The sequence below is a fragment of the Schistocerca piceifrons genome, chromosome 2 (assembly GCF_021461385.2).
Source record: "Schistocerca piceifrons isolate TAMUIC-IGC-003096 chromosome 2, iqSchPice1.1, whole genome shotgun sequence".
Lineage (NCBI taxonomy): Eukaryota > Metazoa > Arthropoda > Insecta > Orthoptera > Acrididae > Schistocerca > Schistocerca piceifrons.
The window spans coordinates 325347552-325491730 of record NC_060139.1 but is presented as its reverse complement, the minus strand read 5'-3'; positions in this window follow the sequence as shown (position 1 = coordinate 325491730).

Genomic DNA, 144179 nt, shown 5'->3' with positions numbered 1-144179 from the left:
GGGCAGCTGCTGGTGCCCATCGGAAATCTCCCTCACGTCGCTTCTCAGGGCTTCCACAAAGGTCAACGGTAAGACAGTCGTCTGTTGTGGCGCCTGAACGTCATCCCGTGGAGTTTGCACTAAACGTCGCTGGAGGCATTCCGAGCGGACGTGACCTTCTTTCCCGCACCCCTAGCAAGTGCGAGGTTGCCCATCATAAATTAGCCGGCCGAAGTGGCCGTGCGGTTAAAGGCGCTGCAGTCTGGAACCGCAAGACCGCTACGGTCGCAGGTTCGAATCCTGCCTGGGGCATGGATGTTTGTGATGTCCTTAGGTTAGTTAGGTTTAACTAGTTCTAAGTTCTAGGGGACTAATGACCTCAGCAGTTGAGTCCCATAGTGCTCAGAGCCATTTGAACCATTTGAACCATCATAAATTATAATCGCGTGACAACCTCCTATGTACAAATAAGAGAGGACGTGCTTTCGCAGTTCTATCCGTATTTGTCTCACCCCATTTAAAACGGGGTACGTAGTAAAACTCGTCCATTTTTCGGCCACATGGGATAGAACTGTACCGTATGGTCGAAAGGCGTCGGTAACAAGTTCAGACGGGACCTCAAACGGAGGTTCGAAGACTCGTATAGTGCGGATCCCCATTCCCGCGTGATCGACTGTAACCGCACCAACATTCCCGTCGGCATGACAGAAACGATACCCGTTCGGTGATCGTTGTAGAAGTCTTTCGAAAGCAGCCTCGTCAACAAGCTTGACATAGGCGACGCTTGAAACGAGAGATAAATTGATTCCCATGAGTTCCTGTGGATCGATTTTTACCTCTTCTCTGAAGAAACGTTCAATCTCGTGTGCCTTTGGTCGTGTATAGTCGTTCGCAAAACTGGACTTCAAAGTCGTTTTTCTGTACGAGTGTGCCATCTCGTTCTAGACTCACAACACCGCACACGCGAAGCTGCTCCGGCGTAAACAAACAGGCGCGCGCACCACAGCGCGGCCGGCAGGCAACACGGTCCGCACTGTGTCACTGCCGAAGGCACACTGTGGAACCACTAGACCACCGCGGCCGGCAAGCGAGTTAGTGCTCGCATCAAATGCTAACTGCCAGCTGTGATTGTGCGACACGCGAATCATTTAGTGACGGTGATTTCTGCCCGGAACTGTGTTTAATTGAGTTTATAACGTTAATCTGGCATATTTGGGCACAATACACAATAACAACTTTTAATTTTATGAAGGAAAAGACGTGTGGAATACTGTAATCACATTATAAAAATGGTTCAAATGGCTCTGAGCACTATGGGACTTAACATCTGAGGTCATCAGCCCCATAGACCTAGAACTACTTAAACCTTACTAACCTAAGGACATCACACACATCCACGCCCGAGGCAGGATTTGAAGCTGGGACCGTAGCAGCAGCGCGGTTCCGGACTGAAGCGCCTTGAACCGCTTGGCCAAAACGACAGGTAATCACATTATACCTTTAAGTATTTACCTTAGAATCGGAATCGCCAGTGTTACATGTCCATAATTTTGAAGTACGTTACAAATCCAGCCAGTGTTATGGACGTAAGTGGGCCTTTAAACCCAAGTATAATATACACTAGAACCATAGTACAACAAATGAATAATTGCTACGTTTTACATTTAACTGCAAATTACGTGGAGTATGGTACGAGGTCACCTAGCCCACACAATTGAACTAGTTCACCATAGTCGGTCTGTCTATACGCCAAGCAGGGTACATCGAACTACCACTGTATGTGACGAGTAAATTGAAGGCCATGTTAAAAAATGACCTATTTCGTTACCTATTTTATACAGTTTCGATGTACAATATTTCTTTTTTTTTTTTTTTTTTTTTTGGTCATCAGTCTACTGACTGGTTTGATGCGGCCCGCCACGAATTCCTTTCCTGTGCTAACCTCTTCATCTCAGAGTAGCACTTGCAACCTACGTCCTCTATTATTTGCTTGACGTATTCCAATCTCTGTCTTCCTCTACAGTTTTTGCCCTCTACAGCTCCCTCTAGTACCATGGAAGTCATTCCCTCATGTCTTAGCAGATGTTCTATCATCCTGTCCCTTCTCCTTATCAGTGTTTTCCACATATTCCTTTCCTCTCCGATTCTGCGTAGAACCTCCTCATTCCTTACCTTATCAGTCCACCTAATTTTCAACATTCGTCTATAGCACCACATCTCAAATGCATCGATTCTCTTCTGTTCCGGTTTTCCCACAGTCCATGTTTCACTACCATACAATGCTGTACTCCAGACGTACATCCTCAGAAATTTCTTCCTCAAATTAAGGCCGGTATTTGATATTAGTAGACTTTTCTTGGCCAGAAATGCCTTTTTTGCCATAGCGAGTCTGCTTTTGATGTCTTCCTTGCTCCGTCCGTCATTGGTTATTTTACTGCCTAGGTAGCAGAATTCCTTAACTTCATTGACATCGTGACCATCAATCCTGATGTTAAGTTTCTCGCTGTTCTCATTTCTACTACTTCTCATTACCTTCGTCTTTCTCCGATTTACTCTCAAACCATACTGTGTACTCATTAGACTGTTTATTCCGTTCAGCAGATCATTTAATTCTTCTTCACTTTCACTCAGGATAGCAATGTCATCAGCGAATCGTATCATTGATATCCTTTCACCTTGTATTTTAACTGCACTCCTGAACCTTTCTTTTATTTCCATCATTGCTTCCTCGATGTACAGATGGAAGAGTAGGGGCGAAAGGCTACAGCCTTGTCTTACACCCTTCTTAATACGAGCACTTCGTTCTTGATCGTCCACTCTTATTATTCCCTCTTGGTTGTTGTACATATTGTGTATGAACCGTCTCTCCCTATAGCTTACCACAACTTTTTTCAGAATCTCGAACAGCTTGCACCATTTTATATTGTCGAACGCTTTTTACAGGTCGACAAATCCTATGAAAGTGTCTTGATTTTTCTTTAGCCTTGCTTCCATTATTAGCTGTAACGTCAGAATTGCCTCTCTCGTCCCTTTACTTTTCCTAAAGCCAAACTGATCGTCACCTAGCGCATTCTGAGTTTTCTTTTCCATTCTTCTGTATATTATTCTTGTAAGCAGCTTCGATGCATGAGCTGTTAAGCTGATTGTGCGATAATTCTCGCACTTGTCAGCTCTTGCCGTCTTCGGAATTGTGTGGATGATGCTTTTCCGAAAGTCAGATGGTATATCGCCAGACTCATATATTCTACACACCAACGTGAATAGTCGTTTTGTTGCCACTTCCCCCAACTATTTTAGAAATTCTGATGGAATGTTATCTATCCCTTCTGTCTTATTTGAACGTAAGTCCTCCAAAGCTCTTTTAAAATCCGATTCTAATACTGGCTCCCCTATCTCTTCTAAATCGACTCCTGTTTCTTCTTCTATCACATCAGACAAATCTTCACCCTCTTCATGTACAATATATCAGAACATAAATTGGGTAGTTATTATACGTCATATAAGTACTACATAAAATACTACATAAAACGAGAAAAGTAAGCTGTATCCCTTAAAAATAATGGCTGTCTCGGCTACGATGGCAAGAGCACCATGTTTACATTCGAGAGAGAGAGAGAGAGAGAGACAAACAAAGCACCGACAGCGCATAACCCATTGTTCTTACAAATGTGTGTCAGTCCCACGCTACACAGTATTAAGAGTAGGGGCAAAATATTCATCTTTTATTAGGGTTTCACTACATTTTGATGGCACTGTGTTTATAGCCAGTATGTGTGAACTAGTGTCTCAGTCGAGGCGCAAAAGTAACCTTCATTTACTTTTATAATTGTATTATTTTTTATCTGATAAAGCGAGAATAGCCGCTGTTAGAAGCACACACATGAGATAAATAACGACTAGTCTCATTTAGCGTTTTTACTCTAAGAGTCATATTTGTAAGCAACTATAGTCATATTAAATATTTGGATATAATTTAGAGCTGGGCATCAACAATCCCAATGAAGGTTTCACCTGGCAGTGCCCCTAGTTACTGGATCACTACACAAGAATACATTTTGGATGAGAAAGACAAACAAAGAGCTTATTGACACATAGAGCTGGCAGCGCTAAGATGGCGAAAGTAAGAAAAAATCAAGGAAGTTTCACGTGCGAAAAATGGTTAAGAGAAACAAAACAAAAAAGGTCAACGAGGTACTTAGCCAGTCGTCGACAGTCCATAAAAGTAGCTCTTGAAATAAACAGAAACTTGAAACTCAGTCATTAAATGGGACAGAGTATTGTGTTCCCATGATGAAGAATCTGACAAATGCCACCTTAATTGCCATTCTGATATTGAACCAAGGGAAGGATATTTCGATTGATATAATGAGATCGGCACAACCACGCCACAGGCAAAGCACTACATCTATGGTTCGTATATTACTCATGGACTTGGACTGTCGTGGCGAATTTTTAATTTTACAGTTGAAATCAATACTGCATTTATACTTTCTGAAGCACGTGGCAGTTAAATTAGTTTTGAGTGATTTAGTGGGACGACATACAGAAAGGTGTATCCGAGTTCATACTATTACTATTACTTTTAGCCGCACGGGATCGCCGAGCGGTCAGGGGCGCCTTGTCACGGTTCGCACGGCTCCCCCCGTCGGAGGTTCGAGCCCTCCCTCGGTCATGGGTGTGTGTGTTGTCCTTAGTGTAAGTTAGTTTAAGTAGTAGTGTGTAAGCTTAGGGGCAGATGACCTCAGCAGTTTGGTCCCGTAAGACCTTACGACAAATTTCCAAATATTACTTTTATTTTATTTATGATAACCAACGGCCAACAGTGGCTACAGAAATTGCTCGCCTATTTTCCAAATCCTTCTAGCTATGCCTCCTGATAATTCTTTTGTTTTGTAGTGGGATAAAAATCCAGCGTGAGAGGATATCATTGATTTATTTATTTAGCGTATGTGGTTTTCAAGTACAAATGGTTTCATGTTTAAATACATACAGACATATAAAGATAAAATCAACATACATTATAACACATAAATAGTGTCTCGTCTTATGGATATTCAATTAAGGATAAAGTGGGCATAGACAGGTTGTCACTATAAGGTATCTTGTCATAGATAAGATAAAATTATCACATAGAAATTGTTGCTACAAGGTCATTCAGCAATCACATATATGGAATCTATAGAGTCTCTTTAAAGTTCTATGTCTAGGTTCTCCATCCACTCAACGGCTGCAGGGGAGGCTGCATAAAGTTCTCGAATGGATCCTTTAAACGCACGTTTAGGGCATTCCTGAATGATGTGCTGGATCGTTTGCTCTGGATGTCCACAATCGCACTTTGGTGAATCTCGTATGCCCCATCTACAGAGCATCTCGCCACTCCTGCCATGACCAGTTCTGAGCCCATTGAGTATAACCTAAGTTCTTCTTGGCAGGTCTGTACCTGGTAGGTTTCCACCAGGTGATATTTCATTCCAGTTCTTGGATAGTCAAGTCTGAGACCATTCATTTTTCCATGAATCCATAGCATCGTAAGACGTAGCCATAAGGTTTTGAGCTGTTCTCCATGGTGGTCTTCTAGATCTTAGTCGGGAAAGATTTGGGGCAATGTCCTGATGGATTGGAAGGTTGGTATTGGAGGAGATTTTACGCCATTCATTAACTAAGGCGGTTTGCCACCTAAGATGTGGTGGAGCTATACTGCAGAGAACAGGAAGCCAAGGTAGTTGGGTGGATTTAATGGTCCCAGTTATGGTTCTCATGGTATTGTTTAGTTGAGTATCCACTTTAGACGTGTGGCTGCTGTTAAGCCAAACAGAGCTGCAATATTCCGCAACAGAGTGTACCAGCGCTACAGAAGAAATCTTCAGAGTATGTACATCAGCTCCCCAGCTAGTATTGGCGAGCTTATGAATAATATTATTTCTTGTACGTATCTTAGCAGCAGTATCTATTAGGTGTGGTTTGAATGTAAGCGATCTATCCAATTTAATACCAAGATATTTTGGGTTTGGGTTATGCTTTAACTTTCTACCCGCAAAGATAATGTCAATGGATCGGGTAGCCTGTTGGTTGTTTAAATGAAACGCTGTAACTTCTGACTTAATTGGGTTAGGAATTAATCTCCAAGATCTGAAATATTTACCCATTACTCGGAGGTCTTGGTTAAGGGAAATTTCACACTGTTCAAAACTTTGCCGGCCGCGGTGGTCTCGCGGTTCTAGGCGCGCAGTCCGGAACCGTGCGACTGCTACGGTCGCAGGTTCGAATCCTGCCTCGGGCACGGATGTGTGTGATGTCCTTAGGTTAGTTAGGTTTAAGTAGTTCAAAGTTCTAGGGGACTGATAACCACAGCAGTTGAGTCCCATAGTGCTCAGAGCCATTTGTTCAAAACTTTCATGTTGCACAGTCGGGGCCATGTCATCTGCGTAACAGAACTTCCGCGCATTTGTTGTTGGTATGTCGCTTACGTACACATTGAAAAGTAATGGTGTGGTAAGCCGTTGTTTGAAACAATGGTTCGACTCTTCTTTTCTTCTAGATGAACTTCAAGGGTTCTATTGCTGAGCATATCACCTAGTAATTTGTTCAAGATCAGGCAAGGGATAATCTCAACTATCTTGCTAAGAAGACCATGCCTCCACACAGTATCGTATGCAGCAGTTAAATCTACAACTGCAACAGCTGTTTTATGTTTCCGTTCATAACCGTTCTCGATATGTGTTTTTAAAGCCAGTACCTGGTCGCAACAGTGGGGTGCAAAAGTAGACTGCCTCCAAGTGGTACATCCCGGGCAATGCCGAAAGGTAGGTAAAAGTCTACTACTATTGTGGCGCTGCACTATGAGTGTGAACTCATCTCCCGGCTTAAAAGTGCAAATGGAAGGAAACAATATCATTGATAAGATTCGCTGACGACATTTCTAGCACGTGTGAAAGTGAGGAAGCTTTACAGGAACAATTATCGCAATTGGGGGACATACAGTGGACGAAGTGAAGAAATTTTGATACCTTGGGAACAGAAGAACATCTAACGGAAGAAACTGGGAGAACAATTCACTTCTCGTCATAAAAAACTTGCTATTATCAAACGCAGAAGAAAATGATAGTAGCTTTTGGGCGTGATATTGCAGCAATATGCTGAAAATTAAATGGAATGATAACATAAGAACTGAGGAGGTACACCACAAAATCGGCGAGCGAAGAAATATCTGGGAAACGCAGGCTAAAGAAGAGACAGAAATGTACTAAAGCACTAGAGAAACCGTAGTGATGTTCTGAGACGCAGAGGTTGGCATATGAGAGAAAATCGTCACCCATTGAGCAATAGACAGGCGGAAGTTAAAAAAATTCATGTAACTGATGTGTTAAAGACGTGGAGAGGCCAGAGTCGATGAAACTGCCTTAAGCTGTGAAGCTCGAAGGAAGCAGGAAAGAGTAGGACGCTTTTTCCGGCTCCGTGAAGTTTTCCCATTTCCGGCATTTGAGATCCTCTGTTTAGTCAAGCTTCCAGCCTCTGTAAAGCATCTTTGTATTCTATGGAGTGAAGGTAGAAATACGAGAAACGTAGCTCCGTGAGGAGCTCAGGAAGTGCACTCTTGTGCATAAACGACACAGGTGCTTAGCATCGACCAAGCGGATTAGGTGCAGTATTTTAAGCGTGCTGTCGGAAGGACGAGAGGGAGCTACGGCTCACCCAAAGCCGTTCACGCCACTTGTAGAGGCTAGGGTGCCCACCTGTGTCAGTGGTACCAAGAGTGCTCAGCCAACTTCCGCCGTAATGTCAACATCCGCCAGAATGCCTCCTCCGTCCTTTCGGGAATGACCGTCCCGTATTTCTGTAGAAGTATTTTCTCGTGCCTATTAAAAAAGTAACTGGATGCCCGCCTTCGCTTTTAATCGGAAAATCTGCTTCAGTACAGTCGTTTCGTGTTCAGTGCGTGCTTCTTTTATTCTGAAAATGACGTGTACGCATGAACTGTAGGGAGTTAAGATCACCCTGAGAAAAGAAATTTTCTCATCATATACCCGCTCCACGTAAAATACTGCCCATTGGTCGTGTAATAATCCTTTTTGTCTTTGTTTTGTGAGAACTAAAAGTGTCGCCTAAATTACAGCAAAGCTTTTCAATATTTGATTTTGGGTTTTAGCCCCACGGTGGGTACCAGACGACGGAAAGTATGGTGACGTTAAACAGGATATGTACTTTTTTGCTGAAAGGCTGCTGGCTTTTTGTAAAAAATAAAAAAATGAACATTCTTGGCCTCATCACTTCTTTGATTTGCGAGAAGTGAAACACAGTAAGTTTTCGTCGTTCATTTACATTTTACAGTCCTTTTACCCCACTTTCTCTCTCTCTCTCTCTCTCTCTCTCTCTCTCTCCCTCCCTCCCTCCCTCCCTCTCTCTGCCCCCCCCCCTGTGTGTGTGTGTGTGTGTGTGTGTGTGTGTGTGTGTGTGTGTGTGTGTGTGTGTGTGAAAGAAAGAGAGAGAGAAAGAGCAAGAAAGGGAGAAAGAGAGGTGGGTCAAGTGAGGGGAACACGCTCAGAGAGAGAGAGGGCGAAAGTTAGAATTACATGTATGAGTGATCTTTACCAACAGCCGACGAAAGAACACAATACTCACTTCTAGGACTACTTTCATGAAGGTCAAGAATAATGTGGCTATGAGATGCTCCCTACGCCTTTCCATAGCGTGCTGGAATCCAATTAGTTATTCAGTAGGTAGAGAGCGTTCAAACGTTACAGAAAAAGGTTTTATCGGCGTTTGGTGAAGGACACATCGTGGGAATTCAGCGTGTTTCGTCATTATATGTAAAAACGACTAGACGATTCGAGGACAGTGTGGTTAACTTTTCGTTCGATCTTCAGATCTTTATGCAGGTTTTTGGAAACAAGAACCAAAGCTGTTCCTACAAGAAACTCTCCAAAATCTACATTAAACTGATGGAATATCACCTTCATTCTCATCTAACTCCTGAATTCGTCAACGGCAACAGACTTCAAACCCCGTATCTTAGGCTATTCACAGTAGCGAACGATAAGTCCTTTAATCACGAGGGGAAGAATAGTTAGGACAGCCGTGGAGGATCCAGACCAACCAGATATTCTGATATCCTCAAGTGGTAGCAAACAGCAGTGCTGTGGAACGACTGAACACACAGCACTTGTCTGATCAACCTGACAGCATACTCTTTCTGACCTCGTACTCACGCACAGGATACTTCAGAGACGCCCGTTGCATAAAGTGCCGATCGCATGGAGAACGCCATATAAATTAAGGTCAGTACTGAAATCAGAACTTCAGCAAGAAACAGAAGAAACCGTTTACTCTAAGTTGAACTAGGAGAAAGAGCTGCTCGCCAGTTACGATGACACGAGAGACGCTATTAGGTGCACTCGTAACAGAATTGCGGGTGTACGGCTGAAGAAATTAATGGCATAAAGCTATGACTAGTTACGAAGGCAGATTCCGTTTTGCGTCGGAGATCGGCGTTATCCTGGAGAGTGTCATCTATCGGGATTTTTCAAACAGCACCGTATAGCACCAGCTCTAGAACTCACAATATGGGGAATCATAACCTACACTAACTTTAATCCATTGCTTTGAAGGGTAGAATGAACAGTGCAAGATATACCTAATACACTACTGGCCATTAAAATTGCTACACCACGAAGATGACGTGCTACAGACACGACATTTAACCGATAGGAAGAAGATGCTGTGATATGCAAATGATTAGCCTTTCAGAGCATTCACACAAGGTTGGTGCCGGTGGCGACACCTACAACGTGCTGGCATGAGGAAAGTTTCCAACCGATTTCTCATACGCAAACAGCAGTTGACCGGCGTTGCCTGGTGAAACGTTGTTGTGATACCTCGTCTAAGGAGGAGAAATGCGTACCTTCACGTTTCCGACTTTGATAAAGGTCGGAATGTAGCCTATCGCGATTGCGGTTTATCGTATCGCGACATTGCTGCTCTCGTTGGTCGAGATCCAATGACTGTTGGCAAAATATGGAATCGGTGGGTTCAGGAGGGTAATACGGAACGCCGTGCTGGATCCCAACGGCCTCGTGTGACTAGCAGTCGAGATGACAGGCATCTTATCCGCATGGCTGTAACGGATCGTGCAACCACGTCTCGATCCCTGAGTCAACAGATGGGGACGTTTGCAAGACAACAACCATCTGCACGAACAGTTCGACGATGTTTGCAGCAGCATGGAGTATCAGCTCGGAGACCACGGCTGCGGCTACTCTTGACGCTGCGTGACAGACAGGAGCGCATGCGATGGTGTACTCAATGACGAACCTGGGTGCACGAATGTCAAAACGTCATTTTTTCGGATGAATCCAGGTTCTGTTTACAGCATCATGATGGTCGCATCCGTGTTTGGCGTCATCGCGGTGAACGCACATTGGAAGCGTGTATTCGTCATCGCCATACTGGCGTATCACCGGGCGTGATGGTATGGGATGCCATTTGTTACATGTCTCGGTCACCTCTTGTTCGCATTGGCGGCACTTTGAACAGTGGACGTTACATTTCAGATGTGTTACGACCCGTGACTCTACGCTTCATTAGATCCCTGCGAAACTCTACATTTCAGCAGGATAATGCGCGACCGCATGTTGCAGGTCCCGTACGGGCCTTTCTGGATACAGAAAATGTTCGACTGCTGCCCTGGCCTGCACATTCACCAGATCTCTCACCAAATCAAAACGTCTGGTCAATGGTGGCCGAGTAACTGGCTCTTTACAATACGCCAGTCACTACTCTTGATGAACTGTGGTATCGTATTGAAGCTGCATGGGCAGCTGTACATGTACACGCCATCCAAGCTCTATTTGACTCAGTGCCCAGGCATATCAAGGCCATTATTACAGCCAGAGGTGGTTGTTCTGGGTACTGATTTCTCAGGATCTATACACCCAAATTACGTGAAAATGTAATCACATGTCAGTTCTAGTATAATTTATTTGTCCAATGAATACCCGTTTATCATCTGCATTTCTTCTTGGTGTAGCAATTTTAATGGTCAGTACTGTACATTAACCAGCTTATTTCATTAACTTTCTTAACACTTCAGGCAGATGTACTATTCATAACAATGTCTACGATCGTACAGCCCAACATTTTGAATAAGTTCGTCAGCTCCAATGCTTCTAAGAATCTGCAGTCCTGTTTCTCTTTGAGTGTGTGTGGCAGATGATGGGACAGGTGCGGTTCGCTGTCAAATGCGGAAACGCCCCGTTAGCTATTGTGACCGCAAGTAGGAGAAGTGAGGAACACAACGGCACAAGGCATATTCCTGATTGTGAAAGTGGATTTGAGCTCTACAACATAAAGAAAGTGTTGTTAGTTTTATCTGGCCATAGGTGAATGGAAACTGGATCGAACACACGGTATAACTTGTGGAATTTTTGAATAAAACTTTGTCCATTACTTTGTGGTGTATGGTTTTTGTTTCGTATCAACGTATTTACCACTCATGACAGTCGCGACACAATTCTGCAGCAATGAACATGACACCCCCGGCGTCGGGTAAAGTTAATAAAGTTGACACGGGTAGCAGAGAAGATGAACTTTCCGTTTTCATAGTTGACAGTATACGGCAGCACCAGTCTGTTAGTAGCGAGACAGTAGCTGTAGAAGAGATGTGTTCTGGAAATTTTGTAGAAACTGCGAGAATCTTGGCATATTTTAGGAGGGAATTTTCTCAAAGACTGGCTGAGCTAAGTGTCTGAAATTTCATGAACACAGTGCAATATTGATATATAATGGTCATCAAAAGGAACTAACGAAACATTGAATGACGAAAGCGATAGATACGTTAATGACAATGGCGTGTGGAATAATTTAATGCTAGTGTGAGGCATCAGTTGAGCTTTTAGTATACACTTGTGATACTGAATCCAGTCATCTATACAGTGAACAGACCGCTACCCATAAAATTATGTGAAATATTAAGACAAAGTACTCAATGGAAACTGATGAACATCTCAATTTCAACAGCGGTGGCCAAATTAAACGTGAGATATGGTTACCAGTGCTCACATAGATACAATGAGAAAGGGTTTATCAAACCATGGAATGAAACTAAGGCCACAATAAAATCTTGCTTATTACTAAGATGCAGTAACTTGATTCCAATCACTGAACAGGTAATACAAGTAATTGTACAGTGCATATAGGATCAAACGAATAATCATACACGATAAACTTTGGCACAGACAGATGGTGAGATGATACGCGCCGGCCGAAGTGGCCGCGCGGTTCTGGCGCTGCAGTCTGGAACCGCGAGACCGCTACGGTCGCAGGTTCGAATCCTGCCTCGGGCATGGATGTGTGTGATGTCCTTAGGTTAGTTAGGCTTAACTAGTTCTAAGTTCTAGGGGACTAATGACCTCAGCAGTTGAGTCCCATAGTGCTCAGAGCCATTTTTTTGAGATGATACAATTAGCTATGTCCACATAAAATGCCAATGGTCTGTGAGTTAGTAAAAAAAAAATAATAATAATAAAGACACAGAAAAGTGCATATAAGCATCAGTTCCCTCCCCTAAGCACATGTCACATTCAGTTAGCTGACTGCGTGAATGAATTCAGAAAACGAAAAATCAAACTCGAAACAAATGACTTCACTGTTTTCTCGTCACGATGTGTGCAAACACAGCTAATGTCTAGCACCGTTCTAAGACTCAGGAGCAAGGGATGACTGCAGTGATAGTTGAGCGTTCTGAGTTCAGCCCTGGCATCCATGATTAGCTCTTGGACGACCTATTCCCGTTCTGCAGTTCTAAGCCGAAGACATCTCTCTCACTGACGATCCAAGACCAAGTGTCTTATCTGCTACCCTTTTCAAAATCTTGTTGGTTCTGCCAGCGCCATAATCTCACTAGCCAGTTACTGTAGATCTTCTGAGCTCTGACCAATGATATATTTATAACAATGTCGAGAATCCCCCTTCTCCTAAAGAATCTACTTTGATTAACCATTAATACACGTTTCCCTCTTAGTGTGAAGTGGAAAACACAGAGTCTCTAGCACTATGAGGGTGGTTTCCCAATGATAGCGGTTTCTCGAATGCACTCGCTAGTCTTCACCACTGCTACAAAAATAATTTTTGTGAACCAATCCAGGCTTCCCTTACAAAATTTAAACATCAGTTACTACTGGCCTCTGGGTCACACGGATTCTTCTCCCTCTCGCCCTCTGAGTGCCTAGTGTTTTCCCATCCCCTCGCTTTTTAAAAAGCATTATTTACGTTGCTTCTTACAGTGGAAGTATAAAGCCTGTAGAATGCCACCATCTGCCCCCTGCGAAACTCCTATCGGAACGTGGCACACCATCTTTGAGAGCACCAGTCAATGTTCACCTAGCCGGCACTCTTCCAGTGAAAAACAGTTTTACAACTCACTTACAGTTGTACCCTTTCTTTCCCCACGCTTGCACAGCATGTGACTAAACCTTCAGCTTTCTGCTTTCCTTGAGTCAAACAAAGACGCGAATACGATTCTCTGCGTGTTGGGGCGGATTACATTATTTTTTGGACTCTTTCAAATTATACAGAAAACTGGTAAACCAATCTCCACTGCCGAGTAACAGAGTTAGACCTTTTAAAGATAGTAATGACAGGGGCGCGATGTTCTTCAATGGAATTCAGAAATTTTTTGCGGATGAATACACAAGATTTTCTTATGGAAGATTTGAGGAACTTATTTCGAAATATGTCGACGTTTCAGACGACCATTTATGCTTCCCTCACAGTGGAATTTGCAGTTCGCACTCTTAATGCACTGCAAATTCTTCAAAAAATTGGCTCAGAGTCACTCATCTTGGAAGTCTTCCAGTAAATATGACCAATAACGTAAAGATTACTGCCTCATCACGTCAAGTGAGAGAATTAGAAATAATCAAATACTGTATTGTTTAACCAATAGTTTCCCCGTAATCGTTTGAGGACAATTGCATAGCGACAGAGCGTGCGTAACCAAAATGTGTGGAGTTTTATTTTCCATGCTTCTGGAAAAACTCTTTCCGAAAAACTGATTCAGCAACTTTGCTTCGTTTACATACCGCAGGAGTGCAGCAGAGCAGGAGCAGGAGATGACAAAACTTTTAAGTCCCGGCATTCCTTGAGTCAAACTTAGATGTGAACACAATTCTTTGCGTGGCACGGTGTTAAAGTCTGACAATTAGAGTCCACGACAAAGAATTGCGGCAATGAGTCTTAACAATGCATCGCAGTGTGCATGAAGCTCACGATCTATACATAGGGTTGCCACATCTAGCTGAATCTTCCTCGGAACACCCTGAGTTGCGGATGTCGAAATGAAGTAAAAAAATTATTTAATATACTTCCTTTTTATTTAGAACATTACGTGGAACTTGTTGTGGCGAAAGTAGTTGGGCCACCATATTTTTCGGAAGATTTCACCTTTTTCAAATGGTTCAAATGGCTCTGAGCACTATGGGACTGAACATCTGTGGTCATCAGTCCCCTAGAACTTAGAACTACTTAAACCTAACTAACCTAAGGACATCACACACATCCATGCCCGAGGCAGGATTCAAACCAGACTGACGTGTCTAGAACCGCACGGCCACACCGGCCGGCTCACCTTTTTCGTCAAGTCCTTTTCCCCTTTTACGTAATTATAAAATTCCATGGAAGTCTGCTTTTAGCTAAACTGGCACTGTAAGATTGATTCCACAGTCGTTGGCAGCGGTCGACATCTTTCATCTATCCACTGGACGGACATAAGCGAAAATACTCTTCACGCAGTGGCGTTGTGTGCGGGAACGGAAAAGAAACTGGCATAATTTTAGCAGTTGGCATTTGCGTTCAAGATTTTCGGTTTCCTTAAGAAAGTAAATACACCTTTCTTCCACGGAGTGTTAAGACTTCCATTCCTCCGAATCACACTTAGTTTCTAAAATGCTCTTCAGATGCATACACTGATCAGCCAGAACATTATGATCTCCTATCTAATAGAGGTGTGTCCGCCTTTGGCACGGATAACAGCGACGCGTAGTGGCTTTGAAGCAGTGAGGTGTTGGTAGGTCACTGGAGGGAGTTGGCACCACATCTGCACACACAAGTGACCTAATTTCAGTAAATTCCGGGGAGAGAAGCGATGAGTCCTGACGTCACTTTCAGTCAAATCCCAGATGTGTTCTATCGGGTTCAGATCTGGTGAGTGGGGTGGGGGGGGAGGGGGGGGGGCAGTACGTCAGGGTGTTCCTCGAACCACTTCATCACGCTCCCGGCCTTGTGACATGGCGCATTATCTTGTTAAAAATGCCACTGTCATGGGTAAACATGATCGTCATGAAGGAGTGTACGTGGTCTGCAACCAGTGTACGATCCTCCTTGACCGTCATGGTGCTTTGCACGAGCTCCACAGGACCCATGGATACCCACGTGAATGTTCCTCAGTGCATAATGGAGCCGCCGCCAGCTTATCTCTCTCCTGCAGTACAGACGTCCAGGAGCTGTCCCCCTGGAAGACGACGGATTCGCATCTTCCAGACGGTATGGTGAAGTAGTTACCGGAATTCGTCAGATCATACAACGTTCTGCCACTGCGTCAACGTTCAGTGCCGATGGTCGCATGCCTATTTCAGTTGTAGTCGCTGATGTCGTGGTCTTAACATTGGCACATGGTTGGGTCGTCGGCTGCGGAGGCCCATGTTTAGGAGCGTACGATGTACAGTGTATTCGGACACACTTATACTCTACCCAGAGCTGAAGTCTGATTTTAGTTCCGCCACAGTTCGCCGCCTGTCCTATTTTAGCAGTCTGCCTAGCCTTCGACGTCCGTCTGTAATGACTGGTGGCCGCCCGACGTCTGGGCGCGGGTGCATCTTGGTTTCACCACGTGTTGAGGACACTTACCATAGCACTTCCCGAAAACCCAATAAGTAGTGCAGTTTCCGATATGCTCGTGCCAAGCCTCTGGACCATCACAATCTGCTCTCGGTCAAACTCAGATAGATCGCCCGCCTTCCCCATTCGGGCAGTTCGCTGACTGATGATACATGCACCGCGCATGTGTCTGACAAGCAGTCATTTCTCCGTAGGTGACGCTGCTGTCGCCTGGACAGCTTTATATCGATAGTATATTGATGACGATCAGTTTGGCTTCACAAAAGATGAAGGCACGAGAGAGGCAATTCTGGCGTTGCAGTTGACAATGGAAGTAAGACTAAAGAAAAATCAATAGACGTTCACAGGCTTTGTCAAGTGGAAAAAGCGTTCGCCAAAGTAAAACGGTGCAATATTTTCGAAATTCTGAGAAAAATAGGGGTAAGCCATAGTGAGAGCTGGTAACATACAGTATGTACAAGAGCCAAGAGGGACTAATAAGAGTGGTCGACCAAGAACGAAGTGCTCGAATTACAAAAGAGTGTAAGACAGGGATGTAGTCTTTCGCCTCTACTATTCAAAATGTACATCGAAGAATTAATAATGGAAATGAAAGAAAGGTTTAGAAGTGGAATTAAAATTCAAGGCGGAAGGACATCATTGATACGATTTGGTCATGACATTGCTACCCTGAGTGAAAGTGAAGAAGAATTACATGATCTTCTGAATGGAATGAACAATCTACTGAGTGTAGAAATGGACTGAGAGTAAATCGAAGAAAAATGAAAGTAATGAGAAGTAGCGGAAATGAGAACAGGATTGAGGGTCACGAAGTGGAGGAAGTTAAGGAATTCTGCTACCTAGGCAGTAAAATAACCAATGACGGACGGAGTAAGGAGGACGTCAAAAGCAGACTAGCACTGGCAAAAAGGGCATTTCTAGCCAAGAGAAGTCTACTAGTATCAAACCTAGGCCTTAATGTGGAGAAAAGATTTCTGAGAATATACGTTTGGAGTACAGCATTGTATGGTAGTGAAACATGGACTGTGGGAAAACCGAAACAGAAGATAATCGAAGCATTTGAGAGGCGGTGCTACAGACGACTGTCGAAAATTAGGTGGACTGATAAGGTAAGGAATGAGGAGGTTCTACGCAGAATCGGAGAGGAAAGGAATATGTGGAAAACACTGACAAGGAGAAGGGACAGGATGAGAGGACATCTTTTAAGACATCAGGGAATGACTTCCATGGTACCAGAGGGAGCAGTAGAAGGCAAAAACTGTAGAGGAAGACAGAGTGGAATACATCCAGCAAATAGCAAGGCTGCAAGTACTACTCTGAGATGAAGAGGTGGCGGGCTGCATTAAACCAGTCGGAAGACTGATGACAGAAAGAAAAAGAGGCCGATGTTTGTAATATTCTGGCTGATTGGTGTATCGTCTCCTGAAATCTTGACACCATTTTTAATCAGTTATATAATAATGTTTTCATCATGACCCAGTCTGTGGTTTCTGATAGCGTCATCCAATCAAATACTACATATTAATTGAAATTTGGAAATTGGTGGTAATGTCTTATAGGACCAAACTGCTAAGGTCATCATTCCCTAAGCGTATACACTACTTAAACTAACTTACGCTATGGACACCACACACGCCCATGCTCGAGGGACGGGGGAAGCCGCATGTACCATGACAAGGCGCCCGAGACATCGCGGCTACCCCGCGCGGCTTTTATTAAAAGAAACTGCCCGTTTCTCTAAGTAATAATGGTATAGAAAGCCATTGTCTCTTCTTCAAATTTCGAAATCAAATTAATCATTTTTTGGTTAGGATTCTTTAATTTGTTCGAATTCGACTTGGTTTGCGTTCCAATAGAAGTGGCTGTTTATATATTTTCCAAACAGAACGAAGTTTGACTGCTCACACGTGAAGTAAATGTCACTGCTTGTACTACTAAAAAAATCTGAAACTATTTCAGGTGGCGTGTCTTCGGCGTCATAACATTGTTGTAATGGGGCCCAAAGCTAAAGAATTCTCTCAGCTGCGAGCAGTAACGACAGCCATCCTGTTTTTGATTGAGATAGAAAAATTTGGTGATTGACATCAACGAACAAGCAGAACTCTTCAACTTCTCTGTCCTTACCGCGTATATTGAAAAATAATTAAATCTTTTCATGACGATTATTTCAATGTCGACAGTTACGACTCCAGCAGCGCTTGATATAGCATTGTGGTGAATATGAGCAGCACCCAAGTCACTCTACATTATTTCCTAGTTATTCTTTAATTTTGTGAAACACATACCCCTGGCCGCGTCGATGAAGCCCTCCGAAATTGGCATTGGTATTGTCTCCACAAAAGCGATTAACTTGTCTAATGGAACTGGCAGTTGTCTTAAATGTCTAGACAAAACTTTGCAACAGTCTCCGATGTTTCGTTATTCAGCGGATCGAACTTTAGCGACTTCTGTTGAATTCCGTTAGTTTCAGTAAAGTTTAGAATAACTTAAAGGAAACATATTTTCAGCATTGTGGTTCGATGCGTCGGTGTCTGTGGCGTAAAACGGAACTTACTGCAATTTTATTATGCATTCGGACATGGAATTTGGTGCGGGAGTATTTTTAACAATAGCAGTAGCTTAGGTCCTGGCTGTAGACGGCTTTGTGGCGACTTTGGAGGCAGGATACTTTGCGACATTCAGTTTTACGGTACAGTCAACGGAACTGAAGGACTGATGACGCTTTACAACTTTATAAGCTGTTGTTAGATGGCAGCAGCGACGAGCAATTCTTCCGGGGAATCTTCTTTTACAGTGAATGTAGAAACGGGCTTTGATGTCGATGCTACCGCGAATATCTTTGTATGATCCTTCGTAGAAATGTGATGCCTCACATTTTCCTTACCTCCGTCGGTTACTGAGATGATACAGCTACAAATCTCACACAACGCTTCCTGATACGACCTTTCTTGACACAATACCACACTTTTGTGTGATCACCGGAAAAGTGACACTTTCTCTGTCCATCCTTAGGCATTTTCGTAAGTTATAATAGGATAAGGTTATTACATGGTAAACAGTCGACAATAGCACTTGTCACCAAAGTACAAGTCACTATACACTTCACGCCCTACATATCCGCAGTAAACACTTCAAACGTGACTAACTTTGCACTCGTTGTTCGTATTACGTTTAGAAAGAATCGTCGTATCACATCGCTATTCAAATGGAAACTGCCCAATTTTTCCGCATGGAGCTGCTTAAATAGTTCCAGCTCCGTCCTGCTGGAGAAGCCTGTTATTTTCTCGAATGATGGCAGTAGATCTAGAAGGTGCTTGCGTCTTCGATACAGGATACGCAGCTTACAACGCCATCTGTGAGACGATCTTGTCAACATAAACTTGTTGACATAAATAAAACTAACTAAAGCTGCTTTTACACGTTGCGCTAACAGATGGTGTTACTTCAGAACTTGAGCCAAGCTCGGAACGAAATTGGATCTTGTTGGGATGCCTGGATAAGAACGTCCATAATGAAGACGGTCCAGATATATCGGGAGGGGTGGCCACCCTACATGTTCACATCATACATGTTTTCCTTTTTTTTGTTTTTGTTTATGTCACCTCAGTCATTCTGCGATAGTATTGAATCACACACACACACACACACACACACACACACACAGACATCTATGATTGCTTGTAAATATATTAATTACATCAGGATATGGTGCAATCATTGCCAGAATATGTCACTCTTAACGCTAATTCTACCGGGGCTAGGCAAAATAATGTGGACAGTGGTAGTAATGGGATGCTTGCGTTTGACGGTCAACAACGCAGGTAAGATACGTGTCGCGCCGGACTGTGGGTGTTCAGTACGGACTAGGCATCAGTGCAGGTTGTTTACGAGTAGTGCACACTTCGCATTTGCGTTCAGAGGCCGAGGTCGGCGTGCAATGAAAGACCTAACAGAGTTGCGAAGAGGGCAGATTGTGCGGGCCCAATTAGACGGAGCATCAGTAACCGAGACAGCCAACTTATTGAATGTTTCAAGAGCAACTGTTCCAACAGTCATGACAGATTACACAAAACATGGAAAGACATCATCGTATAAACTTAATAGTGGGCAGAAATTAAAACTAAATGACAGAGATCGTCGTGCAGTAACACGAATTGCGTCACAACAACACAAAACTACATCAGCTGAAGAGGCTGGAGCTTCGAGACCCCGTATCTATCGACACTGTCCGCCGAGAACTCCATAAAGCGAATATTCATGGACGAGTCCCTATACCGAAACCATTAGTGACGACAACCAACGCAAAGAAGCGTAAAACATGGTGTCATAAATCCTGGACGGCTGATCAGTGGAAACTCATTATATGGTACGAAGAGTCAACATTTTGTTATTTCCAATACCGAGCCGGGTTTACGTCTGGAGAACGCCAAAAGAAGCCTGCAATCTTGATTGCTTGATTGCAGTGGTTAAGCATGGAGGTGGAAGTGTGATGGTGTGGGCAGCTATGTCATGATGTTCTGCTGGTCCCATCATTACTCTCAAAGGCTGTGTTAGAGCCAACGATTATGTGAAGATTTTAGGTGATCAGGTGCACCCCATGATTCAAATGTTGTTCCTCAACAATGATGCCATATTTCAGGACGATAATGCACAAATTCACACAGCCAGGACAGTACAACCGTGGTATGAGGAGCATGAAAGTGAACTGCAGCGTATTCACTGGCCAGCACAGTCCCCGGACTTTATCGAATCCTTCTCGGTGGTATTGGAACACAGACTCCGGAGCAGATTTCCGTCTTCCTCGCCACTGCAGGAGTTAGAAGAGGTTGTGATCAAAGAGTAGCATAACATTCTAGAGGAGACTATACAACCATTATATGACAGTATTCGAAGCAGAATTGCAGCTGCATTACGGGCAAATGGGGGTCCAACTTCTTATTAATTAACCATTCCCAACTAAAGCAGGTGTTCGCACTATTTTGCCTATCCCCATGTATCTGGAAGAGGTAACATTCATGTGGCCTGACAACTTTTCTGTCGTAAGCTGGTACATCGCGTAAGTAATATTCGGTTCCTTGACGTTGTTCTCTGAATAGATTTATTCGCAGCCTGCAAACAAAATACGCTGCGCCAGTCAACTCGCCTGGCCGTAGATAAATCAGCTATCCGTGCGAAGCCGGCCCGGATCATTAGTTGTGGTATGCATTCAGCCATCTCACTTTTAGCTAGTAATTGCGACACACCCTGTAGGTGCGCGATAGGGTTCGTTTTAAGAGGTGAGTACGACGTACTAGACTGTTCCCGTACTGTTGCAGTCGTTACCCAGACACGTAGTAGAATAGACACGTTTTTTATTTATTACACGACGCGATGTAACATAAATTCCCGCAGTCCTTTAGATGGAAACGCGTGTATCACGCACGCCCGACAGCACGCTCCACGCCGTTATCGGACACCTGGTGACGCCGCGTTCCGCCCCAGAGCCGGGCTCTCGAAGGGAGCTCTCCCGCCGCAGGCGCAGCCTCTGCCGCAGCCGCAGCCGCAGCGGCGCGTCTCGCGTGCGACTCCCGGCGCGTCCAATTACCCCGAGGCGGCGGGAGCCGTGTAATGCCGTCCGCTCCCCGCGGGGTCGCCGCTGCCTCGCGTGCCCGCAGCAGCCGCGTACGAATTACACTCGTGCCCCGCGGCCTTTCCAGATTTATACAGTCTGTCCACGTGCCCTCCTCGCCGGCATTTACCGCTTCCACCGCCGCAATCGTCATTCCTCCAGAATCCATACCTCAATCGTCCCTATTACCATTATCGTAGCATCTATGCTAACATTTGTGGAAATTTCGAATCATAGAAAAAAATAACACTACTGTGGACGGCGCTTGCGTAGTACGCATTTCAGCCGGTAAGCGTGTGTAGCGCAGCTCAATGCCACAGTGATTAAAATTTTTCTGGGTATTATGCCGCGTCATTGCAAAAAAATAACAACAATAATAAACTAAAACCGACGATTCGGCCGAATTGCAACGGCCTTCCTCAGGGCACAACTGGTTTTGCATAGGGATAGGTGCTTCTATTTATTACAGACTGTCGCTGTCTGACGCCACTGTTGTAAAACTTTTAATTGACCCTCTAATATGATTGGCTGGTCATGACGTAAGGGAAGATGGAAGGAAAGAGGCTATTCGTGGATGTCCATGTCGTCGACGATTGGTAGCTGTCCGCCAATCAGCGTTCGGCTTCTGGTCGGCAAATTTTCCCCCTGGTGTGCGCGGATGGCCGGCAGCCACTCCAACGGGCCGCTAGCGGTCGCGGGGCAGAAGCTACACGAGACACGGACGTATCTGCACAAACAGCTGCAGTGCAACTGCCAGTCCACTTCCGCGCACACCAGGAGGAACACTTGCTGACCAGAAGCCGAACGCTGATTGGCGGACAGCTACCAATCGTTGACGTCATTGACAGCCACGAATAGCCTCTTTACGTCCATCTTCGCTTACGTCATGACTAGCCATTCATATTAGAGGGCCAATTAAAAGTTTTACAACAGTGGCGTCATACATCGATAGTCTGCAATAAATAGAAGCACCTATCCCCATGCAAAACCAGTTGTGCCGTGAGGAAGGCCGTTGCAATTCGGCCGAAACGTCGGTTTTAGTTTATTATTGTTGTTAGTTTTTTGCAATGACGCGGCATAATACCCAGAAGAATTTTAATCACTGTGACACCGGCCGCGGAAGCCTGCGGTCTTATTACTTACTGCCAGTTCAGTGCCACCTGTGTTATCGACCTGGCTTGTTATGTTCATCTGCAGTGACTGTTTTTGCTAGAGCTGTTTTGTTCTTGTTTCGTTTCTTGTGATGGCAAGTTTAAATGAACAAGTTTTATTCTCTTCTCGGTTAAAGTGCTGCTGAAACTGTTTTAATGTTGAAAACAGCTTACCGAGATGATGCAATGGGAAATCTGAGTGTACGAGTTGCTAGATTTAAAAATTACATGTCGATTGATGACAAACATCAATCTTGACGCCCATCATCTGCTCCAATCGACGAAAATATTGAAAAAAATCCAGAGCTTGTGCTCAGATACCGTCGATAGTCAATCGATCAGCTGTCAGAGATCAGTGGGTTATCTTGGAGCTCGGTTCAGCGAATTTTAACGGAAGGTTTGGGAATGGAAAGGGTTGCTACCAAAAGTTCCTTCCTCGAATTCTGACTGACAAGCAATACGAAACAGCAGCTTGAAACTGATCCAGATTTTCTGTCATCATGGTGCCGTGGTTGCGGCCCAGCCGGCCGCTGTGGCCGAGTGGTTCTAGGCGCTTCAGTCTGGAACCGCGAATCTTGCCTCGGGCATGGATGTGTGTGATGTCCTTAGGTTGGTTAAGTTTAAATAGTTCTAAGTTCTAGGGGACTGATGACCTCAGAAGTTAAGTCTAATAGTGCTCAGAGCCATTTGAACCATTTTGTTACGGCCCAGAAACAAAGCAACAGTCAAGCCAGTAGAAGACTTCGCCCTCGTCCAAAAAAATTTCGTGAAGTCAAACATCAAAACAATGGTGATTTGCTTTTTTCATGCCAAGGACGTAGTTCCTTCAGAGTGTGTTCCCCCAGGTCAGACCGTCAATCGAACCTTTTATCTGCAAGTTTTAAGAAAATAGCGCAACAGTATACGTCACAAACGGCCAGATTTGTGGCAGACTGGTTCTTCCACCACGACAACGCACCTTCACAAACACACACGCACCCACACGTACATATGTGTTAGAGAATTTTTGGCTAAAAATGGCATGGTTCCACTTCCCCATACACTTTACCTACGCACCTTACTCGCCTGACCTGGTTCCGTGCGACTTTTCCTTATTTCCGCGGACGAAAAGGGGCGTGAATGGACACCGATTTCGCAACATTTAAGAAGTCAACAAAAAAACAAGGGAGAAGCTGTCAGCCTTTTCGAAAGATGACAACAAAAAATATTTAGAACAGTGGATGCACCGGTGGGACGAATGTATTAGTTCTAATTGAGAGTATTTTGAAGAGGATAAGGTTGTTTTGTAAACAGTCTGAAAATATAAAACTTTTAAAAAAATTCCGATTTTTTTTGGGTACCCCCTCGTAGAATGACACGAATGAATCTAAACTCAATGTATAGGACAGGTGATGGACAAAAAATGATGAATGAAACGTTCCTGCCGACCTTTCTCGAAGCTTCCATCGTGCAAAGTCGCAGTCGCGGCAGAATCCACACATTTTTAGCGATGTACCTCGCTGAAAAATACGGGGGTTGTTCGGAAAGTAAGGAACGATCGGTCGCGAAATGGAAACCACAGAGAAAATCAAAACTGTTTTCTTTGCACGTTTAGCTACACCTTCCAGGTACTTCTCTACATAGTCACCGCTCCGATTTAGACATTTCTCGGAGCGTTATACCAAATTTCCAACACCATCGTCATACAAGGCAGCCGCCTGTGCTTTCTCTACGCTGGTATATAGCGAGTAGCCTGCGCCCAAGTGTTGTCTTCGTATCCAGCGTTTCATGTAAACAGAGATGATACTCAGGACGAGCCAATTAGGGCTGTGTTGTGGATATCGAACATTCCCATCGAAAACGCTGCAGGAGCCTCTTCACTGCCCCTGCAGAGTGCGGTTGAGAATTGCCATGAAAAAGGAAGTGCGTGGCAGTTTTGTTAGGTGGGCTGCATTCATTAAGGCGAAGGCTCTCAGCAGACCCTCCTTCTTGGCGGAAAACATTGTTGTTCTAGGCACGTTTACTCGCTCACAGTGCGCTCACAACGGAAAAGAGCCTCTTGATGCGATCGACGGGCATACTAAAGACACTGCCCAAAACGTCTGTGAAAAGCGACGTCGGATTTTCAAAGTGGTTTCCATTTCGCGACCGAGCGTTGTTCATTTTCCGAATAGCCCTCGTATTTTTTGTAGCACCCGAATCAATCCCCTGCAGTGCTACAATATTAGTTTAAATAAATGTTGCCAGCATCGAAGTGACTCGGGATCGAGTCAACATCTGTCTTGTTCTTCTTGTTGTTATTATTCTTAGCGGTATGCATGCGACAGCAAAAATGGGATTTTCTGGCGCTCATACATCGGTTTCTATGGATGACAAAAAGGTAGGATTAAGTTTTTCGGACAACCCTTGTGCTATGGGCCATTTGTATATCCAACAAAAGGATCTTCTTACAAGGAACCCCTCGAGTGCGAGGTCGCAAATTCAATCTTTAGTTAGGCTCATTTCAAAATATAGTGATAAACACTGCGACAGGAAAAGTATTAGCTGCTAATGACTCACCATGTGCATCAGAAGGGCGACAGAAAGTGAGGGTCCGGAGGTACAGAGATTAGTCTACACTTCACAAAATGAACATCGTCGACATTCAAGAAATCTTCAAAACAAACAATTAACTTGCATCATGAACACAGAATGAAAAATGGGGTGCCACAGTGATCACAAGGTTCGAAGCATCAAGATCGAAGGCGAACTCCTTGGGAGCTACAAACCGCGCAGGACGTTCAGCTAGGTCTCGATCCTTAAAGAACGCATCTACAATCATACTACTGAAATGGGGTGATGAGAACTGACGAAATTCGACGGCATGCAACCGAATGCGAAACAGTCAGCCGTGGAGATTGTTGTGAAATGCCTATACATTACGGCGTAGCTGCAGCTAATGTGATAATATGTTTTATAGACACGGAAAGAACAAACATTCTGAAGCTGAGTGTGTCCAGTGGTTAAGTTGGTATGATCTCTAATACCACACACTTTTCAGGAGGGATAGGTTGGTCTAAAAGAGTGCAGTTTTTCGGACCAGGAATTAAGCAAAAGCTATTCGCCAAAAGCAGTGCTCACATCATAGTTGTAGTTCTCTTACGCCCATATTCGCACTCTTGCTTGCTGTAACGTAAATATTCCCTTCTGCTCTTGAAAAACACAAACGAAAAAAAAAAATAGTCGGGGGCATAGCATCTTCATCTTCTCGCAGGACGATAAATAACTTTTCAGGGAGTTTACTATCTACATTCAAATTTGGTAATATTGAATACAAATGCGTTAAGGCTTATATGTTAGTTGATTTCAATAAAATTCTTTTGTACCTCCAACTTCCAGAGTTCCTTTCACATGCATTTCGTCTTCAAATTCCGAATAGTCGGAGCTGAAAGCAGATCCTTACTGAACGATGGGATAAGGATGTTTATCTCACCTTTTTAGCCGATTCCGCAGTTTGCTATGCATCGCCAAGTTGACGCTTTGTTTGAAATTTCGTTATCTAACGTCTCTCTCATTCTGTAGCACTGTTGGAATTTATGCAACCATCCCTTCCTTCCCATGAAATCACTGTAACCTATGTCGCGCGCAATTTGTTGTGCATAACGTAGTAGGTCAGTATCACGCACATCCTGTAAATAGCACCCTAGAAACGCGCAAACACCAGTTCTTGTAACAACTGCACCGTGTCCTCCCTTGAATAACTGCAGCTCTTCTCATGCACTTCATAGTCGTATTGCTGCGAACGTATTCGAAATCTGTTCATAATTGTTCTCTTACCATGCTGCGGATGATCTTCCATGTATGTAATCATGCTTAGTACCCGCCCCTTGGACATCCATTATCCTCTACTACGTTTCGCTAGGGACGGGATTTGTGACTCGCTGTCCGACACCTGTTCCAGTCATCATCATCATCATCATCATCATTTAAGACTGATTATGCCTTTCAGCGTTCAGTCTGGAGCATAGCCACCCTTATAAAATTCCTCCATGATCCCCTATTCAGTGCTAACATTGGTGCCTCTTCTGATGTTAAACCTATTACTTCAAAATCATTCTTAACCGAATCCAGGTACCTTCTCCTTGGTCTGCCCCGACTCCTCCTACCCTCTACTGCTGAACCCATGAGTCTCTTGGGCAACCTTGCTTCTCCCATGCGTGTAACATGACCCCACCATCTAAGCCTGTTCGCCCTGACTGCTACATCTATAGAGTTCATTCCCAGTTTTTTTTGATTTCCTCATTGTGGACACCCTCCTGCCATTGTTCCCATCTACTAGTACCTGCAATCATCCTAGCTACTTTCATATCCGTAACCTCAACCTTGTTGATAAGGTAACCTGAATCCACCCAGCTTTCGCTCCCATACAACAAAGTTGGTCGAAAGATTGAACGGTGCACAGATAACTTAGTCTTGGTACTGACTTCCTTCTTGCAGAAGAGAGTAGATCGTAGCTGAGCGCTCACTGCATTAGCTTTGCTACACCTCGCTTCCAGTTCTTACACTATGTTGCCATCCTGTGAGAATATGCATCCTAAGTACTTGAAACCGTCCACCTGTTCTAACTTTGTTCCTCCTATTTGGCACTTAATCCGTTTATATTTCTTTCCCACTGACATTACTTTCGTTTTGGAGATGCTAATCTTCATACCATAGTCCTTACTTTTCTGATATAGCTCTGAAATATTACTTTGCAAACTTTCAATCGAATCTGCCATCAGAACTAAGTCATCCGCATATGCAAGACTGCTTATTTTGTGTTCAAATATCTTAATCTCACCCAGACAGTCTATTGTTTTCAACATATGATCCATAAATAATATGAACAACAGTGGAGACAGGTTGCAGCCTTGTCTTACCCCTGAAACTACTCTGAACCATGAACTCAATTTACCGTCAACTCTAACTGCTGCCTGACTATCCATGTAAAGACCTTTAATTGCTTGCAAAAGTTTGCCTCCTATTCCATAATCTCGTAGAACAGACAATAACTTCCTTCTAGGAACCCGGTCATATGCCTTTTCTAGATCTATAAAGCATAGATACAATTCCCTGTTCCACTCATAACACTTCTCCATTATTTGCCGTAAGCTAAAGATCTGGTCCTGACAATCTCTAAGACGCCTAAACCCACACTGATTTTCATCCAATTGGTCCTCAACTAATACTCGCACTTTCCTTTCAACAATACCTGAGAAGATTTTACTCACAGCGCTGATTAGAGACATTCCTCTGTAGTTGTTACAATCTTTTCTGTTTCCATGTTTAAAGATTGGTGTGATTACTGCTTTTGTCCAGTCTGATGGAAATTGTCCTGACTCCCAGGCCAATTCAATTATCCTGTGTAGCCATGTAAGACCTGACATTCCACTGTATTTGATGAGTTCCGACTTAATTTCATCCACCCCAGCTGCTTTATTGCACTGCAATCTATTGACCATTTTCTCCACTTCCTCAAATGTGATCATATTTCCATCATCATTCCTATCCCATTCTACCTCGAAATCTGAAACATTACTGATCATATTTTCACCTACATTGAGCAACTCTTCAAAATATTCCCTCCATCTGCCCAAGGCATCCACAGGATTCACCAGCAGTTTTCCTGACCTGTCCAAAATACTTGACATTTCCTTCTTACCTCCCTTTCGAAGACTGCTAATTACACTCCAGAATGGTTTTCCAGCAGCTTGACCCATAGTCTACATCCTGTTTCCAAAGTCTTCCCAAGATTTCTTCTTGGATGCTGCAATTATCTGTTTGGCTTTGTTTCTTTCTTCAACATAACTTTCTCTGTCTACCTGAGTTCTAGTATGTAGCCATTTTTGATACGCCTTCTTTTTCCTTTTACAGGCTGCCTTGACTGTGTCATTCCACCAAGCTGTTTGCTTCATCCTACTTTTACACACTACTGTTTCAATACATTCTTTAGCCACTTCTAGTACTGCGTCCCTGTACCTTGTCCATTCCTTTTCCAATGACTGTAATTGACTACATTCAACTAACTGGTACCTTTCTGAGATCGCTGTTATGTACTTGTGCCTGATTTTCCTATCCTGAGGTATCTCCACTCTTATCCTCCTACATATGGACCTGACCTCCTGCACTTTCGGCCTCACAATCCCAATTTCACTGCAAATTAAATAATGATCAGTGTCATCAAAGAATGCCCTGAATACACGTGTGTCCCTCACAGCCTTCCTGAATTCCTGATCTGGTATTGTATAGTCAATGACAGATCTGGTTCCCCTGCCTTCCCAAGTATACCGGTGAATGTTCTTATGTTTAAAAAAGGAGTTTGTGATTACTAAGCCCATACTGGCACAGAAATCCAAGAGTTGTTTCCCGTTCCTGTTGGCCTCCATATCCTCTCCAAATTTACCCATAACCTTTTCATACCTTTCGGTTCGATTTCCCATCCTGGCGTTAAAATCACCCATGAGCAGAACACTGTCCTTGTCCTTTACTCTAACAACTATCCATCTTATCTTGATCTGTCCCTTCACAATGCGAATATACTGACACAATCCTAATTTTCTTGCTAGACACTGTCAAATCTATCCACATCAGTCGTTCGTTTACATATCTTATTGCAGCTACGCTGGTTTCCATTTCTTTCCTGATGTAAAGGCCTACAACCCATTGTGCTATTCCTGCTTTGACGCCTGACAGGTAGACCTTGTATTCTCCCACTTCCTCTTCTTTCTCACCCCTTACCCGGATGTCACTAATAGCTAAAACGTCCAGCCCCGTCTTACTTGCAGCCTCTGCCAGCTCTACCTTCTTCCCAGAGTAGCCCCCACTGATATTAATAGCTCCCCATCTCATTACCATTTGTTTGCCAAGTCGTATTTTAGGAGTCCCTGGTTTGTCAGTTAGAGGTGGGACTCCGTCACCTCCAAAGGTCCGAGGCATTTTGCTCTGATTGTTGCCAGCATCATATGTAAAGTACCAGGGAAGCAGGTTGCTAGCCTTACTTGCCCCGAACCCCTTTGGGTTTTACCCCTAACGGCTGAGGGACTAACCGGTGGATTTGGTAGTCCTTGCCGTATGAGCACAAAGGTGACCACGACTCAGAATATGTCCGAGATGCCCAGCCTTATTCCAAAGTAACTGGTATCCCGACTGTCGGGACCACTTACTTGGCCACTCATACGTTGCCCGCAGCCCATGAACTAGGACATGACTACAGGAACCCACACCATGAACCTGTTTCAGCATCAATTTCAATTGTTAAGCACGTATTGTCATCATTGTACTCCCCATGCACATTGTCCGCACAGTCTAGCATATACGACGCTACACATCCCACTGACTCATCTTGTAGAAACGCCAATTTTTCGTCTGTTACTTCTTTCTCACTCTGAGGAATTCCTTTGGTTCCTTTCTGACGAAATGTCAACTTCGGCAACTGTTGTAGACACAATGCAATGTTTGCATTGTTTATCGTTCCCATTGCTCTGCTTTACATCAACACGACTACAACTGTAGCACTGTTGTGAGTTATTCGCCGACCAAGCAGTTGAATTACGCTGGTAGCCTCATGCCTTGCTCACCTTGGATACCTAGAGTCCCGCCCCCTGTTGCATTAGCAGCCAATATTGTGGTTGCATGGTAGACAATTGAAAGGTCTCTGTTGGATTCCTTTCATGTTAATTTTTTAAAACTGTTGTCATTTACGGCATACATTCCACTTCTAAATTTACAGTGGTGTTTCTGACTATCTGGGAGGAGACTGAGCAGTGGAACATGTTACTTTTACACATAATCAAGAACGATCTGTCGCACTACTACACTTTAAAACACAGTTTATGTGTAATTCATGTCACACAGTCTCATACGGAACCTACACCCGCTTTCTTTTATATACTGTATATGATAAGATACTGTCCTCCCCCTTCCCTCCTGTGTGAGAGGATGAATGAGCAAATGTATTTCTAATTGCATGCTTGATGGTAGCAGACAAGCCTGTCTGCTAGAGAAAAATAGGACCAACGGTGGAACAGGTAGCTACGCTTTCTGAAAGAAAGAGGTTTCTATTCTTAGTATGGTCCTGTCCGTCCCTTGTCATGTTGGTATAAGAATCTGCCTCTCTGGTCACTTCCGTTTTGTATCTGGAAGCACCCTTGGTAGGGTCCCACGGCAGTCGGTCTGCGGCGAGCGTCTGAAGTAAGATCTCCGGCTAAGCAAGTCTCTGTTAAGTCCATAGGACAATGGATTTCCTAAGTTCAGCCTAACTGAAATTTAATCACCTTTATTTATGGTTTAGATATAAAATATCTTATGTTATCTTAAATTGCAACGCAGTGTAATTTGAGTGTGAAGTTCATAATATCTTCCAGTAGTTGCTTTGTCACTACTTTGTGAGGAAAGTGGAACCACGAGTTGATGATCCGTAACTCTAACTAAGATCATCAATCGTAAATGCGAATGTGCGTGAGATTATAACGTCTCGTCTTGACAACACTTTCCAATAGAGCAACTTTCCTTTATGTTCAACCTACGTGGGGTGTACTTTGTGAGACCAGTACCACGTGCTTATACAATTGTTTGACCCATCAGGTTAATAGTAAGACGATAGTAACCAGTTCGAGGTTTTTCTTTTGTAATTTGTGTTTCGATGTAATTTATTTTAATTATCAAAATTATTGTGGAGTTACACTCTTTGTGTAAACCAAGTTGACCACATGAAGCATGTAGTGCAATCATCAAAGTAGCCCTCAGCTATTCTTTTCGGGAAGATTTCACAGTGAGTTAGTATGAATTTATTATACCAGTGTGTGGTAATTTCATGACGGACAGGATTCCGCTACGAACGCAACTTCTTCGGGTGAAAATTGAATGAGTTGGTTGTGGTTAATTTCCTCTTGCGTATGTTTCACCGTTCCTCGTGTGTTATTATATGAATGCAGTGTTGTATGCAGTCTCCCAATCTTGGCTCCATATTTGATGTGTTCCGTAAGATTACAAACTCACATTTTCACAATCCTAAATAAGGCACCAGTTTAGTTATGAATCAAGTTTAATATCCGGAAAGTTTAACGGAACAATAATCAGTGTTGAAATAAATGTCCAAATATAAACTGATTTATTTCTTTTTATTTAAATCATCTTTATATATCACCGGTTGTCGTGGGATGACTATTAAAAGATTATAATTAATGTTAGTCTGGGTGGGAATTTGGTAAGCTAGACTGGATACCTGGTGAAACAGTTGCTCAGTAATGAAAGGTTAACATCCCCAGATAGCTCACAGCTTTTAACCCGCTTTTATTGTCTTGAATATCAGCATCGCTTTCAGAACAAATTAATGCATCAACATAACACAACGTGTGGGGCGTCGAATGCTGGAAACATCATTGGTCTTTTGTGACCGTAGCACTCAAGGGATTCCTCGTTTCTGTCACGATCGTAAAGACTCAAAGTGTGAATATTATGTACTTCCTCTGTCTTAGGCAAGTGGAGCAAATCGGTTGGTTCTTTTTGGATTTCATGTGGTCTATGATGGGCTGAATGGGACGTATGGATGCACGATTAGTTATGGGCGTTCCTCGAAAAGCCTCATAAAAATGTTTTTTTTTAATAATATTTTTGCCGTCACCACCGGACCAAAACCAAGCTGAGCATTCCAAAACGGCTGTTGGCACCAAACGGTTGAAATTTGTACAATGTATTCCTGAGATCCAAATCTCGAACAGCCTTGAAAATATTTTTCCTATCTGTATCCATTTCCAAAAATACAGACGTTCATGTTATCCTATTTGTGCGCATAAAATACACACGTAAAATCCAATTCGAGGGGAAAACTTAGTTTATAAAAAGATGTAGCACTGAGAGATATACTGTAAAGTGTCTCCGTTACAATCTGGAAACCACATGTTGTAGTACTGAAGTATTTGCTAAATTTTTCTGCACAAAACATCCAGTCTGAAGTGTAAAATTAATTTTGCGTTATTTCAATTTTACGTAAGTAAGTTATTTAAATTTTACTGACGACAGCATTTCTTTTCATATGAGTTACATGCACTGCTGTAGCAGGGAAGGGAGGGGAGCAACTGAAAGGTGCCCCTATCGGAGCATCAAAAACGCAAATATGTTCCTGTTTATTTATCTACATCTACATCTAGTGATTACTCTGCTATTCACAATAAAGTGCGTGTCAAAGACTTCAATGAACCACTTTCATGCTGTCTCTCTACCGTTCCACTCTCGAACGGCACGCGGGAAAAACGAGCACTTAAATTTTTCTGTGCGAGCCCTGATTTCTCGTATTTTATCGTGATGATCATTTCCCCCTATGTAGGTGGGTGCCAACAGAATGTTTTCGCAATCGGAGGAGAAAACTGGTGATTGAAATTTCATGAGAAGATCCCGTCGCAACGAAAAACGCCTATTTTTAATGATTGCCACTTCAATTCACGTATCATGTCTGTGACACTATCTCCTCTATTTCGCGATAATACAAAACGAGCTGCCCTTCTTTGTACTTTTTCGATGTCATCCGTCAGTCCCACCTGATGCGGATCCCACACCGCACAGCAATACTCCAGAACAGGGCGGACGAGCGTGGTGTAAGCAGTCTCTTTAGTAGACCTGTTGCACCTTCTAAGTGTTCTGCCAATGAATCGCAGTCTTTGGTTTGCTCTACACACAATGTGATTGTTCCAATTTAGGTTATTTGTAATTGTAATCCCTAAGTATTTAGCTGAATTTACAGCCTTCAGAGTTGTGTGACTTCCGCGTAATCGAAATTTAGCTGATTTCTCATAGTGCTCATGTGAATAACTTCACACTTTTCCTTCTTCAGGGTCAATTGCCACGCGCTGATTTGAGAACTCCGGCTACCGACCATGAGTTCGCTCTTTAAAAGGGAACACTCGCCTTTAAAGCTAGAAAATAACTGAGCAGGATTCCACGCTGAAGCACGGGAACGCTCTTGCAAATTCTTATAAGCTTCCTACTCACCAGAGAAGTTACCGTGTTGGTAACTGAGGATCAATAGCTCAGAGTTCAGAAGTATTAAATACTTCGAAACATTACCTCCGAACAAGAAAGCACATAACGTGCCTCATACACGTGCCTCATATACTTGTGCAGGCACTATTTCGCGAGCTCCAGGCATCTCCACGCGACTGATTTTAGATTCAAGCCTTTCAGGTAATTAGCCCTCAGAAGTGGAAAACAGGAGGTTGTAATGAGATGGATTGAAAATGATAATTATTAACATAATAATAAAAGCAACTGAGGATGACAGGACACCGAAAGATGAATATATTAAGGCACTTTCAATGACCATGTTCTGCTCCTTCACTGCTCTACAAATCGCTAATTCCTGGCAGTATTCCTCGCAGGTTTCTTTCCAAAAGGCACTGGAAGACATTCTCTTTCATCGGAAAGTCACTCATTAAGTACGCTGTGGACAGAAACTACTTACATAATGTGTGGCCAAACTCTATTGCTAAAGAGCCAATACTGACACTGTGGTGCCGAACTTCAGGCCGCATATGTATTGATCTTATTACTTTTGTAATTAGTATTGCTTAAAATACTTGGAACTGGGGTGGAAAAGTTCCAGAGGTGTGCCCTAATGGAACGGCTGGAGTTTCCATTTGGTTGGTACAGTGTTCAATAGGTTTAGAGAAAAAAACAATGTTATTAAGACCAATAACAAACAAATAATATGCAAGCACTTGCCAGGATTTTAAATAATTACCATCAAATTGTTATCTAGGTACAGACCGTCAACAAATAACCAAAGCTGAACAGTCAGGTACAGGGGTAACTTCAAAGAAAAGTTAGCTGAATGTCTCAGACACAGCTGCTATTAATTACCAAATACCTGCCATTACATTGAAACTTAGTACAGTTTCTTTTTGTTTTCAAACAGCAATCGATACTATTTAAAGGGAGTCACCTCCAAAAACAGTTCTACCGAATTAAAATCGGTGATTACTTAATGCACAGTTACAGTCAACTAAATGCACTGAAGTTTAGGAAAATTTTTCATACACAGCTATCATTAGTTACAAAAACCACCTGAAATCAGAGGCACAGATTTTTATAAGCAGCAAACGATGATAGTTAAGGGGATGGGCAAGACAGCTGCTTTCAATAAACAGCTTTACCCACCAGCTACAGTTTTTTTTTTTTTTTGGTTGGTGTGTGTGTGTGTGTGTGTGTGTGTGTGTGTGTGTGTGTGTGGGGTTTGGGGGGGGGGGGAATCAGTAAACATTTAATGCACGGAACCAACTTAACAAAATTTTTATACAGTCATCTACAGCTGCCATTAATTATAAGACATCTTTTCTTACGTTGAACTCACGTAAAGGTTTTCATGAGCAACAAACAACCATTTTTTAAAAGGGGAGGGGGGAGGGGATGGACAGCCAAGACAGCAGCCCTTAGGTAACAGTTGTAGTAGATAACCTTATAGCAGTGATGTTCATCATGCGTGAAGGTAATACCAGAGAGTGAAAGAGAAGAGGAGAGACGAGAAGCAAAGGCAATTCACTAGGCTTGGGCAGGGCGGAGCCGTTCCTCCGCTTCTAAGGACGCCAAGAGACTGGACCGCCTCCGCTAGTGTCGAACCGGTCAAAAATAACTCCACGTAGCCGTCGGCTCCAAACTACGCTACGATGCCCACTAACAGAAGCTGCTTGGCGGGACACACAATGACCGCTTATGGACCACACCCTCCACCGTCATCCAGCTTCAGCATTAGGCCCCACACTATAAACAACGTCTAACCGCTCGCACTTCCAAAACAGACTCCCTCACGGACCTCACTGATCACGAGGCCTCCCCGCATAGCGCTTTTATCGTTAGCGAGGGCGCCACTCGCTAGGTGCAAAGACGATCCAAGAGGGAGGAAATTGATTGAATATCAGGCCCACGCAGCTCATACGTCGTACTATATTACTGTCTCTGTGATTACAGGGTTATCAGATCGAACCGTTTCTACCAAATAACCGATGTGTTTGCATAATATGCATGTACGAGTATGTCTCTTGTCGATCTACAGAAGTTGGGCAAAAATATGAAAACGCCGTGAGAAATACATGCTTGAACATAAATGCGGACGCTAGGGAAGCCTGCAGATTGCGGTGTCGTATTTGCCCACAAAGTGCACCTATGCAATGTCCTCCACATGTTGCAAATGTCAGTCATCTTCTGGGTAATTGTGAGTGCATTATGTCGGAAGCCAAGTCAATTCGAACGTGGGCAAATTGTTGGTACTCCTATGGTGCGTGCTTTTGTAATCAAGGGATCCGAAGTGTTTGGTTTTTCAGGAGGCACCTTGTCGCAGATTATACCACACACTTTGAAAGCGAAAAAATATCATTCTCTAAGTCGCAACGAGAAGGTAAGTGTGTGTTGATCGAGACAGAAGTCATTGAAGAGGACTGGGACGAAAAATCAGAGAACAACAGCTGCAAAAGTAACTGCAGGACTGAATGTTGCGCTCGCGAACACTGTCAGCACCTAAACAACCGAAGGGAGCTCTACAAGCAGGGAATTACAGGACGAAATGGAATTCTAAAACGGCGCATCGATGATGCAGATGCATGTAACACTGACACGTGGTCCCGGAGCCTTAAAACCGGTTCTATGGAACAATGGAAGAAAATTTTTGGTCAGATGACTCTTGTTTCACTTTTTTTTCAACTTCTAGCCGAGTTTGCGCCCCAACCGTGAAACATGGCCGAGGTATTCCTTGGGCTCCATGGTTAGACTGCAAGGTCATACCATTGTCAACTATTATGTGATCGTTTGGCTCATGAGGTCCATCCAATGGTACAATGTTTCTTCCCAATTGGTGATGTGGCGATTCAGACGACGGGGACCAGTTCGCACTTCTCTCATCGTCCAGCACTGGTACTGTGAGCACCAGAATGAATTGTCGCGTCTCTCCTGGTCACCACTGTCAACGGATCAAAGTATTATTGAGTGTTTGTGTTCTATGATCGCCATCAACCTCCTCATCGTTACCTGAAACTGCCACTATTTTGCGGGGATAACGATCCTTTGAATCAGTGGCGACGCAGGGCGCAGATACACCATGGCGTACAGAAATTAGTACAAATAATTGTAGGTTAGGAAACCAGACCTAAAAACTTGTGAAGTATAATAAAACAATCTAGAATCAGAGATGTTAAAAAATCTATATTAAAACTGAGTGGAACTCCAAATCCGCAGTATATTTGTACTGTATGTTCACTGAATGTCATACACATGAGCAGAATCAATCACCGCACGCTGCAGTCTACTGCAAGATACGAAACTGATTCTTAATCATCCTGAATAGGAAGTAAGGCCACTCCCTCGTTAGGACCTGCTCCGACAGGAGGCGCTCGCGATGGCACATAGTGCCAACCTCAACCAGAGGAGTAATCGATAATGTCTTGCGCCCGAGAGCCGCGCCACGGCTCAACGATATTACTTAACACTCTATAACACTGCAATTTTTACTTAATCCGACAGTAAGTTAGACTCATTAATTTGACCTATTTTAGTTCCAAAATGATAAAAATGACTGAAAGAGAATAATTAATCGAGACCTTAGCACCATATTCTGTATCAAGGCAGAAAACAGCAAGTCGTTGCACCGAGGTCAGGATAGCTAAGAAATTCATGAAGAGCGTTGCTGCCAAAATCAAAGAGATAACAAGACACTTAAGAAAATGTTCAATTAAAATTTAGCACCGTGTTCAATATTATAGCACAGGACACGTTAGTTAACTGTGTCGTATACTCCATTGACCACTGGCAATATACTACTTAAAAGTTTTGATTGTGTAAGCTGTTGCATCGAGCCGACGCCACCTCGCCTCCGTGAATTAAATATTCCTATGCGTGCGTCAGCTGTAACGACTCAGCGACGGCAGAAATTATTCCGAGTCCGTTATCCGTGAATGACGTCAACCAGTTTGCGCGTTGTTCTACAAGCAACTACACAGTCATGGTAGTCCCATTTCTCGAGACGCTACGCTGACGTGTTCCTCGTCAGTATAGGTGGCGTCCCATGCCCTATAAGGGGCAGTCAAAAGAAAACAAGACATGGATAAAAGTAAGTAAACTGTTTATTATTTCAAAAGTAATCACCATAACTGTTTATACATTTGTCTCATTGTGAGACGAGACGGTCAATGCCTTCATGGAGAAAAGTTTGTGGTAGGCGAAGGAAATTGATGGCTACGAATATCTTTCTTTATGGCTCCAAACATTTGGAAATCGCATGAGGAGAGATCGGAACTGCATGGTGGATGCTTACAAGCTGCCCTGCGAAACTTACTCAGCGCAGTCGAAACAACTTTGTCATCGTATGGAGCGGGCATTATCCTGCAATAGAATGATACCGTTGAGCCGTGGCGGGGTTACTGGCGTCGCCTTTCGAATTCCTGGCGCCGCTAGCTCGATCTGTCGTGTGATGTCCCTCTCGTTTGAGGCCACTAAGATCTTTGCTCGAGGTTATTGATGGAGACGCGGCGTGCTGTGGCGTGGGGTGTGTTGGGGAGTGGTAACGGATTGAGGAGGAAGATGTAAGAAGCCCGCCTAAAGCCGTCGGCACAGGGACCGTGCTGTCCAACGTTAACGTTGAGCGTGCCTAGTTCAAGGTGCTGCTGAACGCTCAGGAACGGTGCGATTTGTGCCAACGGTACGTGGCCACAACGTGGTAAACGCGATCGCAACGCACTCCAGAGGCAGTTGAGGGATATTTCTAGTTCGTAAATCACACTGTTTACTCAACGGGCGAGCGTAAAATTCCCACGTTAGCTCTATTAAAACGCACATTTCCTCCTTCATCCACGAAAAGGAAAGTACCATGTCCAATCAATAAGGACACAGGCTTATAAAAATTCCGTTACAAGCAGTGCGGTACAAATTTGGAATGCTTCACCGCATAAGATAAACATTATTTCATCATTCCCACATTTTAATAAAATCACAAGGTCAGTCTTACTTGATAACTATTCTTACCCAGTAGCAGAATCTTTGCAACATGTGAATTACAAAGCGTAAAAGAAAAAGGAGCAAAATATCTTTATACAAGTAGCGCAAGCTGTCCTGTAGATTAAGCCAATCGAGCAAAGTCACCCCTAAAAAAAAAGGAACTTATATTTATATAGCATCAAATATTATAGTATATACTTATATTAAACTAATAATAAAGTGTCAGAACCTAATAAAAGGGCGAATGTTAAGAAAAAAATTTGGGAGTGACAAGTTGCGAACCACCAGCGTCAATAAAATTATTATTACAGGAGAGTGACGCTACTTTTTTTCTCTTTTCTTTATTGTGTCACTTAGTTTGTTATTGTTCGTTGCATTTGCTAGGGCCGGACGTCCCATTACACCCGTATAAGTTCGTCGTTGATCTGTTCTCTTAAGTTTTTTATACTATAGAGGACAGCTAACCCGCTGACCGAACACGCTTTCTTTTTCTTTTTTAATCTCATTTTGTTCGCTTTTATTCGTTGCATCTGCTCGGGGCGGACGTCGTAAGACATCAATTGAAGTTCGTTGTTGGTCGATTAACTCAGTTTTTTTTTATTACAGAGGGCACGTAACCCTCTGACCGAACACGCTGAGCTACCGTGCCGCCATACTCATTATGCTAAACGAACAACACATGCAGAGTATCTAATCACATTATGTTACCCCGTGCTGAAAACCTTAATCGTAGGCATGTTACTAATTGAAATTTAATTATATCAAATTGTACCAACAACAATGCGTTTTGGGTGGATCTTCAGTGTGTCGCTGCCTCCAAACAGCCTACTCTCATAATACGCAAGTTACAACAATTCTTCTGCCACGAATATGATGTTTCTCATTATTTTACTGGAACGAATCACACAGTTAACAACAGGTTTTCCAGTGATTCTTAATATGCTGGTGCTCAGAAACGGCATATATACATATAGGCTTGAAATGAATGCCAATATGGTGCCTCACAACTCTGTACTGAAGGGAGACGGCGTGCGTGTGACGTAGGTGGCGTTGTGACATCTCATTGGTCAACGCTCAGACGCACGCTCAGAATATCTGACATGCCAGGTATTGCTCTGCACGTTCGGAAAGACTCCCGAACGTGCTATTCCACGGTATGACGTCAGAAACTCGGCACGCTCAACGCTTAACGTTCGGATGCACGGTCCGTGTGCCGACAGCTTAAGGCGGGCCGTTGCGCGAGCGTCTTGGGCACGGAGTCCTGCGAGTGGCTGCTGCGCCTATTTGTGGACCGACTTGAATCCGTGGCTGACTTCGAGTGCCGTCTTCGTGCATAGCCTGGCCAGCCAGCTCTGGGACGTGACACACCGATGAGAGAGTTGAAGCAAGTTTAGCTGTGCTGAACTCTAGACCCCCTTGGAACCGGCAAGCTTCAGCTTCGATTCGTGAACTTCAATTAAGTTGTGGATTTTGAGGTCTTAACTCTTATTTTCTTATTGATATCTATATGGCTGTTGCGATCATTACGATTTCTTAGCTGATCTATATCACCACCAGTTGGTTCCTTGAATTACGGCTGTTGTTTGCTTTTCCTGAGTCGATACTGTCCTTGGTTGTTTGTTAACAGGAAATCTTAAACTGTGTGAGCTGATGGTGTTTCCTGAGCCGGAGCGATAACGTGTTTCTTCTATGTTGTGGCCGGACCCCTCCGTCTTCACGCATTACGTAAATGCCAAACGTCTTGGAACACCAGGTAAGTACCTTTCTCTTGTAATAGGCCTACGGGCGGGTGCCAGTTTCGAGATACATTCGGGCATTACAGACGAGATCGCTCTGTTAATTATGTTGGTTTCGGAGGTGCCTGGGTATCACAATTTCCAATTGCTGAAGATATTCAATTGGGTTTGGCAGCTTAGTTTTATTTCAGGAGTTTCTCCGTCGTTGTAGAGGGTTTTCTAGTTGGTAATTTTATTTAAATGAAGCTGTTATTTTTGAAGGCCTGCCTGTTTCCTTTTCGTTAAATTAAGAGCGATTTCATAATTTGAGTTAGCGGAAACTCTTATTAATAAAGGCCTATCTGTTTTTTTGTCCTGTTATTGAGATCTGGTACCTTACTCAATGTGTTGTAATTAACTGAAACTGTGATTGGCAAAGATAGTTATGTCAATAAGGTAGTAACAGGAAATGGTACATGTGTCCTAACCTTTCGCCTTACATCCCTGTATCCATACTCGTAGGTTTCAGTCGTCCGGCATCATTCCTTCGCGTTTTCGACTTGATGGCGCACTTCATTTTTTTTTTATTTTTTATTTTTTTATTTTTTTTTTTTTATTGCGAAGTGTCCACGTACCGCTGTGCGTTAATTCTAGCTCCGTTTTCAGGAAGGCCAGTGAGCAGCGAGCCCTTGCACTCAAAGGAAAAGGTCACGCTGCTCAAGTTTCGCTGGGAGCTCTTACATATCCTCCGTACAGTCCTGATCTTTACCCATGCGATGTCCATACTTTTGGAGCCCTGAAGAAAGACATTCGTTGCCCTCGATTTGCTTCGGACAAAAAGGTGCACGCCTGGGTACAATCATGGCTCCGTTGGCAGCCGCAAATATTTTTCCTTGAAGACATTGACCGTATTGTCTCACAATGGGATAAATGCAGTAGGTAACAGGTATGGCGATTACATTCGAAATAATAAAGTGTTTACCTACTTTTTAGGGCTCTGTACCCCAATTGGTAGAAACAGAATCCTTACGTGATCACTTTGTTGTCCGTCTGTCTGTCTGCCCGATTGTTAAAAATCTTTTTTCGCAGGAACGTATCAAATAGCAGATTATGACGCATACTAAGGTTTACGGTCTCTTTGGGCTGCAAGCAACTGAAGGCACCAAGTCAATGAAAGAAAAAAATCGGACATTTATGTCACATATTTTGATACTCGCAAATTCACTCATCAGGACTTTTCCGTTGGCTTAGAATCAGGATATTTGGCAAGAGGCAAGGCTGAACAGTACAAGTAGAGGAAAAACTTCGAAACTCTTAATTTGTAACTCTATCATACGAAAAAAAAATTTTGTCGTTTGTTATCCGACTGAGTCTCTATACGTCCATCTGTTAAGACGCCTTTTTCTAAGTATCTTAGGAAAGGGTGGACGTATCAAGCTGAAATTTATGCCACATACTAAGGTCTACGGTCCCTTAAGTCAATTCAGTCACAAGATATGGCCGTTTACGTCGCACATTTTGATACTCAAAAGTTCGCCAATTAAAACCTACACGGTGCTTTCCGTTGGTCAAGAATAATAAAATTTCGAAGAAGCAAGGTTTCATAGTACACGAAAATGAAAGAAATCAGAAAATTGTTAATTTGTAATTGTACGACTCGAAAAATTTCTTTCTTTCTTCATTTGTTATACGACTTCGAAACTGAAATTAAAACATTCTCGTAAGTCCTGGAATTTCCAGGACCGATATTTTGCCAATATCAGTGTCGATAATAAGAAAAGATCTCGAGATTCTCGATTCGAACTTTCTGTAATACATATTTGAATATGTACGGAACCCTCAGAAGGCGAGCCTACTCACACCTGGCCAATTGTTTCCATGCGTCTCGTTACTGCCCCCTACAGAAACGACCTACCAGTAGCTATTCGCTGCTTAAGGTGGTGGGAGAGCGCCTTCGAGCAGATGACGGTGTCGGCCTCAGAGGAGGATGGCGCTGCTGGCGACGCCGACGCACAGTAGCCGCTACTGCCGCCGCCGCGGTGGGCGTGGCCGGCGGGTCCGCGGCCAGTGGCTACCGCGCACCGCGCGACCTAATTGGCTCCCGTGCTGCGCGACGCCACGCCATTGGCCGACGAGCCGCGGCCACCGGCGGCCCCGAACAATTTCCGTCGACAAAAACGGGTTGCGGCAGGGGGCCGGCCATCAATAAAGCTGACAGCTGCCACTTGCAGCGGTTGCAGCGGCGATCTGTGGGGTGCGCGCCGTGACTCTCGTGTTAGGACTAATGGCCGCTACCGCTCATGAGGCGTACGTAATGAGGAGGCGTGGACACGACCGGCTTCCCACACTGGTGCCCGACACAGCTGCCGGTGTTCACTGTCGGTAGTCGAGGCATGCTAAATGTTGCATTATTGTTGCCAAAGAACACTTGGAAATGACTGTTGTCGGATGATAAACTTGTGATATCAAAATGGTTTATCTAACTGAAAGTTCTTGGTAGCGATGTCGGTTACAAATGTGACCAGTGGCACAGGAGGCTTATTTAGATATTTTTTGCAGAATGTAAGACACCATACATAGAACACCGGAAAGATACTAGCCTACACATAGGAAACTCTTTTTTTCAGAATGTTGGTCATTTCTGATCTGTTTGTAAAAAGTACAATATAATATTAAATATACTCTAAGTAAGTTACATGCATTATTTTTCTTTAATTTAATTATGTCTGCTAGGCCTATTATTAAAATGTTGCCTAGGGGTTGATTTATGACTGTTGTAAATAAGTTATGGCTATACTTAGAGAGTATATAAAGTTTACATGAAATCGCTATTGTATGATATACAGCATGATGCAGCTGCGCCTGTCTGTGGTTTTCATGCAGACTGCAACGTATTCAAAAACTACATACCAGTTTTTCGTGTTCTCTCGCTCACTATGTGCAAACTGTTAGACCTACCAAAAAAATGAGCATTACCGTTTTGTAGAAAATTTAATGTAATTCAATTCTGTAGTAGCATACGTTTTCAACGAAGGCTACAGTTTTAGAGCTACTCAAGAAAACCGCGTTTCAGATAACTTCTGTACATTTTTATGGAATAATTCGAAAACTACGACCTCTAGCGAAAACCTATCCAAATACAAAATTTAACTTCAACTAATTTGTTACAAAAAGGTTTTGCTCATTTTTTTCTGTAGGACGAACAGTTTGCACGTAGCAAGCTGGAGAACATGAAAATTTCGTGCGGGATTTTTGAAGGCATTGTGGGTTGCATAAAACCCATATGTAAGTGCAATTCAATCACGTTGTATATGTATGTGTATTATAGTCGCTCTGTTTCCTCAAGGATTAGTATTCAAAACTTTATCTTTGAGATAAGCTAATTTATAGAGATGAAGCTACAGGCAGTCGTGTCACCTCTAACAATCCAGCGTTCTGGAGAAGCCTTGTCCAAGACACCTTCCACCGTATTACGTTTAGCAACAACAATTACAACAACTATGGGTATATTAGTTATTATCTAACTGAAACCGATTTAACTGATGCAATCCAGTACATCTTCAGGCTCCTCTGCAACGTGGGGTGATAATAAAAACAAAGCAGATATCACTGGCGTCAGTGGAATTTAGTTTAATTGTGCATCTGGTAGCAACACACCAACTGATTCTTTACTGTATCTGAAGATTAGTGCATGAACTTCTTCCATCCGTAAGCCCGAGTAGGTACAACTTCCACTGCATCTACTGTATCCCGTGCTCCTTAATTATTTCTCTGTTTATTTCATTTCACTTCCTCTCTACTGAACTGCTGTCGATACTTTTACTTAAGACATTGGCCATTAATTTTGAAGACATCCATTTAGTCTCATTCCGTACTAAATTTCAATATTCTGTTTCGTCATTAGTAATTATTTACTCCGCATTCTACCCCTGAAGCGTTATAACAGGTTTCTTTTCACCATATCACTGTAAAGGACTTCCAGTGTGAGGCTACAAATGAGGCAGTTGGGCGAGTTATATTGAAGGTCACCCAAGGGAATTCCCATCCTACCCTTGCACCTCTCCCCCTGTGTCTGCCCACGCACTTGTATGTGGTATATTGAAGGTTCGTGGCCCCCTCCCCTCCTGCCGACCCAGGCCTGTCCAAGCATCTGAGGCACTGCTGGTTCTGGTTATTACTGCTTCAATCCACTGACAAGGGAAAACAGCAACAGCTACCAGATACTAATTTATTAATCACAACTAATTTCATTGCCATCAAGTCACATCTCCACTTAAAAACACGTGAATCTTAAATTTCAGTTCGATCTCCATGATGGTAAATAATATGACAGACGTTCCCTATCTCCATGCCTGAACTTGGCATATAAAATACACACCTGTAAACCATAAAACGTTGGAGGACACAGGGCAAGATGAAACCTAGCAAGTGGAATCAGCAAACCACTGTGATGTGCGCGTACCGAAAAACAATGATTACAGTTTCCGAAAAGTAGGATGATTTATTCAAGAGAAAGAGCACACAAACTGAAGACTTACTGGATGTTCTGAGAAATATCGTGCCAAATTGTTTCCAACTGGCGCCTTAGATCGTCAGAATCCCGAGATCATTGTAGGACCTTCCCATTATGCGCCCAACGTTCTCAGTTGTGGAGAGATCAGGCAACCCTGCTGGTCAGGTAGGGTTTGGCAAGCATAAAGACAAGCAGTAGAAACTCTGGCCGTGTGTGGGAGGGCATTATCGTTCTGGAAAGTAATTCCAGGAGGAACAACCATGAATGGCAACAAAACGGGACGTAGAATATCGTCGACGTTCCGCTGCCGCGAATGACAACCAAAGAGGCATGCTATGAAAAGAAACGGCACCCCAAGTCATCACTCTGATTGTCGGTTCGTATGGCGGGCGATAGGCTGGTATGCCACCGCTGTCTGGGTGATCTCCAATCACGTTCTTACCAGTCATCAGTCTCATTTCGAAGCGGGACTCACTGAACACAATTCTACTCCAGTCACTGAGACTCCAGGCCGAAGGGCCCCATCCGTTGTTGTCCGCGGCACTCTTACAGCCCAGCGGTACATCGACGATATTCTGCGCCCCGTTTTGTTGCCCTTCACGACAGACCATCCTGGGCTTACATTTCAGCAAGATAATGCTTGCCCGTACACGGGAAGACTTTCTACCGCTTGTCTTCGTGCTTGTCAAAGCATGCCTTGACCAGGAAGGTCGCCTAATCTTCCGTGAATTGAGAACGTTTGGAGAATTATGGTCATGGGCGTCCCATCGTTTCGGTATTTTGACTAGGTAATGCGCCGATTGCACAGAATTTGGCACGATATCCCTCAGGAGAACATGCAACAGCTCTCTCAATCAACGCCAAGCCGAATAACTTCTTGCGTAAGGACCAGAGGTGGACCAAAGCGTTATTGACTCGCTCAGTTTGTGAACCTCTTTCTCATGAATAAATCATCCAATTTTTCTGAAACTGTAATCATTTGTTTGTCTGTACACATACATAGCATATACCGTTCTCCGTCCGATCTGGATACCACCGTAGGCTGCGTCGTTCTTATTTTTGTGTATTTTATTAACAGGATTATACGGACAAATCCAGCAGCTCACAGAGACGCTCAGCCGCTTGCCTGAACTGAGTAGTAAAAATAATTTTAGAAACATTTTAGGGCTGCTTTCATATTGTGACCGCTGGTAACTTCTGACAGCACGCACGTCTCTCTCTAATCTTCGAATGTGAGTGGCGCTGCCGGGCGGATGTCTTTTAAGTAGTAGTATGCAAAATTCCCCGTTCGTGGTTTCATCTCCCCAGTCCAAAAAACTTTCTCTAACGTATATCCTATGAATTTACATGCGCACGATTTTAGAAGGATAACGCAATATTAGGTACTATGCTGGTTCTTTATGAGGATGAATGCTGCATATTGTGCAAAATCTTCTCTGATTTGGTATTATTTAGCTTCTTCCTAGTAACACATAGAAAGTTCTACAGAAGTAGTATTTTGATCGTGCTAAATATCATTATTTACCACATGCCACGACTTTTCCGTTGAATTTCAGTGCTCCTATTAACCGTGAATGGATTAAATAATTCTTCAAATTTGAAGCAGGGCCGTTAATGTGCATAGAAGAGAATGGACTGCATCAGAAAGTTATTGCAAGTCCCCACTGATGTGTAAATTGTGAGCTTTTCATTAAAAACAGTGATGTGTTCATCAGCAATCAAGACAGTTGCACTGCTAGAAAGTCTTCTAAGTTTCATTATAGAATCTAATACATGATATGCTTCCCATTTTTTTTCTAATTAATAGGCTACGGAACCCCTTTGAACATTGAATGTTATCAGAAGCCATCCACACATGTTACGATTCATTGCAAAGTTAATACACATTCAATGTTCTGACATCAATTGGTTTGTGAGCAACTAGTTTCAAATTCCAGTTTCAATCATAAACTGCATTATGTTTTATGAACCTAAACACTGGCTATCATTTTCAAAGAAATTAATTATCTCTATTCGAAATGTTACCATTGTGAGTAAAACACTTCATTCAGTGTAATAAGTTATGAGTCACTTTCCAAAGATTAATACATTAAACAATATTATCTGAAGTTGCCAGTAGTTTGCAAATTAATATTTTCTCCCTAATGGCTACTGATGTTCATTGATAGTCCAGAATGAGTTCCTTTTAAGGTCACTCACTAACAGATTTGTCCCATATTAATCAGTTTCCAGCAAATGGAACAAATATTTCTTTTCTTGCCGTTGTAAAAGTACTATCCTACTCAAAAGACATACTTGACATGAAGTAACGAACAAACAACTTTTAAAATATTACACGGACAGGTACTACTTAGAATTATGTACGAGAGACTGATTCAAGGTCGATACGAAATGGATACGTAATTCCTAATCTATTTTCAATATTTTGCTATCAATAGACAGTGTAGCAGTTCTTGGTAATGATCCTCAGCTGTTCTCTCCATCATGAACCTTCGACGCCCTGTGTTCAATAATCTGCACTGATGATCACTGCACTGATAGAATAGTAGAATAGCAATAGATCACCTTGGCAGAAACTTTCTCATTTGGCTTGAAACTGACAAAAAAAGACAGTGTTAATATACGTGTTACATACAATATATTTAAATGAACAGTTAATACATTTTGCTTATTTGGTATCACCAAATCAGAAAATAAGAATAGTGTTGCTTCTTAAAATCAGGAGCACTACACAGCACCACTTGGGAATTTGGTAGCCATATATTTTGATAGAACGTGTTACGCCAGTTCAATTTATTACTCCTCAAATCACATTCACTGTTGCTTTCAGCATGCTTGTTACTTTTTTTCAGGTCAAATTAGCTATTATTTACTCTATTACTTCATAGTCCTTTACCCGTTCGCCATCAAAATACTACCTCTCCTGGCATCAGTAACCTTTTATGACATTACTTCATCATCAGTTACTTTTGTTTTACAAAATACACTACTGTCTTGTGACATTTGACTACACCTTATTTTATGTATTCTAGTTTTTTTGATGACCTACCCCCCCCCCCCCCCCCAGATAGCGAAGAATACTGAAGATGATGGATATAGCTCCGAATATCAGAAGAAGAGGATTGACAACATGAAAAGAAAGTAACATAATATTTTTATTAACTTGAGTACCTGGTGATCGTCAGTCACTTAGTTATGAGTATAGGTCATTACCCCAGTCCCTGTTTGAGTCTTGATTGCTACCACCTCATATTTTATTGTGGACTGACAGAAAATCATTTCAGACCACTTCAATCCTGACCATATCCATTATACGCTTCCAACACTTCCTTTTTCCTACAGTACTTTATAGGAATATTGTCGCTTTTATCACTTCTCAGTTCTGTTTTCCTCGAAAGTGGTACCATTGCTTTTTCCCATTTCTTTTCGAAATTGTTGAATTCTCATTAAAATCCAATTTCGTTTTGTGCTTAATAAAAAAGTCTACACCCATTAGAATATCAGCAATCAGATGTGGAATCGTAAGAAAGTTTTGAGACAGCTGGGTGTCATTTATTTTTATATGCAACATTATTTCATGTTTAGCAGGTTTCTTTATCTTCTCTGAGATAACCATAATTTGGATATCTAAAACAGACACTACTACCAATGTTTCCCTATTATTTATTTATTGTTCCGTGGGACCAAATTAAGGAGAAATCTCCATGGTCATGGAACGAGTCAATACATGAAATTATAGCACGATAGTAGAAACAGATAAAATGAAATATAAAACACATATTCAGGCGACAAGTCGTAAGTTTAAATAAAGAAAATCAACAATGTCACACTGGAATTTGCTTAATTTTTTAGCTCTTTCAGGAGCTCCTCGACAGAATAGAAGGAGTGAGCCGTGAGGAAACTCTTCAGTTTAGACTTAAAAGACTTTGGGCTACTGCTAAGATTTTTGAGTTCTTGTGGTAGTTTATTGAAAATGTATGCAGCAGAATACTGCACTCCTTTCTGCACAAGAGTCAAGGAAGTGCATTCCACATACAGATTTCATTTCTGCCTAGTATTAACTGAGTGAAAGCTGCTAACTCTTGGGAATAGGCTAATATTGCTAACAACAAACGACATATATATACTGTGAGGGCAATGTCAGAATTCCCAGACTATTGAATAGGGGTCGACAAGAGGTTCTCGAACTTACACCCAATATAGCTCGAACAGCCCGTTTTTGAGCCAAAAATACCCTTTTTGAATCAGAAGAATTACCCCAAAAAATAATACCATTCGACATAAGCGTAGACTACATTTCGTGTTGAACTGTCACTTATTTCAGATACTGTTCTAATGGTAAATAAAGCAGCATTTAGTTTCTGAACAAGATCCTGGACACGGGCTTTCCACAACAGCTTACTATCTATCCGAACGCCTAGGAACTTGAACTGTTCCGTCTCGCTTATAATATGCCCATTCTGTCTGATCAAAATATCGGTTCTTATTGAATTGTGAGCTAGAAACTGTAAAATCTGAGTCTTACTGTGATTTAGCATCAAATTGTTTTCCACAAGCCACGAACTTATTTCATGAACTACATTATTTGATACTGTTTCAATATTACACACAAGATCCTTCACTACCAAGCTGGTGTCATCAGCAAACAGAAATATTTTTGAATCACCTGTAATACTAGAATGCATATCATTTACATAAATAAGAAACAGCAGTGGCCCCAGCACCGACCCTTGGGGAACGCCCCACTTAACAGTGCCCCATTGCGACTGAACATCACTACCACTCTCAATATTGCGGAGAATTACCTTCTGCTTTCTGTTCTTAAAGTAAGAGGCGAACCAATTGTAAGCTACTCCCCTTACTCCATAATGGTCCAACTTCTGCAGTAATATTGTGTGGTCAACACATGAAAGGTGGCTACACTGAGCCACAGCGCCAGAGATTGCGCCAAAGAGTATTATTCAGCCGCCTCCACTGGCAGTGCTTGGGGAGAACTCGTAGTAGTCAGTGCTGGTCGAGAACTCGTAGTAGGCAGTGCTTGCTGAGATGTGATACTGAAAAGTTCTTGTTGAGATGTGATAGTAACGAGTCGGTATGGTGATATATTGTAATGATTAGAGTGCTTTTCATCAATATAAATGAAGGGGAAAAAAAAATTTTCTTTTCTCTCTCATTATTTCAATGTCCTGAATAATTGCGTCATTACAGGTTCAGTCAACAAAGCATCTGGCGTGTGTTCTTGTATTAGAGTGTAATTCTGGTTTTCTTGCGCAATTATAGTATTTCTAATTTTTTTTATCACGTCAGTATAAATGGTATTTGAAATTTCTTGTCTTATTGAAGAAGAACCGTGCCAGATGTGTACGTTGAGTCATACTTCCACACACAGAACAGTTATACTTGTGCTTTGGTTTCGTAGGTTTTATAGTTGCTGGGGACTTAATTAATTAATTTTGTTAACGAAAATTTTCTTTCATTCTTTGTTGTTGTTCTATGCAGTCAGATTGCGTACTAATACTAGTCAGGGCCAACCGTTTACGAAACTTCGTAATCGGACTTACAGCTACCAAAATTAAAAATTATTTTCAAATTTAATAATAATTAAGCCCCCAGCACACAGTCAAAAGCCTTCGTTAAATCAAAGAAAACACCTAGCGTTAGCAACCTTTTATTTAATCCGTCCAAAACCTCACAGAGAAAAGAGAATATAGCATTTTCAGTTGTTAAACCATTTCTAAACCCAAACTGTACATTTGACAGCAAATTATGTGAATTTAAATGCTCCAGTAACCTTGTATATACAACCTTCTCGATAACTTTAGCAAACGCCGATGGCATAGAAATAGGTCTAAAGTTGTCAACATTATCCCTTTCTCCCTTTTTATAAAGTGGCTTTACTACAGAGTACTTTAATCGCCCAGGAAACCGACCACTCCTAAAGGAAAAGTTACAGATATGGCTACGTACTGGGCTAACATACACAGAACAATACTTCAGTATTCAGCTAGATCCCCGTCATATCCATGAGAGTTCTTGGTTTTTAGTGATTTAATTATTGAGTCAATCTCCCTCTTATCAGTATCATGGAGGAACACTTTTTTCTAAGAGCGCTATATGATTCCCTGTTGGGACTAGGTCTCTATTTAGTTCACCTGCTATATTGAGAAAGTGATTATGAAATACTGTACATATATGCGACTTATCAGTAACACGGACATTCCCACTACGCACTGATTCTATATCCTCGTCCTGTCTCTGCAGACCAGCCACTTCCTTTACGACTGACCATATGGTTTTAATTTTATCCTGAGACTTAGCTATTCTGTCTGCATACCACTTACTTTTTGCCTTCCTAATAACATTTTTAAGTACCTTACAATACTGTTTGTAATGGGCTCCTGCATTTAGATTTTGACTGTTTCTAACGTTTTGATATAATTGCCACTTTGTTCTACAAGATATTCTTATCCCTCTAGTCAGCCACCCAGGCTACCTGTTTGTGCTAGTACCCTGTTTTGAACGTTCTAACGGAAAGCAACTTTCAAAGAGCACGAGATAAGTCTTGAGAAAAGCATTATATTTATCGTCTACTGTATCAGCGCCATGAACATCTTGCCACTCTTGTTCCTTGATAAGGTTTACAAAGGTCTCTACAGCAACTGGATCAGCTTTCCTTCACAGTTATTAACTATATTTAACTTGTGTTGCAGCATAAAAATCTTTTAGAGTTAAAATTTGTGCATCATGATTTGAAAGGCCATTCACCTTTTTGCTAACAGAATGCCCTTCTAGTAATGAGGAATGAACAAAAATGTTGTCTATGGCTGTTCTACAGTTACCTTGCCCTCTCGCTGGAAAGAATACGGTTTGCATAAGATTATATGAATTAAGGAGGTCTACCAGCATCCTTTTCCATGCACAATCACTTATACAATTAATATTGAAGTCACCACATATAACTAACTTTTTGTATTTCCTATAAAGTGAACCAAGAACCTCCTCTAGCTTTAGCAAAAATGTTGTGAAATCGGCGTCTGGGGATCTATAAATAACGACAGTTAGAAGTTTAGCTCCATTAAATTTAACCACACCTGCACAACATTCAAACACCTTTTCAGTGCATAACTTTGAAACATCGATTGACTCAAATGGGATACCGTTTTTCACATACATGGTTACTCCCCCACACCGCAAAGAGCTCCTAGAAAAACTGCAAGCCAACCTGTATCCTGGTAAAGGAAGCCTCTGAATTGTCTCCTTATTTAAGAAGTGTTCAGATATACCAATAATTTCCGAGTCAACATCTATAAGTAGTTCACTAACTTTATCTCTAATACCTTGTATATTTTGATGAAATATACTAATTCTCTCATTACTCGGATACCTAAGCTTTGTCAAACGTGGTTCCTTTGTTAGAGAGAATTCCCTTAAGCAGGAATACCTATCAGCCGACTTCAATCTAAAAAAGGTGCAGCTCTAACACCCACTACTGCAGGAATTTTCCGATGAGTGATCCCGCCACCCCCACCTATGTTGTAACCTATAAGCTTTGCCAACCTCCCCTTCCCATACCTGCTGAGGTGCAGGCCATGTCTAGTGAAACCCGTCCTGCTGATAGACTCCACCGACACCACTGAAATGTGACCCATGCTTTCTGTCATCAGCGCACCCCCAAGTCTCATGTTATTATTCCTGACTGCTGTATTAAGATGAGGCCGATCGCGACACTGAAACAGTTCCCGAAATGCACATTCGTGTTGCCAGTCTGAGTGGCTATCTTTTCCAGGTCACCATCTATGTCATACTCCCCATCCCTATCAATATTATTACCAGCCCCACCCGCAATCACTACCTGATCCTCTTTGGTAAAATCACTACATAACCCCCCTCTATGTTAACAGTCATCTGAGCCAATCCTGCATTAGGCTTCACAATGCTGGTGACCTGGTACTCACTCCCAAACACTTCAGCCGGCCGAAGTGGCCGTGCGGTTCTAGGCGCTGCAGTCTGGAACCGCGAGACCGCTACGGTCGCAGGTTCGAATCCTGCCTCGGGCATGGATGTGTGTGATGTCCTTAGGTTAGTTAGGTTTAACTAGTTCTAAGTTCTAGGGGACTAATGACCTCAGAAGTTGAGTCCCATAGTGCTCAGAGTCATTTGAGCCATTTGAACCAAACACTTCCTGCAACTACTGGCCTACACCTCTGCCATGACAACTACCTAACAGCAGAATCTTCTTCTTCCTCTTCGACTTTGCAACTGTCCTAGCCACCGTAACTGCTGAGGTCTGCTGCATACTTCCTACATCTACAGCTACAAGAGATTCCTCTCCACTAGACTCTGAAAGTTGGTCATATCTATTGCAAACACCAATAGTAAAACTATCTGAAAATCTTCTTCTCCTAGCAGATCTCTTGCCAACAGCCAGTTCCCATTCCCCAACCCCCTTCTCCCTCCTCATCCTATCTAGCTCCTCCTGTGCGTTTTCCAACTGCACCTGAAGGGCACAGATCTTACGCTCCTGCTCCTCTATCAACTTACTCTTGCTACATAACCTGCAGTTACAGGAGAGGATCTCACCAGAATGCCCACTGGCTTCCCCACAGCATTCCCCCCAGTGAAACAAGTCTCACACCGCAATGCACTACTCACGAACCTACGGCAAAGCCCATACTTCTCACTCATGGTAAAATTTTTCACTTATTGAAACAAGAATACTACTTTATCCAAGTTCCGCTACTACAATAAGAAGAAGTTAAATACCTGACTACAGTAATCACAAACTTACTCTACAAGGGAAGTAACTACTATTATTAACAGTATTAATCAACAACAAATGAGAATATAACAAAAGACTAATACAGAAAGAGAATCAAACGTCTAATGACACAGTAACGAAACTGAAAACAGTTCCCAAAAGGTTCTTCTGAAATTATTTCACCAGAAAACACCAAGAACACCGGTTGAAGACTACTAAAGTTCCTAAATAAACCACTATACACAAACAATTAATTAGTACTTAGCTTTCGATGCGCCGCTACAGCTGCAACTGGTCAGCGCGGAATGTAAACACAGGTAAGAGGTTAAGTTGCTCAACATGAAACACTCACAAGTATCAGGTCACAACACAAGAAAGGCAGAGGTGAATGAAGAAACCACTAATAAGTCACTTATATAGTAAATATTATCACAAAAACCGTTAAAATATCTATCTGAAACCTAAAAATATATAAAAACTTAAGAGAGTGATCTCACACGCTGTCACTCGCTTATGACGTCACACCAAAGAGGAGCCTTATCAGGTAAAGGTAAAGGATCTAATCATTTTTGCATGAAGATCACTGCCACTGTTAGTTAATCACTGCACTGCTTCAGCCAGTACCAACAAATTAACGACCAGCTGTCTGATTTTCCCCCCATTATTATTGACTCCAGATTCTTCCAGTAAATTATGCGCAATCTTCATCATGTCGAGAGATTACACATATAGTTGTAGGTTGCTCTCGCTATTCACCTCCACGACAGTAGTCAGTCGGTTCACAAATAGCAAATTAAAACACTTCAACAACTCCATCTTCTCACTAGGAATCTCCTCACATTCACTTTCAATTTTCTCGTCCTCCACAGCTCCAATGTTTAGCCGACCCTGCGTTAGGGTCACCTTCTGTCTGCACTTTTCCCTCTAACACAAATAAATCTTCTCAACTGTCACCAACACTTCCTCCAAATGGCCATAATTTAGACGCTGCTGTCCCTTATTGTCTGTAGTATCATCATGCTAAAGGGGCTACGTAAGAAAATGTATTGTCTAGGTTATTCAGGATAAACTTTCTGCAAAAATCATGAATGTAAATAGGTACTAATTCTGCATTAACACTTGGGCATTGACTTTCGGAAAGCAAGTTTTCATTTGGCTTGATCTAAAGATAGCAAATAAACACTGACTTTTCTAAATCAGTTTGCACTGAAATGCTTAACATGCGAAATCCTCCAAACAAGTTTTGTAATCTTTCCATCTCTAGCAATAATTTTACTGTTCCATCTTGGCAACAGTTCACTGTAAAAATTCCTGTTCATCTCAGATAGGTATTCTATCATACTTCTAAGGACTGTTTTTTTTTCTCTGCAAACAATCCTTTGGTGCCAGTACTTCACTAATAGTGGTAGTTTTACAATCTACATTTCGCCATCATATCATTTCCCGTCTCCTTATTACATATAAATGTTATTTTTTCTGAATTACTCCAGGAATGGTGATTTTAATCTATGAGGAAGAGCTGATATTAACTTTAGTTGTGTTAATGATCATGTCAGCTGCTTGCTGAAAGTCCGTAAAAAGTCTTTTATCTCAACAATTTAATGGGTGCTTATTGTGAGCTGTTGCTATGGTCTTCTTTACATCATTAGGAACAAAATACTTCCTCATTTTTGTTCTTTTTTTTATTAAGTGAAAAGTCACATTCACAATCTAAAATGTGCCCAGAAAGTAAATATTTGTGTTCTATTGACATGTAGGCACCACTGCAGATGAAGAGACACAAGAGACAGATTTCAAAACGGTAGGAGCAAGCGGGAGTGTATGATATCTATGTCCAATATATCCAACTTGTGTAATACATTTTGCATTTACCCTATTCAGCATGAACAAGTGATAGGAGCTACCTTTCATGCCATTTACTAGCCTTGGTAGCACCTAGCGGTCTAGTGGGTAGCATTGCTGCCTCTGGATCACAGGGTCCCTGGTTCGATTCCCGGCCAGGTTGGGAATTTTTCTCCGCCCGGGGACTCGGTGTTTGTGTATCCTCATCATTTCATCATCATTTGTGCCACTGGCTAGATTCGATGTGAAAAAACTGCACAGTATAAAAATTGTGACTTGGTACGGGTGCTGATGAACGCACAGTTGAGCGCCCAACAAACCAAACATCATCATCATTCATAGCACCTATATCACTCATTATTGTAGACAGCCCCTTTAATATCTAAAAGCTCTGTTCGATGTCATCAAACGGACTACTAAACACAGTTTATGCGAAACTGGCGCTTAGCCCTTTTTTATTGTCTCCCCTTTTTCCTGACTGGATACCTCATCCGTTTCATTGTACTCGCTTTCTTCTTTGTCAGTTTCTTCGTCATTCACAGCCAACCCATCTAAGAAATAATTGTACAAATTGCGGTGTCTACTTGGCACATATTAATTCAAAAATTATTATAAGTCACCGTTCAACATGCATTTCTAACTTTACTAGCCTGGTTTAACAAAACATGCAGCTAGTGGATTGAAATTACTGCTCCCCGTTCTGCAAACGCTTACAACTTCGCCGACTGCAAAAATAGACATAATATCTGATGGGATAGCAGCAATCGGTGATTATACAATGTTACTTATAACCCGTCTTGATTGCAAATTTTTTTTATTCATATAATCGGTTTCGGTTCATCCGGAACCATCTTCAGATCTGATATTTCGGTTACAGGTGTAACCCATCCAAATCCAGCAACTTTCACATGCTGCGTCACAGCGTCCTGTAACCGAAATATCAGATCTGAAGATGGTTCCGGATGAACCGAAACCGATCATATGAATTAAAAAAATTTTGCAATCAGGACGGATTATAAGTAACATTTGCCGACTGCACCTAGTTTCAGATATTCCGTGATTCTCCATTATTTCCTACTGGCACCCCCAGCTCCTGCCTATTGTGTAAATCGTTATCGTCGTGCATTTTACAGATTTTAATCATATCTCAGTTTCAGTAAAACTCTTATTATCCAAAGCTTTATGTTCATTTTCACAAAAAATGTTCAATAGCAGCAATTTTTTGCTTGATTTTAATGTGTATTCTCCTTTAGTGCAAGTACTATTTTCTGCTCCTGGGTCTGGCTAATTACTAAGAGAGAGAAAGTAGCTGAATGAAATTTCCGGTATATTGCCACATCTGAACTGGACTTTCAACTACCAAGTCCATACTATTTTGGTACTTCAGAGTAAAACATTCGCACATAAGCAGAATCTTTCTCAATAGCCAGATTAAGGGCTTCACCATACCCTGTTACCAGAAACTTCCACTAAGATTGTCAGTGGGCTGAATGCTCACTCAATACTCTAAAAATTGAATACTTTGGATATTAATTCTAGGTTATGACTTGTACAGAACACCACACGCATATAGGTTTTTCATAAAAAGTACGATTTACACAGGAAACTTGTAATTGGCACGTTATTCTTTACAATTCGTCTGTTAATAACTTCCGAAACTCCGCCATGTTTTACGGGCTGCGGTGGCTTAAAACCAAACTATCTCTTCAAAGCTCAGTGGTAACATGTGCAATCATCACGACATCCGAGCCTTGAATCTTCTAACACTAGAACACAATCCATCTCTTCGAACAAAACGCGGGAAAAAGCTCTCTCTTCTGATTGGGCGGGAGCCAGCACATGCAGTCAGCTTGCGGTTTTAATCTTCTTCATCCCACGTGTTCTGTCTTGCGCGTATCACTTTATCGACATTTCTTTACACCAATTTATTAAATAATTAGTTTAAAAAAAACCAGCAAGAGAAAATTAATCCCTCCCTTACATGACTGAACTATTCGAGGAAGTTTTTCGTTTCCACAATACTGCAAACTGACGTATTACAAATCATGCGTTTCCTCATTGTATATGGCTCACTTACATTACAGATCCGTATTGCCACACTTTAACTGAGTTGATTGCAAATGTAAATATTCACAAGTCACATACATACAACAGAAATTCCTTCATTCACTCAAGCAATAAGGTAGATGGAACTGGCGTTATTTGGCAAAAAATTAAAAAAAAAATATCACGAAAAAATAATCCTCTCAAAAACTACATATACCGACAAACGTCTTTGCAAATGGGTAGCTAAAACTTATTTACATGACAAGAAATTAGTGATTCATGTGAGCTTTAAATTCTATGATTTCTTAGTGACGTACCGCGTCTCTAAAACTATGAAGAATATGAGGCTGATATTAGTCTGTTGTCAGCCACAGACATATGAAAATATTCTATGAAGTTTTGTTCCATTTTTTGTTTGGCAAATGTATTTAATTTTATAAAACCGGTAGCGTATGTAACATTTAGACGCCATCCCTTGGCCAGACCCGTAGGTTCGCCAGCAAAGCGGCGGCCGAGGCACGAACCACGTCAGACTCACTTTCCTAATGTTCATCCCGTGGTATGCAAATCATTATATTTTTGATTAGCTGCCAAATTCATTTAATTAAATTTTGCGCATTTGGTGCCCCTTCTGTCGCCACAGTCGTTAGTTACTCTGAGGGAGGCAAGTCGTCTGTGAATATTCAAAATTTTGTTCCTTGTGTGATCGTATTTTAAATGTTTAACATATGTTCTGATGCGGAGATTGAGGACAAGCGCAACATTTACCTAAATGACTGTGGAAAACCACTTAAGGCCCACATTTATATTCACCTGTAAACCGGACCAACGGTCACTAGTTGGCTATGCGATTTCTATTTGGTTCTCGAGCACTCCCCTGGAGCTGGTCTCAAAGGAAACGAGATAACGCTGCAAATTTGTGTACTTGCCGAAAACGTTTAATTAATTTTTCTTTTATTTTTTTTGTTGCAGTTTTGAAGGCGACTATATTTATATTTAATACACAGGAAATGTGAATAATAATGCCATCGGTCAAATTTTTTTCTTGTTTTACTGAATCACGCGGTGCATTTCGCACCCTATATGTCCGTCATCAGGTGCAAATCATCTTAATATGTTATTTACATCTGCTGTTGAGTGAGGTGATGCGAAATACGAAACCTAACACCTAACCTTCTCATAATTGGAACACGCATTTCGTGTCAGCTCACTCTAGAGCAGTAGTGAATAATTTATGAAAACGATTTGCCCCTGACGATGGACCATACCGTGTAAAATAGATCGTGCAGATGAATAAAGAAGAAAAAATTGTGACTGAAGGCGTTATTTGGTTCAAATGGCTCTAAGCACTAAGGGACTTAACATCTGAGGTTATCAGCCCCCTAGACTTAGAACTACTGAAACCTGATTAACCTAACGACATGACACACATCCACGCCCGAGGGAGGATTCGAACCTGCGACCTTAGCAGCAGTGCGGTTCCGGACTGAAGCGCCTAGAACCGCTCGGTCACAGAGGCCGGGGAAGGCATTATTATTCATATTTTTTGTACATCGAATATGTTTAATTAGTGAAAGTCACCTATTGCAGCCCACACACAACTGAAGAGGTTACGCTAAGAAAATATTTTAGCGGGACTGCGGAGAAGATCAGCAATATTTGCCTTACGGACGACCGCAAGACATGAGCCTGGTGAATTGTTCGTCCAATACCATCGATCGATGTGGTTGTAACTTTTACACGGTAAGAACACAGTTCAAGGTCGAAATACACTCGAACGACAATACGCCAAGACAGATAGTAATGCCATCTGTGTTTTTCTCTGTGTCCGGCTGTCTTGGCGCAAATGGTTCAAATGGCTCTGAGCACTATGGGGCTCAACTTCAGAGGTCATCAGTCCCCTAGAACTTAGAACTACTTAAACCTAACTAACCTAAGGACATCACACACGTCCATGCCCGAGACAGGATTCGAACATGCGACCGTAGCAGTTTCGTGGTTCCAGAATGTAGCGCCTAGAACCACACGGCCACTCCGGCCGGCTGACTGGTTATCTATTCTGTACAGTACATACTTGTACCTGGTAAACGTCAAAAGATTTAAGCACTGCGCTCAGCTTGACTGCAATATTCACCATGTGAAGATATGCCCAAACCAACTTCTGTTATGCACCGAAAAGAATTCCAAGATAAAAAATTGTCTAATGGTGTGCGAGACTCCAACCCCTTACGCAGGCTTTACACTGGGCTGATCTAAGTGGTCTAATTACGGCAGCAAATCGCTCCCGAGTCAGTACTGATTAATAAAGTTATGCAACGGAACTTACTTACCACGATCAGGTATAAGGGCCCTTAGCTCTGTGTCCTGAGTGGGTATCATTGAACTTTTTATTACTCGTTTCTGTGGCATGGGATTTACTGATCATGAATGTAAAATCATAGAGTACAATAGATTCAGAATTTAATTCACAAACGAAATATTAGAGCTAGGAAGGATTGAACATTCATTATTCACAATCACACTTACAGCAGTAGATGGTTGGTCACGTTAGTGAGTCTACCTGGTCTTAGGTAAAGCTTTTAAATGTACGAGGATGCTAGTTTGGTTATGACGATTCACTCCACTATTATGATTACAGAATCACGAAGCCGTACGATATGTATGTAGCTGCTGTAAGGCGTGAAGCTCTCAGCAAGTTGGGCAGAGCGACTGTTAGAGAGGTCACTGATTACGGCCGAATCAACAAGTGACTATCGGTCCCCTGTCATGCTGGTGCTCCAATGCAATCTTAACGTGAGCTTCGATTGTCGGCCTCAAACCGATGTAACTCTGTCACTACTGGTCAAGCATAAACTGCTCTGACTCCGTCCTCCCCAGAGTCTCCACGCCCTAAGTCTGATTCTAAGGTCAGAATGCGAATTTGAACCTCTCCTACTCCATGACCTTGCTCGAAAGCCCAGGCGCGAATCTTTATCTCGAAACACAGAACACGTATACCTGAAAAGCGCACTTCACCACACCTGACGACAGTCTTGCCAATGCCTAAGATTTTCTAACCAGTCGCCCGTTTTGCCACCATCATTGGCTAATGCCATAGTTTTGTGGTGTCTTCCACACTCCCTCTTGTAGTTCCGTAAAAACTCCTCTCCAATTTAACTTCTTTACTGCCGTCTGTGGCCAAAAATTTGAAGTCGAGACTAACGTCACAGGTCGTCTTCCAATGAAAGGGTGTCTTCCCGCTGGCGCGATTTCGCCGCTGTGAGAAAACATAAAGGAAAACGTACATTCTACTCTCTCAGTGTCAGCTTGAAGGGCATGTAATCTCCCCCCCCCCCCCCTCCTTCCTTCTTCCATCTATTGTCCACATTAAACAATTCCCAGACCAAATACTTAATAATCAAAGTCTTTTATGAAGATTTGAGAGGAGCAAAGATTGCAATAAGCTTTCAAGTTTACTTAGGTTGTCATGTTGAGGTGGCTCCGGTTCTTCTTATCGGGATCTGATTGTTGAAAATGAAAATCTAATATCAGGTCCTCATGGATGGTTTGAACTAAATAAATTAAAAGCTTGTTGTTGCAGAATTTTTTACGTAAATATATTTTCCACCGGTTTTTCACATTTTAGTATATCATATAATATTTTGATTTTTCACATTAACAAATCTGGAATTACATTATTCACACTTATTATACAAAAATACTCTGATCATATTAGAGACAAGCTTACAACTCCCACACTTAGCGGATATAACAATATAAGAAAGGGTTTACAATTTTTCTTAACAAATGAATTCCTACTGGTTTTTTTACATTGTTAATTTCGGTTATTATTTCATAAAATAATCCAGAAATAAATATAGCATATAGTACAGCATTGCGTAATTAATAATAGAAATTTTAAGTGTGCAAATAATTCGTAATTTCACGTATGTTTCCAAAAAAAAAAAAAAAATAATTTTAACTGTATATTGAGAACTACACTCATGCTCATAAATTAAGGATAATTGCAGAATGTGGTGCCACACGACGTAGCACTACATAAAACTGGCGATAATAGCATAGGCACATAGGGAATACACTACACAGATCTGTAAGTCCACGGTATTGGTGATAAGTTGAGAAAACCGTCCCGAAACACATTTGTTACAAAAAGCCACTGTTTACTGCGCATGTACACTGACATCAATATGGGATATGATCACCATGCACACGTACACAGGCCGCATAACGGGTTGGCATACTCTGGATCAGGTGGTCGAGCAGCTGCTGGGGTATAGCCTCCCATTCTTGCACCATTGCCTGTCGGAGCTACTGAAGTGTGATAGGGGTTTGAAGACGTGCAGTGATACGTCGACCGAGAGCATCCCAGACGTGCTCGATGGAGTTTGGGTCTGCAGAACAGGCAGGCCACTCCATTCGCCTGATATCTTCTGTTTCAAGGTATTCCTCCACGATGGCAGCTCGGTGGGGCCGTGTGTTATCCATCAGGAGGAATGTGGGACCCACGGCACCCCAGAAAAGGCGGACATACTGGTCCAAAATGACGTCCCGATACACCTGACCTATTACAGTTCCTCTGTCCAAGACATGCAAGGGTGTACGTGCACCAATCGTAATCCCACCTCACACCATCAAACCACGACCTTCATACAGATCCCTTTCAAGGACGTTAAGGGGTTGGTATCTGGTTCCCGTTTCACGCCAGATGAAAACCCGGCGAGAATCACTGTTCGGACTATACCTGGACTCGTCCGTGAACATTAACTGGGACCACTGTTCCAATGACTATGTATTGTGTTCTTGACACCAGGATTTAAGGGCTGTCCTGTGACCAGGGGTCAGCGGAAAGCACATTGCAGGTCTCCGGGCGAATAAACCACGTCTGTTCAGTCGTCTGTAGACTGTGTGTCTGGAGACAACTGTTCCAGTGGCTGCGGTAAGGTTCCGCTCAAGGCTACCTGCAGTACTCCGTGGCCATCGGCGGGCACTGATGGTGAGATATCTGTCTTCTTGTGGTGTAGTAGTACACTGTGTACGTCCCGTACTGTAGCGCCTGGACACGTTTCCTGTCTGCTGGAATCGCTGCCATAATCTTGAGCTCACACTTTGTGGCACGCGGAGGGCCCGTGCTACGACCTGCTGTGTTTGACCAGCCTCCAGTCGCCCTAGTATTCTACCCCTCATAACGTCATCAACATGTGTTTTTTTAGCCATTTTCAACACACAGTCACCATTAGGACGTCTGGAAACGTCTGCACACTTACTCGCTGCACCGTACTCTGACATGCACCAACACGCCTCTGCGTATGTGGACTGCTGCCAGAGCCACCGTGCGACGACCGCAGGTCAAATACACCGCATGGTCATACCCAGAGGTTATTTAAACCCACAAACTTCCTACCAGAGCGTTTTTTCACCATGTATCAGCATGACTCTTAACTTATGAGCATGAGTGTAGTACTTACCGATTATAACATCGAAACTAAAATATTTTATAAAGTTATTCCTTTTCATAAATTTAAGCTTGAAATATAAAATACTGTGTATAAAATTATATGAAAATTTTCAGAAAAGCAACTGCGTTAATTCTGACTTGTCCAAAATTTGAAAAGTAATAATTTTCAGCAGTCTTAGGAAAAGCCATATATAAATTGAATAGGGTAGAAAAGGGAATTCAGGTTCTCGGAAAAAGATTGAAAAACTTTAGGTTTGCGGATGATATTGTCCTATTTGGAAATGACGTAAAGAACTTCACGTATTAGTTAACGAACTTGCATTAGTGTGCTCTGAAGTGGGACTAAAAATGAACATTTTTAAAACCGAGATAATGATTAATGAATAGACACCTGAGGGAAGTATATCAGTTGGAAGTACACAACTCAAAGAGTCACAGAATATATCTATCTGGGTCAACTGATAAACATGAAAGGAGATTTAAAATCAGAAATATTACGACGAATTAAATTGTGCTGGCAAGCTTGTGGGAGGCACTCTTCAATTTTGAAATCTAAGATGTCGGTTGAGTTGAATAAATCTATTTTTGACCAATGTATATTGCCAGTAATAACTTATAGCTGCGAAACGTGGACATTAAATGAGTTCATTGTTAAGAAGCTAACAGTAACTCAAAGAATAATGGCAAGATTAGTATTGGGTTACACGAAAAAAGACAGAAAGAGAGCAGCTGAAATAAGACGAACGACGAAGGTCACCGACTTAATAAAAACAGTGAATACACTGAAAATGTAGTGAGCTGGTCGTGTTGCTCGAAAAAAAGATGGTAGATGGTCAAAACAAGTCCTAGACTGGTGCACAATTTACCAAACAAGACCTAGAGGAAGGCCACCAGATAGGACAGGGATATAAGGAAGACAGTGGGATTCAATTGGGAATGGGAAGCTGAGGATCGGAAGAAATGTAAGATCTCACTGGGATGCTTTGTTACATACCGGTTCAAAGAGGTCACATCATTAAGTGATAGAATTGGCTGATGTTGGTGATAATGATAATGAATACTGGTATCCACAACTACTGTTGAGGAAAAGTAATGCTAGAGGAGGATGTCCCGTTACAGCCACCAGCCATGCACCAAAGTCGCAGTCGGCAGTGTTTCCTGGTACGCTTTCTAAAGATGGAACACACGCTTCCTCACGCCAAGAATAGCGCTCCTCTGAATTCCCTCACACCACTGGAGAATTTTTCTCGTCCAGCTGTGGATGCATTATACTGTCTGTAAGTAGGACCTGGGGAAACAGTGGGAAGTTGCATTTTTAGCACCGAAAATACGTCCTGCCTGGGCGCTTTGTGGCGCAGTGCATATCCATCCTCTTGCACAAAACCCGCTTCTCTTGCTCTCTCCCTGCCCTGAGTTCACTACGCATCTTGTAAGAGGTCCCTGCATCCCAAGGGAACGACTCCTCGCCTGCTATGGATGCCACAGCCTCCGTCTCCACACCTCAGGGTATTCAACACCAACAGAGAAACAAAACGTACAGGGAGTTAGTACTGCACCTACAGTCACTTTCATATATTTTATCCTTAAGATTTTGAATGCAACGGTCTCTGCTTATGGATGAGACGTGGATAGCCAGGATGAGTAGCCACCTCTCAGCCGTTACAAATCTTTCGGATGGATGCAGGATGCAGCTCTTGGTGCGGTATTTTCCAAGGACCATGATTTTCCGAATTAGTTCCACTACCGTTGATGTTGTTATGGTCTTGAGTCTGAAAATGGGTTTGTTGCAGCTCTCCATGCTAGTCTATTCTGCACAAAACGCTTCACCTCTGCTTAACTACTGCAACCTTCATCCATCTGAATTTGCTTACTGTATTGAAGTCCTTATCTCCCTCTACAGTTTTTATCCCCACACTTACTTCCATTACAAAACTGACAATACCTTGATCCCTCAGGATGTATACTATAAACCGATTCCTTTATTTAGTCAAGTTCTGCTATACATTTCTTTTTTCACCCTTTCCATTCACTACCTCCTCATTTTTTATTCGCTATGACCACATAATCTTCAACATTCTTTAGTAGAACCACATAGCTAAATTTTCATCGAATACTTGCCTGAAATGCTTACTATCCACATTTCACTTCTACAAGGTTACACTCTAGGCAAATAGTTTCAGAAAATACTTTCTAGCACTAAATTTGTATTCGATGTTAACATATTCCTCTTTTTCAGACAAGCTTTTCTTGCATTGCCACTCCGCATTTCACATCCTTTATACTTCTGCCATTGCCAATTATTTTGCTGCTTAAATAACAGAACTCATCTGCTACATTTAGTCTCATTCTCTGATCTAATTCTACCGCTATTATCTAACTGAAATCGACTATATTCCATTACCCTTGTTTTGCTTTCGTTGATGTCAATCTTTAAATGTCTTTCCAAGGCATTATACATTCCGTTCAGTTGTTATTCCTTCTTGCTAAGCATTACTTCCCTTCCCAAATTGGTCCTTGATTTCCTTCACACCTTGTTCAGTGTACAGATAGAATAACATCGGGAATAGGTTACAATCTTGTCTCACTCGTGCCTCAACTGCTGCTTCCCTCTCATGTCCTTCGTCTCGTGCAATTGCAGGCTGGTTTTTGTGGAAGTTGTAAATAACCTGTCACTCGGTGTTCTTTATCGTTTCTATCTTCAAACTGTGCTCCAGTGAACAATATCAAAAGCTTTTTCTAAATCTAAAAATGCCTTAAACGTAAGTTTGCCTTCCTACAGCTTATCTGCTAAGGTGAATTGTAGGGTCAGTGATGCCTCAAGTGTTCCTACGTTTTAGCGGAACCGAATACGAATCTTCCCCGAGCTCGGCATCTGCAAGGTATTCCATTCTTTTGCGTACAATTCGTGTCACTATTTAGCAAATAATGACTTATTAACTTGACGATTCGGTAGAATTCGAACCTCTCCGCACCCGCCTTCTTTGGATTTAGAATTATTATATTTTTCCTGAAGTCCCACAGTGTATTTTGGCTGTCTTGTATGTCCTGCATATAAGGTGGAAAAATTTTCTCATGGCCGAATCTCTCAAATCTCAATAAATGTGAGGAAATGTTGTCTACTTCGGGGGCCTTGTATCGAGTTAAATCTTCAAGTGCTCTCTCAGATAAGTCTCTCAGTATCATATCTCTCATCTTTTCTTCACCTCTCTTCCCTTTCTATAATATTGCCCGGAAGTTTGCTTCCGTTAAACAGGTCCATTAAATATTCCTTTCACCTTTCCGGTTTCCTTTCTTTGTTTAGTACTGGCTTGCCATCTGAGCCATTGATAGCGATACGAATACCTCTTTTTTATTCCAAACATTGCTCTTTTTTCTATTGGTCACATCGATCTTTTCCCCAGTTACTAATGCTTCTACAGCAATGCATTTGTCCTCTAGCCATTCCTGTTTAGCTACATTTGATTTTCTGTCACTGTCGTTTTGTAGACGTCTGTGCTTCCTTTCGCCTGCTTCATTTACCGCACTTCTGTATTTTCTCCTGTCATTAATTAAACTCAATATCTCCTGTGATGCCCAAGGAATTCTATTAGGTCCCTGCTGGCTTCACTATGTCATCTCTCGAAGTAACCATTCATCTTCAGTTGCATCCATTTCCTCTATTTCAGCGAATCGTTGCCTACTGCTTACTCTGAAAGTGTAAATAACCTCTGGTTGTTTCAGTTTATCCAGATTCTATCTCCTTAATTTCCTACATTTCGCCACTTTCTCAGTTTTAGTCTGTATTTCATAACCAATAAGTTATTCCCAGAGATTATATCAGCCCCTGGAAATATCTTACAGAAAATCTTCTTCATAATAACTGTCTTACCACTATGTAATCAATCAGAAAGACTCCAATGACCCCAGATCCGTTTCACATGCACAACGTTGTTTCATTTGGTAATAATAATTGTACCTTGTGCAAAATTTTACTGAGCAGCGTAAGAGGATGCGGGGCAAGCATAGGACGAAGGTAGACACAGCAACAATCTTAGCTGTAAATCGTTGCAGCTACGTTGGGAAAGAGACCTAAGCTCCAAGTGCTAATAGCAAGCGCCGAAGCTCAAATTGTTACAGGTACGGATAGCTAGGTAAAGCTGGAAATAAGCTTAGCCGAAACTTTTACAAAGAATCCAACCTTGTTCAGAAAGAACAGCGTAAAGACAATTAGTTGATGAGTGTGTATTGCCGTCAGAAGTAGTTTACGTTATAGTGAAACTGAAGTAGGTATTTCCTGCGAGTTAGTGTGGATGGAAGTTACACTACTTGAAAACCGGAACAAATTAATAACTGGTTCCTTTTTCTTATGCCCCTCCCCCCCCCCCCCCCCCCCCCCGAATTCATACATTACAGTTGCGGTATAGTTCAAAGAAAATTTGAGTTTTATTTCGAATAGATGCCCAACTTATACAATTACAGTTGATGGTGACTTCAACCTGCCCTTGATATCGAAGGCAGATTGAAATAAAAGTTTAAAGTCGGTGGTAGGCATAAAACATCCAACATCGTTCTGTTTGTTTTCTCCAAAAACTATGTTGAACAATTATTTCAGGGGCCAATATGAAGTGTAAATGTTTGCGCAAACATACTTGACTTCTTGACGATTCTGGAGTGTACGTTCTTCGAATTGAAACTTTTTGGTCATCCCTTGTAGAAAGCAGTGTCTACATCGACAACTGAACCAAGACGCTTTGACACTAATAAACTGTGGTTACAATACATACGTTTCAGATACTCTGTAGTATACGGCAGTTAACCACTATTTTTGAGTCTGGAATTGTAAACTTCGTTGTAACATAGCGCCTTGCTTCAATAGTCAATCTACACACTGCTTTCTGTTGTATATTCTGAAGATTAGCATTTAATTGCGAGCTTGGCAAATAAAAACATTCCCCAAAGAAGGCTATAACATTATATCTAAATGCCGCCTCCTATAACTCTGACAATGTCAGGTAATTACAATAACAACGTATGACGATACAATGTGACTAAAATGGACCTGTGGCATTACAGATACGATCTCTGGTTAGTTGTATCCGGGATGTTCATAGTGTACTAATAATCATATGTCATACCTGGTACATGCTTGATGATAAATGAGAGCCCATCATTGATAGAAATTCGATTGTAATTATTATAGTTAGAGTAGTGTTTGTAATTCCTTGAATCCATGCTTAATTTCCAGACTGTCATAATGTTTTATGTGAGAGAAAAATAAAAGTGGCCTGGATAATTTTTGCAATAAGATTTACCCTCGTTAATGCACATAACGTTTCTTACTCGCTACAGATCTTGTTTCATGGGATGCTGCCACTAAGTTTCACGTTGCAGACTTTGCCGGAGGTTTTCCCAAAAACTCTTTCAGCAATAATCCCTTGCATAACCAGTTTCGCGCAAAATTTGGCACGAATTGTGCTTCGCATAACACTCGACGATGAATACGCGCTCCTTTTTCGTGAACACCATCTTACGTTGCATTCAAAACAAGTCTGCTCCTTCCACTTGTTCAAACGTGGTGGCACAACCAAGTACTCGGTACAGAGAATGTGGAAGATGTAGGTTCACAGACATTTGACAGCAGCTGACTGATGCATGGAAATCACCTTACCAGCACTTTCTCGCTGGTCATTGAGTTAACACGTGTCGGATTTTCAATGAGTCACACGTATTTTCCAGCCAGTTTTATTTTGTCATCCTTTATACAGATTATGTAAAATCCTGTTTCCTTATACATATGATGTGATATATGGAAATGCGGTTGACACTGGAACGATGTCCTCTTACAATCCCAATAAATAAATATTGATGAATTTCATAGCAAGGTACATAGCGGTAAAGTTTCTTAAAAATAATTAGGGTTTCAGAAAAAGTTAAGAATAGGATGTATCCCTACAACGGAAATGTTTCTTAGGATTTGTACGATCTTACAACTGTTACTTAACGATGACACAACTTCCGAAACCGCGATATCTTCGTTAACAGACAATTTTCAAGATTAGCAACGAACCATAAAAAAGATCAACTGCTGGTAGAGCATAGTTTGAGAGTAGCCTAATGGATTAACATGTGGTGAACTCCTACAACAGCGACGAATCTCTTAGCTTAGTCAGTTGATGCAAATGCTTTCATAATTCACGGTCCAGTTACATTAATGCGATCACCGTCTATGTTCTATGTCAATGTGGAATAACCACTCACAGACGGAAGTGGTAGCTCTAGCATTGGAGGGTATATACAGCGTGTCTGGGGCACGCGGAACAGCAATGCAGTCGATGTCGTAATGCGGAAACGGAGCGATTTATCTGACTTCCGAAAGGCTCTCTGACCGAGGGTGGAAATATTTCCGAAACGCTCTGTTCGCGTGACGGCGTGGTTAAAGTATACCGCGCATGGCAAAACGGAGCTATCCCAAACTTGTGCCGAAACAGCTGTGGTGCATCACGGGCCATGGATAACAGGGGTGCGTAGATATGTACGGGCGAATAGATGTGCAACTGTTGAGCAACTGGCCTCCCAGATGAACCAAGTGCCGACGAAGTGGGTGTCTTCGACAACCGTTCAGCGAACGGTGCTGCCTATGCATGTATGCACCTGGCGCCTGGTTCATGCACCCATGCTGACTGCTGTTCATCGTTGACGAAGGCTGGAGATTGGACGTCAGTACTTCAAATGGACGTCCGTGGAGTGGCAATAGGTGGCCTTGTCTGCAGCTCGTGGGCTAGTGGCTAGCGTTGCTACCTCTGGATCACGGGATCCCAGGGTTCGATTCCTGGCCGGATTGGGGATTTTCTCTGCCCGGCGAATGGGTCTTTGTGTTTCCCTCATCATTTATCATCTTCATCATCATAATCATCATTCGTGAGAGTGGCTAGGCTGGACTATGTAAAAGACTGGACTGTGAAAAAAATTGGGACTTCGTACTGGCGCTGATGACCGCGCAGTTGAGCACCCCACAAACAGGATATCATCATCGTCATCATCATAGGTGGCCTTTTCAGATGAATCACGAAAAATGCTCCAACGGTCACATGGCCGTTGGCGCCTATGCATCAAACGTCAGGAAGCAAACATCAAGCAACCACCATCAGACCACTATGATCTGGGTAATGTTTTCGTGCCATTCCCTGGGAGCTCTCGTACTTCTGAAAGGCACGACGGATCGACACATTGTAACACTCCAAATATCTAGAGCGCCCAATGGCATCCCTTTGATAGCAAAAGATATAAAAAAATTACTTATTCTGACCTTGACGGGAGTTACTGGCAACAAAATATTAACACTATTGAAAGTTTGACTAAGAGAAATACTTTGTAACTAACAAAGTTTATTACAAGGAAAGATCTAAATGAAAGACTATCAGATGATACGAAGCATGAAACTCTAAATAAAGAATTGAAAATATATGCCTTACGAAGATTAACACCCAGACAAGATAAAATGATCAGAGATAGCATTTATCCAAGAAGAGAGTTTTAGCTGCATCGGGCTGTAAGTTCGCTGCGACTACAGTTTAGAACTTCAATGGAGATGTTAATTCGCTCTCTTATAGACGTCGCGATAGAAGTACACCTACTGACCGCTACTAGATTGTTTCAGACCGATTTGGAGTTTTAAAGCTTTTCCAGTATCGTCTTGACGTACTAGTCAGAATTCTGAACAGATGAAAGATAACAGTTACCGTTTAGCCAGGCAACGGAACAGTTATTATACGTGAAGGATAAGTAAGTCGTGTGGTACTTAATCAACCCTGCGACTTAATCATCGTGATCTGTGATAGTCACGAACATTGAAGAATACAGCAACATACCAACCGACGGCATAGACTCAACAAATAGCTTTGACTAGGAAACATCTACACGCGATCATGAAGAGTTCACAGGTATGCCGTGTTGTCGGAAGCTGTAGTCAATGTCAGAATTGCTGACGCAAATAGCTTCAATTCCCTGAATGACAGATCGGTGTGCTTTCAAGTGGAATGGTTAAATAGTTCAGAAGTCCAATAAACTCAGATATAACTTTAATGCTTCGTGTCGGCTACATCATTTAATGGAACTTTACTGTATCACAGTGAAATAATTATTTCTTGAGAGAGCGCCGAAGTTAAAGGTGATTTAGTGACATTTTTAGCATGGAACAGTACGTTTACATCGGTGCCTTCTGTACGTTGTTTAGAGAATACCTCATCTCTAGATTTACGACGTAGGAGTTGAATTAGCACCGTAGCGACGCCGTAAGGACGCTGTAATACTTCACAAATCAACATCCTCGTTAGACTATAATGTGGCATCGGCTTGAATAGTGGAACATATAATTCGAGATATAATATTACGTACGTCTGAACATTCATTTGCAAACCGAGCATAAAGGACTACCGTTATCAAGTTTCGCGTAAGCTTATAAGCCCGTCGCGAACACGCCAAGGATATTTGGTTTATTGTTTCAGATAAAGGGAGTTGTTGCGGTACCGAGTGGTGCAATCGCTGTGGGTGGCTATGAAGAAGACAGACATCCTTCGAGCACCATTGCTTCCATTATAAGAGATGGCCGCTTATGCATTCCGGCGTGCTGCTCCATCGATACCCGGACATCTGTTAAAGGGAGACAGTACGTGAAACTAACCAAACAAAGCGGGGAGTTTGTTTCAACAGTTACAGATCGGAGTTGTCGCGATGGACGGACGCCGACCTGTGTCAGACAGACTTGAAACCATCCCCAACGAGCCGACACACACACACACACACACACACACACACACACACACACACACACACGCCACAACACGTATGCAGCTATCCTTAGGGACAATGTACAACCCTACATGCGTTTGTTTTTCCTCGACACGATGGCATCTACCATCAGGACAGTGCAAAGTGTCACACAGCTTGCAGTGTACGTGCGGGGTTCGAGGAGCATCAGCATGAGGTTACCGTTCTCGCCTGGCCGCCAAACCTCCCGGGTTTAAACAGAAACGAGAATGTGTAGGACCACCTAGATCGGACTGTTCGCGCCATGGATCCTCAGCCGAGAAACCTAGCGCAACTGTCGCGGCACTTGAGTTGGCATGGCTCCACATCCCTGCCGATACTTTTTAAAACCTCATTATCTCTGTTCCTGCACGGCTCTCGTCGGTCCGCGCTGCAAAAGGTGATTATTCAGGCTTTTGACAGGAGGTCACATTAATGTGTCTCGGCAGTGTGTCTTACAGTGTGTGCTCTGAGTAATTTCTGACGTGTCCCACTCTTTAGGGCACTAATATTAAGCATTGTAAACTTTTTTCTTTTACCATGGTTGGCTACAAAATCTATTATATAATTCACTTTGAAACGTCCCCTTAGAAAAATTATAAATGACTGTGCTTAAACTCACACACAATATTTTTGGCACAACGCAATCTGACTTTCAATAATCCCTACAAAAGAATGGCCCTGACTAACAATAACCTGTACCTTTCATGAGTCACTTACCTCACAAAAACCTTCCTTACTCGAACTACTGCAATACAGCGAGCACCAATACAGCCAGCTAAATAAAAGATTCTAACTACTGAAAGCACTAACTACTGATAGGCACACTTAGCAAATGAAAGATTTTGATAAAGAACAAACAATGTATTTACCTTAATTATATTCAAAAGTCAATATATATATGTATCAGTTCATGATATCCAATAATACAAATTTACTCTTCCTGATGGACACACGTCCGGATCGTCCGCTCTCAAAATTCTGCCATGTCTCTCCCCACATCCACCACTGCTGGCGGCTCACCTCCCACTGCGCAACGCCACAGGCTGTTCACATCCAACTGCCCAACACTACAATAGCAAATTCCAACAATGCAAACCAGCCACACACTGCACACAGCACAGTCAATGATTTTCATATAGAGCGCTACATGGCGTTACCAACATAAAATCCTAAACAGCCTACTTACAACTTACGTGAGCCTAGATTTGCATGCCAGATGTAAGTCTATATTATTTTGCCGCGCGGGATTAGCGGAGCGGTCTAAGGCGCTGCAGTCATGGACTGTGTGGCTGATCCCGGCGGAGGTTCGAGTACTCCCTCGGGCATGGGTGTCTGTGTTTGTCCTTAGGATAATTTAGGTTAAGTAGTGTGTAAGCTTAGGGACTGATGACCTTAGCAGTTAAGTCCCATAAGATTTCATACACATTTGAACATTTTATATTTTTTGTAAATTCCAAATACGTTCAATATTTTCGAATTATTCCACAACCTGAGGGGATATTCCAGTAGTATATGTGGAACGATCGTTATGAAATGAGGTCTTATGTAAATACGTATTCTCTGGTTTTTATTATTGTGTTTTGTTAGACATCCTTAATGATCTCTTCAATATGAATCTGTAGAGCCAACAATATTCTATACTAATATAATGTAAATAATTTACTTATAACTTTTTATAGCGTCAAGGGATTACATTCCTTTTTCAAGGTTTGAACCTTTTTTATTTAATTCATTAGCGTGAAAAAATTCAGCTGCATCGCTCACCGACCGACTACACGTTGAGGGGCATGCTCGCCAAATAACAATAAAAGTAGGACGCTGCAAAAAACTTCGTCATATGGGCCATATACGCCATATACAAAACTTATCAGGTTGTCTTTTGAGCAATCAAAATAACAAAACGGAAGCCAAATTTTGGTAACAAGTACGACGGTTTGTACGCGATACTTGAATGAAATATCCGGTCTCTACAGCAAAAGTTGGAAAAGCTACTCCCCTCCACCGTGCGGTTGAAATATGGAATCGTCAAACGACCATCTGCTTTCTCTGGTTAACAAATGTCATCGAATGCAACTAAGTACAGCGCCATAAGAGAAGACGCAGAAGAACCGGTTCCTGTTTCGTTGGGGGCAAGTGCCCGATTCAGTGACGCTGTTAATTACAGGGCGTTTTCCTGGCTGGAGGCGGACCGCAGACAGCTACGCCCAACGCGTCGTCAGGGGAGCGAGCCCGACTGTGTGGTCGGACGTCACGAACTAGGAACAGGTTCGCTGTCCTCACTCTTACGTCCTGGCGCGGAGCTTCGCTGTGTTCGCATTTTAACACAATGTATGCCTCACGATTCTCGGCGAGTGTCACTGTTGTCAGTGTTGATGGTCTTATACTTCCTCTCCTCATCTCTGTCGCTTAAGTCTCGTACATATTAATGGATGGTTGGTTGCTTGTTTTGGGGTAGGGGATCAAACTGCGACGTCATCGCTCCCATCGTATTAGGGATGGATGGGGAATGAAGTCGGCCGTGCTCTTTCAAAGGAACGATGCCGGCATTAGCCTCAAGCGATTAAGGGAAATCACGGAAAACCTAAATCAGGATGGCCGGGCTCGGGTTTCAACCGTCGTCCTCCCGAATGCGAGCTCAGTGTGCTAACCAACGCGCCACCTCGCTCGGTACATATTAATGTCAGAAACAGTTTTTATACTGAGTTGATCATCATACTCGTAACACACCCGCAGTACTGCAAATCGCAGAAGGTACAAAGATCCCGTATGTACAGTTCTCGTGACAACATGAGTACAGAATACTTCACTGCCTCAAGAAATACAGAATCCGACCCTTTTTTGTATAACTTCGTTTATGGTAAGATGAGTTTCAGATTTACATCCAAACTGAAAAGGCGTAATACACACTGAACCGCCAAAGAAACTGGTATAAGCGTGCGTATTCAAATACAAAGATATGTAAACAGGCAGAATGCGGCGCTGCTGCTACAATGGCAAGTTATCAAGATTTAAGTGAAGTTTAATATTGTGTTATAGTCGGCACACGAGCGATGGGACACAGCATCTGCGAGGAAGCGATGAAGGGATTTTCCCGTACGACCCTTTCACGAGCCTACCATGAATATCAGGAATCGGGTAAAACATCAAATCTCCGACATCGCTGCGGTGGGAAATAGATCCTGCAAGAACGGGACCAACGACGACTGAAGGCAATCGTTCAACACTTCCGCAAATCTCTGCAGATTTCAGTGCTGGGCCATCAACAAGTGTCAGCGTGCAAACCATTCAACGAAACATAATCGATATGGGCTTTCGGAGCCGAAGGCACACTCGTTTACCCTTGATGACTGCACGACACAAAGCTTTACGCCTCGCCTGGGCCCGTCAACACCGACGTTGGACTGTTGATGACTGGAAACATTTTGCCTCGTCGGACGAGTCTCCTTTCAAATTGTATCGAGCGCATGGGCGTGTACATGAATCCATGGACCCTGTATGTAAGCAGGGGATTGTTCAAGCTGTTCGAGTCTGTGTAATGGTGTGAGGCGTGTGCAGTTGGAGTGATATGAGACCCCTGATACGTCTACATACGACTCTGGCAAGGGACATGTAAGTAAGTATCCTGTCTGATCACCTGCATCCCCTCACTTTTCTGAGTTTAAACACTTCCGCTGGTCACCAAACTCCTCAGACATGAACATTACTGAGAATATCTGAGACGCCTTGCAACGTGCTGTTCAGAAGAGATCTCCACCCCCTCGTACCCTTATGGATTTATGGACAATCCTGCAGGATTGATGGTCTCAGTTCCCTCCAGCGCTCCTTCAGGCATTAGTCGAGCCCATGCCACGTGGTGCTTAAGCACTTCTGCGTGCTCGCGGGACCCCTACACGATATTAGGCAGGTATACCAGTTTTTTGGTTCTTAGAGTTGTTTGACATCCTTTTCTTTAATGGATTTAATTCTTTGTTTGTCAGATGTTTTCAAACGTGTGCTTATCATCGCAGTAAAGCGTACACGTTTTCTGAAAAAAATCATTGTTTTTGTCGTGTAATTTTCCGTTGAAACCGCAGTGTGCGTCCATTTTTGTTTTCACTGGAAGGGAAAAACCGCTCGACTAGCCATTACATTCATTTCCATTACAATTATTCTCTTCAGTGTGAACACATAAATGTATTTTAAATCATGTTCTCGAGCTCACATTTGTACTTCAGTTGTACCGTAAGATTACATACGAAAGACTGCCCATTCGTAGTATGAAAGAAATTAGTTGTTGTTGTTGTTGTGGTCTTCATTCCTGACACTGGTTTGATGCAGCTCTCCATGCTACTCTGTCCTGTGCAAGCTTCTTCGTCTCCCAGTACTTACTGCAACCTACATCCTTTTGAATCTGCTTACTGTATGCATCTCTTGGGCCCCCTCTACGACTTTTACCCTCCACGCTGCCCTCCAATGCTAAATTTGTGATCCCTTGATGCCTCAGAATGTTTCCTACCAACCGGGCCCTTCTTCCTGTCAAGTTGTGCCACAAACTCCTCTTCTCCCCAATTCTATTCAATACCTCCTCATTAGTTATGTGATATACCCATCTAATCTACAGCATTCTTCTGTATCACCACATGTCGAAAGCTTCTATTCTCTTCTTGTCCAAACTATTCATCGTCCATGCTTCACTTCCATACATGGCTACATTCGATACAAATACTTTCAGAAACGACTTCCAGACACTTAAATCAATACTGGATGTTAACAAATTTCTCTTCTTCAGAAACGCTTTCCTTGCCATTGCCAGCCTACATTTTAGATCCTCTCTACTTCGACCATCATCAGTTACTTTTCTCCCCAAATAGCAAAACTCCTTTACTACTTTAAGTGTCTCATTTCCTAATCTAATTCCCTCAACATCACCTGACTTAATTCGACTACATTCCATTATCCTCGTTTTGCTTTTGTTGATGTTCATCTTATATCCTCCTTTCAAGACACTGTCCATTCCGTTCAACTGCTCTTCCAAGTCCTTTGCTGTGGGTGACAGATTTACAATGTCATTGGCAAACCTCAAAGTTTTTATTTCTTCTCCATGGATTTTAATGCCTACTCCGAATTTTTCTTTTGTTTCCTTTACTGCTTGCTCAATATACAGATTGAATAAGATCGGGGAGAGGCTACAACCCTGTCTCACTCCCTTCCCAATCGCTGCTTCCCTTTCATGTCCCTCGACTCTTATAACTGCCATCTGGTTTTTGTACAAATCGTAAATAGCCTTTCGCTCCCTGTATTTTACCCCTGCCACCTTTAGAATTTGAAAGAGAGTATTCCAGTCAACATTGTCAACAGCTTTCTCTAAGTCTACAAATGCTAGAAACGTAGGTTTGCCTTTCCTTAATCTTTCTTCTAACATAAGTCGTAGGCTCAGTATTGCCTCACGTGTTCCAATATTTCTACGGAATCCAAACTGATCTTCCCCAAGGTTGGCTTCTACCAGTTTTTCCATTCGTCTGTAAAGAATTCGCGTTAGTATTTTGCAGCTGTGGCTTATTAAACTGATTGTTCGGTAATTTTCACCTCTGTCAACACCTGATTTCTTTGGGATTGGAATTATTATATTCTTCTTGAAGTCTGAGGTTATTTCGCCTGTCTCATACATCTTGCTCACCAGATGGTAAAGTTTTGTCAGGACTGGCTCTGCCAAGGCCATCAGTAGTTCTAAAGGAATGTTTTCTACTCCCGGGGCCTTGTTTCGACTCAGGTCTTTCAGTGTTCTGTCAAACTCTTCACGCAGTACGGTATCTCCCATTTCGTCTTCATCTACATTCTCTTCCATTTCCAGAATATTGTCCTCAAGTATAGACCCTCTACACACTCCTTCCACCTTTCTGCTTTCCCTTCTTTGCTTAGAACTGGGTTTCCATCTGAGCTCTTGATATTCATACATGTGGTTCTCTTTTCTCTAAAGGTCTCTTTAATTTTCCTGTAGGCAGTATCTATCTTACCGCTAGTGAGCTAAGGATAAGCCTCTACATCCTTACATTTGTCCTCTAGCCATCCCTGCTTAGCCATTTTGCACTTCCTGTCGATCTTATTTTTGAGACGTTTGCATTCCTTCTTGCTTGCTTCATTTACTGCATTTTTATACTTTCTCCTTTCATCAATTAAATTCAATATTTCTTCTGTTATCCAAGGATTTCTACTAGCCCTCGTCTTTTTACCTACTTGATCCTCTGCTGCCTTCACTACTTCATCCCTCAGAGCTACCCATTCTTCTTCTACTGTATTCCCCCCCCCCCCCCCCCATTTCTGTCAATTGTTCCCTTATGCTCTCCCTGAAACTCTGTACAACCTCTGGTTTTATCAGTTTGTCCAGGTCCCATCTCCTTAAATTCCCACCTTTTTGCAGTTTCTTCAATTTTAATCTACAGTTCATAACCAATAGATTGTGGTCAGAGTCCACATCTGCCCCTGGAAATGTCTTACAATTTAATACCTGGTTCCTAAATCTCTGTCTTACCATTATATAATCTACCTGATACATTCTAGTATTTCCAGGATTCTTCCATGTGTACAACCTTCTTTTATGATTCTTGAACCAAGTGTTAGCTATGATTATGTTATGCTCTGTGCCAAATTCTAACAGACGGCTTCCTCTTTCATTTCTTTCCCCAAATCCATATTCACCTCCTATATTTCCTTCTCTCTCTTTTCCTACTCTCGAATTCCAGTCACCCATGACTACTAAATTTTCGTCTCCCTTCACTACCTGAATAATTTCTTTTATCTCATCATACATTTCATCAAATTCTTCATCATCTGCAGAGCTAGTTGGCATATAAACTTGTACTACGGTAGTAGGTGTGGACCTCGTGACTATCTTGGCCATAATAATGCGTTCACTATGCTGTTTGTAGTAGCTTACCCGCACTCCTATTTTTTTCTTCATTATTAAACCTACTCCTGCATTACCCCTATTTGATTTTGTATTTATAACCCTGTATTCACCTGACCAAAAGTCTTGTTCCTCCTGTCACCGAACTTCACTAATTCCCACTATGTCTAACTTTAACCTACCTGCCCGATTAAGGGATCTGACATTCCACGCTCCCATCCGTAGAACGCCAGTTTTCTTTCTCCTGATAAAGCCGTCCTCCTGAGTAGTCCCCGCCCGGAGATCCGAATGGGGGCTATTTTACCTCCGGAATATTTTACCCAAGAGGACGCCATCATCAGTTAACCATACAGTAAAGCTGCATGCCCTCGGGAAAGATTACGGCTGTAGTTTCCCCTTGCTTTCAGCCGTTCGCAGTACCAGCACAGCAATGCCGTTTGGTTAGTGTTACAAGCCCAGATCAATCAATCATCCAGACTGTTGCCCCTGCAACTACTGAAAAGACTGCTGCCCCTCTTCAGGAACCACACGTTTGTCTGGCCTCTCAACAGATACCCCTCCGTTGTGGTTGCACCTACGGTGCAAGGGGGGGGGGGGAGGAATAAATTAGTAGAAAGATAAAATATGCTGGTCCTTTGCAGCCCCAGCCCATACCCCAGCCCCTATTGTGGTAAACGTCTCTTTACATCATTTATGACTCAAACGGAAAGGAATGGGGTAGGTTTTGTGATACACTGGGTATACTAGCAGTGAAAATTTTTGTATTTATTGATACACTTTCTAAAACACAATATTATCTTCCTTGGAATTTTTCAGAAAGTCTCTTCTCTGAATGTTTTCGGTGGTTTCCAAGGACACACTGAAACGCTATTACACTTATGATTATCTGTCAGTTTGTTATTGTGACTTTGATACTGGACCTAAGAGATTCTGAAAGAGTGCAAATAAGAAAAAATCATCACTAATTTGCTACAAGCATATAATGCTATTGCACCAAATGTACAGACACGACAGCATTCTGAAAACTAATTCCTCTGAATCTTTATGTGAAATACCGTAAAGATTTTTTAAATATAACAAATGTTACTAACAGTCTACGTGTAAATTTTCAATCTTTATGGGCGATATGTTAAGAAGACGAATAAATGGGTCTTCTGCCTGCTTTTCACGTCATTCTAGCACGATATTTCGAAGGTGTGACTCTCTGTCTGCTTCAGACCCCAACGGCGCGAAAAACCGGCAAAGGATCACTTTATTCAACATGTCAACATTCTGCATCTTTACTCCTCATATCTGCGTACTTACTTCTCAACACAGTCATCCTGGCGAAGAACATATTTCTCCCGACGACACATTAGTTTGATACCGTCACTGTAGAATGTTTGACTTCGTTGACGGAGCCACAAGCTCACGTCTGCTTGCACAGCATCATCCTTTTTTTTGTTTTTTTTTTCTTTATTGTTATTTTCAAACCTGCTTACAGGCAGGCCAGCAGCAGCATACTACACCACTCTGTGGCCTCAGAGAAACACAAAAGATACAAATGAAGACATGGAGAGAAAAAACATGGTGGACATAGAAACGGAGACAAACACTTTTTAAAATACATGGAGCCGTTCACGGGCGGAGAGTCCAAGATAAAACTTGTTCAGACACTTGGACACAGACAGAGACGAAAAATTGTCACACGTGAACGTCCGCATCATCCTATCCGGTTTATATTTGTTTCCCAAACTTAAAGAACACCTTCAAGAATTTAACTTTGATACTGGTCAAAGTGAAGTACTCGAAGGTGTTTTTAAAATTTGGAAACAGACGTAAATCGTATGAGACTAAGTCTGGACCGTACGGAGGATGATCGATGACAGTGAAACAAAGGCGTGGGATTGTTGCAAATGTCACATATTACTGCTGTCGATACAATCGTCACCCTAAATGGCTTTCATTCTTCAACGGATTTCCATTAAAGGCACGTTTTATACGGTTAGGAACTCGACTAAAGCATGCCACTTCTCACGTACCCACATAGTTACGTTACACCCCGCACTTTACACGTTACAATTCGGAGACATCTAGCGGCAATGGGTCGCACTAGTTTCATCTAAGCGGGAAAGTCAGCCAAGTAATATGCACGACACGTCACATCTTAACTCGTATTAAAAAACGAATAAAAATTCGGAGGCATTACTTGTCAGCACCCCCTCGTGTTATTAACTGTGTGCTGAACCATACAAGTGGTTTCTTTTTCTTAAACGTTGGCGACGCCAGTAATGAGGATATTACCTTTAATGTAACAAGTGTTTTGTTCTTCTACACCCAAATAAAAAAATTGGCAGGAGGCAGTACCTTGTTCAGAGAACTACCTACCTACTGGCCATTAAAGTCCTAGCCGAGGTCGTATGTTGCACATAGTACTTTCCTGACGACACGTAATTAGAGACTGAATATTAGTAACATTGTCTCTCGACAACAGAGAACACTAACGTCTCAAAAATTACTTTGAAGTCTCTTTGTAAATGAAACTTCCTGGCAGATTAAAACTCTTTGTAAATGTTTCCGACATGTGCCCCCTCTCTGTCCGTCGACCGACAATTGGGAGCCTATTGCGGTCGGTTCTCGTTTGACGGTGCATATATCATTTGTCTGGTGCCGTTTTACTCTTTGCAAGATAGTTAGCACTGGAAGCTCGCATCACATCCCAATAAAGTATGGATGTATTGTAGGTACAGATGAAATCGAATTCACCTTTTTAAGTTCAGGGCTACCGGCTACATTCCCACCGCTTTGATGGATGTTTCGTGTCTGCCGTGGAGGACCAACGTTACATCGACACCCAAAATCAGTTGAATTCATTTTCAAACACCCCAAATGATTCTTGTTGATGTATGTTATTTTCAACATACAGTAAGCGCAGTACCCTATAGGCACAAATCCTTTTCACAAACAGTTCTTCACCGCAATATTTCTTTTGAAATGCTTGTTGCGGCAGCTATTTAATACACCTTTAATTCATGTATTCAGCGCATTTTCTCATTATTTTACATTGAGACTGTCGTTTTGGGACGACTTTTATCTGAGATATCCCGAAAAGAAGACGACCACATTAAGTTCTTCTACTTATTTCTTAGCCTTTACCGACTACGGTAAAACTAATCCGCTGGCGATAAGCAGTCCAAAGCGAAGAATTCTCTGACGGCACTGAATCATTCCTGTTTATACATCCATGTGATATACACTCAACACCGCTACTTCCGTTATTTGTACGAAGGGAACTATTCCATAGATCAGCTTGGCAAATGACGTATGTTACTGTTAAAGAACTACCAAAGATTTAAAACTAATTTTCATATATTTCAACTCAATTTCGTTACCAGTCCGTTGACTCGTCTCAGTGATACAGTATGATCAAATTAGTGTGTAGAAATTAAGGCAGCCTGCATCCCCCTAATTATGTGTAAAAGAGACGACGCCGTCTATCGGGCTATCAATTGGCCACCGAAATTGGAAGAATCAAAAATGACAATAGAAAAGCTAAAAATGAGCAAAACCCTTGGGTGAAAAATATTGCAACCGGTGGACTATCAAAAAATCTTCTTTGTGTGTACTGGGACGATGAAGACTTTGTTAGTGCGAGGCCACTGACTGCGCACGTCTCTTGGATGTTAAACTTTCGTGGTTAAAGGCTTCAGAACGCCTCATAGGGATGCACAAGGAATCTTTCTGACTAATGTTGATGAGTTTTACAGAGCCTGCCGTATGCCCAATGCATAGTGAGTGGCTTCGAGAGAAGCTACATAGATCAAAAGATAGTAAAAGCAGGAAAAATTGAGAACTATCCCACAGTCAGCTTAACAGCTCAAGCATCCATGTTGGTGACAAGAATCATATACAGAGAAACTGAAAAGAAAAATGTGAGTCTGTTAGATGACAACCACTCCGACTTCAGAAAATCAAAGGCATCAGGGAAGCAATTCTGACATTGCACTCGACAACGGAAAGAATACTTAAGAAGAACGAAGACAGTTTCAAAAGATTTGTCGACCTATAAAAAAATATTCGATAACGTAAAGCGGTGCCAGAATTTGAATGCTTAGAAAAATAGGACTGAGCTATTGAAAAAGACTGACAGTATACAACAGCACAGGAACCAAGAAGGAACCTTAATGATGGAAGACCAGACAAGATAAACCAATGACAGAAATAAAAAGAAAGTTTCGGAAGAGAGATTTAAATTCTGAGTGAAAAAGTACCGGTGGTAACTTTCACTCGTGACACTGATATCTTCAGTAAAAGTGAGGTACAGTTACAGAACATATCGAACAGCATAAACACAATAAAAACTTAGACCGAGAGTAAACCAAAGTAGGCGGAAGCAATAATGTGTTCGTTTGGATAACAGCAGTGTACGGAAGTGAACCACGGACAGTGGGAAAACCGGACAGGAAGAGAATCGAAGTGCTTGAGATGCGTTGCTGTAGAAGCATGCCCTAAGTTATATGGAGTGATAAGAAAAGAAAAGTAGAGTTCCTCCACAGAACTGATAAGGAACATACACTGATCAGACAGAACATTACGACCATCTACGAAATAGACGGTGTGTCCACCGTTGGCGCGGATGACAATGGCGACGCTTCGTGGCATGGAAACTATGAGACCTTGGTTGGTTGCTGGAGGGAGTTGGCACCACATCTGCACGCAAATTTCCCGTAATTCCCTTAAGTTCCGTGGAGGGAGGCAATGAGCTCTGATGAGCTCTGACGCCACGTTCATTCACATCCCAGATGTGTTCATCGGGTTAAGATTTGGCGAGCGGGGGGGCCAGCACATCAACTGGAACTCACCACTGTTTCCTCGAACCACTCCGTCACACTCCTGGCATTATGACATGGCGCTTTATCTTGTCGAAAAATGCCACTGCCGTTGGGAAACATGATCGTCATGCAGATACGTACGTGATCTGCAACCAGTGTTCGATACTCCTAGTCCATCTTGGTGCCTTGCACGAGCACCACTGGACCCTAGTATGCCCATGTGAATGTTCCCCAGGGCATAACGGAGCCGCCGATAGGTCTCCGTCCTGCAGTACAGGTGACAAGGAGCTGTTCCCCTGGAGTACAGCGGATTCGCGCCCTCCCAGCGTCATGATGAAGATGGTATCGGGATTCGTCCGACCATGTAACGCTCTGCCACTGAACCAACCACCAGTGCCGATGGCCACATACCCATTTCTGTCGTATTTGCTAATGTCGTGGCGTTAACATTGGCAGCTGCAGGGGTCGTCGGCCGCGGTGGCCCACCGTTGGGAGTGTTCGGTGCACTGTGTGTTCAGACACACTTGTACTCTGCTCGGCATTAAAGTCTGACGATAGATACGCCATACGCCACAGTTTGCTACCTGTCCTTTTTTAAATGTTCAAATGTGTGTGAATTTCTAAGGGACCAAACTGCTGAGGTCATCGGTCCCTAGTCTTACACACTTCTTAAACTAACTTATGCTAAAATATAAATGTCGGCCGACAGCTGTGACCGAGCGGTTCTAGGCGCTTCATGTTCGAATCCTGCCTCGGCCATGCATGTGTGTGATGACCTTAGGTTAGATAGGTTTAAGTAGTTCTCCGTTCTAGGGGACTGATGACCTCAGATGTTAAGTCCCATAGTGCTCAGAGCCATTTGAAGAATTCCTTTTTTTTATGTAAATGTCGTGTCACTAGGTCCTCCCATCGGGTAGACCGTTTGCCTGTTGCATATCTTTCGATTTGACGCCACTTCGGCGACTTGCGCGTCGATGGGGATGAAATGATGATTATTAGGACAACACAAAACCCAGTTCCTGAGCAGAGAAAATCTCCGACCCAGCCGGGAACCGAACCCGGCCCTTAGGATTGACATTCTGTCGCGCTGACCACTTTTTTTAAAATTTTTTTTTATTTCCACTCAGCTACCGTGGGCGGACACTGACTTATGCTAAGAACAACACACACACACCTAAGCCCGAGGGAGGACTCGAACCTCTGGCGAGAGGAGCCACGCAGTCCGTGACATGGCGCCTAAGACCGCTCGGCCACTCCGCGCGGCTGTCCTTTTTTTTTACGTCTGCCCAGCCTAGAATGTCCGACACCTGTAATGAGGGGTGGCCGCCCAAACCCATGACGTCTGGACGTAGTTTCATCTTGGTGTGGCAGACACTCAGCACAGCACTCCTGTAACACCCTGCAATTCGTGCAGTTTCCGAAATGCTCGTGCCGAGCATCTGGGCCATCACAATTTGCCTTCGGTCAGACTCAGACGCGCCTTTCCCATTGTACACAGGGGCAGCACGCCCACTGCTACTACATGCACGTTGCATTTGTGTGACCAGCAGTCATTCCTCCCCAGTCTCATCTGGCTGATGAGTGTAATATGTGCAAAACACTGATTCGAAGAATGGGTAGAATGACACGAGGTGTGTAAGAGCTCACGAAATAGCTTACTCGGCATTGCAAATATCCGAAATGGGAAGAAAAGAAAACTGCAGGAGAAGTCAGAAATTGAAACATACTCAACAAATAATGGAGGACGTTGGTTACTCTGGGAAGGCACAACTTGCCCTTCAAGTCTGTTGACCCTATGATCACCCTCGATATGCTTACCGGCGTGTTATTGGTTATAGCTATGTATGAAAATGAAAATGATTTCCATCTCCATTTCAGAGTATATTTGTTCAGTAAGATTCCTGTTTCAGTAGACGCATTGAAGACTACATGGGTCTAGACAGGCGTGAGACCAATCGGTTTAGTTGTTAACTACCATTCTAAAGTTCAAGAGGTATATCAATTACTTTTTGATTACTTGATTCTTAGGTAATGTGCTAGTATGGTAAGGCGGAATTTCTTCACTGCGTGTCGAAAGTCTGTCATTGGATAAAATGCCTTCAGATAATCGGAACTGGATTATTCTGACCACCTAGTCAGATGCAGGTTGTCAATAGAGTTGCTTATCTACTGAAAAAGGCTTCAGCGAAAAATATTTCCCATACTTCATTGGCCAGTGGGTGCCCTATAACCCAGGACAAAAGATGCTGTTCATAGTAGTTCTCTATTCGGTAATGAAAGTTTCTCACTGCTTGGGATTGTGTTTTACATTTATTATTAACTAAATAGCAATGTCTTTACAGTAACTGAAGTGCTGGACCACATCTTCCCTTTTCTCAAGTTACAACATCATCAAATGCTACTCTGAAATTTCTTTGTTTGGGAGGTAAATGTGCGCACTCAAGCTATTAATTTTAATATTATGATCTCTGTACTGGAACTTTCCACTGGTTAGCCTTAAAAAGTGCTATCGGTGAAAGTGGCCATGTTAAACGCTGTCGAAATCCTGGTCTTCAATTGGTCTCCAAATGTGTAGAGTAGACTACTCGAGTAATGACTCTCCAGCGGAAAAACACTCCGATCGCAGCTCAAGAACATCTGCATCTACATCTATGCTTTGCAAACCACCGCGAGTTGCATGGAAAAGGGTACATCCCATTGTACCAGTTATTGGGGTTTCTTCCCGTTCCTTTCACGTATGTGCGTGCAGTTATTATTCCAGTCTTATCTTCGCAAATGCTATGTGAGCGATACATAGAGGATTGTAGTACATTCCTAGAGTCATCATTTGAAGCCTGATCTTGAAACTTTGTTGCCGGCCGCGGTGGTCTCGCTGTTCTAGGCTCGCAGTCTGGAACCGTGGGACTGCTGCGGTCGCAGGTTCGAATCCTGCCTCGGGCATGGATGTGTGTGATATCCTTAGGTTAGTTAGGTTTAAGTAGTTCTAAGTTCTAGGGGACTGATGACCACAGCTGTTAAGTCCCATAGTGCTCAGAGCCATTTGAACGATTTTTTTGAAACTTTGTTAAGAGATTTTCTCGGTATAGTTTATGTCTATCTTCAAGAGGCTTCCATTTCAGTTCCTCAATATCCCTGTGACACTCTTCCACGAATCAAACAAACCTGTGACTATTCGTGCTGCCCTTCTCTGTATACCTTCAATATCCCCTGTAAGTCCTGCTTGGTACGGGTCCCACACCTTTGAGCAATGTTCTAAAATCGATCACATGACTGATCTGCAAACAATCTCTTTGTACACTCATTGCACTTCCCCAAGTATTCTACCAATGAACAACAGTCTTCCAGCTGATTTGCCCATTACTGAGCCTATGTGATCATTCCATTTCATACCTCTACAAAGTGTTGCACCCAGATATTTGTATGAGTTGGCCGATTCCAACAGCGACTCATTGATGTTATAGTCATAAGATACTACGTTTTTTCGTTTTGTGAAGTGCACAATTTTGCGCTTCTGAACATTTAAAGCAAATTGCCAATCTTTGCACCACTTTGAAATGTTATCAAGATCTGCAAAAAGTGTGAGCTTACTATTAATATTGTCTGCAAGGTCATCAATACGCAACATGAACAGCAAGGGTCCCAAAGAACTTCCCTGGGGCACACCTAAAGTTACTTCTACGTCTGACGATGACTCTCCTTCCAAGATAAAATGCTGTGTCCTCCCTACCAAAAAGTCCTTAATCCAGTCAAAAATTTCACTTTATACGCCATAGGATCGTACTTTTGACATTAAGTGTAGGTGTGGCACTGAGTCAAATGCTTTTCGGAAATAAGAAATGCTGCATTTACCTTGACTGCCTTGATCCAACGTTGTCAGTGTGTCATATGAGGAAAGTGCTAGCTGGGTTTCGTGTGATTGACGTTTTCGGAATCATTGCTGGCGAGCTTAGCATATGTTCTAAGACTCCACAACAAAGCGATGTCAAGGACATTGGATGGTAGTTTTGTGGGTTACTTCTACTACCCTCCTTGTAGACAGGTGTGACCCGAATTTTTTTCAAGAACTGGACACGGTTTTTTGTTCAAGGTATCTACGATCGATTGGAATTGGAAGAGGGGCTAACAGTCATAAATTCAGTATAGAAGCTGACAGGGATTCCATCGGGCCCTGGAGCTTTGTTCGATTTTAACGATTTCAGCTGTTTCTCAACACCACTGACACTAATACTCATCGCAACCGTCTTTTCAGTGGTACGAGGATTAAAGTGGAGCAGTTCTTCTGGGTTTTCCTTTGTAAAGGAACATTTGAAAACGGAGTTAAATATTTCAGCTTTTGCTTTGCAACCCTCAATTTCAGTTCCTGTCTCATTCGCTAAAGACTGAACACTATCTTGATGTCACTGACAGCTTTCACATACGACCAGAATTTCCTTGGTTTTTGCGACATATCACTTGGCAGTATTCTGCTACGGTAGTACTGAAGGCCTCACGCATTGTTCTGTTTACAGCCAAGCGTGTTTCATTCAGCATCTCTCTACCTATAGCGCTGCGCTTTGTTTTACACCTGTTTGTTTACAATTTTCTTTACGGTGACTGTGTACCATGGACGCTCCCTCTAATGATGTAATGTTCTACTGGCTACGTATCTATCTAGTGTACAGTCAACTGTTCTTTAAATCCCATAGTTCTCCTACATGCTCCTGCTCTGTGCTGAAAGTTTCAAGTTTCTATTTGACGTATGACACTACTGATTTTTTATCTAGTTTAGTGAACGTATATGTATTTGTGCTTGTTTTAGTTGTTCTTTGTACTTTTGTAATCACTGTTGCCACAACCGCGTTGTGGTCACTGATACCAGTTAAGAAAGCCGATACGCTCCTGTTTGAAATACTTTGACTGAAAAGTGGGTACCAGAGGCCTCGTTCTACCTTCCTCAGCGCAATTAAAAATTTCCGCAAAAATGTGGGCATATTCGCACTCTTTTAAGCGTGCAGCACACCTCTCATTCCCACAAGCTCCCCTAACCGTAACTCGCTCACATCCACCAGACCATTGCTGTTCAGTAAAACATAGCAGTCCACTCCATCTTGCCCATTCTCACTCACTTATTCGACCCAACTCATCCTCATTATCTCTTTGTTTCTCTGTAACTGTCGTTGTCTTTTGTCTCTTCATTGTGGTCTGCAACTACGTTTCCTCTCACTATCATTTTCTCCCTCTTGCTCTCTCTTAACACCTAATTCATTCTTTCCCTCTGCTGCTGTCTCTTCCCATTGACACTATCTCTCTCTGCCTGATTGTCGTTGTTACTGACTTTGTCTCTCATTATCACTGGCTCTCGCCCACATCCATTTTCTTCTTCTCTTTATTTCTCTCGCTCTGGCGCTGCCTCCTTCACTCTTTTCGTGGCGCTGTCCAGTCACTGCCAACTGTGTTCCACTGCCACCATGTCCCTTTCTTTCTCCCACACTTCTTCTCTCTTATTTGTGCAATAGCGGAAGTGGATAAGATGTGAAGAAAATTTTCAAAGTTGTTCGAGATCGGGGACATAGAAATAACAGACGAGACGAGGTACTGGCAGAAGTAAAGCTGTGAGGAGCGGGCGTGAGTCGTGCTTCGGTAGCTCAGATGGTAGAGTACTTGCCCGCGAAAGGCAAAGGTCCCGAGTTCGAGTCTCGGTCGGGTGTACAGTTTCAATCTGCCACGAAGTTTCATATCAGCGCACACTCCGCTGCAGAGTGAAAATCTCATTCTGGAAACATAGAAACATATGGTAAGAATTTCATCCATTTGCTGTGCTTAGCCGTCTTGGAAATCCGAGACTAGGTTTTGGTACACGTAAACCATATTTTTCTGGTTTTCTCAGGAAACGCTCATGATCTAAATGGTGACTCCATAACCAGGTTAAAGTTCACCGTAAATAAAATGTAAATGTCGTGTGACTGGGGCCTCCCGTCAGGTAGACCGTTCACCGGGTGCAAGTCTTTGGAGTTGACGCCACTTCGGCGACTTGCGCGTCGATGGGGATGAAATGATGATGATTAGGACAACACAACACCTAGCCTCTGAGCGGAGAAAATCTCCAACCCAGCCGGGATTCGAACCCGGCCCCTAGGATTGACATTCTGTCGCACTGACCACTCTTTATTTTTTTAATTGATCTCATTTTGTTCGTTACTGTTCGTTGTATTTGGTCGGAGCGGACGTCTCTTCACATCTGTTCAAGCTCATCGTTGATCCGTTCACTCATTTTTTTTATTACAGAGGACAGCTAACCCTGTGACCGAACACGCTGAGCTACCGTGCCGGCGTCAGCTACCGGGGGCGGATAGTTCACCGTAGACCACATCTAATGCAGACAGGACCAGCCGATTTGCTCCGCTTGCATAAGCTGGAGGAAGTGAGTAATAGTCTAACTGCACCCGTGTACTATAGGATAGTGACAATCAGAAGATCTTTCTGTTTTGTATACAAACGTCCTTAAGGGCTACGCCAGAGCCTTGATCCTTTCTATCATCAATGTAACCCGAGATATGAACCACAGAAGCATGCCGTTCTGAAGCGCAGCATTTTGTAACATATTAGGTTACGTTTGCTGTCGCATGCTTACCAACTGGAGCAGACAAGCCGGAGTGGGGCAGAGCCTGGGTGGGGATTACCAATTCCAGCATCTGCCTGACAACCAAGTGAAATCTATGACACAATGGTGTACGGTCGAAATAAATATGAATGTACAGTAGATATCCCACAAGTAGCAGCTTGTTGTCCCAAGGTGCAGTACAGTGGAGGTTCTCTACAATCAAAACACAGAAGAGAGGTGCCAGGGTATGGGAGATGGAGCGTACTTACAGATACAGCTGATCATTCTCAGTAATGGACCCTGGTAGAGAGGGCTATTTCTGTCTAGAGACGTTAACAACACACTATAGCAGGTGCCGTATGGGTTACCTGAATTCTAAAAACTTGTTCGAGGTCAGCCTGTGAGTGAGTGAGTGTGTGTGTGTGTGAGTGAGAGAGAGAGAGAGAGAGAGAGAGAGGAAGGAGATGACGTTTAGTGACGCGCCACACGAGCCTTCCTCCTCGCGACGCCACCTCCGCCTCCGCCCACGCCTCCGCAGCGCCGCAGCGCACCGCGCCGCACCGGACGCCGCAGCCAGCTGGCACTGGAGCTGGACAAAGGCGCGTGCTTAGGGCGCTGTTTATGCGGCCAGTAAAGCTCGCGGGCCGGGCGGGCGCCGGTAATTTGATTCGTCACTGCATTGTGCTTTACGGGGAATAAATATTAATCACGGCCAGGGGAGGCCGCGCGCGGCGGCCCATTCTCCGGCGCTGCGCCGGTGAGTAACGCTCTTAAGCGGCGCTATTTCTCTTAGAAAAATTTTACTCGCCGTTATTTATGCGCGCCTGTTAATGAGCCCCGGTCCGCGGCGCGACTCGTAAATTAGGTGGGGGGCTGACCGCGAGTTCGTCAGGCCGGGACCGCCGCCCACGCCGCCCCCGCGCCACCGTCGCCCACGCAGTCGCCGGTCACCCCGAGCTCCTGCAAAGTAGCCTGCAACTTCGGTATGTCGTTGCCAGGACCGTCTCCTCGTCGAGTGTCCTGCACCTCTGGCACATTACCTAATCTGTGAGCAGAAGAAATCAGACTCATAGCACACGGAGCTTTATCTCAGGTACTAAAACCCAGTTTCGCAGCTCTTCAGTAAGTTTCATACAATCTCTTCTTTCCAATATAGTTGAACCGTTATTTATTTTCAAATAATATTCTCAAGGATTTATATTATTTACTAGCGATTCATCAAGAACATTAACACATTTAATCACACTATGTAAGCATGGAAGTAGTTGCCAGGAAGTAACTGATGAAATCATAACCAAATTCCTTTTAACAAATGGGAATTTTATTTACTTTAATAGTGCCTAAAAGCATTTTTTAAAAGAAACTGATTTAAAATTGTAATCAGCAAGCACCCTCTAAATATCAAAGTTACAATTTATTAAGAAGCAGAAAGAAACAAGTTTTGACTGTATAAGCTTTCGCGCAGACAACCTTGCTGCTCCCTTTTGACATGGCCGTAGTTACGACCGCTCGCAACAGCCTCTCAAAGACTACACTGGTGCGAATCTGCAACACACCAGATAACTTCAAACTAAGAGTTTTAACAATTTACACAAGCACACAAACTATGTACACTACGTAGGAGGGATGGAAATGGTACAAAACACGGTGAAAGGGTGGCAACTTTATATACTAAAATGATCATTTCAATAAAACCCATGAAATGCAATCTTATATAAAATTCTACAAGGTTGGCCAAATATAGTTAAGATGCTCTATAGTACACAGATACCACCTCTAAAGATCATAGGCAATAATATCAAAGTTTCCAAAGTTCAAAACATATTTCAGGTATTAGGCCGTTACACTTCAAGCAATAACTTCGTTAACACACCAAATCCGACAAACATGACAGAGGCAGCTACTAACGTATGGTAGATTGATAGGGAGATTACCGAACAACCCGAACCACAGGTTGCTCTAACCCGCCCCTACTCCACCTAATTTATAAACAACCACCCTCCCGTGGGTGGGCAAATGGAGATGAATGATGGGACGACCCCAAAGCAAAACGGCTGGTGACCTCATCAAGAAAACAAGTAGAATTTAACAAGTGTAAATCAAACAACATATCACCAATCACTTAACTTCTAATAAACTGCGATTTCTCGAGAAGACCTGGTGCAGCACCCTCAAATCGCTCTCCCGAACCGTCCGCTGCCAGCCGCTTCAACGGACGCAGGAAGGCGCGCTGATCTTCCGTCTCACGGCGTCGCAGCTCGCACCGACCAGACTGATGTCGTGGGTTGACTCCTGTTGCTCTCGCTTCGACCGCGAAGTCACTCCCCTCGCTATACGCCGCGGCCCACTGGACTCACGTGGCGACCTCACATGCGCCGACGCTCAAGACGGACAAGTCATCTTGTGTCTCAGTGCGCGACCGACCAACCGATCGATCCAACGGCCAATGACCATTGCCTGAGCAAACTCGAGCAGACCGGCGGCCTAACGCGCAGACTCAGATGCAGGAACTAAGCCCCGACCGGGCGACCACTCGCTGAGTTCTCTTACTGACGGAGTGGAAAGACTCTCATTTTGCCGGCTTTGAAGGATGATCCGAACGACAGACAGACACTAACTGCCTAACAAATTCCGACGAGAGACAGACTAGCAAGCTGGCGACGAGAGACTGACCCAGACTGACCGACTGGCGAGCTCATCGCGCCCCTTAAACGCACGTGAACAGACAACCTTTCCCCTTTCCCACCAGAGGGAGACACCAAAGCTGCGATTGCCACTGCGGCGCCATCGCCAGAAACGGAGGGCGACTGCTTCACACTACGCGCTGCGGCGCGCTCTTCAAAACAGCAATTTTTACCACGGCTCAATATTTCTTCGCCATTCTACTGTTTTTACATTCTCTTCCATGTTGTCTATCTGCTACATTCATCGTCTTCCTTTCCGTTTCTTCGAGCTGGTCGCCATTTATATACACCGATGATCCAAAACACTATGACGACTTGTTTGATAGCGTGTTGTTCCACTTTCAAACACAGTGCAACCGAGATACTGCTTGGGTTCGATTCTACAAGTCCTTGACAGGATTCCAGAATTATGTGGCGCCAGACGTGTATTTACAGGTCAAACAGTTCCCGCAAATTACGGGATAATGGTTTACGCGTTCTCAGCTGACGTCCGACGTGTGTTCCAGTGGGTATAGATCAGGCACATTTGCTGTCCAAGACATCAATGTGAGTTCACTAAATGCCCCTCAAACCACTGAAGCACGATTCTGATCTTGCAACATGGACAGGTATTCTGCTGGAAGGTGTTATCGCCGTACGGGGAGACTGCAAGTGTGAAGTTATGCAGATGGTCCGCAATAATGTTCACGCAGTTCACTGCTGACATTATGCCTTCGATTACGAGCACATATCCCATGTAAGTCCAACATATCGCGGTCAGCCCCCCCACCCCACCCCCGACCCCCATCCCCAATTCTGCCCTCTGCCCTCACCAGTCTGCGCGGTGCATATTTCGTGCAATCAAAAAAATGGTTCAAATGGCCCTAATCACTGAGGTCGTCAGTCCCCTAGATTAAAGTGGTTCAAAAGGCTCTGAACACTACGGGACTTAGCATCTGAGGTCATCAGTCCCCTAGACTTAGGACTACTAAAACCTAACTAACCTAAGGACATCACACACATCCAAACCCGTGGCAGGATTCGAACCTGCTATCGTAGCAGCAGCGTGGTTCCGGACTGAAGCGCCTAGAACCACACGGTCACAGAGGCCGGCTTTTGTGCAACCATTCGCCTTGATGACGACGTGTAAGGACCCAACCAGCGACCTGGTGTAACAAGAAAGGCCATTCATACGACAGGCGACATGTTTCTATTGATCCACCGGGAAAACTCAGAAATGCTGTGATCAATGCAATAATAACTGACGGTGTTGTTGGATCAACACAGGAACACGTGGGGGTCGTGTGATGTGGAGCGCCATGTTCAACAATGGCGTTTGAACGGTGTGCTCCGAACCACTTGTGCTGGCACCAGCTTTGTCCTCTGCCGTCAGATCTCCAACGGGTCGCTGCCTATCCAGGATTACGCAGCCTCTATGTTTTGTGGTGCGACGTGGTCGTACAGTAACAGCCGGCCGGTGTGGCGCAGCGGGTCTAGGCGCTACAGTCCGGAACCGCGCGGCCGCTACGGTCGCAGGTTCGAATCCTGCCTCGGGAATGGATGTGTGTGATGTCCTTTGGTTAGTTAGATTTAATTAGTTCTAAGTTCTAGGGGACTGTTGACCTTAGCAGTTAAGTCCCATAGTGCGCAGAGCCATTTGAACCGCTAAGTCAGTCGTCACTTGCAGTACTGTCTCCCGCAGCGTGGTACTGCCGCGCCGCTGGGCACTCGCGCCTCATTCGGACTGTCGACCTGTGCTTCCCCTGCCCGCCCCTGCTCCCCCGTTAATTGCGGCCGCGGCTGCGGGGGTGGCGACGCGGCGGGGCTGCCGGCTGTCATCGCGGCCGCGCCTCCACCTGCAGACGGCGCATTCCCGGCGCCGCGGGGGGCGCCGCCTAGCCCCGCCACACCCGCCTTAATTTGCTTAAAAACTCGCGGCCCCCGCCTCGCCCCTGGCAGGGCTGCACAAACGGCCGCCTCCTACTCAACGGTAAGGATTCCGTCCTCACTAGGTCACAGCAGCCTACCTTAAAGCGCGCCAAAAGCACCACTCCTTAACCTTACCAGCTTCTTTCCCACATGTAACTTGCTTTGTAAGGTGGGTATAATTTCGCACCTTACAAGAACTCATCCACAATCTTTGCCGTGATCTACAAACACAATTAGGTATCATGTGATAGGTTGTACATCGTATATATGAATATATAAAGGAGACTGACATTATCCCGAACTTCTTGCAAATAATTGTTAACGCTTATTGCATGAAAGGTGACGGAGTGTCTTTATTATAAAAACGGCGTAATGAGTGATTACCTATACTAGTAGAGGTTGGATTGCCAGTGGAGATGAAACGCAGGCAGAACAAAAGCTCTGGGTGGAAGGCCCGCACACGTGTTGGTCCTGCTTAAACACAGGAAGTAGCTAGACAGATGTCGTGGCATCTGAGCTCTGGAGCACAATAGGGTGATGGCCGGCCGCTGTTGCAGTAGGGGCCGGAAGGATAACCGGATAATGCTTCCGAACGGTGAAAATCTTGGACGGAGGTGAGAGGAATAAAGAAGCGGCACCTCGGAAACCACGCAGGCTGGGTTATTTCCAGGGATTTTTACTCAGAAGCGTACCATCGTACGAGTATAGGTTTTTCCTCGCAAACTTTCCGCGCTGGACGGCAAAAGACTAAAATATGGTTGGTCGGCGTTCGGAAGAATCTGTAGAGAGGGAGAATATTCCGTGGTTTCGGGAATGTGATTCGTTTTCGGAATTACGATGGTGGGGAGCCGAGCCTTAATGGGAAGCCAGCACTGGAGAGACGTGGTCTTTCGTTGTGAGCGCCCGTGTGGGACGGCCGCTCGGTATCATCTTTGTTGCTACGGACGGACTTGCTGTCTTTGCTCTCAGGAGAGTTTATAGTTAGAAGAGTTAGGCACTGTACTGTTGCGAACCTATACGATTCTGGACTTCACCTCTTCGTTGAGTATGCAGCGTTCAGTAATTGAGAGCACTTCCTCTCCCTATACTTAGTCTACGTTGAGACGTTATCTGAACTCCGTCCTTGTGGCTGGGAGTTCGCATTTCTCGTCCGTAGAACACTGAGAGGAGAAGACAGTAATAGAGAATATTAGTCAGAGGGCCGCCTTCTGCCGTCCTAGTGTTTGAAAGAGTTTATTTGTGGCTGGAGTTCATCCATCGTCGCAGACGAGTACGAGAACCATCACTTCGATGCACCGTATGCAGTACATACGGTGATATCGCAAATTGCTTCGCCTTATTAGGGCTATAAAAGCTAAACAGCTGTGATGACATTAGTTTATTTCCACTGAGGTTCCACCCCACCGTATATCGTCTTTGAAAGTAGTGTCCTCTAGTGTTTGGTACGTAGATGATGTCAGTCGTTTCGCGTCATTGATATTAGGCTGCGCAGTCATAATAAGGGGCAACTGATCAGTAATTTTATTTAGAAAATGTACTTTGTACTCTGAATGTCTTTTATCTACAATAAATATATCAGCAGGAACAATGTTTATCATTTAGTAGTATTAGTTGCCTTCATTATTCATTTATGTTTAGATTGTAATTTTATAGAATTAAGAGAGCCTGAGATCTGCTTCAGGTGGTAGTCAGACAGGGCCAAATCTTCATTTAGCGTTTATTATTTTCCGTTGCGCACATTTATTTTACACCCGCCTGTAGAAGCATCTTGGAGCTTCACATGTTCAAACTCACGCTTCTTTTTGTTAAGTTCAGTCATATGTTTCTCGTTAATGAGCTCTGAAGAGAACTGTTTATGTTGTTTAGTTGATATGTCATTGCCAGGAGATCCTGTTGATAGTCTGGCTGCCCGTACCACCGTTGCTTATTCAGAACCACCCAGGAGGCGCGTGTACGGTATTTTAAGGTTAAACCTAAGGATGCGATCAACACTGAATTCTTCGTCGTAAGTGGAACCTAAAACATCTTGGCGTCATCGTGGACTGTACGCTATCCTTCTGAACCACGCTCAAAAGCTGAGGACTCGAAGTTACATCGTCCATATGCAGAGCTTAACTACCTTAATATCTTCGACAGCCAGCCTCATCTTCAGCCTTGGGTTTATGTATTCCAGTGTTGAGTACTGTGCAGCAGCTTGGATGAATAGTCATCATACATGGCTTGTCTACACCCAGATAATTACTGTCACTATGTGTCTTAACCGGCCACGGAATGCAAGACGGTACCAACCGACCGCCACATCATCCTCAGGCGATAGGTGTGACTGGGTGCGGATATGGAGGAGCATGGGGTCAGCAACTCCACTCGTCCGGCCGTTGTCAGTTCTCGTGATCAGAGCCGCCACTCCTCAGTCAAGTAGTTCCTCAACCGGCCACACAAGGGCTGAGTGCACCGAAATTGACATCAATACCCTGCAGACCCAGACAGTCACCCATCCAAGTCCTAACCCAGCCCGACAGAGCTTAACTTCGGTGATCTGACAGAAACTGGTGTTACTACTGCGGCAAGGCCGTTGACGTCAGCTGACTACTGCAATGCACATAATACTTGGCGCATATCTACTCCAGCTCTTTTGCTTCCACTGCTAAATGATATTATGCCTGCTGTTCTAAGCAGGTCTACTGTCCTTACAAGAGAATTCCACAAGATCTCAAGGATCCAAGTCTACCCATGCATATACCTGTCACATCTTTGGAGTCATCGATCTTCTGGCTAATTTGATTCGGCGCGCCACGAAGTCCTCTCCAGTGCCAATCTCTTCATCTCAGAGTAGCATTTGCAACCTACATCCTCAATTATTTGCTGGATATATTCCAATCTCTGTCTTCCTCTACAGTTTTTGCCTTCTACAGCTCTCTCTGGTACCACGGAAGTCATTCCCCGATGTCTTAAAAGATGTCTTCTCATCCTGTCCCTTTTCCTTGTCAGTGTTTTCCGAATATTCCATTCCTCTCCGATTCTGCGCAGAACCTCCTCATTCCTTACTTTATTAGTCGATCTAATTTTCAACATTCGTCTGTAGCACCACATCTAAAATGTTTCCAGTATTAACTATCAAAAACAATCTTGATCACAAATCATTTATTCCGGTGACCGCTGTGGACCACAACTGTGGTATGATTTACCACCAGAAGGAGGTTCTTACTCATTGGTCTCAAGGTGGCCACAGTTGTGGTCTAAACCGGTCACCGGAATAAATGATTTGTGATCAAGACTATTTTTGATAGTAAATATTTGTAATAACACTGATCACGGCATACTCTCACAATGTATTCAAAAGTAATTAAAATGATGCGATTCTTTTGTGTTCCGGTTTCCCCACAGCCCATGTTTCACTACCATACAATGCTGTGCTCCAAACGCACATTTTCAGAAATTTCGTCCTCATTTTAAGGTCTATGTTTGATACTAGTAGACTTCTCTGGGCCAGGAATGCTTTTTTTGCCAGTGCTAGTCTGTCCTTGATGTCCTCCTTGCTCCGTACGTGATTCCTTATTTTGCTGCCCAGGTGACCATCAATCCTAATGTTAAGTTTCTCGCTGTTCTTATTTCTCCTAGTTTTCATTACTTTCGTCTTACTCCGATTTACTCTCAGTCCATATTCTGTACTCATTAGACTGTTCATTCCATTCAGGAGATCATGTAATTCTTCTTCACCTTCACTCAGGATAGCAGTGTCATCAGGTATCGTATCATTGATATCATTTCACCATGAATTTTAATTCCACTCCTGAACCTTTCTTTTATTTCCATCATTGATACTTCGTTGTACAGATTGAACAGTAGGGGTGAAACTTGATTTTTCATTATTCTTGCTTCCATTATCAACTGCAACGTCAGAATTTCCTTTCTGGTGCCTTTACCCTGATTCTTAAAAGACTAGAATCGCGCCATCCAATACTGAGTGATGCTGCTGACATTGATGCCAAGGATTCTAGCCAGGCGGAGTGGCCGCGTGGTCTCAGGCGCCATGTTACGGAATGTGCGGCCACTCCCGCCGGAGGGTCGAGTGTATGTGTTGTCCCTAGCGTAAGTTAGTTTAAGCAGTGTGTAAGTCCAGTTTGGTCCCTTAGGAATTCACTCACATTTTAACATCCTAACAGGGGTTCTAAACCCGTTAATGAATGAAAGGTCGACAAGAGGCAATAACAGATTTGCACCTGTATAACATCTTTACATGTGCTAGATTTCGAAATGGATCTCACCTATCACGCAAGAGCTGGGCTGTCCTAAACAGAGTCTGAATAAGCCATGGCCAGTGTAGAGATGCTCTCCACAAGTGGAAAAACTACATAATCTAGATTGTGACTGCGGAGCTCCACGCCATATTTTCCATCACACTGGCAGTGGATGTGAGATTCGGGCCTACGATGTTGATGAAGAGGACTTTCTGCTAGCAACTCCAGATGCCGTGCACTGGATTGAAAGACTAGATATCCAGGTGTGAACCACAAACATCATCAACGTTCTCATCTGTAAATATGTATGTATATATGTACATGTAATCACTGGTATGTCTCTACCACCCGCGCGCTAAATAAATAACTAATAAATCTGCCGTATGGTTCTCGTCTCCCTGGCCCGCCACTCCTCCCCCATCACAACCTTCACTGCCTATTCACTTCACTATCTCTTCTTTTGTTATTTATTTATTTATTTAAATGTCAAGTTCCGTAGGACCAAATTGAGGAACAAATCTCCAAGGTCATGGAACGTGTCACTACATGAACTTACAACATAAAAAGTAATAACAGATAAAAAAAATGTTCATGAACCTGAAAGAAAATCAGTCCAAACGCTATCAGCAATACAATGAGAATCATCTTAATTTTTCAAGGAACTCCTCGACAAAACAGAAGGAGTGACCCATGAGTAAACTCTTCAGTTTCGATTTGAAAGCGCGTGGATTACTGCTAAGATTTTTTTAATTCGAGTGGCAGCTTATTGAAAATGGATGCAGCAGTATACTGCACACCTTTTTGCTCAAGAATTAAGGAAGTCCGATCCAAATGGAGGTTTGATTTCTCCTGAGTATTAACCGAGTGAGAGCTGCTTATTGTTGGAAATAAACTAATATTGGTAACAAGAAACGACAATAAGGAATATACATATTGAGAGGCCAAATTCAAAATACCCAGACTCGTGAAAAGAGGTCGGCAAGAGGTTCGTGAACTCACACCACTTATTGCCCGAACCGCCCGTTCTGAGCCAAAAATATCCTTCTAGAATGGGAAGAGTTACCCCAAAACATAACACCATACGAAATAAGTGAATGAAAATGAGCTAAGTAGACTAATTTACGTGTCGAAATATCACTCACTTTCGATACCGTTCGAATAGTGAAAATGGCAGTATTAAGCCTTTGAACAAGATCCTGAACGTGGGCTTTCCACGACAGCTTACTATCTATCTGAACACCTAGGAATTTGAACTGTTCAGTTTCACTAATCATATGCCCGTTCTGTGAGATTAAAACGTCAGGTTTTGTTGAATTGTGTGTTAGGAACTGTAAAAACTGAGTCTTACTGTGATTTAACGTTAGTTTATTTTCTACAAGCCATGAACTGAGGTCATGTACTGCTCTACTTGAAACCGAGTCAATGTTGCACACAACATCCTTTACTACCAAGCTAGTGTCATCCGCAAACAGAAATATTTTAGAGTTACCCATAATACTAGAGGGCATATCATTTATATAAATAAGGAACAGGAGCGCCCCCAACACTGATCCCTGGGGCACCCCCCACTTGACAGTACCCCACTCAGATCCAACATCATAGCCGTTATCAACATTGTGAATAATGACCTTTTGCTGCCTGTCGCTAAAGTAAGAGGTGAACCAATTGTGAGCTACTCCCCTTATTCCGTAATGGTCCAACTTCTGGAGCAATATTGTCTGATCAAACCCAGTCAAATGCCTTTGTTAAATAAAAAAATACGCCAAGCGTTCGAAACTTTTTGTTTAGCCCATCCAGTACCTCACAGAGAAAAGAGAATATAGCATTTTCAGTTGTCAAACGACTTCTAAAGCCGAACTGTACATCTGACAGCAAATCGTGTGATATAAAATGATCAATTAACCTTACATACACAGCCTTTTCGATAACTTTTGCAAACACTAATGGCATAGAAATAGGTCTAAAATTATCTACATTATCCCTTTCTCCCTTCTTATAAAGCGGCTTTACTACTGAGTACTTTAATCGCTCAGGAAACTGACCATTCCTAAAGGAAAAATTACAAATATGGCTAAATACAGGGCTAACATGTGCAGCACAGTAATTTAATATTCTACTAGACACTCCATCATAACCATGAGAATCCTTAGTCTTCAGTGATTTGATTATTGTCTCAATCTCCCTCTTGTCTGTATCACAGAGGAGTATTTCAGACGTCAATCTCGGAAAGGCATTTGCTAAGAAATTTATATGATTTCCTGTAGATACTAAACTTTTATTTAATTCACCAGAAATTCTCAGAAAATGGTTGTTAAATACCGTACATATATCTGATTTATCAGTAACAGAAATATTATTACTGCAAACTGACTTTATATCGTCAACCTTGTGCTGCTGACCAGACACTTCTTTCACAACTGACCATATGGCTTTAATTTTATCCTGTGAATTAGCTATTCTATTTGCATACCACGTACTTTTTGCCTTGCTAATAACATTTTTAAGCACCTTACAATACTGTTTGTAATGGGCTACTGTAGCTTGATTGTGACTACTTATAACATTTTGAGATAATTCCTGCTTTGTTCTACATGATATCCTTATCCCACTAGTCAGCCAACCGGGCTGTCCATTACTGCTAGTACCCCGTTTCGAATGTTCTAATGGAAAGCAACTCTCAAAGAGCATGAGAAATGTGTTATGGAAAGCATTGTATTTATCATCTATATTATCGGCACTATAAACATCTTGCTACTCTTGTTCCTTGACAAGTTTTGAAAAACTCTCTATTGCTGTTGGATTAACTTTCCTACGTAGTTTGTAATTAAATACGACATTGGTTAGAGTACAAAAACCTTTTAGTGTTAAAATTTGTGCATCATGGTCTGAAAGGCCATTCACCCTTTTACTAACAGAATGCCCATCTAGTAATGAAGAATGAATAAAAATATTGTCTATGACTGTGCTACTGTTCCCCTGCACCCTAGTTGGAAAAAACACAGTTTGCATCAGATCATATGAATTTAGGAGATCTACCAACATCCTTTTTCTTGCACAATCATGTACAAAAATAATATTGAAGTCACCACATAGAACTACTTTCTGATACTTCCTACAAAGTGAATCAAGAACCCTCTCTAGCTTAAGCAAAAATGCTCTGGAGTCGGAGTTAGGGGACCTATAAACAACAGCAATTAGAAGTTTAGTTTCACTAAATTCAATTAATGCTGCACAACTTTCAAATATCTGTCCAGTGCAGTGTCGTGATACGTCTATGGACTCAAATGAAATACTGTTTTTTACGTACAGAGCCACTCCCCCACCCCGCAAGGAACTCCTTGAGAAACAGCCAGCTAATCTGTAGCCTGGTAAAGGAAGCCTCTGAATTATCAAATTATTTAAGTGGTGCTCTGATATACCAATAATTTCAGAGTTAGCATCTGTTAGCAGTTCACTAACTTTATCTCTAATACCTCTTATATTTTGATGAAATATGCTAATTCCTTCTCTACTTCGAAACATTACATCCTCTGGAGGTGAGCCCTTAGAGGCACTTCCTTTAAGCAGGTATACCTATCAGCTGACTTCAGTCTAAAAAAGGTGCAGCTCTAACACCAACTACTATAGGAATTTTTCCATGAGTGATACCACTACCACCACCATCATCCACTACACTGTCACTTATAAGTTTAGCCAGTCTCCCCTTCCAATACCTATTGAGGTGCAGGACATGCCTAGTGAAACCCCATCTACTGATAGACCCAACTGGCACCACTGAGATGTGATCCAAGCCCTCCGCCATCAGTGCCCTCCCCAGCCCGACATTAACGCGCCTAACAACCGCATTAAGGTGAGGCCGATCATGACGCTGAAACAGTTGCACGAAATGCACATTAGTACCACCAGTTTGAGTAGCTATCATAACCAAGTCACCACTGACATCATATTCCCCGTCCCTATCGAGACTGTTCCCTGCTCCACCCACTACCACTACCTGATCCTCTTTCGTAAAATTCTTACATAACTCCCCTATGCTTTCAGTCACCTGAGCCAACCTTGCACTAGGCTTCACAATGCTGGTGACCTGGTACTCACTCCCCAACACTTCCTGCAACTGCTGGCCCACACCTCTACCGTGGGAACTACCTAGCAGCAGAACCTTCTTTCTGCTAGACTTTGCAACTGACCTAGGCCTCCTAATTGCTGAGGACTGCTGCAAGTTACCTACATCTACGGCTACTCAACTCAACTCTGACAGTTGGTCGTATCTATTGCATGTATGCAAAGTAAAACTGTCTGAGTACCTCCTCTTCCTAGCTACCTTCTTGCCATCTGCCAGTTCCCATTCCCCACCACCCTTCACCCTCCTCAACCTATCTAGTTCCTCCTTTGCGCATTGTAACTGCACCTGAAGGTCACAGATCTTACGCTCCTGCTCTTCTATTAACTTGTTTCTACTACAGATTCTACATTCCCAGGAGAGGATCTCCCTAAAATGACCACTGGCTTCCCCACTGCATTCCCCCCAATGAAAATACTTTGAACAAATCGCACACCGTAACGTATAATCATGGATCTCACGGCATTATGACTGGATAAATATATAAGCTAAATCAAACCGTTCCAAGCTCATAGATACAGCACTAATAAAAACTCATGCTTAAAAACTGTTCTTTTAAAGTTAACACTTGAAGAACTACAAATAAGTACCATACGATGAAGAATAGTTTTCCAGAGGGCTCGGGTTTCGCCCCACATTCATTTAACTTCTACATCAGGGACATAGTCACCACTGATTCTGTGAAGTTTAATTTCGCCGGCGACCTAGAGACTCAAAGCAACACATTCGAAGGAGGTGAACAAATGCTTACTAACGACTTAGAACAGCGTGGCAAGCTAGCAAAAAGTGAAGACTTTGTCCGAACCCTAATAAAACAAAAATCAGCTCAGTCCAACTTGCCAACAGGGTGGCAAACAAACAACAGAATGTAATCTTTCACAAGAAACAGTTACGACATTGTCAATAGCACAGATATTCACAAACGACAGATTTCTGACATTAGGGAAACATGTAGAACTCTCAGAACAAATGTGAAATCAAAAAATAACATTAAGGAAATTGGCTGGTGCTAACTGGAGATCTAGTATAAAAACCTTGAGAACTACAACGCAATCACTTGTGTATCCTGTCGCCGAATACTGTTCTCCTGTTTGAAGCAGAAGTAGCCATGTCAACAAAAGATATATCCATTTAAACAAAGCAATGCGGGTCGTGACTCGAACTTTTTAGTGCGCACCAATACAGTGTCTGTCAATAATCCCCAATATTGTCCACCAGATCTCTGCCGACAACACAAAAAAGATACAGAATTACCAGTTCATGAAAAACTGAACTATTTACAGCATACCCGACTAAAATCTAGAGAACCAATCTGGGTAAACAATCGCCAGCATGCCCCTGAAAGCTATGATCTAAGAGACGAACGGAGAAACCAGTGAATGTCCTTTCATGGCCATAAGGAGATAGATAAAATATATCCGACTATTCAGTCCCCAGGAGCTAGCTACCAATAAAAATATGATCACCCTCAATTTTATCAGGGCCAAAGAAACACTATGTTACATAGCATATATTTTTTTAAACTTACTACTTGACGCAGACGGCAGATAACCAGGTTGTCTGGTTTGATTTCTTTACTAAACGACATGCCAAAATCGATTTTTCGCGTCATGCAGTTGAGCTTGTTTCGACCGAGTAATTCTACCGCAAGAAAGACAATATCATAAGATGCACCGATGATTATAGTGTTGCCGACTGCAACGGGTCTACGCACACTAAATACGGGTTACCGTGATAATGTACCGACCACAGGAAACGTTGTTTGGATGAGGCACTTGAAAGTAACTAGTTTGGACACAATGCACTGTTTTGTAGGCGCATAGGTAACGTGAATGGTAATTGTAACGTTCTGGCCGGCCGTGGTGGCCGAGCGGTTCTAGGCGTTCCAGTCCGGAACCGCGCTGCTGCTACGGTCGCAGGTTCGAATCCTGCGTCGGGCATGGTTGTTTGTGATGTCCTTAGGTTTAAGTAGTTCTAAGTCTAGGGGACTGATGACCTCAGAAGTTGAGTCCCATAGTGCTCAGAGCCATTTGAACCATTTTGAACGTTCTGGTCAGCCTGCATAATTCTGATATGGACGTCGCGAGTCTACCAAAGTGCTTAATGATAACTATGTTGGATATTTTGGGCGAGGAGAATTTAGATAGGTCACGTACTGACCACAGTCACAAATATATCGTCAATAAGCGTGCATTGTGTGGCGAAGTGTGTCATCTGCAGGACAATGACGGACAATCTAGCGAAGATTCCTTTAATGCATGGGATCTATTACCCACGACTCCTGTTCCCCGACATCCCATACTGACAGGAAGTATTTCTTTGGTTTATAGGAAGCCACATCTTATCCAAAGCATTTGCAGCCTCTCACGGAAAAGTTCAGCTACTGACAGCTGGTAGAAGGCGTCACAAAACCCAATGATAGATCCTGGGAGATTACCCCTGGTCCCGGTACCGAAAAAATCGATAGATGATAACAAAAAGTATTGCTTTCCTTGCGAATGTAGATAATTGACGCTCAAACTACAACCACACCTGTCCAATACCATGGGGACACTTGTTACCTTAGGCATATACACTATTATCAAAGTCAGTCATAAAACAGTAACTGATAATCGTTCTTTAAGTAACCAGAGCCGTAGCCACTCAGTAGATGCCTATTGCAACAGACATGGGCCAGCATAGTGGATCAGCGCTTATGGTCGCTACATATCGTACAGCGAGCACATTCTGCCACAGTGTAGGTAGCATCGTGGCTACCACGCGACGTGCAGCTTCTACCCATCAAGCACCCACTGGCTAGTAGCGTTATGGTTGCTAACGTGGCACCAAAGGGATGTTGTTTAAAATTAGAGACTACTCTGTCACCCTACCCAAGGACAGGGAGGGGGAGGGTGGGGGCTCAGGAATATCAACGTCTGTGACAGGGCAGTGGCCCTCTACATCAGTGCCCACCTAAAGCTTCGGCGTAGACGCTCATTAAGCCTTGCGAGTACGTTACTGGTCGTGATGGAACTGGCCTCTCTCGACCCACTGATTAACATAATCCTACTCCTGGCCAACTTGAGCCATCTTGGAGTATTCTGTCTGGACCACAATTATCTACATCAAGTACCCGGGCCCCATTTTTGGCCATGGCAAAATGACTCTGCAGTGAACTGCTGCCGTACCACTGGTTAACGTATTCGAATCCAACTATTCTAATACACGGTGGCGAGTGGTGCGAAAGACTGTACATCATTCCTTACTTGACTATGATACACAACATAAATGGTAGGTTGCTGTCAACAGGAAATACACTACTGCGCATTAAAATTGCTACACCAAGAAGAAATGCAGATGATAAACGAGCATTCATTGGATAAATATACTAGAACTGAGAAGTGATTACATTTTCAAGCAATTTGGGTGCATAGATCCTCAGAAATCAGTACCCAGAACAACCACCTCTGGCCACAATAACAGCCTTTATACGCCTGGACATTGAGTCAAACAGAGCTTGGATGGCGTGTGCATGTACAATTACCCATGCAGCTTCAACACGATACCACAGTTCATCAACAGTAGTGACTGGCGTATTGTGATGAGCCAGTTGCTCGGCCACCATTGACCAGACGTTTTCAATTGGTGAGAGCCCTCGACAATGTCCTGGTCAGGGCAGCAGTCGAACATTTTCTGTATCCAGAAAGACCCGTAAAGGACCTGATACATGCAGTCGTACATTATCCTGCTGAAATGTAGTGTTTCGCAGGGGTCGAATGAAGGGTAGAGCCACGGGTCGTAACACATCTGAAATGTAACTTCCACTGTTCAGAGTGCCTACAGTGACCGAGACGAGTAACCAATGGCACCCCATACCATCAGACCGGGTGATACGCCAGTATGGCGATGACCAATACACGCTTCCAACGTGATGTCGCCAAACACGGATGCGACCGTCATGATGCTGTAAACAGAACCTGGATTCATCCGAAAAAATGACGTTTTGCCATTCGTGCACCCAGGTTCGTCGTTGAGTCCACCATCGCAGGCGCTCCTGTCTGTGATACAGGTCTAACATTCTGCGTGGTGTCTGTTTGTTCTATATCGTGTCTCCCTACCACTTTCGCGCAACGACGCTCTGAGCGTGTTTTTTTAGGGAATTGACTAGTTTGAACCTGGGACGTGTTGCTGGTAAGGAGACGCCAGACCACACATGACATGTAGAGTTCAGAAGAGTTCAGTGAGACTAGCGATGATATAACCAAATACTTAATGATTTCAGCGTCAGCTCCACTGCACTCCCTGTAAAAGAATCTTAATACTAACTAAATTTAGTGGAATGGGTTCACGGCTTTCCTATTTTTAGTTAGCTTGTAAAATAACGTCGAAAAAGCAGTTAAGTTTACCATTGGAAATTTTATTCTACTCACAAAACATTGTTTATAAATTGCACTATTGATAAAAGGAAATGTTTTAATACAGGATGATAAAAACCAACGGCGTTCAACAAAAATGTGAACGAATATTCCCTGAATGGGTTTCAATGTTCTACAATGGATCGAAGGATGACCTATGCCATATCACATCTATAATCTAGGTTTAAATTAAGTTTCACAAAAGAGAAAACTATCAAAATGGTCTACAGTGACCCTCAATTATCTTTAATTACTTATCTAACTTGTCGTAAATTACAGTGGCTGGTGTGGCTTCTCAATAACTATATAACAGAAAAATCTTCCCGTTTCAGATTTTTACTTCAAGTGGCAAATGTAAACACCATGAGCTTTAATTGACGATCGACACTAGTATTACACAAAGAAGGGGGTGTAACAGATGAGACTTCTGCAGTTCTGAGTGAGGCTTTATGCGCTGTTATGCGGCATCGCGTGCGTTCATTACCTTGTCGGTGTTCGTCAGGGGGCGGTGAGCAGCACAGCTCCGCTCACCTCGCCGTCTCGGAAGCAACTCCTCTCCTAACTTCTCCTTACTACAATTTACCGAAGTTGGTTTAAAAAAACTATCTGGCTGTGTTTTCAACTGACCAATCAGGGTCTCAATGTTAACCTTAAGCTCCGCCTACAAAAATTCTGTCTATCCAATGAGAAACGTTATACTTTTCGTGGTGGGGCAATGTTTTTAAAGTTTGCAACGTAACAGAGATGCGAAAAAGTCACACGCTAAAACTTGCAGCTGGTGTGGTCCTTTTAGTGGTATCGTAAGATCTATACTGTTCTTCTGGAGGGCTCTATCTTTTAACATGGGCTGGGAGGTGGTCCTGACGTAACAGAGACGCGAAAAAGTCTCACGCTAAAACTTGCGGGTGGTGTGGTCCTTTTAGTGGTATCGTAAGATCTATACTGTTCTACTGGAGGTCTCTATCTTTTAACATGGGGTGGGGGGTGGTCCTGACATAAGAGAGACGCGAAAAAGTCTCACATTAAAACTTTGACTGGGGTGGCCCTTTTAGTGTTATCGTAAGATCTATACCGCTCTTCTGGAGGGCTCTAGCTTTTAACATGGGCTGGGGGGGTGGTCCTAGCGGTTAGCTGGCGACGTGGGTGTCCGTCCCTTATCGTAGGGCCTTCCAGCTTAGCACGGTTCAGCTATTGGCTTCTGTTCTCGTTGCTCCCCTCGGAACTGCGTCTGTCTCACGGTGGGAAGGTATGACATGCATTTAGGCATTGTTGTGTTAGTCTGTGTTATTCCATTTCCTCACTCGTTACTCATATTACTTTGGTTAATTTAATGTCACGATTTATTCGGAGTTATGTGACATACTACTGGATTTGCTTATCATGTCAGGGTTTTCATGGAAGGTGTTAGATTTGCCTGACATCTTACATATTACCACCCCTCGAACTTAATTTTTGCACTGAAGTTAGGCAATGATTGAATTGTTGTCTAAGCCAGTCAAAAAGCATTCCGTTATCTAAAATTTGTTGCCTACTGTTCAGCCACGTTATTCTGTTCTATGCTAGTTTGCATTACTAATTTATATTTTTATATTCTTCCACATTATTATAAAAAATATGTTTATATTGACCAGGGAAGAATATTTTTATTCTATTATAATTATTATTTTTTAATTATTTTCTTTCTTTATTTAATTGTGAAGATTGTTTTTTAAGAAGTTTGTTATCGAAAGTGAGGAGTCTTTCACATCGATTTTCTTAGAAATATTGTTTTTATAAATGTAGTAATTAAGTAAAATCTATTCCTAACACATTTTCTAAATATCATGTACAAGTAAAATGTTTTTGTTTCTAGACACTCATTTCAACATTTTTACACTGACAAATAAGAATTATTTCCGAGAATTGCTTTGACAAAGAAATATACATAAACAAATATTGAGATATTATCCTAACAAATGATATAAATGTTAAAAAAAAAGGGAAAACATCCAACAAGATAATTTTTTATTCTTTGTTTTTATAAGGAGAAACAGAGTGGTTGTGCGGTTCTAGACGCTACAGTCTGGAACCGAGCGACCGCTACGGTCGCAGGTTCGAATCCTGCCTCGGGCATGGATGTGTGTGATGTCCTTAGATTAGTTAGGTTTAACTAGTTCTAAGTTCTAGGCGACTGATGACCTCAGAAGTTAAGTCGCATAGTGCTCAGAGCCATTTGAACCATTTTATAAGGAGAAAATAAGTAAAATATAGTTATTCTTTTATTTTTATGAGGAGAAAATAAGTGGCATATAGTTTTAATGTTTATTATGCCTTACTTTTGTTCTTTCTATACTGTCCATTTCAGAACTAATGACTTATTTTTATCGATAGTCTATTTTTTACTTAAGTTCATAGTCAATGACTGTTATTTTGTAGTTTATTAGCTGTCTGGTGTGCTTAACTTATTTAGTTTTTCACACATTTCTTTTGCACATTTCCTACATCACATAATTTGATTTCACACATTCACACAATCCTATGAATGCTTAAGCATGAGGTTGGCGAATGTTTTTGCACGAAGGTGATGGACTTGAGCGAGATGGATGTGGGCAAGTATTTGACGTACAGCTTTGTTCATCGTTCCTTGTTGGCTTTGCAAGTGTGTGTTGCTGTTGTGGAGGTCCCATAATCGAATGGAGCTGTGAGTGCAGAATCTCGTGGTTTACTGGCTTTGTATGCGTGAAAGTCATCGTTATGTGTCGCTGAAAGCGATCGTTTTTCGTTGTAATACTTCGCAGACGACTAGTTTACAATAGGATAGGGATTTGGGAAGGTATGTCGTCTATTCTTCAGCCATCTTCTTTCTTGGTTTCAATCTTGCGAATCTTCAACTTCTGTTCTTCCTGCTTTTTCTCTGCTTCTTACTTGCTTCTTGGGTCTTCTCTGGGCAGGATATGGAAATATTTATTGATAACTAGTCACTTTGAAGTTCTCCTCTTAGTAACAGTTTGATAAATTGTTTGGGCATGTCATTTTTACTTTGTGGAAGTTTTCTTCAGTTTCGTGCATCTGCGTGCTGTTTAATAGCAGTAGTGTGACTTTACACATATTTTTTTCCAGTGTTGCCTCGCCCAAGCCGTCTTCTCGTCGGGCCGTTTCTTGCTCGCTCCACTGAGTTGGGGGTGGTTCTGTGTCCTGACCCAGCAGGGTTCCTCCACCCTGTGGTTCAGCAGATTTACTGCCCACTTCAGTTACAAGGGCCTTCTGTTGGTCTCGCTGTCTCCCTTCTCTCGATGCTTCTGCCTTGTAGGAATCGTGTCTTGCTAATTACGTCATTTTCTTTCTTGATACATCCCTCGTTGCAACTTGTGGGTCATTGCATCTTGTCCTTGCTGGAGTTTTTACAATGGTTCTTACAAAAAGTTTTACTTATAATCATCTAACGTATGTCTAGTACCTACATTGTTTTACGCCTTTTTAAAAAGCTTTACAAATTTTGGTGTCCTTTCCATGTTACACTTTTAAGATATTTTGAGTCTCAACTTCAAGAATCCTCAAATTCGTTTTTTACTTTTGTGTAGTGTCGTGGTGTATAGCATTTTAGTATTTCATGCTGTTAGACTATGTACACTTTATCCCTTCACCTTAATCTACGGTACTATTGGTGTTATTTTTGTTTTTGTTTTTATTGAAACTACTTTCTTTTTCGAACCTTCCTCTCTCTTCATTCTTCTTTCTCCTGACGATCTTATCTGCAACATAATCTTGAAATATTGTGCTGATTATTTACCAGTAATAAAATTAATCTTCAAACTTGTACTGAAAGTGTTTAAATACCGCCAGTCTTAGGTAAAAATACCTCTGCTTTATCTCGTAAAATACCCTCTTTTACTGTGTTCCGAAATACCTTGAACTTCTTGCAATTTTTCGTCGATTTCTTTATGGACTTCTAACATGAGCGATTCCCCCTTTTGTGCATACCATTCCAATTCTTCATCCTCTTTATCTCGCGTCATTCTTAATTGTTTGTTTATACTGGTATTTCTTCTAATTTTAGCTTTTGCTCAAAGAGAAGTGTGACGTTTCCGAATGTTACGCTACCTTTCCCCATATCTATTATTTAAAAAAAATCTGCACCTATAATCAAATCTACAGTTAGTTTAGGTATAATCACGAAGTTGGCTTCGATTTTTTGACCTTGACACGAATGAGTTAACCTTGTTTGTCTTGTAACATCCGCAGCATTGTTTCTAATAGGACCTCTTACTTTAATCCTACGTGTTTTGAGAACTGGCAATCCCTCATTGGCATTACACTGCATGAATAAATTTTCTGAGATCGCAGTCAGTTCACTTCCGCTATCAATTACAATATTGACTGGGATATGCTTTACCATGGCCTTCACAATTGGTTAAATTTGAAAGGGTTGGTTCTGTTCTTCTTCTTGCATCAACGAATCCTCCACTGAATCATACATGAGTCTTTTTAGGAATTTCCCTTGTGAATTCGAACTTTCTGTAGGATAAGCTTCGACTGCTACTTCTCTTTCTTTTATTTCCTCTTCTCTATTTCTTCCTTCATTTACGCTTTCTTCAGCATCCTCTACTTTTACCTCATCCTCGTCTATCTTCTCCTTCGTCGCTACTTCCACATAATCGCATCTAAATGCTCTAATTATCGCTTCATAACTTCCTTCATTATATACGTTGGGTTGTGTGCCCACTCATAACTTATTTTCAAGATCTGTCGACTGCGCATTATCCTCATTGAATTCGCTTTCCCTGGTTTCCATCTCAAATAGCTCTGCAATACTCATTACTTCGTCCTTTCCTCCTACATTCGATGTGCATGCCTCTGGTAATTCATCTTCCGCGTCAGTATTCTCCCAATTAATTTCGTCCCAACACGATATTGTTATTTTCCTGTCTTCGTTTTCATCTGGTCCCTGCGGTTTTGCTTCTTCCTTCTTCTCTTCTCGTGATAAGGTATTTATTCTCTGTTGAAGGTGCTGCAATTATCCAGGGTCGGTGCGTCATTCTCTTTCGCATGGGCGCTTAGCTGTCAATTCGAACGTGTTTCGGGGTTTGGTGGTCTTACCTCCACCTCTTCTATGTATATTCTCTTTTATTGCTCCGCTTGTTGGTATTGGTTTCTTTGTTGATGATTTGTCGGTCTGTTGGCGCTCCAATGCCCGTTCCGGTTGTCATTGTTCCCTCTGTAACAGTTGTTGCCGTTCCTGGGTGAATTATAGTTATTGCCATATTCTCTTCTAAATCCATAACCGGTTCTTTGTTGAAATCTATTGTCGTTTCTTGGTGTGAAGTTATCACATGGTTCGTAATTATTGTTTCTTCGTACTGTGTCTTGTAGATTCCACTGCTTTTTGCTTTCGTTTTCACGTGCGCTTCGTCTTTTTCTTGCGTCATCTTCCGAAAATGTGAACTCTAGTTCCCTTAGAATACCTTTAAATGGTTCAAATGGCTCTGAGCACTATGGGACTTAACATCTGAGGTCATCAGTCCCCTAGAACTTAGAACTACTTAAACCTAACTAACCTAAGGACATCACACACATCCATGCCCGTGGCAGGATTCGAACCTGCGACCGTAGCGGTCGCGCGGTTCCAGACTGAAGCGCCTAGAACCGCTCGGCCACAGCGGCCGGCCACCTTTAAATGCTTCGACGTCATTGCCTCCGCGACCTACTAATGATTGCTGGTATTTCAATGGTAGCTTCATCGCGCATAATTTAATCAACTCTCCGTCACTGTATGGTACATCTAAGCATTGATTTTTCTTTGCCATTAATTCGAAAAATTTCACGGGACTCGTCTCTCCTGAATTTTCAAAATATGGATTCTGTAATAATTCGTAATTCACTCTGTTCTGTGCTTCGCTGGACCAATATCGTGAGAGAAACTTCTCTCTGAATTCTTCGTACCATCGGCATGTCGCTGCAACATTCTGCATGGTTTCTGCGACTGTTCCTGACATGTGTTCACATATAAAGTCTAATTTGTGTGCTAGCGTCCAGTGTTCTGGTAATCCTACTCGGAATTGATCAATGAAAGTTCGTGGATGTAATGAGTTTCCTTCTCGAAAGTGTGGAAATTTTCTGACTGTGAGGAAATGATCGTTGTCGGACTTCGTCATAGTTCCATATGAAATTCGCGATTCTTCGCCACTTTTGTTTCTGATCATTTCTCCCGTCGTTCTTTCCGGTTGTGGTAGATCCTTTGGATATTACCCATTGTAACTTTCGCGTACCCGCTGTGCAGGCTGTCTGATTTCACGTATGTTACTTTCCGCCTGTGACTGGAATCGAAAATGCATGATATCTTCGTTAATTGCTTGTTTTTCCGGTGCTGTTACAGATACGGATGTGGTTGCAGACTCTGTGCTTGTTCGATCCTGTTCACTACGCTCTTCAATGGTTTGCAACAACTCTGTTCGCAATTTCTGAAATTGTCGCTTCGTTTGCGCTTCTATTTTGACTATGCGGTTATCATATCTTTTCAGCGCTGCTTTTGTGATACGTTTGTATAGCACACTGTTATCAACAACTTCACGCGCTGTACCTGCTGCTTGTCTAGTAATTTCGTTTACCTGTTTCTCTAGTTTCTTGACTTCTCCCTGGATGTTGTTACGTAATGTTTTGATCTCGTCCTGAATGCCATTACGCAATGTTTGTACGTCCGCTTGTACCTTGTCAATCTCTGTTCTCAATTGATTGTGACCTTTTATTAAGTTTGCTATCACTTCTCGAGATTCTTTTGCCTCCTCGTCAATATGCCTTAGGTGTAAAAGAATTTTTTTTGTTTTGTTCTTTAATCTCACGCATTCGTCTCGTGGTTTCTGCATTCTGAATTTGAATTTGGTTCGCTATGTCTTTATTTTGCCTTGTCATGGTTTCCGTAATTTGTTGTAATAATTCTGCCAGATTGGTGGGTCCTATTGCGTTTTCTTCCGACGTCCTACGCTCTGTGTTTTCGCCCAAGTGTTGGTTCGCAACCGATTGCATTGAACTGTGCTGTGACACGTTTCTGCTCGCATTCCTTGTACTCTGTGGTGAGGGAGCTCTGATTACTTGTATTATGGGTTCTACGTATTCAAGACGCAAGTTAGAATCATCATCGACTGTCTCTCTACTCTCCTGCTCTTCTGTCGTACGCAGACTTATGTTTTCTATCCCTTGACGTACATTATCCTCGTTATGGTGCGTTATATGTCCTATTTCTCGCGATACTGCATGGTCTGTTGTACTGTCCTCTATTCTCTGTCCATTTTCATGCTGGGTCTCTACCTCAATTCGGTCAAGGTCTCGATCTGCCATTGCTAATCTTTCCGAATCCCTTATTTTCTGTTTTAAAAGCAATTCACGCGCCCTACTTCGACTCAACATGCGCTCATACGATCTCACGCGTTTCATAAACTTTACGTTCACACGACTTGACAATCAGTTCACTTACTTGTTGGGTCAGAACCAACTTGTCAACGATGTATCCGCCACCTGTGCGCTTGCATTGAGGAGAAAACTTAATTCTAACAATTTTTAAATTTCATAACTTAATTATGCTATTGTCTCTGCCAGAATGTCTCACTTTTATTGAATATTTTCTTACTATCTATCGCTGCAGCTACTGTTTTTGACTATTTATAACGTTAAAAAAAAATTTTTATTACGAAAATTTTTCAAAAGGATATTTTTCATGCCTAGTTAGGCTTGTGGTCGACCTTCAATCATGGTATTTTACCATCCTGGCAGGGTCGTCATTCTCTAACATTCTGCGTGGCGCCTGTTTGTTCTATATCGTGTCTCCCTACCACTTTCGCGCAACGACGCTCTGAGCGTGTTTTTTAGGGAATTGACTAGTTTGAACCTGGGACGTGTTGCTGGTAAGGAGACGCCAGACCACACATGACATGTAGAGTTCAGAAGAGTTCAGTGAGACTAGCGATGATATAACCAAATACTTAATGATTTCAGCGTCAGCTCCACTGCACTCCCTGTAAAAGAATCTCAATACTAACTAAATTTAATGGAAGGGGTTCAAGGATTTCCTATTTTTAGTTAGCTTGTAAAATAACGTCGAAAAAGCAGTTAAGTTTACCATTGGAAATTTTGTTCTACTCACAAAACATTGTTTATAAATTGCACTATTGATAAAAGGAAATGTTTTAATACAGGATGGTAAAAACCAACTGCGTTCAACAAAATTTGAACGAATATTCCCTGAACGGGCTGCCAAGTTCTACAATGGATCGAAGGATGACCTATGCCATATCACATCTATAATCTAGGTTTAAATTAAGTTTCACAAAAGAGAAAACTATCAAAATGGTCTACAGTGACCCTCAATTATCTTTAATTACTTATCTATCTTGTCGTAAATTACAGTGGCTGATGTGGCTTCTCAATAACTATATAACAGAAAAATCATCGCGTTTCAGATTTTTACTTCAAGTGGCTAATGTGAACACCATGAGCTTTAATTGACGATCGACACTAGTATTACGCAAAAAGGGGGTGTAACAGATGAGACTTCTGCAGTTCTGAGTGAAGCTTTATGCACTGTTATGCGTTCATTACCTTGTCGGTGTTCGTCAGGGGGCAGCGGGCAGCACAGTTCCGCTCACCTCGCCGTCTCGGAAGCAACTCTCTCCTAACTTCTCCTTACTACAATTTACCGAAGTTGGTTTAAAAAAACTATCTGGCTGTGTTTTCATCTGACCAATCAGGGTCTCAATGTTAACCTTAAGCTCCGCCTACAAAAATTCTGTCCATCCAATGAGAAACGTTATACTTTTCGTGGTGGGGCAATGTTTTTAAAGTTTGCAACGTAACACAGACGCGAAAAAGTCTCTCGCTAAAACTTGCAGCTGGTGTGGTCCTTTTAGTGTTATCGTAAGATCTATACCGTTCTTCTGGAGGGCTCTATCTTTTAACATGGGGTGGGGGGTGGTCCTGGCATAAGAGAGACGCGAAGAAGTCTCACGCTAAAACTTGCGACTGGGGTGGCCCTTTTTGTGTTATCGTAAGATCTATACCGTTCTTCTGGAGGGCTCTAGCTTTTAACATGGACTGGGGGGTGGTCCTAGCGGTTAGCTGGCGACGTGGGTGTCCGTCCCTTATCGTAGGGCCATCCAGCTTAACACGGTTCTGCTATCGGCTTCTGTTCTCGTTTCTCCCCTCGGAACTGCGTCTGTCTCACGGTGGGAAGGTATGACATGCATTTAGGCATTGTTGTGTTAGTCTGTGGTATTCCATTTCCTCACTCGTTACTCGTATTACTTTGGTTAATTTAATGTCACGATTTATTCGGAGCTATGTGACATACTACTGGATTTGCTTACCATGTCAGGGTTTTCATGGAGGATGTTGGATTTGCCTGACACCTTACAAAGCGTAACCGCTGCCATGGTCTCCGAGCTGATAGTCCATGCTGCTGCAAACGTCGTCGAACTGTTCGTGCAGATGGTTGTTGTCTTGCAAACGTCCCCATCTGTTGACTCAGGGATCAAGACGTGGCTGCACGATCCGTTACAGCCATACGGATAAGATGCCTGTCATCTCGACTGCTAGTGATACGAGGCCGTTGGGAACCAGCACGGCGTTCCGTATTACCCTCCTGAACCCACCGATTCCATATTCTCCTAACAGTCATTAGATCTCGACCAACTCGAGCAGCAATGTCGCGATACGATAAACCGCAATCGCGATAGGCTACAATCCGACCTTTATCAAAGTCGGAAACGTGATGGTACGCATTTCTCCTCCTTACACGAGGCATCACAACAACGTTTCACCAGGCAACGCCGGTCAACTGCTGTTTGTGTATGAGAAATCGGTTGGAAACATTTCTCATGTCAGCACGTTGTAGGTGTCTCCACCTTCGTCAACCTTGTGTGAATGCTCTGAAAAGCTAATCATTGCGTATCACAGCATCTTCTTCCTGTCGGTTAAATTTCGAGTCTATATCACGTCATCTTCGTGGTGTAGCAGTTTTAATGGCGAGTAGTGTATGTAACACATGAATGTGTAAGATCCACCTGATGGGTTCATCCTGTTGCCCGATACGCCAGGAAGTCGATACCGACGAGCATTGCCTCAGCTGCACCGTGGTGACGCAGGGCAAGTGTGATACCTCGTCCGCCAGATTTTAGCGTATATCTACGTCCAACGCCGCTCCATATCTTCGCATACACGATCTTCCACTAGATGAAACTTTCTACACCAGGACGCAGTGGATCCGCGTCCAGGCCATGAAACATGTCTACTGTGACGACCCCAAAAACGCTTTTGATTTCTGGTGTTATCTCCATTAGCAGCACCACATCACTGTTAGCCACCCACAATACCATCAAAAATTTTTAATTACCTGTGTAGCAGCTGGAAAATCCTCGGCGAGAGAAGTTGATAAGAATGATTCTATGCTTTAACAGGAATGAAACGAGAAGACACGTTGGGTGACCCAGCATCACATACGATGGTGCATCACTGTCACCGTTATTTTATTTTATTTTTAGTTTTTCTCCTCGTCTATCACACACTAGAAGCATCATGTAGTTCTCGCCTTCCGACTTAGCGCTGTGTGCCGAAGGTCGTCCCCTTTGGTTCTTCACGTATACATAAAAATAATAATAAATAATATAAAGAAATAAAATAATGCAACACAATTCTTGCTGTATGGCTCTAATCGACTAACATTGTCTTTGTTTTGGTTTGCCACACACACCACCCTCGTCTCCATTTTCCTCAAGGAGTGATGGGGACACCATGGCCAGGCCTCAGGTTGTGAACTCTGTCCACTCTGTCCTATGACCCGCTCCTTTATGACACAATTGACAACAGAAATAGTATACTGGAGAAAAATTCCTGCCTGATACACCGAAGGTTGCTGGAAGTGGGGAATCAGGGTTCGAGTCCCAGTCCAGCGCAAATTTTCACTGTAGTCACTCTGTTAAACAGCTGATGGTTGTTCATATTCGCAAATGCGAATACCTTTGATGTATCTTGATTATGTGGTCAAATATTGTACAACTTTGGTGGAACTAAACCTTGTAATACTATTTCATGAAACATAAATAACAATTAAATTGATGAGGGATGACTGCTATCAGCTGCAGCGGGACATAAGCGGAATCAGCGGCGACGAGTGAAAGCGTGTACCGGACAAGAATTCGAAACCAGGATCTCCTGCTTACTAGGCAGGTGCGATAACCACTGCAGCATCCGGGGCACAGCGTTATCGCAACTGCACGGACTATCTCAGTACACCTCACAGCCGATCCACACTGCCACCGAGCGCCACCTCTCTGCAGTCCCTGTCCGGTATACTCCTGTTCGCTGCTTAGAGATTCGCACAGGAAGTCGGACGTATGTCGCACTGAAGAAAGTGGATCCATTGCCAGTCAGGTTCATGCATTATTAGAATACATGGTGTCTGTTCGAACATACAGTGTTTCACAGCTGCGGGATCTGCATGGTGTCTGTTCTTTCGAAGGATCAGACACCACGCACTCAAATAATTCATAAGGCTGGCTGGGCATTGGATCCACTGTCTTCAGTGCGAATACACAAATACGTCTGACTTCCTGTGGGAATCTCTTACTAGCGAACAGGAGCATAATGACAGGGGCTGCGGACAGGTTCCTCTCAGAGGGAACTGTGGATCGGTCGTGAGGTGTACCGAGATACACTTTAGCGCCGAAGAAGCTGGTATAGGCAGGTGTATTCAGATACGGAGGTATGTAAACAGGAATAAAACGGCTCTGCGGTCGGCAGTGCCTATAGAAGACAACAAGTGTCTTGCGCAGTTGTGAGATTATTTACTGCTGCTACAATGGCAGATTATCAAGATTTCAGTTAGTTTGAGCGTGGTTTTATAATCCGCGCTTGGGCGATGCGACTCAGCATCTCCGAAGTAGCGGGATTTACCCGTACGACCATTTCATGAGTGTACCGTGAGTATCAGGAATCAGGTAAAGCCTCAAATCTCCGACATCGCTGTGGCCGGAAAAAGATCCTACAACAACGGGACCAACGACGACTGAAGACAATTCTTCAACATGACAGAAGCGCAACCCTTCCGCAAATTACTGCAGATTTCAATGCTGGGCTATCAACAAGTGTCAATGTCCGAACCATCCAACGAAACACCCTCGAAAGTGTCAATGTCCGAACCATCACCTTCGATATGGGCTTTCGGAGCCGAAAGTCCACTCACGTACCCTTGATGACTGCACGAGACAAAGCTTTACGCCTCGCCTGGGCCCGTCAACACTGACAGTAGACTGTTGATGATTGGAAACATGTTGCTTGGTCGGACGAGTCTCGTTTCAAATCGTATGGAACGGATGGACGTGCTCAGGTATGGAGACAATTTCAGGAATTCATGGACCCTGCAAATCAGCAGGGGACTGTTCAAGCTGATGGTGGCTCTGTAATGGTGTGGACCGTGTGCAGTTGGAGTCATATGGGACCCTTTATACGTCCAGATACGACTCTGACAGGTGACACGTACGTAAGCATCCTGTCTGATCACCTGCATCAATTCATGTCCATTGTGCATGCTGATGGACTCGGACAGTTCCAGCAGGACTTTGCGACACTCCACACGTCCAGAACTGCTACATAATGGCTCCAGTAACACACTTCTGAGTTTAAACAGTCCCGCTGGCTACCGAACTCCCCAGACATGAGCATTATTGAGAATATCTGGAATACCTTGCAACGTGCTGTGCAGAAGAGATATCCACCCAGTCGTACTCTTACGGATTTATGGACAGCCCTGCAGGATTCACGATGTCACTTCCCTCCAACCCTCCTTAAGACATCAGTCGAGTTCATGTCACGTCGAGATGCGGCGCTTCTGCGTGCTCGCACGGACCCCAGTTTCTTTGCATCTTCAGTGTAGTCCGTGCAGTTGCGATAACGGAGTGTCCGCATGGTGCAGTCGTTACCGCACCTCCCAAATAAGCAGGAAATCCTGTGTTCGAATCCAGGTTCGTTGATTCCGCTTGATGTCCCGCTGCAGCTGACAGCAGTCATCCCCCTTCCATTTACATTTTCTGCTTCACAGCTGCGGGCTCTACATGGTGTCTGTTCTTTCTAAGGAACAGACACCATGCATTCAAATGAAATGTTCAAATGTATGTGAAATCCTAAACTTACACACCAATTAACGTAAATTATACTAAGGACAAACACACACACCCATGCCCGAGGGAGGAGTCGAACCTCCACCAGGACTAGCCGCGCAGTCCATGACTGCAGCACCTTAGACCGCTCAGCATTCAAATGAACAATAAATTTCACCGAAGAAATTGAATGTAATTACGTTCACATTACCTGGGAAATAATACGATGGTCTATTAAGGATGGAAAATATTCATTTAAACTACAGCTGTTACTACAGAAACCAACGAATCAAGGAGTTCGTTGTGTGTCTGAGGGCCCATCGCTGGTTGCCTGGGCGAAGGAGAAAATAACTGAATTTACGATGGTTTCTGAAACTGATGCAGTGGTTGAGAGTTCAGTGACCAATGCAGGGGGGAGAGGGGGAGAAGTTCTTCAAGTTGTCAGGAAAGTGTTTGACTCCCCCACCTGGGTGTTGTGGGTTTGATGGGTTGGCGAGCACTGCGGGAAACCATTGGAGAGTGAGATGCTGCAGCAAGACATTTGGCGTGTACGTAAAGGCTTTATTGTTTCAAGAAATTTACTGCAACTACAGGTACTCGCCCTCGATACAGTGCAGTCTGTCGTCGGTCCGCAGTTTCACTGGTTAATCGCATGTTCAGTAGCAGCTAGGCTCAGTGCAGCCCCTGTGCGGAGTGACCTTGCATTGTAAACATTCTCCAGCAACAGGAGATGATATTGATTCTGATGTGGCCGACTGGTGTTACGCTGCTAGCAAAACAGCCAAGTGCAGAACGTGTTGGCTTGTGGTGGCTGGCGCCGGCAGGGGCCCAGCGGGTGGGAGCTGTGTTCAGCTGCAGGCAATGTCTATTGGCGTTCGGCCCGTTTTGAGATGCTGAAGCACCCTAGTGCGAAACCAGGACCTGCATCTGGCTGGTGGTGACTCCTCATGAGATGCGGGGGGGGGGGGGGGAGGGGGGTCTCTGACAAAAGAAGCCAACGCAACAACAGTTGACGACTCGATGGCTTGCCGATCTGACTGATCAGCAGATGATGATCTGCCTGGCCGGAAGGCCAGTATTTACTCACGCCAGGATGGGTTTGTTGTGACGATCCAACTGCAAAAGTAACGTTCGCCACATACCAGAGTGGTCTTGGTAGCGGAAAGTGATGAGACGCTGACCGGCAGGTAGACAATGGCAATATGGTACAACACTGGATCCGTGTCGTGCCGCAGGTTGCCTGCTTTACAAGACTGAGCTCATCTAACTAGATCTGTGTCTTTAAACTCTTCCCTCCTTCAAAGAATTCTCTCCACCGAATTCCCCATGTTGTTGCACATGAAATCAGCTAATTATTTACAGTTCATAGCAGACGCATCTGGTTAGTCTTTGGCTCGCTACATCCTCAAGACTCCCTCGGCAGTTCTTCCACAGCTAAATCACTTACCTAGACGCATCTGAAATCTTTCTACACTTGATTTGGTTGCAGTCACTGACTGTGAAAACTAGCATAAGTGCTGATAAGAAGTACCAAAGAAGTTCAAAAATGGCTCTAAGCACTATGGGACTTAACATCTGAGGTCATCAGTCCCTTAGACTTAGTACTACTTAAACCTAAATAACCTAAGGACATCACACACATCCATGCCCGAGGCAGGTTTCGAACCTGCGACCGCAGCAGCCGCGTGGTTCTGGGCTGAAGCGCCTAGAACCGCTCGACCACAGTGGCCGGCCCCCAGAGACGTGTTATCACACTTACACTACACTATAAGTCGAGTTGTTCACTGCCACGTCTCTGTAAACATTCTCCAATCGGCTGTAAATATCTGAGATGCACTGTTTCCCACCAAAAGAAACTCAGTGACATTTGTCTGCACCTCCGTTACAGACGCCATTTTGAAGGCTACGTACAGTGTTGCCACGCATCGGAACTTCATGAAAATATAGGGGCTGAAGCGGGAATATTCCACTATGTCTCACAACAAATTCTGCAATTTTTTCACCCGAAATTGGGTGGAAAGAAGTATTTCGTTAGTTATTGAATATCTTTCGTGGATGATTTAGGAGAGCAACGGCTCATGTGTCAATTACGTTTTGCATGCAGCCCGAGATTTTCGTCATAAGTATGTTCATACCAATTACAAATTAAAAATCACTGATTTTCAGAACCATCTGTATGGGGCTACAAGAAACTGTTTTATGCCGTTTTTGTCTGATTTAGAAAGATATTATAATAATTTTTTTTATTTAAATAATTATTTTCGAGACAACACCAATTCCAGTCAACTAACCTTCCTGATGCTTTGCAATCTCTGACATAATTGTAATGTCATCGGTAAACCTCAAAGATTTTACTTCTTTCTCGTGTAACTTACCTCCTTTTCCTTTACTACGTTCTCAATGTACAGATTGAGTAACTTGGGGGATATGTTAAAATCCTGTCTCACTCCCTTCTCAGTTATTGGCTCCCTTTCATATTCTTCAACAGTCATAAGTGCAGCCTTATCTTATAGCAGCCTTTTCTTATATTCGTATTTACTTTATATTTGCCTACATATGGTTATGATTACGACAGGGTTGGTTTTTTATTTGCACACGATCAGCTACCATACAGGATAAAGAGGCAAGGATACTGGTGGATACAGGCGCAAACGTATCAATAGTAAGTAATGAATGTATTGGAGAAAAGAAATATGACCCTCCAAGGTACAGATTGAGTGGAGTAGGAGGAGGTACAGTTAAGTCATTAGGATGTACATAATTGATTTTCTATATTCACGGTGTACAATTTCAAGAAGATGTAGAAGTGGTAACAAAGGTAACTGACGGGTACGACGCGATCCTAGGGTTGGATTTCCTGAATAAACATCACGCTAAAATCGACCTCAGACAGCAAACTGTAGAACTTAGCGGAATAGTGTTTCAGCTAGGTGACGCCGCTGCAAAGGGCCCTCTGCCGCAAGATTTCCCTAACCGGAAGGCGAAATCAACTATACTGCGTGCAACGTCCTTGAAGGTTGATTCGCGGGATCAGATACCATTTGGCTCAGGAAAACTTCTCTGGATGACCGTTGACCACGAAGTACCTACAGATACAGTGTGTCTAATAGAGCCTTTAGAGGAAAATGAGGAATTAGATGTATCACATTGTTTTGTACGTAGGAGTGTTGTACGGGTTCAAGACGTTGAGGGAGAAAGGAAAGTACCGGTGCATATTGACAATTTCGGAGTGGAGGACAAAGAGTTGCATAAGGGAATATTAGTAGCTACAGTCAGTACTTTTGAAGAAGAAGATTTCATTTGGTCAGATATTAATGATGGTCAGAAACCAGACGCCTATAAAACCGCATTGCGCCAGAAGATTGAGCATTTGAAAGGAAAGGATAGAGACACGATAGAAGCAGTTTTAGTTGAGTTCCAAGATTTATTTAATGCAGAAGGTCCATTGCCAGCAACAGACATCACACAGCATAGGATCCCAACAGGAAATAGCCCCCCAGTTTATAGGAAGCCTTATAGAGTTCCGCATCACTTACAGCCAGTACTGGATGAATTTTTGGAACAGCATCTAAAAGATGGAATTATAGAATATTCTGATTCGCCTTATAATTCAAATTTTGTAATTATTCCTAAGAAGTCTCCCGACGGTACGAAGCGATATAGATTTTGTTGTGACTACAGACACCTTAACAAACAAACTATCTCAGATGTTTATCCTCTTCCAAACATTACAGATATCATTGACAGTTTGGGTAACAGTAAATACTTTTCAACAATCGATCTACGTAGTGGATATCATCAATTGGAAGTTGCTCCTGAAGATAGGCATAAAACAGCATTTTCTACCCCTGGAGGCCACTGGCAATTTAAAAGAATGCCTTTCGGTTTGAAAAATGCACCAGCAACTTTTCAAAGACTACTCGATGGAGTATTGCGAGGACTCAAAACTCAGCAATGTTGTGTATATCTAGACGATATTATTGTATTCTCCAGAGACATTAATGAACATGCTGTGCGTCTGTGTAATGTTTTTCAGAGACTTAGAAAAGCTAAATTAACATTAAATATGGAAAAATGTAGTTTTGCATTGACAGAGGTTACGTACCTAGGGCATGTCATTAGTGAAAAAGAAATTAAAACATATCCTCGATTAATTTCGGCAGTTAAGGACTTCCCAACACCACAACGCGTTAAGGAAGTACAAAGTTTCATTGGTCTCGCATCGTATTACCGAAAATATGTTCAAAATTTTGCTGAAATTGCCCGACCCTTAACCCAATTATTGAAAAAGGGTGCAAAATTTCATTGGTCTGAAGATTGTGAATCTGCATTTCAAACCCTTAAAGATAAGTTAACACACAGTCCTGTATTAGCCTACCCAGATAATAATAAAGAATTTATTTTATCCTGTGACGCAAGTGGTCATTCAGTAGGAGTTGTTTTGAGTCAGAATATTAATGGCGCGGAACACCCCATAGCCTACGCTTCGAGACAACTAACAACAGCAGAAAGAAATTATTCCACAACGGAGAAAGAATTGTTAAGTGTTATTTATGGTATCAAATACTTTAAATGCTACTTGTATGGTAGAAAATTCAAGGTTATTACAGACCACGCAGCTTTAAAATGGTTGCTTTGATTAAAGGATCCATCTAGTCGTCTTACCCGTTGGGCCCTATGTCTTTCCGAAATGGATTTCGAAGTTATCCATAAACCAGGCAAAAAACACACGAATGCAGATTGCCTAAATCGGAAAATAGCACTTTTGGAAGCAACAGGCCGAGATGCTGAGGAGTGGAGAGAGGCACAAGATGAGGATACAGAATGTAAAAAATACGCAACTCAAAAATAATTTTGCTTTGAAGATGGTGTATTATGCCGTAAAACAAAACTTGAACCGCGATTTGTTGTTCCCCAACACCTTAGACAAGAAATAATGGCAGAGGCCCACGATCATATCCTTGCAGGACACGGTGGACAGCGGACAACCGAAAGACGAGTAGCAGAGCGATTTTGGTGGCAAACCAGAAAGCAGGATGTTGCGCAGTACGTTCGTAATTGCATTGCGTGCACACAACGAGCTGAACTTTCTCGTTCAAAAATACCCTTACAGAGGCTCCCCGAGGCTTCATGTCCATTTCAAATCTGCGGAGTGGATTTCTACGGGCCATTTCATAAAACACCTGCTGGTAATAAGTATGTTCTTACAATTATCGATCACTTTTCACGCTATCTAGCTATGGTGAGTCTCCCAGATCAGCAAACAAATACAGTTGCCCAAGCTTTAGTTAGCAACTGGATACTTAGATTTGGAGTACCTGAAGCTATTATCACAGATCAGGGATCTAATTTTATGTCTGAATTAATGAAACAGCTATGCCACTTATTAAAAATACGAAAATTACGCACAACTCCGTTACACCCTCAGTGCAACGGGCGCACAGAAAGAGTTCATCGGACAATTGGCAAGATGCTTAGTTATTATATTAAAGAACAACATTCTAATTGGGATACGTATTTACCAATAATCGTGTCGGTATACAACGCCAAAACGCATGAAGCAACTGGCATGTCACCTTATGAAGTGGTCTATGGAAAAAAATGCCGTCCCCTTTGGATGTAATCAGGCAGAAAAACGGAAAAGTCGGAGAAACAGTAACAGATTTCAGTCGAATGATGAAGGATGTATGGAAAAAGGTTCAAAAATCTAATACAAAGGCTTTGGAACGACAGGAAAGATTAGGTAATACCCAAGCTAAATATCCAAATTACAAAATCGGTCAGTGGGTTACGCTTTCAACTCCTTACATAGCGAAAGGAAAAACGAAGAAATTTGTAACAAACTACAGAGGTCCTTATCAAATTATTGAGATCACGTCACCAGTCAACGTTAAATTGCAACTGCCCACCCGAACTCCCATTGTCCATGCAAGTCGTTTAAAACCTTTTAAGGGCGCTCCAGATGTAATTCCTTCAACAATAGTGTCTGCTTTTCCGAAGGGTGGAGGAAGTTCCCGAAAAGGAAAAAGAGTGGCCACGCCAGCACAACATACAGACATGGCACCATACAATCTTCGATCAAGGGTGCGAATGTAGACTGTGGACAGTATACAAATGTAAATAATTAATAAATTATAATGGCTTATTTTTTAAGAAAGAAAAGTTGAACGTAGAAACATGTAGACCTTGTAGTTAACAATGTATTTCCTCTTTTCCTTATTTTTGTTTTTACTAGGTCTATAACCATGTTGTTTGCTTTTTTCAGAAAACGCCATGCAAGCATTTCCTACATAAAACCTATCCTACCTCGATTACTCCCTTGACAGTTCCCTTCTGAAGTCATTAGATATGTTCATAAACTCGCAGCAAGGCAAAATTGATGCCAATGTTATGATGCAACATGTCTTACAATTAAAAGGTGAACAAAACTAAAATTATAATGCTAGAAACGGGTATATCTGCAACCTTTGTGTTGGTGTTTCTGCTTTGTACAGTTTCCTTTTATTTAAGACGAAAAAATAAGCCAAATAATATTATACCACTTCATCAAATCCCTGTTAACTGGATACCACACTCTTAACTGGTGTACTTCAGCAGTTACTTTTGAGCATTAGTGTATTAATTTTGTTTATTGTACTTCATTCTTTATTAAACAGTCTCTTGTTAACATAAACAATACTGTAGAATAGATATTCTTGCATTAGTATAGGGTAGATTAAACAGCTGTTGCTCTGTAATTTTCTAAGTGCACAATCTATTTTTTGTTTATTCATTGTCATCAAGATTTGTTACACTTATTACAACCATTTATGTGAGAACTATGTGATTCATGACCGTACAGTGCTTTTGTAAAGTGATAAAGTATTTTCCACGTACTTAATGTGAAGCGTGTGTAATCTTCTAAGTCGAGAGTTTTCAGTGCTTGTGCTTTTTCTGTGTGAAGAGTGGAGGAATGTTGAGTGGTAAATTCGAGGGCGAATTTCTCCGAAGGGTGGAGGAATGTTGAGTGGTACTTAAGTAAATAAATTAGTGAAATCAAAGTGAACTAGAAATTAGAATATAAATGGAAAACTTGGTTTAGTTTGGAGAGTTACATACTGGCACACAGCAGGCACAACAGCAGAGCAGAAGAGACAATGACCGTGAAGTCAGCAAGTTCCACATAAGCGGGCGCTGTCGATTCAGCCGTCAGGGCATTGCTCGACCGGCTCACGTGTTTCTCAGTTGTCGCATGTAAGCAAAGGCCCTCGCCTACATTCCAAGAGCCAATGACCGACGTTAAGAAGATTCTTCGAGAAGCTTTTCAACGTGACGGAAGAGGCAATGACCGGCTCACGTGTTTCTCAGTCGTCACATGCGATCAGAGGCCCCCACCTACATTCCAAGAGCCAATGACCGAGGTCAAGAAGATTCTTCGAGAAGCTTTCCAACGTGACAGAAGAGGCAATGGCCGTGAAGTCGTTCACCTCCAGTGAACTGAAGTGAATAAATACGCGAAACGCGATGGGCCCGACAGATGAAGACGGGGACGAAGACGAAGACGGAGACGGGGACGGAGACGAAGACGAGAGACGAAGGAAGAAAAGAAGAGTAGCAGTAGTTTTCAGTCAGTTTCGGTGCTGAAGACCATCATGCAAGAAGTGACTGCATCATGCACAGACGCACCAAGTCCGCCGCTGTAATGGAATAGCAAGCAGCAGCCGTGGCGCCAGAAGACAGAAGTTAAAAGGTATTTGATTTTTACGTACCCGGGTGACTCGTGAGGACGGGAAGGAGACGGCCTCACCTCAGCAGTCACCTGTGAGCTGGGATGAAGACCTGACAGCCGAAGACTGGCAAGCGGGAGTCCGTGGTTCGAGTTCGGGACACTGGCCTTGCCCCGCCGCGCCGCTCCGCTGGTCGACGCACAGCACACGCGGCCGCTTAGAGAAGAGAAACACTGGGACGCCACACCCAAGGTATCATCCGATGCACGACTTCGCTCGCAGTAATTAAACCGGCCACATCGCGCTGCGCGTCTCCAGTCAGCTGGGCGAGACGGCGACACGAGATACACACCGCTACGCGTAATCAGACGCCGCCGCCGCCGCCGCCGCTGCCGCAGCAGAAGGCTACGCAAACGACACAGCTGCCGTTCTCCGAACCAGAACATCCAGTAAGATACAGTTGTACGAAACTTTCAATAAAAGTTATCTTACGTAAAAATGCTGTTTCATTCTACCTCATACCCGAGCCAAGGAAGAACCCACCCTGCCCACATGTTGTTAAGAGAGAAAAAGTAATTTATTTAATATTTTCACCCTGACAGAATGCATTAGAATGCTCATCCTGACAATTGACAGCATCAAAAGAGAAAACCCAGTTACATTGAGTGACAGAAGTGTCACATTTAGTAACACAACTGTTACACTTTTGTCGTTGCAGAGTTTTAAATTCCTAAAGTTGTGGTATTCTTTTTGAATCACCCTGTATATTGACAGATACTTAATTAATCAATGTAAAGCTGTTTTTTGGTGTCCCACTACTCTGTTCACTATTTTCAGAGATCGAATCTTTAACTGTCAGGTGTCCACAGTTAATAAAATTAGTCAGTTATTCATAGGAAACACTTGAAATTGCAAATATGGATGAACAGACGCTGTTACGTCACATGTTGCTTGTTAAGTGCATGATGTGACTTTCATGTAAAAGTCAGAAATCGATCTTTATATCGCGGGAGAACTGTTTCACAATCAGTGTTCCATACATTGAGTCTAAAGCTACATGCCCGTTACACACTCCCCAGATGGGTGCTGTTGGCTGATGGTGAATTTGGTGACCTCAGCCCGTGTCTGCAATGATACTACTGCAGTCAGTATGAGTTGAAGTCTGCCCAGATACCAGGCAGTCGTGATATTTAAGTTACACAGCAAATTACTAAGGAGCGGGAGAGTAAAATTTTCTAACAGCCGGCGTTATTCAATCAGGAAGGAGTATCAACAGCAACCAGCCAGGAAGCGTAAGCATTTCAACACAGTTACTCAGTCCGGAAGACAGCAACCTTGATACTGTTGATCGAGGATGCGAGCGATGTCAGGAAAAAATCCTCAGAAGAGTGAAGAACAAACTTCCTTCATAACGTTACGTAACAGATACTAGGTAGAATGCAACATCGCTTAGCAAGGGTTTGACTAAGCACTATAGACACTATAATAAATTCGTTACGCAAGTCTAGCGGGACTGAAGACCGCTGATGACTTGAGAAGAGCACAACGGATTCGATCATTACGAATATTGTTGTAGAGGGGAGCCTCTCCTTGACGAGATAAATACTTTACCCCACCTAGCCTACAGAACTTGATCAGTAGGATCGATGGCGTTAATGTTGCTCACGATATCATGGCATCTGACATTGCAGTCCAACTGATGGGACAACTAGGGCAGTGATTCAGTACTTGCTGAAATGGCGAGTGAGTGAAACACATTACTTCGTGGTCACAACCATCTCCTAGCAGGGCTACCGATGGGGCATGCTTACGTCGTCAGTGGGCAGTAAACCGCCGCACCAGTGTGTCATCAACTTCCACTCTGGGCTGATTCAGATGTCCCCGGCAGCCTCGAATCCACTGCTGGATTCAACAGATTCTCTCTTGATTTCGTAGCCATCAGCCACTGCAGAAGTCATGCCAAGACATGTGTTCTGAATAACAAATGGAATTGTCTTTAACACTATTTTATTGCGTCTAACGACGCCGCTCAGATCTTCCGTCTGCATCCTGACAAAACACTAGGGGCTTCCAGCGCTGCAGTAAGCGACCCTTACAGTGATGACAAATCATAGGGCCACAAACTCTGTAGTTGCAGGTGTTGATCTAAGAAACGCCACTGTAGACATCGCATCCACTTTGGGGAGAAAAAACTGCAGGGTAATATCTGGTTTAGGCGGAAGAGGTGATGTAGTCACGTAGCATCGATGTCTCGCATTCCATAGAGAGAGCAGGTGAAAGAACGAAGGTGTTATCCGACGCAGCCGGTAAATACGAGGGGTAGTGATAAAGTTTTAATTGTTACACAGAAAAATTATATTAAGGAGTCAATTTTTGTTTGTTAGCAGTTAAACACCTACAGACATGGAACACATTGAAATACCCTCCGCACATTGCCTTTGCACGCCTCAGAGATGCCAAAATAAAATGGTGCAGTCCTTTAATGAGATGGAGTACCATGTTTCATATATCTGCACGGGCCAACGGTCCAATAATCCATTCTGAGTTGCTGTAAGTGTACAGCAACGAAATGCTATCATATGACACATTGTGTAGGTGGTGAAGAGACTCCCAGTGTGGTTAGATAGGTTTGAGGGATGAGTAATGAAGTGGTGGAAGCTTATTCCTTTGTGAAGAACCAGGATTCATTACGCAAGTGGAGGCTCTGATTCCCGATCACATACGACAGTGGAAGAAGTGACCATCAGTCATGGATCAGGTTTCAACATTTTGAGCGCCATTTTGTACAGGACAAATTTTGAGCCCGCCGGGTTGGCGCGTGCTCACAATTTTTATTTTTTTTTTTTTAAGCAGTGAGGAAGCAGCGTAAATGGGTGTATCAAAGGAGCAAACCAAATAATGGAAAATGTTGGTTCAACACAGTTGAAAAGGCAAAGGTGATGCCTGAGTGGTGATAACAGATTATGTTCGTAAGCGTTACAGAAGCAAATTTCAGATATCTGCTGTCGAGTCCACGGGAAGCTGTAAAGACGAAAGAACGTGCCAAACTGTCTAGAGAAGTGTTTTACAAACGATATTGTCCTACCACATACACGGGCTGTTATCAGATTTGGATATCAAATTTTACCTTACCCTCCGTACTGTCCTGACATGGCAACAGTGATTTCTTCCCATTTAATCGAATGAATAAATCGTTGGGTTTCCGGCATGTTGAGAAAGACGACGAGGTAATTTTCGGGGTAGAACGTTCCCTGAACAGCCAAAACGCAGACTTCTACAACAATGCCTACTTCAAGTGATCCACGATGGAAAAAAATGCACATTTAAAGTGAGTATGTAGAGAAGTACTAAAACATCATCATGTACCAAGGGCATAATCATAACTTTATAACGGACTTTTGTACATATCACTGTGGAGCTTTCGGTGTCTTAAAGATATTCCGAGGTCGTTATATGTAGTCTTAATGGTGCCTACAATTAACATAGTATACCGGTCATTCAAAGGGTGTAGTGGTGACTGTACAGCGATAAGCGACATGTTGTTTGTAGGATGAACGACATGACTCATTTGGATCACACGAATTCACATTTATATCCCTCTATGAGAGAGTACTGATAATTGTGTAGAGGATGTGACGTGGTTTTCTCCCGTCGGTGATATTACACATTTCGTACTATACAAGGCGATTCTGACGATGACAGAAATATCAGCGATGATGGAGAATAGTAAATGTACCACTTTGAGGTAAGGGACTGTGGTATGAAAGCGACCGAGTCGAGAATTATAAGCAAAAATTGTCTGATAACTATGTCAGTGGAAAAAATGTCGCGGCACTGTTGTTGCTAAGATTGAAGGGTAAGCAACTTCCGGAGGAGGTAGTTTGGAACAAAAAAAAAGAAAAAAAGTCAAGTAAACATGGACTCTAAGAGCGCATACCTTAAAAGCTATGAGCCTATGTTCTTCTTTGTTACTGTGAAACACATCGCTTCTACTGGATCAGTGCTTATAGGTCAAGATATTCATTTTAGAATCCACATTTACTGGACTTTTTTTCCTTGTTTCAGTCTATACTGCCTCCTGCGAAAATATGGGAACCAAAGACCTTGCAGTGGAACAGATGTTTGGGTGTCGAAGATGAAGAAGTACTCATAGCTCTCAAGGTGTTCACTTTGGACCCCATATTTTTTCTTGTTTTGGTCCATACTTTTTTTTAGTCATCAGTCTTCTCACGGGTCTGACGCAGCCCGCTTCGAATTCCTCTCCTCTGCCAACCTCTTCATCTCAGAGTAGCACTTACAACGTCCAACCTCAACTATTTGCTGGATGTCTTCAAATCTCTGTCTGCCTCTGCAGTTTTTGCCCTGTACAGCTTCCTCTAGTAACAAGGTAGTCATTCCCTAATGACTTAACAGACTTCCTATTATCCTGTCCCTTCTCCTTGTCAGTGTTTCCCTTATATTCTTTTCCTCTCCGATTCTGCACAGAACCTCCTAATTCCTTACCTTATCAGCTCACCTAATTTTCAACATCCGTCTGTAGCATCACATCTCAAATGCTTCGATACTCTTCCGTTCCGGTTTCAAAGTCCACGTTTCACTACCATAAAATTCTGTGCTCCAAACGTACATTTTCAGAAATTTCTTCCTCAAATTAAGGCCTATGTTGGATACCAGTAGACTTCTCTTGGCCAGAAATGCCCTTTTTGCCAGTACTAGTTTTCTTTTGATGTTTCATTACTCCGTCCGTTATTTTTTTGCTTAGGTAATAGAATTCCTTAACTTCATGTAGTTCGTGACCATCAATCCTGATGTTAAGTTTCTCGCTGTTCTCATTTTTGCTACTTTTCGTTACTTTCGCCTTTCTTCGATTTACTCTCGACCCATATTCTGTAATCATCAGGTTACTCATTCCATTCAGCATTGTTCTTCACTTTCACTTAGGATAGCAATGTCATGAGAAATCGCATCATTGATATCCTGTCACCTTCAAATTTAATACCACTCCTGAATCTTTCTTTTATTTCCGTCATTGCTTCTTCGATGTACGTATAGAACAGTAAGGGCGAAAGACTGCATCCCTATCTTACACCCTTTTTAATCCGAGCACGTCATTCTTGAGCGTCCTTTCTTATTATTCCCTCTTGGCTCTTGTACATATTGTATATTGCCTGTCTCTCCCTACAGCTTGTCAACGTTTTTCCCAGGCCGACAAATTTTTCTTTAGTCTTGCTTCCAATATCAATGGCAACTTCAGAATTGCCTCTCTGGGGCCCTTACCTTTGTAAAGCCAAACTGATCGTCATCTATCACATCCTCAATTTTGTTTTCCATTCTTCTGTATATCATTCTTGTCAGAAACTTGGATGCACGAGATGTTACGCTGATTGTGCGATAATTTTCGCGCTTGTCAGCTCTTGCAGTCTTTGGAATTGTGTTGACGATATTTTTCCGTATGTCAGATAGTATGGCGCCAGTCTCAAACATTCTACACACCAAAATGAGCAGCCGTTTTGTTGCGTCTCCCCGAATGATTTTAGAAATTCTGATGGAATGTCATCTATTCCTTCTGCCTTATTTGATCTTAAATCCTCCAAAGTTATTATTAATTACGATTCTAATACTGGATGTCCTATCTCTTCTAAATCAACTCAGGTTTCTTTCTCCATCAGTTCAGACAAATCTTCCCCCCTCGTAGACGCCTCCAATGTACTCTTTCCGCCTATCCACTCTCCCCTTTGCATTTAACAGTGAGATTTCCCTTGCATTCTTAATGTTACCACCCTTGCTTTTAATTTCACCGAAGATTGTTTTGACTTTCCTCAATGCTGGATCAGTTCTTCCGACAGTCATTTCTTTTTCTGTTTCTTCACATTTTTCACGAAGTCATTTCGTCATTTCCCTGCACTCCGTATTTATTTCATTCCTATAGTTATAATATTTCTGTATTCCTGGATTTCCCTGAAAACTTTTGTACTTCCTCCTTTCATTGATCAATTGAAGTATTTCTTCTGCTACACATGGTTTCTTCGCCGTTACCCTCTCTGTACCTATGTTTTACTTCCCAACTTTTAGAGATACCCATTCCTCTTCGGCTGGGCTGCCTACTAAGCTATTCCTTATTGCTGTATCTACAGCCTTAGAGAACTTCAACCGTATCTCGTCATTCCTTAGTACTTGCGTATCCCACTTCTTTGCGTATTGATTCTTCCTGACTAATCTCTTAAACTTCAGCCCACTCTTCATCACTACTACATTGTGATCTGAATCTATATCTGCTCCTGGGTACGCCTTACAATCCAGTATCTGATTTCGGAATCTCTGTCTGACCATGATGTAATCTAACTGAAATCTTCCCGTATCACCCGGCCTTTTCCAAGTATACGTCCTCCTCTTGTGATTCTGGAATAGAGTGTTCGCTATTACTACCTGAAACTTGTTACAGATCTCAATTAGTCTTTCTCCTCTCCCATTCTCTGTACCAAGCCCATATTCTCCTGTAACCTTTCCTTCTACTCTTTACCCTACAACTGCATTCCAGTCCCTCTGTCTATTAGATTTTCATCCCCTTTAAATACTGTATTACCCTTTCAATATCTTCATACACTTTTCCTATCTCTTTATCTTCAGCTTGCGATGTCAGCCTGTATGCCTGAACTATCGTTGTCGGTGTTGGTTTGCTGTCGATTCTGATACCCTATCACTCACCTGTTCACAGTAACACACTCTCTGCCCTATCTTCCTGTTCATAACGAATCCTTCTTCCGTTATACTATTTTCTGCTGCTGTTGATATTACCCTGTTCTCATGTGACCAGAAGTCCTTGTCTTCTTTCCATTTCACTTCACTGACCCATACTACCGTATATGTACATTGAGCCTTTGCATTTACCTTTTCAGATTTTCTAGTTTCCCTACCACGTTCAAGCTTCTGACACTCCAGGCCCCGACCCATAGAATGTTATCCTTTCGTTGATTATTCAGTCTTTTTGTCATGGTCACCCCTCACTTGGCAGCCCCTCCCAGAGATCCGAATGGGGACTATTATGGAATCTTTTGCCAATGGAGAGATCACCATGACACCTTTTGAAATACAGGCTACATGTCCTGAGGAGTCACGTCATGATTCTTAAACGTAGTGGTTTGCATTGCCTTCTCCATCCTCACGCCGTTGATCAGTGCTGATTCTTTCGCCTTTAGGGGCCGTTTCACACCCCAAGGACGAGAGTGTATCCTGAAAGTTGCCTATCCTACAATCTTAGCAACAACAGTACCCGTATATGTATTCCACCGTCAGAAAGATCAGAACGATTTTCGACTATAATTTTCGATTTCGTCGTTTCCAGACCAGGGTCTCTTACCTCACCTTGATACATTTGATCCCTGGAAGTTTGTATTCACCACGTATTCAGCTTATGTATGTGGCGAAACTACTTCCTCTTACACAACAGAGCGAAGTGGCTCAGTGGTTAGCACACTGGATTAATATTCGGGAGGACGACGCTACAAACCTACGTTTGGCCATCCAGATTTAGGTTTTCCGTGATTTCCCTGAATCGCTCCATGCAGATACCGGGAAGGTTCCTTTGAAAGGGCACGGCCGATTTCCTTTCCTATCCTTGATTCACTCCGAGCGTCTGCTCCGTTTCTAATGACCTCGATGTCGACGGGATCCTACACCAATTTTTTCTTTTTTCCTCTTACATTCACACCCCCAAAGGATGTTGTGTGAAGCTGTCGGTGGCGTATATGCGATTGGTACTGATGCTGTGATTGTAACGATGCTACCGCATGTCATTATCAGTTGAATTCTCCAAAAAATAAGGCGATCATGATGGTGGTGCGTCGACACTCGAAGCTACCTGCAATTCTGTAGCTGCAGTGTTGAGCCACCCCTCAGTTTTGGAGCGAATATCCTCTTTCGAGGAAAACAGCAAGGCCGTATCTGGTTTAAGTGGAGTAGTGGATGTGGTCTTTGTGAGTGGCACTGATGTCTCACGTCACCGAGGGGATGAGGATGAGTGAAGGCGTTATTGTACACGATCAGAAACTGAGGACCTGACTTCCAGCATCAAGAGTCCAGATATCCATTACTGGAGGTTAATTAGGTAGTTACATGTAATGTAGGTCATATGAACGATTCTTTTATCGAATTGTTGTGGAAGAGTTAGTTAACAGGACATGTATAAATATTAGTATTAACATTAATGAACACGTTATTTTCTTAGTCCTACACATGCAACAACATTACTGGTGGAAATATGCATAATATGTCAGGAAGATAGTTCGTTTGTTTTCAAGATTAGTAATTAAATAAAGAACAAAAGTAGCTGAACTTAACTGTTTGTAAAATTCAGTCACATGTTTCTTCCAGTTCAAGTTTTCATCAATATGTACATCTACATATTTGGAGAATACTACCCTATTTACTGACTCCTGTTGATGCGTTACATCAGTTGGTATGACTCTATTTGTTCTACAGATTCCCAGAATTTCTGGGCAGTCCATTTTCTGAGAACCATTTTAAAATTCTTTGGAAAATATAATTTAAAATCTCTTCTGTTGCTTTCTCTTTAATGAGTTTTCTTATAATACTAGTATCGTCGGCAAAACGTACCAATTGTGCTTGACAAAAATTAAGGAATTAGAGTGGACCCGAAACTGAACCCTGTGGGAGTCCCCTTCTGATTTATCGCCGGCCACTAGAATTTTCTACCGTTCCAATATTGTTTGAAGTATTCAGCACATCTGCATTCAGGAGCACCGCCAGAGAGGTATGTGGTAGCCATCGCTGAGGATAAGAGACGCAGTGAGACCAGTGACGTCAGAGGTCGGCGCTTAGGTGGTACTGGTGCCAGTCTGAGGTGAACGGCGGCTGTAAAAATGGGTGACCGGCCGGAATGAACTCGGCGACGGGCATAAGGCGGGGACGCGGTGAGTTACGGGTGTAATTGAGCAGTAAACGAGCGGCGCGCCCTGCACTAAACGTCCCGCAGTCGGCGTCCACAAATAAGGCGGAGAAATACAGCAAGTGGCGACGGTGGCGGTGGCGGCTGCGCTACCGGCCGGCGTCGGCGACGTCGCGACGGGGGGCGGGCCGCGGGGCGCCGCCGGCAGTAGCAGCGGGAGGCAGCCCCCGTCCTGGCCGTAAACTGCAACGCGGGGACCGCGCCGCTCCTGGACTCGTAAGGGCGCCGTTAAGGCCGGGGACCTCTCTGCCCTGTCAGCATTACCGTGTGAGCACCGCCTGAGCGACAGTTAACGTGGAAAGAGTATAAGGTTTTAGATGTCTATGAAGTATGCGATTTTAGAGATAAAAGTAACACATTGTTTAAAAATTGTGTAATAGTCTTACTGAAAATAAAACTCGAAAGCAGTCAACATAATTTTGAAAGTAATGTAGATTATACCAAAACTGTTAAAGAGAAATTGGATAATGACTTGGATAGTGATAGAATAACGGAAAATCCTGGAAAGCCAAATGTTGCTAAGATATGTCTTGACTCATTGTGGGGAAAATTTGGACAAAGGCTAAATATGAGGAAAACTGAGTATGTCACAGATTTACAGCAATTTAATGAGATACTACTGGATGATCAACTAGATAATTGTGTGTAAATTTTATTACTGAGCTTATGGTACAGATGAGGTAGAATTTCAAGAATTATTATGTGGGAAACAATGGAGCTACAAATATCTTCATAGCTTCATTCACTACATCAAATGCAAGACTTAGACTGAATGACAGGTTAAAGAAACTAGGAAGAAATTATATATTTTTTGACACTGATCTGCAGTATTTATTGATGATGGCAGAGTCAATTTAGAGAAAGGCTGTATGTTGGGCAAATGGATTGATGAGTTGTGAGATAATAAATGGACTACAAACTGGGCTTCGACTGGACCAAAGAGTTATTATTATGAGAAAAAGGACAGAAGTTCTGTGCTGAAAGTAAAAGGATTCACTTTAAATCACAGGAATATTCAAAAGCTGAATGGCCAATCCATGATATGGCTAATAGGGGGTGAAGAAAAGATACAGTTAGTGTACAATCAGATAACTAGAGATGTTGATACTAAAAATCTGGTCAACACACAGGTTAAGAAAGAATTCTCATTTCTATATGAAAAGAAAGTAATTCTAGAAAATTATGATACAGTCCCTTATGGATATTAAAAATTAAGATCTATATCTTCTAATGTAATAAAAAATTCGAATCACATCCCTTATACAAATAGAATAAATTAATTAGTTTCCTTTTGTTGTATTCCTTGGTGTCAAAATTTTTCATTATAGAGTGAAAAACATTTAAAAATGATAAGTAATCTTTAATGTGATTTTGTAAGTTTTTGGTCAATTATAATAGATAAATTATGATTTGCTATTTCTTTTATAGTCATAAAAAATAGAGAATTTGAGTTTCCTATTTCCTCCCATATTTCTATATCACTTATTTTTATATCATGTTTCCACTTTCTCAAATGTTCTATAGTTAAAGAATGTTCTTGTTAGTTCAGAAACTCCTATACTGAATATTTTTATATTTATTCAGGAAAATAATTATTTTTATTTTCCAACTATTATGTGAATGATCAAAACCCAACCATTTAACATAAGCTTTATCTCCTTCGTTTCTCAAAACTTTTTTAACTATGTAAACATCAGGATATCATGTTTTTTGTAGTTCTTAGTCACAAAAGTTTTCTTCAATATTTCTCAATTTATGTGACTGGATTGGAATGAATAACATCTTCAATTTCAAAAATTTCTGTTGACCACTTGAATGTGTATCCTTTAAATTTAGTGATCCTTATTTTATCTGCTTCTTTTAAAATTTTGGAGATGCTAGACCCATCTCCCAGATGGTATTCAGATTTTTCTCATTAACTTCAATTGGTTTCATTTTTATAGCTGAATGTTTTGTGTTATTGTATTCATCAACTAAATTGTAAACCCACTTATAATTTCCTTGAAGAGCAACTCTTTTCCATATCTTTTCTTTAAGTGTTCTGTTAAATCTTTCAACAATAGATGCTTTTAATTCACTAAAAGTTGAATAATGATTAATGTTATATTTCTTCATCAATTCTTTAAATTCTATATTGTAGAATTCTTTGCCATTATCTGTTCATAAAGGTTTTGGCTTTCTTGCGATGGACACTTTTTCAAGAGCCTCAGCTATATTCTTGCCTATTTTATCTTTAACTGGGATAGCCGAAACAAATTTAGAAAAGACACTGATAACAGTCAGTAAATATTTATATCCTCGATTTACCTTCGAAATTCCTTTAGTTTACCAGAATCCATTTCGACTAGATCACCTTGCCATAGATAATCAGTACCGAGAGAAACTGCATTTCTTTGTTTGAAATGATTTCTCATCAGTTTATGTAATCCATTTATGATTTCTTTGCGAACATTAGGGATGAGAGATTTGTACACCCCTTCAATTACAAAATTTTTTGTAACGAATTTTCTCTTGTTGCTTTTACATACTGTACAAAGACCTTCAACTGCCTGTTTCCCATTTTTAGTTGTTAAACTGTGAGGATTATAAGTCTCAGTAAATATTTTACACTTCAAACAGTAGGTATGATTATGATTATCGGTTTATACAGAAAAAAATTAATAAGATTTAAATTATTGGACCAAATATAATTTAAATCAACTGCAACAGTTATAACAGAATATTTTAATATTATGGTGAGAAAATTTGATTTGTTTCCCATTATTGATTGATTACTGTTATTTATGTGGTTTAGTTAGTCAGACATACTTACAGTAATGTGAAAGTCATCAGACTTTAAATCTCTGTTCATTTTCTTACCAACAACAATAACTCTTTTAAGCCTGAAAGCATATTCAATATTGTGTGTTTTTTGTTCCCCTCCTGTCATAAATGTAAATTCAATTATTTGTTTATTATACACCTTATCTTTACGCTTAATTAACTTGTCAAAGTATGAAGTTGAATCTGTTTTTGAGAAATATTTAAAAAAACTTTTTCTGCTTCTTTTTTGGTAAAGTAATTTGATAGACCAGTTTTAGTGACATAATTATTCAGCTATGTTAGAAGACTTGTATATTCAAGTTTTGTAACAACATTCGATAACTCATTCTGTAAATAATGTTTATTTGCTATGTCCTTTGCATCAATTGGGTGGTTTACATTCGGAATTCTTCAACCTTTATAGCCAATATAACCTCTAGTTACTTTAAAAATTGCATTACATTCTCTAACAAATGGTTTAATTAGAACATTTATTTGTGGATCTATTACTGATCCAAAATCTTGAAGTTTTGGCTCTTATTACTGAAAATCATTAATAAGTGTATTTCCAAAAATGTCCATTTTGTAAACTGAAAATATCATTAAACTTGTATTCATCTGACAGCAATTTTAACGCAAATAGACATAAAGGATCACATACTAGTTCATTAAAATTTTGTATTCTCTCAGCATTGTAGTACAGATATTTTTCCAAAAGTAATTAGCTAGTTTAATTGGTATATTACTGCCAAATGAATCAAAAACCAATTTTATATCTTTATTCTCATAATAACAAATCCAGTGAGAACCAACATGATCAGATGTATCTAAATTAACTATTCCTTATTCGTATTCTCTAGGATGACTTAGAGATTCATCAATCATAAAAATACCATGAAAGTGTTTATTTTTTTATTGTTTAACTAATTCTTCTATATCGAAATTACTTAATGCAGTAGGATAGAAATCGAATATCTTTTTCAAATTTTTGTCTAGATCCTGCACCTTTTTTCTAATGCTTCATTGTGTCTTTTCTGTTTTGCCAATTCTGCATCAGCTTTTTTCTTGTTTATCACTGCATTTGCAATTGCTGCAGATCCACCAGCAAGTGCTAGATATAGTAATGCAGCTAATAGTAACAGAAGAAATCCACCTTCATGTTGTGTTAATCTAGCAGCTTCTTTCTTTTTTGTTAGATAATCAATATTTTTTTCACAACATGAATTCCTAGTGTAATCAGTACATTACCACCAGTTTTTTCTCTACCCTTTTATTTCTGCATCAGTTAAAAATGGCTCAATACTATTTAATTGAACATTATTCACTTTAAATGTAATTGATTTTGGTTTAGTTTTGCCACTAGGTAGCAAAGTATAATCGATTGGAAAGTTATTAATTTATATAGATTAAAAAAAATTAAAGGATTAATATTTTTTACACTCCCCATTCCTTGTCATCCACACCTAAGCCCATTTCTTATTTTCTCTTTCAATGTAAAATTCCTCTAACAGCAGTGGATGCAACTTTTTCTCCTAATGAAGTGTCAATTGCATGCTTTTGATTCTATTGCAGGTAACTGAAGATCTTTATCAGATACATATATCTTTTCAAAGTCTTTATGATCGCGATAGGTAATGTCGTGCTGTTTGCAATCTTCGGTGAATGTATTAATTCCTTGTTCTCCTCTAGGTAATCTTTCTTCTAGCTTAGTCAGTAATTAAATCCCAGTAGATGCTTCTCTGCCATTGGTACAGTATTTAAAAACCAATTGACTAATCCTTTTCCATGTTTTTAGTTTTTCCAAAATGTGCGAGGAAGATTATTCAAAATTCTGATCAAATACGGAATTCTTTTTTGATTGTTGATGACGAAATCGCTAAATGTATTTGTTAACATTTGCATTATCCCCACTTTTTCGTTGTGATAATTTAAATTTACATCTAATCCTACATCAAGAATTACAGCTAATCTATCAATTAATCGGCGGACATCATTCATCCAGAGATATTCGATTGGTTTGTCTGTACATTTCTTTTCTAAGTCTTCGCCAACATATTCTCCTTCAGTTTGCAATGAATCATCAAAATGTTTTAGTCTCAGTGGTGGAAAAAAGTCATCGACAAGTTCCTTTATCAAATATTTGTATTTATTACCTCTACTCGATTTTATTTTATTTAGATCATTATCAGAATATAATGCTCTTGAATTGTACAACATACCTGCATAATCTGGTAACTCAGAGCCTGTAAATAATGTATTCATGTCATCTATAGTTATCTGTTTTTACTTAAAAATTCATTAATCCATCTGTACCTTCATATGTCACCGGTAGTCAATTTATCTCCATCAAATTTTATAGGTAATTTAGCAACAAATTGAAATGAACCAACACATCTTCATCCAAAAACTTTATCTTCACTATGATTAATATGTTCTAACACTCTTTCACTTACATTTATTTTTTAACATTTTTATCCACTTTTCTCTCTCACTCTTCTCCATACTTCATCAATAAACCTTGTCTTTCTGATTCACTTAAAGGATAGTCATGCTGTGGACTTCCATATTATTTAATTGGTGGTATATCATTAGTTTCTTCTAACCGATAAGGAACCATTTAGTTTTCAACTTCTCTATTCTCTTCAGTAGCGTTCAAAAAATTATCACCTAATCCTTCAATACCTTGTTTAAATTTTTACAATGCATCGATAACTGGCTGATCTTCTTTATTAAATTTTTCACACCCTATTCATGTTTTTTTCCATTTTTTAAACTCTTGTTTTAATTGTATTTCGCCTAGAATTTTAAACAACTCTTCTTCATATTTTGTGAAATTTTAATGGATATGAAATATATTAATTAAACATTTTTGAACATTTATAGTGAATGGTTTATGTTTATGTTTAACATTTGTTGTTATCATGTGTTGTATTTTATTTCTGAACTTTCCTTCATTAACTTTTCTAGTCATATCTATTGGAAAAGAATCCTAATTGATCATTCCAACATTTACTTCATACTTGTTTATATTCATCAAACTTTAAATAATCACCAATGAACTCATAGTAAATATGATTTAAATTTGTGCCATCTCGTCTAAAGATATTTCAGAAAAATAAGATTATCTCTAACTAACGGTTTCAGTGTATTAGAGTAAGTCTGAGCCAAATAAAAGCAGTCTAGTCCTTTATGTCTTCCTCTAGTAAAATATTCTCTATGTCTTTATTTTTAGGAATGAAGTCATCAAATGCTACTACTGAATTTTCTTGACATTGATCTAATGGAATAATTTCTTCATTATTTTCAATAGAAGTAGTGAGTTTTTGTTATATGTATCTTAAATTTTTCACATCTTTTTAAAAATTCTTGATTGTTTACTTGATCTAAGCTTTTAGAATAAATATACAAATGATTAATTTTATTCCAATTCAACCATCTAGGTGTTAAAATATAATTATCGATCACTAATACCGTTTTTACGCAACCACTTGGCCCAATGATTGCACATCAAATAGAATTTGATAAACGTTAAACATTTTGATTTTTTGATTTTTTTGAGAATTCTTATTTTTGGTTCCCAATCAGTATTCATTTAATTAAATACATTTGTGATAGTAAATAAGCAGATTATTTCATTTGAGTGGTAATTTGTCTGTTCTGAAAGAAAGATTAAGTGTACCTATAAGAGACAGCTTTAGTAATATTGCACTGGTTGGTTTTTATTCAACTTTGTTAACTGCAAATATTACATTGAAAAATTATAAATTATATTGTCATGGAGAAACCATAGAAATTACAACTTGTCAGTATGGTGTGAAAAACTTAGAAAAATTTATTCATTCAAAGAAGCCTAATATTCACATTAAAACAGATGGAATATTAAACAGAGTAATGTAAAATTGTGTATGCATATAAAAGATAGTATTAGAAGTGTGCTTGGTTTTAGTTACCAAACAGTTGAGGCTAATGAAAAGACTGTTGCTAATGATGTTTCTAAAATTATTCCATTTCAATTAGTAGATATAAATTTTAATAATGCTGATGGGATGTTTGTAAACCATATTGATCATTTTCATCGAGAAACTAATATTATTGCCTCATTCGAGCCTAATGCAGAATGTGGTGAGCCAATAATTCACAAACCACATTATCCTGTAAATATTCCTATTTTTGAGCCAATCCTAATTTTAAAAATAACTCTAACTGATGAAAATGATAATCTGACTGACTTAAATGGAGCTACTGTAATAGTTGTTTTA